Consider the following 134,539-nt stretch of genomic DNA (forward strand, 5'->3'; position numbering starts at 1 on the left):
CTCGTCCATTATCGAACAGCGGCAGCTCATCCCGAGCTCGCCAACCGCCGCTCAAGCTAGCGGCGGCTGTCTGCTGGTCCGCCGTGACTGCTTCACTCTGTTTATGCATTTTATAACTTACCTCTCTAAAGTAAATAAAAAAAAAAGTCATTATTTAAAAGGAAAGAAAAACACAGAAAGTTTCAATAAGATTTTTTTTTTCTATGTAAAATACATGCTTTGTTTAATTTTTCCTATACTTTTCTTTTAATATTTTGCTTCCTGTAAATTTCTTTTCCTCTTTTAAATTTATCAAATGCTAAAACATGATATCATGAAATCTTAACGTATGCCCCATCATGGTCTTATCACCCGTACTTTATGAAACGGTAGTTTACAGTGTTAAATAACCAACTAAAATACTAAAGTGACAATTACGTTCATAGATTTTGAATTTAGACTAATTAGTATTTGAAAAAAAAAAAAAAAACTAATGTGATCGTTTAACGGTAGATATGTTATGTCATTTTATCAATTTATTACGTAAAATTTAAGAATAATACTTATATGTACTATTAACTACTGTAATATGTCTATTTATGAAAGATTATCACATAGATCACCAATTTTGGAGTGAAATTTTACATATTTTAGTAGAATTCGTAGTAAATAAAGAGCCGTTGATAAATGATATATGAAAACTGAAAAAATAGACAAATGTTTTATTATCCAAAATTATATCATTTTCATGTTCCTGTAGTAGCAACGAAACACATAATTGTAGATAACGAAATACATGAGCAACTTCATTTTGTTTTACACTATCTATTGATAGAAGGATATATATGTCCACTATTTTTTTTTAATAAATTACACGTCCACTATTTACTATCGTGAAGAACCTGATACGTCACCCTTATCCTCGGTTGCACCTAAAAGCTCGGCACCCGCATCAATCACCCGAAATACTCGACCCGCAAACAACTAAAGCTGGCGTCACATCAAACAAACTCAGAACAGGATCAGATAAGCTCGGCCACACCCATTCGAATAAAAAGACACGTGCATCACAAAGCTCGGTCCCGTATCAGCCATCCGAGAATCTCGGCATATGATCAGGACCGAAGCAGCATTACCCAACTGCAAATAAGAAACGTGCTCAACTGGTCTACAGCACCAAAACAGAATATCTTAACTAATCTATAAACTAGGACTCACCCACTAACGGGTAGAAACTAACTCCTATAAAGCATAGCTTACACACTCGACTAAGGCTCAGGTTCTATCACCCTCAGCTTCTTACCCTCTTACTCTAAACTCACTTAATTACTCTCTCTCTTCTCTGAGATCATTACTAACTTGAGCGTCGGAGTATCTTTTGCAGGTATTCCCGCCGCGGTGTTTGACCTTGGCCGACATAAAGCCCTTCCTCCCAGTTGACGGCCTGCTCGGAAGTGCTTAAACTCGGCCTCCCTGGTATTCGGACGAATCACTTGGCGCCCACCGTGGGGCCCGGAGTACATCTAACCCCACTTTTTTCTTTGTTTAGTCTTCTACCCTATTTTGCAGGATTCCCGATCCTCGAACATGGCTGACAAGGAAAGTCCACAACTCTCACAGGATGACTTCCTAGCTCGAATCGCCGAGCTGCAGGCGGAAGTACGAAGAATAGCCGAGTTGTCTACGCAGAACAATGGAGAAAGCTCCAAAAACTCGGCTCAAGGTGCTACAGATCCCTTGAACATCGCCCCGCCAAAGGAGAAGCTCACCCTCGACAACCCCTTCTCCGAGGAGATCACAAATTATCAGATGCCGAAAAACTTTACTCTCCCGACCGCACTGGAACCATACAAAGGGTTCGGCGACCCCAGAGCCCACATAAAGAAGTTCCAGTCGATGATGTTTTTCAACGGCCCTAAGAACGAGCCCGTCCTTTGCCGAGCATTCCCAACCTACCTCGACGGCGCTGCATTGCTCTGGTTCTCCAAACTCCCTGAGGGATCAATTTCTTCTTTCGAAGATCTTGCCAGATCATTCATCGACTACTTTGCCGCATCAAGAATCTACGTACACGGATCGGATTATCTCGGCACCATCAAACAAGGCCAGCATGAGAGCCTGAAAGACTACATGACCAGGTTCGCTGACGCCACCATGGAGATCCAGGACTTAGACCCAGCTGTTCACCTGCACGCCCTCAAAGCCGGCCTCAGACCTGGTAAATTCCGGGAGACCATCGCCATAACAAAGCCGAAGACCCTGGAGGAATTCCGAGAAAGAGCGGCTGGACAAATGGAGATTGAGGAACTCCGAGAAGCCCAGAAGTCAGACAAACAACCACACCGGAGAGATGAGGAAAGGACCTTCAGATCTCCAGGCAACAGGGACACAAAGAAACCTCCTAAGCCAACGTCAAAGTACAACACATACACCAGATTCAACACCAGAAGAGAAAACATCATCAGAGAAATCCTCAACGCCAAAATCATAAGACCACCAGCCCGAGCAGGGAACTACCAGGATCAACGATTCGTGGACAAAACAAAACATTGCGCCTTCCACCGGAAGTTCGGTCATACTACAGACGACTGCATCGTCGCGAAGGACCTCCTGGAAAGACTAGCACGTCAAGGTCTCCTGGACAAATACATCGAGACCCGGAAGGGCAAAGGAGGAAACTCGGACAGGCCAGAGCATAAGCAGACAACGGCTGACGACAAAAAAGAGAGGATCACTCCTGATCCGCCAAGAGGAGTCATCAACCACATATCAGGAGGATTCGCAGGCGGAGGAGAAACAAGCTCGGCCAGGAAGCGGAGCTACAGAGCAATGCTGGCAATCGAAGGGACCATACAACCAAAGAAGGACAAAGGACCAAACGTCACAATATCCTTCAACCAAACAGACTTCAAATCGGCAAGCCCTAACCTCGACGACCCCGTGGTAATTTCAATCCAAGTTGGAGACCTGTTGGCAAGAAAAACGTTGTTAGATCCAGGTAGTAGTGCTGACGTTTTATTTTACTCTACGTTTACTAAAATGAAATTATCAGAAAAATTGATACAACCCTCCTCTGGAGAGCTAATTGGGTTCTCCGGAGAGAGAGTTCCCATCATGGGACACATATGGCTAAAGACCACAATGGGAGAGATCCCTATGGCAAAATCAATTGATATTCAATACCTAATAGTAAACTGTTACAGCCCTTATAATATTATACTTGGGAGACCCGCACTGAACACATTCAGGGCGGTGGTGTCCACATTACATCTGTGTGTCAAGTTTCCAGTGCAGGAAAACCAGATCGCTACGGTGTATGCCGACCACCAAGAAGCTCGGCAATGCTATAACGCTGGTCTAAAACCAGTACAAACAAAACAGGAAGCTCGGCCCCAGGTCCAAGCCATCCAAACGTCTACCAACACAGTGGCACTAGCCGATCTTGACCCTAGGGAAGACCTCGGCGAAAGACCTCGGCCAATGGACAATCTTCAACAAGTAACACTAACGGCAGACGACAACCAATACACATATGTTGGAGAAGCATTAGAAGGGGCAGACCGAGCAAGACTCATTCACACACTGCGCCAAAACGCCGACCTTTTCGCATGGACACCGGAGCACATGCCCGGAATAAACCCAGAGGTCATCTGCCACAAACTAGCAATTGACAAAACAGCCCGACCAGTTGCGCAGAAGAAAAGGAACCTCGGGGAAGAGAAAAAACAAGCAGCAATAGAAGAAACCAAAAAGCTCCTCAATGCAGGTTTCATCCGAGAAATTCGTTTCACCACATGGTTGTCCAACGTGGTAATGGTAAGGAAGAACTCAGGTAAATGGCGCATGTGCGTCGACTTTACAAACTTAAATAAAGCCTGTCCCAAAGATGCTTATCCATTGCCTTGTATTGATAAATTAGTTGATAACGCCTCTGGTTTTAAAGCTTTGAGTTTCATGGATGCATACTCTGGCTATAACCAGATCCTAATGCACCCAGAAGACCAAAGCAAAACAGCTTTTATAACAAAACATGGGAATTTTTGTTACAAGGTAATGCCCTTTGGCCTAAAGAATGCAGGTGCGACGTATCAAAGGTTAATGGACAAGGTATTCCAACAACAGATAGGCCGCAACATGGAAGTCTATGTAGATGACATGGTAGCAAAAACACCAATGCAGGGGTCACACTGTGACGACTTAGTAGAAATCTTCAGACAAATCCGAGCATATAACATGAGACTCAATCCAGACAAATGCGCGTTCGGAGTACAAGGAGGGAAGTTCCTGGGATTCATGTTAACATTGCGAGGCATCGAAGCCAACCCAGAAAAATGCAAAGCCATACTAAACATGGCGAGCCCGAAGACGATAAAAGAAGTCCAGCAACTTGCAGGATGAATAGCTGCCCTGTCACGTTTTCTACCTGCAGTGGCAAACCGATCTTATCACTTTTTCCAGACATTCTCTAAAGGCAAGAAGTTCAACTGGACAGACGAATGTGAAAATGCCTTCACCGAGCTTAAACAACACTTGACATCACCACCAATCCTCCAGAAGCCAGAGACAGGTAACCCATTATATTTATACTTATCAGTATCTAACCATGCTATAAGCTCGGTTTTGGTAACAGAAACAGGAAGAAAGCAAAGCCCAGTATACTTCATCAGTAGGGTGCTACAACCAACGGAAACAAGGTACCCGAAGATAGAACAACTGGCGCTAGCACTAATCACAACAGCAAGAAGACTGCGGCACTATTTCCAGAGCCACACAATCATAGTACGAACGGACCAACCATTAAGGCAGATACTGACCAAACCCGAGCTTGCAGGCAGATTAATAAAATGGTCGGTCGAGCTCTCCGAGTTCGACATCCAGTACGAATCAAGGAAAACATTGAAGTCACAGGTGCTAGCCGACTTTGTATCAGAGATGACAAATGACACATATAATACAGAAGTCAGATGTACCATACATGTAGATGGAGCATCCAACAAAGAAGGCAGTGGGGCTGGGATACTTCTCAAAGAAGGAGACAAGGTGGTGGCCGAGCAGTCACTACAGTTCCGCTTCAACGCAAGCAACAATCAAGCAGAATATGAGGCCCTACTCGCCGGACTAAAGCTCGCCCTGCAACTGCAAATACCTCGAATAACAGCCTACTGCGACTCCTCGTTAGTGGTACACCAAATAAAGGGCGAATTCCAGGTAAAAGATCCTTTGTTAGAGAAATATTGGCTCATAACAAAGGATCTAATTTCAAAATTTAAAGAATTTGATATTATTCATGTAAACCGAGAACAAAACACCAGGGCCGATGTGTTATCTAAATTAGCCACAACTCGGCAAGCCGAAAACACATCGGCACTGTCCCAGCTAACACTTGATAAACCAAGTTTTGAGCAGGATACAATTCTGAGTATTACACAGGTCCCAGATTGGCGAGCACCCTTTTTCGATTACATCAATACAGGCACCATTCCAAATGATGAGCCAAACTTGCCACTCTTCCGAAGAAGAGCAAGTTTTTATACAGTGCTCGGAAACACCCTATACAGACGAGGACATTCACAACCATTGCTCAAGTGCATCAGCAATAAGGAAGCCGAGGAGGTTATGGCCGAAACACATGAAGGAGTCTGCGGCAACCATATCGGCGGCCGAGGATTGGCAGCAAAGATCCTGCGAACAGGATATTATTGGCCGACGATAAAACGGGACTGCATCTCCAAAGTCAAGGCATGTGATAATTGTCAAAAGCATGCCACCCTCTCGGAGACCCCAGCCGAAGAACTCCATACCATAGAGGTAAGCTGGCCTTTCGATAGGTGGGGATTGGACATCCTCGGACCTTTCCCGAAAGCGCCAGGCCAGGTAAAGTTCCTCTTGGTTTCAATAGATTATTTTTCTAAGTGGATAGAGGCACAACCACTAGCACATATAACGGCAGAAAAAGTGCGATCTTTTCTATGGAAAAATATCATATGCAGATACGGTATCCCAAGAGAGATAATCTCGGATAACGGGAGACAATTTACAGATCATAAGCTCGCCACCTTTCTAACAAACTTTAACATCAAACATCATTTCAGCTCAGTAGAGCACCCGCAAACTAACGGACAAGTTGAATCGGCTAACAGAATTATCTTGCAGGGATTAAAGAAAAAGCTCGGCGACGCTAAGGGAGAATGGGCCGACCTCATTCCAGAAATTCTATGGAGTTACAATACCACCATTCAATCTGCCACAGGAGAGACTCCTTTCAAATTGGTATACGGCGCAGAAGCACTTATCCCAGTAGAGGTCAGCGTCCCAACATTAAGGACCGACCTCTATGATGAAACAAATAACCTACAAGCTCGGACAGCCGAGTTGGACCTTGTAGAAGAAGAAAGAGACATTTCCGCCATAAAGCAACGAGCCAGAAAATAATACCTAGAGCAGAGACACAACAGAAAAGTAGTTCACAGGACTCTCAACAATGGAGACCTCGTACTCAGACGCACAGAAGAAGCTCGGAAGCCTCCGGCACATGGCAAATTGGCAGCAAACTGGGAAGGGCCCTTCCGAGTTCTCCAAAGTCTCGGAAAGGGGGCTTACAAGCTCGAAACCCTTCAAGGAGATCAACTTCCAGGAACATGGAACATCTCCTCCTTAAGGAAATATCAGTCATAATGTAATCTGTAAACTGCGAATGATGGTACTCTTTTTCCCATCCGAAGGTTTTCTCCCAAAATACATGGGTTTTACTCGGAGAGGGTTTTAACGAGGCCGGACGCAGCAAACCATTGTACTCATACGAACTATTGAGCAACGGTTCATATTTTGACAGTTAAAACGTACATTTCAGAGAGTCCGAGCATAATCCTCGGAACCTTACCATCACGAGCCGAGCTTATTTCTCGGAAAACCTCCGCCACAAAAACAAGTCAAGCTTTTTCTAACGAACATACTAGTCCGAGCTTCATACTCGGAATTCAAACATGCGCATGCCGAGCATAATGCTCGAACAGGTACATACTGACATTTCCCACAATGCTAAACAAATGAACACTAAGCGCTAATCCGAGCTTCATACTCGGAGAGCAACGCGCACAGTCCGATAAATAACACTCGGATACGCACACGCAAAACCCAACAAACAATGCGTTTCAAGCGAATCCTAAGGGATAATCAAAGCAATACATTTAAACCTCTACTATCCTAATCAACAGATCAACCAAACAAAAAAATGACTTCAACCACCATCAGTAGACACAAAATAGTCGTTTTTCTCATAACGGCACACCATTATGGTTTAACCAAAATACATATCACATTAATCAAAGCTATTCGTTTCAAACCGAGCTATATACTCGGAACACAAAATATAACTGTCAAACATTCAAGAAAAAAGTTCAAAAGCAAAATAGCAACAAAATCCGAAGATACAACAAGCATTAACAAGATAAACACTAACTACTCTATCTTATCACCTATGCTGGACCCCTCACTCTCACTTCCAGCAGCACCTTCATCTTCCACAAGTTCACCATCAACAACAACCTTCATAACATCGAGCTTTGAAGGGTCAGCATCGGGATATAACACCTTGACTTGAGAAACAGCGCGATCGAAACCTTGGGCAAAGGCCTCATAAACCCCGCCTTGTAACTCCTTGATCCGAGCAGATAACCGATCGATCTCAGACTTCATATTCTTCGTAGAGGCCTCGTGCAGCTTTTTCTCCTCAGCAAATTCAAGCTCTCTCTTCTCCATGGAGGAAGACAGCTCAACAATTTTCTCATCCCTTTCCTGGATAATTCCGGATAACTCTTCAACACGAGTAACCTCTTTTTTCTCCCGCTCCAAAGCAAGTTCCTGAGATCGACCAACAGCAACAATATGAGCGCCAATCACCTACAAACACAGAAAGTAAATAAATAAACACCAGCCAGAATTCAAAAATAAGGGCAACAAAGTAACCTATACCTGCAAAAAACGACTAACACCTGCTCGACCAACATCATCAATTCTCTTCATATCATCAGGAAAGCAGCAGAGCTCGTCAGCCATAATACCAAAAGGATATAGCTTCGCCCACAAAGATCTGCCATGCTCATCCTCATCATACCCATGAAGCTTCTTCTGCGATTCATAGGCAGACTCCACCATTTGTAATATTTGTGATGACTGCCCCTTACCATCCAGCACTTCAGCAAGGCTACCTTTACCTTGTCCCCTCTTTCGCTTCGACCTCGGCCCAGGACCATACTGAGTTACCACAGCAGCAACGCCTTTCCCCACATTGGAGGACACTTCTTTCTCGCTCTTTTTACGCTGATTAAAGAAGGACTTCAACCCGGCAGTAGTGATTGCAGGAGCTCTCTCAGCTGCAAAACAGCAAGCAGCCAAGTCAGAAAAAAACAAAGAAAGGAAGAAACACAAAACAAGCACATCAAAACACAAATTACCTATATGATCATACACTGCCTGCTTATCGGAATCCCATTTTAACATCTCGGCAACTGACAACAAACCCTTCGGACCCAAGGACTTAAACAGGAAATCCATGACAATATCATCATCAATTAACCTATCATCTACATCCAGGGCTTGGTAGGGCTTAGCACACCAAAACAAAGGAAACCTTTCAACCAGATGTTCGTTCAAATAAAAGGGAAAGTCCTCCGGGACGCTCCTAACCTTAACGAACATTGACTTGAAATCCTTAAACGAAGACTTATACAATTCAAACACTGCCTTACGAGGATAGCTACTGAGATTTACCCACAAACCCCTGTTTACCCCCTTCGCCTGGAATAAAGAGAAAAACAACCTAAGGGACGGCGGACACTCTAAAAGTTCCATCAACACCTCAAAAGCTCGAACGAAGCCCCATGAGTTGGGGTGCAATTGGGTCGGGGCGCAGTTCAACCAGTATAGAACACCACACTCAAAATCGGTGAAAGGGAGCCTCACCCCCAATTCTGTGAAAAGACAACTGTACATGTAAAAATAGGACCAATCATTCAACCGGTCGCACACACGGTCCTCCTCTCCACAAGGCAGCAACTCAATCCTAATATTACTACCAGGCCTAACCCAAACACCCGATCCTAAGAGCTTCACAGACTCTTCGTCATCAAATTGGGACTTGCGTTCCCTCACCTTAACGTCAACCCAGTCATATAAACCACTCACATTACAGTTCTCCATAAAAGGCAAGAAAAAAAGGCAAGTAGATGAGGACAAGAGAAGGGTTAGCACTGACCTTGCTTGCTCATTTCTCAGACAAGAAGAAGGCAAAATCTCTATCCCAGAATACAGCAGTTGGAAATAAGAAGAAAACACAAAGTAACATACAATCCCACAAAAGAAACGGTTAATAAACCCTATGCATTTACTCCAGAACAGCAACAAAGAGAAGCATTAAAACCACTACAGAATCCAATGGACAGGGGTGCCTAGAGAAGCGGAGCAGTTTTCACATCAATCATGTCAAACTTGGCGCAAAATACGAGGCCACTAAAAACGTTCTGCATGCTCAGCAGGACTAAACCGACCTTGGGGGCTACAAGGGCCATATACGACAAACAAATTCGGCAACAGAGGATTACGACACTCCTTGTCTGAAAGCTCGCCTTAGTCCTGTCCACATCAAGGCAAGCTTGGGGGCTATGATACGTCACCCTTATCCTCGGTTGCACCTAAAAGCTCGGCACCCGCATCAATCACCCGAAATACTCGGCCCGCAAACAACTAAAGCTGGCGTCACATCAAACAAACTCGGAACAGGATCAGATAAGCTCGGCCACACCCATTCGAATAAAAAGACACGTGCATCACAAAGCTCGGTCCCGTATCAGCCATCCGAGAATCTCGGCACATGATCAGGACCGAAGCAGCATTACCCAACTGCAAATAAGAAACGTGCTCAACTGGTCTACAGCACCAAAACAGAATATCTTAACTAATCTATAAACTAGGACTCACCCACTAACGGGTAGAAACTAACTCCTATAAAGCATAGCTTACACACTCGACTAAGGCTCAGGTTCTATCACCCTCAGCTTCTTACCCTCTTACTCTAAACTCACTTAATTACTCTCTCTCTTCTCTGAGATCATTACTAACTTGAGCGTCGGAGTATCTTTTGCAGGTATTCCTGCCGCGGTGTTTGACCTTGGCCGACATAAAGCCCTTCCTCCCAGTTGACGGCCTGCTCGGAAGTGCTTAAGCTCGGCCTCCCTGGTATTCGGACGAATCAGAACCTATTTTTTTTTCAAGAGCTAATTAATTCAAAGTCAAAATCTTTAGGATGTAATTGCTATTTTACTCTAACTAAAATACATATTTATGAAATCAATAATAAAATATTAAAATATTATATTTTTCATATTTTAATTAATATTTTACATTTAAAATAATTTATTTTGATATAATTGTACATAATATTTATTAAATTTATCCTTTAAACGTCATATTTTATTAATTTATCATATAAAAATTTGTAAAATTATATATACTAATTAATTGTCAGATCAATCTAATTTAACCCAATTTATTTTGGGATAATTTAAAATAGAAAATTCGATTTTTAAAAATAAATCTAGTAAAATATTAGGGTCGGATTCATATTTAGATTACACATATTTATGCATTTTATACAATATAAGGTATTTATCCAATAAAAACTACTCTATAGCTAAGTAGAAACATAACGCATTATAAATTACAAGAATAATAAAAATTACAATTATTCAACATAAAAAATTGATAATAATAACTCAAGTAGAACTTACGTGATTGGGATTAGAAACCATGATGAAGGGCTGATTCTATGCACTCAGTGCATATGACGTCCTAAAGGTAACTAAGATAGAGGGCGATAACTAAGAAGTTCCATAGGTGTTACTACTCACCCTCTCTCTACCTCGACCATAAGGTCGACTCACGACACCTCTGCCTGTTAGCATATCTACCTGAAACAAGAATAAAAATAGTCATATGGCTAGCAAGCAATGTAATTATATAACAATCTAATTAAAGTTTAATAAATAAACACATTAGATAGAACTAAGGCTAGTGTGCATTGTAATTATATAACAATCTAATTAAAGTATAAACGTATAACAAGCTAGTTAAAGTATACTTAGGTTACCCTTATTCAGACTCATCATCTTTTACCTCTAGTCTATCCTCCTCTTCTGCAATAGCTTCCTGATAATTTTTTAGAAATTTCGATAAAGTTTTTTCTATAATTAGAATCTTCCACCAAATGTAATTTTCATTCTTTCACAAACCAAACATGTTTTTAAATAATTTTAATAAAAATTCAGCTGAGTTTTTCCTTAATTTAGATACCTCCACCAAAAATTTTTTATCAATTTTCACAGAGAAAATAGTTGCAAACATAAATTAAAAAAATACACATTCAATAAAATATCAAATTCTAATTGTTCTAGTGCGCATTCCTTTATTACTCTGCAATTTTTCAGCAAACATAGATTTCGAGAAGACGCCACTAAGTGACCTTCTCCTACTTCTTCATAAAACTCTATTCTAGAAAAAGTAAGTTTAGCATAAAATTTAAAGTTAGAGACAGAAAACCAACATGATTACTGCACAAACAACCTAAGTATATATCTCAGCACGAACAACTCACAATTAAAGCTAAATAGAGTTCAAACCAAAAAATCCTAAATTAGAAATAAAGTTAGTAAATTATAAAAATTATTCAATAAAAAACTGTTAACAAAGAAATATTTGCATTATGGGCAACATACAAGACAACCTTTTTAATATTGTGTATTCCATTAATCAAAGCTCAATGGCATATACAATACAAACATAACTAAACCTAAAACTAGTCACCAAAATTATTTTTGAAGGGTATTTACAAATTTGATTAATTAATATTATTAATAATATTGATATTATTATTAATATTAATAAATAGTTACTAACCGTTTAATATCATTTGGCTAAAGGAACACAATTTTTTAAGAATTGTGTATGTTTAAAATATTATACCTATTAGCTAAAGGGACACAACTTTTTAAGAATTGTATATGTTCAAAACATTTTATCTATTGACAATAGAAAAAACACAACCATTTGTGTACGTAACTAATTATAATTGCTACGTGCAATATGTATAAATAAGTGCTTGTCCACTATTTCAAATATACAAGTACTAAGTGTACATTTTACTCAACTATTAAGAGATTTTCTTTGTTCAAGAGAGTTGAGAATTTCTTACCATTGCTAATTAAGAAATTCTTAGGTTTCATTGTATCTTGGGAGAGTATTGTCATCAACCCTATAGCAACTAAGTGTGGGGACAAATATCTCTCTAAAGAAAGCGATCTAATCGTGTCTTAAACCAAAATGCAATTAAATTTTTATCATCTTCCCATCTTCATATATCCAACAATTTTTAGAGAGATATTACTTGAAGATGGCACAAAATCAAAACACTATGTTCAAGGTCATGAATCAAGAGTTTGTCAAGTTAGATCGCTTGGATGGAACAAACTTCAACCATTAGAAGGACAAGATGATATTTCTTCTTTCAGTTCTCAATCTTGCATATGTGATTGACCCAAAGACTACACCAATTGCCGATGTTGCTTAAAATTCCACACCGGAAGAGAAAGAAAAGATTGTTCAATTGAAGAAAAAACGTGATGAAGATACTTTTGCATGTCGAGGTCATATTATCAATACTTTATCCGACCGACTCTATGATCTCTATATGTTAATTCAATCTCCATTGGAAATTTGGAAATATTTGGAAGAAAAGTACAATACTGAATGACAAGGAATAGACAAATTTGTTATGATGAAATATTTCGAATTTATTATGATTGATTCTATGCCTGTTATAGATCAAATTCATGAATTACAAATTCTTATAAGTAGACTTCGTAATCTACAAGTGGTGATTCCTGAATCATTACAAGTTTGAGCAATTATTTCAAAATTGCCTTCATCATGGAATGGTTATAGGAAGAAACACTTTTACATCTTGGTGAGTACTTCACAATTGAAAAATTATTAAGGCATATATGTATAGAGGAGAAAACTTGAAAACATGATACTCTGTATCTCTCTCAAAGTTCTAAGGTGAATCATATTGGTGATGAAGACAAAACCAATAAAAAGAAAAGAAAGTTTTCAAAAGATTCAAATCAAGACATAAAAAGGTTTCTCCTTATGAAATTTGGAAAGGAAGAAAACATAATTTGAATTATCTAAAAGTATGGGGGTGTTTAGCCTTTTATCGAGTTTCTGATCAAAAGAAAATCAAATTGGAGCCAAGAGTCATAAAAGGCACTTTTATAGGATATACTCAAAATTTTAAAGCATATAGAATATTAGACTTAGTATCTAATGTAGTTGTTGAATCAAGAGAGGTAAAATTTATTGAAAATAAATTTATCAATGATTTAACTTCTAATTCAGAATATCCCCAAAATGATACTAATATTTCACAAGAAATTTATATGAAGCAACCAGAAGGCTATGTGTTATCCGAAAATAAAAAGAAAGTTTGTAAATTAATTAAGTATTTGTATGGCCTAAAACAAGCGCCTAAACAATGACATGAGAAGTTTTGATTCATTGATGTTATCAAATGGCTTTTCACATAATAGTGCATAAATATATTTACCCAAATTTACTAAAGATTATGGAGTAATCATTTGTCTATATGTTGATGATATATTAATTATCGGAACAAATTTAGAAGAAATTCGTGTAACGAAGGAGTGTCTAACTTCTAAATTCAAGATGAAGGATTTGAATGAAGTTGATATAATATTAGGTATAAAGGTGCATAAGAATGAAGTTGCCTTTACTTTAAGTCAATCTCAATATATAAAAAAGATATTAGAAAAGTTTGATCATCTCACAATTAAAATACACCCTATAATCCTAATTTTAAATTAGAAGGAAATATGAAAAGACCTATAGCACAATTACAATATGTTAGTACTATAGGAAGTTTAATATATGCAATGCATTGTACTAGACCTGATAAGCATTTGCTGTGTGCAAATGATCAATATTTACAGAAAAGCCTAGCAATCAACATTGGAAAGCTATAACAAGAGTGCTTGGTTATCTCAAGAAAATCATAAATTTGGGATTACATTATAGTGATTATCCCGCAATTTTAAAAGGTTATTCCGACGCAAGTTGGATTACAAATCTTAGTGATAACAAATCCACTTTAGGATGGATTTTTACCATAGGTGATGGAGCAATAAGTTAGGTCTTAAAGAAACAAACATGTATTACACATTCTACTATGGAGGTTGAGTTTGTAGCTTTATCAGCCGCAGGTAAAGAAGCATAATGGTTAAGAAATTTGTTGTATAATATAAGGCTGTGGCCACAGCAAACGACAGCCATTTCAATCTTCTGTGATAGTGAATCAACCATGTCTCGAACATATAATAAGGTTTATAATGGAAAGTCTAGACATATAAGTTTAAGACATGAGTTTGTGAGACAACTAATAGATGATGGTGTAATTATAAGATCTCAAGAAAATTTTTAGACCCTTTGACTAAAGGTTTAATTTGTCAAGGGATAAAAGCAAATAGACTACTGCTAAAATGAGATTAAAACCTATTATTACTAAATGATGAAAACCCAACCTTATTCTAGTAGATAACTAGTTTCAAGGTTTAATAGGTAATAACAAGTTATTTAGCAATTGAAGCACTAAGGTATAAGATTTAGTACTATTTACAATAAATTAGGAGGGTGAGTGAAAATTCTTAATGGAATGATAATATTATTTATCAAAAGATTCCACCTATATGAATATAGGAGTGGTGCTGCTCTAATCGAGGATTTTAGAGGTTTTATTTTCGTAAATATTCATGAAATTAGGATGAGCACAAGGGCATATAAGTGCTTAAAATTATAAACTCTTGAACTTGGAGGGTATAAGTAATGTGTGTGATTTTTTATACTAGCATATGGAGTATAGGTTTAATCGATTAAACACCTATTACTTCGTTAGAACTTTAAAATTTACACTAAAAGAATGTTTAATCTTAATGACACATTCTTTATGCATATACTTATATGGCATTTAAATTTTGTAAATAATAGGGGATTAAAAGGTATTTATAAATTTGATTAATTAATATTATTAATAATATTGATATTATTATTAATATTAATAAACGGTTACTAACTATTTAGTATCATTTGGCTAAAGGGACACAACCTTTTAAGAATTGTGCATGTTTAAAATATTGTACATATTAGCTAAAGGGATACAACTTTTTAAGAATTGTGTATGTTCAAAATATTGTATTTATTGGCAATAGAAAAGACACAACTATATGTGTACGTAACTGATTATAATTGCTACGTGTAATATGTATAAATAAGTCTTTATCTACTATTTCAAACATACAAGTACTAAGTATATATTTTACTCAACTATTAAGAGATTTTCTTTGTTCAAGAGAGTTGAGAATTTTTTTACTATTGCTAATTAAAAAATTCTTAGGTTTCATTGTATTTTAGGAGAGTATTGTCATCAACTCTATAGGAACTAAGGCTGCATTTGTTTCTGAGAACAGGACAGATAAGACACTAAGAACAGGACAGGACAAGACATTGATGGACAGAGACTCAAAATTTTGTGTTCTTGTATTCTGTTTGGTAATAAACTAGAACAAATTATAAAAATCCAATTTATTCTATTTTTTTCATTAAAAAAATTTGAGATGAAAAATATAATAATAAAAAATATAATTATAAAAAATTAATAAAAATAATGAAAGAAAAAATGAAAAATAAGTTGTGTCCCTTGTTAGTGTCTCTGTGTCCTTCCTGTCAGGATGGACACAAAATACACTAATTCAGTGTCTCTGGACACATTGTCTCTGTCTATGTCTCTCCTATCAAATACGATTTTGTGTCTCTGTGTCCCTGTCTCAGTGTCCTGTCTCTATAAACAAATGCAGCCTAAGTATAGAGACAAATATATCTCTAAAAAAAGCAATCTTATCGTGCCTTGAAACCAAAACACAATTAAAATTTTATCATCTTTCCATCTTCATATACCCAATCATTTTCAGTTTTCAAATTTTAACACTGGTGCAAAAAGATTAATCTCTTTAATTTTGATGTACTAATTAAATATCTAACTTGATTATATGAAAATTATTAAAGAAGTCAAGTGCTTAATTTCATTCATAGCAACCATTGCAATCACTTTATAGGGCTTTACTAAAATTACAAAGCACCATTTATATCAAAGTTTATCAAACAATATCTACAAAAATGCCTCATATAAAATTAAACCCTACTTTTTATGATTTAAACTCATACTATAAATTATCTTATAATACGATAAATTAAATTGAACTCAATGCATCTAAAATATTTTTTATTATCTAATATTTGATTGAATCAATCCATTATCATATTAAATATAACCCATTAATCAAATCTCAATGTGAAAATAAGAGTATGCATACCTTCCCGGCGTGGTAGCAGCGATGACAGCACAGTGGTAGTTCAAAAAGGGGTTAGATTTTTCTATTTAAAAAAATAAAAATGGAGATAAAATAGGAAGAGGGATAAAGACAACCTACCTAGAGGAGGGAAAAGAGACGCAGTTCCAACGACGACAGAGGGACTAGTGGCGACAGCAACACCAACGGCAGAGACAAAGAGAGCAGCTTCGTTTCAGGCAATGAAATAGAATCAGAGCGAGTCCACTCAAAATTTGAAGAAGAATGGAGGTAGCCGGTACTGGTAGAGGGTAGCCGGAGGGGCTGCCAAAGGTAGTTGCAGGGGAGAGAGAAGAGAGAGGAGAGTAGTGGAGAGAGAATGGCTCTTTCGAAATTGAGAAAGGAGGACCATGCATTTTGAATTTAGGGCACCCTTACTATCGGATTTATCGGCGGATTAATCTGACGGTAATATTTTTAAGTTCACCAAAATGCACTATTCCACTAAATGAGAATCCGTTAGTAAATCTGCTTCTTGCTTTTGTGCCTATTATTTTATTTTTCCCTCCAATTATAACCAACAAATTTGTCGTCAAAAATAAAAATCTACCAGTAATGCTTTGACCCGACGAATTTGTCACCTCTGCCATTGATAAATTTGACAGTAAAGCCGCCGCTAACTTCCGACGCAAAATCCAACAAAAAATCTGACGGTATTTAACATTTTTCTTGTAGTGTTTAGTCTTCACCGTAGCATTACTCGAAAGTACCATTAATAGGTATATTATCTAATTGATTCCAATTGATCAAATAACAGAACCAAATTGATAGAGTTTGTGACTAAAGAAAAGAAACAACAACTAGAGCAAGCTAATAGGAAGTGAGAATTGACAAAAATGAACATAGCATATGGCTTGAGAGTGAATTGTTAAATGTACAAGAGAGGGAGATTGTTGCAGATATATATAGCAGTAATATAAAGAGTTTACATGATTAGCTTGCAATGCAAGAAAACAAAAAGAAAAAGAAAATACTGTAACAAACTGCACTAATAATGTTATCACAGTAGAGAGAAAACAAGAAAACCAAGACTCTTAACAAATTTGTAAAGGTAATAACTACTTTATGTTATTATATCCTCTATTACAAATAATTAGTGGCTGATGTTAGTTGCTTTGTAACTAAATTTTAAGACAATAAAATATTTATGAACTAATATTGTCATCCATTAACATTAATTAGCCCCAACTTAAGTAAACCTATGCAATCCCATCAACCCAATAATCATAATTACTTTGACTTGTTACAAAGTAATCACTTCTCTGACCTTTAAAGTTTCAGGGAAAAACAATTCACTTCAAGGGATTCTATGGAGCACACTAAGCTGCCACTTTCTGATGAAATACCATATAAAAGTTCATCTATGACAAGAAAAGGAGCCTATGTTGCACTATCTTATATGGTCTCTTCAGGTTCTATTTCTTCCATTTATACCATATAGTTCTATATTTACCTACATTAATATCTAATCTTTTAAAGTATATACGTTAAGAAAGGAACATCCTACAAATTAAATTATTCTTTCTGCTTTATTAAGAATTAATAAAAAAAAGTAGTTACATCTTTCTTTATTTTATCTTGAATTGAGATTTCAAAAATTTAGTAATAATAAGCTAATAACTATCCTTTTCAATAATTAATGTTCAAATCCCAAACAGAAAATAGAGTGTGGAACAAAGTTTCAGACAAGAAATATATAGAAAAAATAAATAATACAGAAAGACAAAAAAAAAGAGTTCAAATTTATTTTATTTAATATTTATTAATTTTAACAATAATTAATAAATATTAAATAAGATTGACTGACTAATTTTTTTTTGTTAGCAAACATTTTCAAATACAAAAATACATTCACAACTTATGTGTAAGCATGCTACTTCTATAACTCCAATACTTTAATTTTTCAAAGTATTAAAGTGATTAATAAAACAACTTAAAAAAAAATTCTTTTATATCATAAAAAAATGTACAAAAAATATAAGAAAATAATGCAAATATTATTTTCCTTTATTGATTTTGTTGATTTTTATGCAGTTCTATTGATCATATTTAATAAAGCAGCCCTGTCTTCATATAGGTTCCCATTCACAACTGTAATGTCACTTTCTCAGGTGCTTTTTATAATTCACTATGGGTTATATCTATGAATATTATCCTTTTCATATTCCATTATTGTTTCATATTGCATTGTTCCATTAATAACAAAAATAATTTTGAAAGACAGAAATAATAAATAAACTCTCAGATAATTTAAAAATATAATAAAAATAATTAAAGTATTATATTATTTAATAAATAACAATAAATTTTATATTTAGTAAACGGCTTTTTTATTTGATTCCAAATTTCATATAAATATTTGGAGAATAACTATTTATAAGGTGTATACAAAAATATCGGAACAAAATTTGATTGATTTTTTATAAATTCTTTATAAAAATTAGTCATTAACAAAAAATAATAAAAAAATATTCACTTGACTTAAAATTATCAAAGTAATCTGGAGTTTTATTATGTAACAATCCATAAGGAAATTTATTTGAAGTTATAGGTGAAGGAAGCTTGTTAATTAAAAATGTGGCAGGCAAGAAAGCATTCTTCACAATGTTAATTTGAAATTCCATGATTAGCAAAAAATTGTGAAAAAGCATTTGATAGACCCCTTACCATGATCCGATTAAAGAGACTTAACCTTACGACCTGTGTAGTTTTTCATTTGATTCTTAAATTTAATAAACGCTAGAAGAGCCTGTGATTTTGTGTGTAACAAGAAAATAAAGGCGTAACTTGTATATGCATCTATAAATGAAACATAGAATCCAAAACCATGATGAGATAGAGTGGGGGCGGGACAACAAATATTAAGTAAACATACAACTTGGTTTTTGTCCATTTTCACAAAAGATAAGATAATTTTTGTCTTAAAAAAAAGGACATTTCGGTTTTTAACTCTTTCATTTTGCGATAATACGATCTCTTTATTAGAAACTCTATTAAATAATAACGAAAATTAATTTTGTATGAGTTTTATTTGTAATTTGTAGTTATTTTAAACTCTCACAAATTATTAATAAGTTTATTTTTAAAAAATTCTTTCACTGATAGTGGTTAAGTGAAGAAAGACCGTTGCTGAAAATGATGTCGCAAGAAAATAAAGTAATTGCAGTATGAATGCTTTTTAAAGAAAAAAAAATATTGAATAAGAAACGAAATAAGAGAACATTCATGTTGATGATATTGGTATTGGTGATGATGACGGTAAACGAGATAACGATGATGATAAAGTATAGTTATACAATAAAAATAGTAGAGATAGAAGTGATAATGATGAGGATGAAGAAGGTGGTGGTAGTAGTGGTCATAGTTGGTCATATTATTAAAAAGAACTTTGTGGGGATTGAAAGTTTAAAATCCCCACAAAATACAAATAAAACTTTCCACAAAAATAATTACCCTACTATTTGACGATTTTTTTAATAGAGAGATCATATTATCCCAAAATAAAAAAGTTGAGGGTCGAAGTATCGTTTTTTTGGAACAAAAATTGCCTTATTCTTTGTAAAAATTGACAAGGACCGAATTCGGTCTAGAAATATCAATGGGTAGGGTAAGTAAAGATTTGGATCCCACCCTAATCCTATCCACCGGTTGAGAATATCCCAACCCTAATACTACCTACTTTTAACTTGCGAGTATCCGACCTTATTTGTGGGTTACCAAAAAGATGCATATTATTATATAATTTGATGATAATTAAAAATAGAACAAACTTTTTATGTAAAAAAAAAAACGTATTAAATTATTATTAATTAATAATCTTCTTTTAGTGGTTAAGAATTTTTTCATTTGTAGAGTGCGGATTGGTCAAATAGAGTTGAGACTCAACTTGCAGGTTGACAAGTTGACAACCCTACCCGATCGGGTTGGATTAAACTGGGTATCTACGGATAGAGTGCGTGTTGCCACTCTAATCTTTATTCCCAAATATGTATGTAAACCGTTGAGAAGAATTAAATTGATAGGAGGAATTTGAGTTAAAAGATAAAGCATGCATCTTAGTCCTGCAACAAATCTCACAAAGAAAACTTTGATTATTAGAAGAATCAACAAAAGGTATATCACAAGCATTCAAGATTAATTTTATAGTTTTTATAGAGGCACGTCCTAATCTATCATGCCAAAAAGATAAAGAGGAAGATTTGCTACTAAACACTCTTGGATGAAAAACAGAATCAGGGATAGATGAAGAACTAGTAGAGGTAACATTCATAGGTACAATATGCTTAGAATCCTTACATACTATTACAAGAAACAGAAAAATAAAGCCTGAGACAATTTTGACTATATGAATTTGAGAAAGTTATTGCTACACGTTCAAATTCATAAATTCCATTCTTAGGTACTCTTCCAGAGTAGAATCTGATGAGTGCCTTGAGATTTAACAAAGAATAAGCATGAACTTCAAAGTAACAAGTATTATCTTTAGAAAATTTTCATACACATCTTGAGCATGGATCGAATTTCTTAAGATGAATTTTCTATTGCTATCAAGAGAAAGAAGATAACCATGACATGGAACAAACTTTATACATTTCTTCTTATTCAATTTTTTTTCTCTCAATAATTTTTTCCACCTAATAATTTGTATCTCACCATGTTGGTTTCAGATGGCGTGTGCATTTGTCATTCTCTATGTTTTGAAATCGTTGATGATAATTTCTTTCACAACTGCGGAATCTAAGAGCAGTTCTTACAATCCAGTGATGTTTGTGCCATCTAGGACATTAGCTCAAACACTTCCTCTTGCATTACCTTATTTGCTATATGTTGTAAGTATTCATACATTTTTCTTTACATTTGCTTATTTGGTAGCTTTTTATCATTCAATCAAATTTTAGCTTAGAATTTTATAATTTAAAAGTTTTTTTTATAGATAATAAAAAATATGTTTTTACTAATTGGACAAATTGATGAAAGGTTGTGACGATGGAAGCTGTCCGTGGGATAAATGTTCCTATGTATACTACCCTCAGGCGAACTACTATTGCCTTCACAATGATGATGGAGTATTTTATAGGTGGAAAGAGACATTCAAATATTGTTATTATAAGGTAAGGAAATCCTCTTGTGTTTTTTCACTAAATAGTATGTTGGATAATTCTATTTTGAGCTTTCAATCATTGAATGACCTGAATAATTTTGCTATTGTTTAGGGTGTCGTTAAATAAAATATTTTTTATTTTGAAGATGTGATCATTTATGCAAAGAACAATTTATTCCACTTTTTTTTTTCTTTTTTTCTGTGACACTACACAACTGAAATTAGGGATCATGCATCTTATCTGCGGATATTTAATTCTATTCAACTCGGTCGGATATGGTTGTGAACCTGATTTACTATGGGTAGAATTAAGTGTGGAGCGAATTCGAGCGCAGGTCGGATAAAGTAGGGTTGAGTCTTAATCCTAACCAACCAACTCGCACTATATTATAAGTGGGTGTTGAATTAAGAATCTCCCACTTATTACAAAAAGTCTCTATTATTGAGTTAAGATCTACAATTAATAATTTGACACTTTTATTTATATAAAAATCAATTCTATTTTAGTGATATATAAATATAATATTATATGACAATAATTTATTTGTATTTGTGCTATTAATTTAAACAAAAAATTTTATGTAGAATTGAACATTTTATTTGCATGCTCATTTGGTTATATATATGATAATATTGCATATTTGTAAAAATTTACGTCGAATACCCGCATTTCGACCATAGGTAGAGTTAAGGTTGAGTTGTTCTAAATCTGTGGATACTGAATAGGATAGAGTTGAGTTTTAGTAACAAATTTAACCTACAAGTAGGGTTACCCTGGATTGGGTTCTCTTTTTTTTTTTTTCTTCAATTGTTTGGTAAAATGTAATCTCTCACTTTACACTCTTTAAGTGAGATCAAGAGAAAACATGTGAGAGAAGATATTTAATAATAAAAAATCACATTTTACCGAGCAAATAAAGAAAAAAAAATAGGATCCACTCTCACCCTATCCTATCCATTGCCATCCCTAATTAAAATGGCTAAAATATATTAGAATAGACTAAAACATAATTAAATCTTTGTTAACGATCTTATATCTAGAAATACAATTAAGACATTTAAAATATCAAGAAAAAATTATAAAAAAATTAAACGTCAGAAATAATATTTATTTTTGGTGAATGCTATGGTGCCTAAAAGGTGGTACCTATTTACTAAAAAAGATTAAAAAATAATATTTAATTTAAAAAATATAACAATAAATCATTTTTAAAAAATTAGAACTTACTACAAAAAGTAAGTTAGACAAAATTTAGGCACCAACTCATAGACTCCATAGAATTGGCCTTTATTTTTTTTAAAATATTATAAACAAAAAATATATTTTATCTAAAAAATTGAAAAAAAATGCATGATAAAAACAAAAGAAATGAAATTCACGTCAGTTGCATGTAGTAATCCATCATGTCTATAGACATCTGCATAATCCAATTGGAGATCTTTGTGCATTTTAATTCCTAGCTACTTTAACTAAAACCATTGCAATTTGCATAGTCAAAGTCATACCACATATTTGAGCAGTTTAATTTAGTTTTAGTATTCATTCGACATTGTTTTGGTATATATATATATATATTCCTACTTTGCCAAACTGATCTATTTCATGTTTTTAGTGTTGGAGTGATTATATTTGGTGCGTTAATTGCTGGAGCTCGAGACCTTGCATTTGATTCCTATGGCTATTCAATTGTTTTCATTGAAAACATGTGTAAAGCAGTATACCTTACTTCTGTATCTCGTGTTGGTAAGATAGCCAATCTAGTAGTAATCCTAAATTATCTTGTTTTTCAGCCTTGTGAGAATATTTGACTTGTTTTATGATTATTTTAATAGGCAAATCCACTGGACTTAATGTTTTTGGTCTTATGTGGTGTAACGGTAAGTGTAAAACATCAAGATTTATTATTTTCTCTTTAGGTATATTCATTTATTCTATCTATGTATATACTACAAATTGTGCTTAAACTATCACTGCACTTTTTTTTGTGTGTGTATTAGTTGTGCTTTGTGGACCAATCTTACTGCTGTGGTCTGCACTCAGAGGTGAATTACAATCAACCTTGAAATTTCCTTACTTATTATTCCCTGGATTTCAGGTTAGTTAAAGCATTCATATTGTCTAATTTGAACTTCCATCATCCATATTGTTTAATTACGTTTTTGTACTTATATACTTACACGGTTACACCGACACTGAGACATTGATACTGACATGGATACGGGACACGACACTATGATATGCAGACACAAATTTTAAAATCTTATAAGACGTGGGACACGACATATATATAAAATATAAAGTATTTTTAGATAAATTACAATGATATTTTGATATTTTATTGATTTTATAATAGAAAATAAAATTTTAACTGTTTTTAATATTTTTTAATTATATAAAATATTAAAAATATTTTTTGTTTTAATAAATAATAATATATATTATTTCTAATCTCATTTTAAGAATACATGTTAAGAATAAGATTGGACATGCTGATACGTGATAGTATTTATTAGGTGTGTCCAAGTGCGTTTGGAGAAGAATTTTTTATTTTTTATTAAAATACGGTTGGATACAATAAACACTAGACACGCGCGTTGGACAAATATCGATGAATGTCGTGTCAGAAATATTCCGACACACAGACACAGTGACTCAACGAAATGTCCATATTTCATAGATGAGTACTTATTGCTCCAAATATTAATATTTAGGTCAAATTTGATCATTAGACATGTAGTGTACATATTAAACTGCTTCTAAAGTGGTTTAGACTTGTAGGTCCTTATGTTGAATCGAATTTATACTAGACCTAATATTACGGTGAAAAGGATATCCTGTTGTTTCAAAATCTTCTAGATTTACAACATAGCTAGTTCTGCAGATTAGATAACTTCATAGGAAAGATATGTATACATACAAACAATATGTTTATAAAGAATGTTAGAAGGCCTTCGAAATTTATTGTTTTTGGCCATTAATTAGTCATTAATATTGTCCGCGCAATAGTGGTATACGTTATTATTGCGCATTCACTAGCAGCAAAATAATGAGATAATGGTATAGTGCACCTACTGCCTGTGAGATTGTATGTAGCTTTGTCGCGAAAAATTGCTATATATTTCACATCCTCCCAATAACTTTCATTTTTCATCTATTCTCTCTTCTTTCTCACAAACACATTCTCCAAAATGGCTAACGGGCTTATAATAGTTGTTGTTTATCCGAATGCAATAATATTACAAAGGATGATGGTACACATTTTGAATGTAGTGATTCTGCTGTTATATACACTTGGCAGTTGCATTCTTTGACAGAGCTTAAAAATTTGATTCCGGTCAATATCAGAATGCTTGGAATTAAGCATGCTCAAAAAATTGGATGTCGGCTCATTTCACTGGACACCATGACAAATATCCGGTGTAGGTATTGTGACTAAAGGATGATGATCACGTGCGAGCTATGTCCGATTGCCATATGAAGATTGTGACTGAACAAGTGATGGAACTTTGCATTGAGTTGGTAGACGTTGGCAGTAGTTATTCTACTTCACGTGCAGTCCCAATAGGTTGTGCAGCAAGACCTAATTAGGTGGGAAGAACCGAATCTCCCATAAGAATTCGGTCTTCTCTACAAATGGTTGAACTTATAACTAATTTGTTTTTCGAAGAGTCTGAGGCAGACAAAGGTAGGTCCAATCTGGTTTTGATAGTGACTGCGATGACGATACAGAATTTGTCTTAGAAACTCAACTATTGTCTTTTACCTCCTTACAACATATATTTCCACCACCGTTACCACTTTCTAGCCGAGCCCAAGTTCTAAGCCATTATTTATCATTAGACCTGAATACTATGTGGTTCGAGGGGCGCAGACGACTATAACACAGATGGGAGCGTGGAGCAAAGGGTTGGCCATAGATTCTACAGCAAAGAGTTCGTTTACCTTACCATTAAGAACTATAGCATTCGTTGGAGTATAGAGTATTAGGTTGTTGAATATGATTATCTGAAGTATCATTGTTGGTGTAGATATTATGCTGTAGGTTGTCAGTGAAGCATTTGGGTTGTATATCGACAGAATCTTGGTTGTTAGGAGGTTCATAAATACAGGGCTATGCACACGTGTTTGGCGCCAACAATGTCCCAAGATTATTCAAATCACGACAGTAACCTAATATGCAGAGTGATCTTTTCCATAATAGAAGGTAAATTTTTTTAAAAATTTGCATCTGTTTGTGAAAAAATGGTTACATGATTATCATGTTATTGTTGTAAGATATCTAAAATTAATTAATATATTAATCAATTTAGATAATTCTACTGTTCTGATTAGAGTACTACAAAGGACAGTGAAATAGAGATATAAATTTAAACCATCGTATAAGAAGGTTTAGATGGCGAAACAAAAAGCAATTGCTCAAATCTCTAGAAATTCCCAAACTAAGCAAATGGTAAAAGTGTAACGTGCAGGGGCTGCTGCGTTGTTTTATAGTGGTCCCAGCAATTTCGTAAGTAGTGTTTGCGCTATTGTGAGATACTCGCTTCGCTATTATTGCTCTAGCAAGAACTATGCTATAGTGTTCTTCCTCTATTGCGTAGTTCTTGACTGTGAAATAGTACTTACCTACATAATAACATAACAATACTTAATATAGTACAAAATTTAAATTTTAAATAAATCAGTAAATATGAGTTTTTCAGTAAATATGTGAAATGTCTTAAAGCTTAGTTATACCAATTAGAGCTTAGAGAGAGAGTGTATATATATATATATATATATATATATATATATATGAATGGCTTTAGAGCTTGGTTGTCCTACGTTGATTGCATTAAAGTTTAAATAATTTTATCAATACCTTCACATAGCACCAAATTAAAGTTCTTTATAACCTCAATGTTGTGACTTAGTAGTATATGATTTATATGTTTTTAAATTACCACGTGTATCATATATGATGTGAGCATTCCTGAAACACATTGTCATTGGCACATTTTGGGCAAACTGATAATTCAATATTTTGAGACATTTTTTGACTTGACTTATTGGAATCTTATACAGGCCTTGATCTTTCTATCATGTGCTTTTACTTTCTTTATGAACTACATTGTCGTGTTAAATACAACAATCAACTCAGCCCTTACACAAGCAATTTGCAGTAACTTAAAGGTTGGTCAATGACATGCCTTCATTTTATAACATCGTGTATCTTTAAGAAACAATGATTAAGAATTTAATTATCTATACTTTGTTTACAGGATGTCTTTACTAGTGGATTCGGTTGGCTACTATTTGGTGGGCTTCCATATGATTTGGTAATGATAAATTCACTTGTTATCATGAACTCTTCATTAGTGTCCTATTTAAATTTATTTATTTATTAAAGCTAATTTTGTTTGTAGTTCAATGTTCTTGGTCAATCAATTGGCTTCCTAGGGTCATGCTTATATGCTTATTGCAAAACAAGAGGAAAATGAGGAACATGTTCCATATTTTAAAGGCGTGCATGCAAGGCAAGAAAGACCCTTTCGAAACATCAACAACACACTACAATATTGTGTATGTTATACACAAAATTTAAGGTGTCGTATGTGGTGGCATCAAAATTTTGGTGGCTAATATGGCTATAGATGAGCATCCTGTAAGACTATGACACGTGCAGAAAAAAAGTATATTATATTTTTGATGTTTGGCAAATTTTTATTTCTTTTCTTAAATAAATTAGAAATGGTCAAAATTGCATATGTTTTAAGTCTAATTATTCCAACAATATTTCTTCATTATTTTCTGTCATCTTCACAATCAAATCAACATGAACATGGATGCACGTTTATGTGGAAAGAGGAGTATGCTGTTGAATATAGATCTCTACTTATTAATTTTATCTTTTAAAATAAATAATTTTAGAAAAAGAAAAATACCTATTTAAAAAATACCTGTGTAAAATAAAATAAATAAACTTTTATAAATAATATTAAAGAAAGAAAAATACCTGCATAAAAGATTACGCAAACTCAGCCAATCAACTTAAACTTTTGAGATAAATAATTTACGACACATTTTAACCATTGCGAGGGAAAACTTCTAGACTTTGCTTGTTTTGGCTATCCAATTTTATATTTTAGAACAAGATATTAAAAAGTAGAAAGAAACGAGCATAATATCATTTGTCCTGAACTAAAATATAGTTTACAACAATAATGGTATTCAAATTACAAGATTAGGAAAAGAATCGGGCACTGTGGCACTTAAATAATTGTCATGCCAACTTTTCAAGACAATTTCTCTAAGATAGCGTCACAAGATGATCCCAAGTTATTAACATTATTCTGATCTTTCCCATATGCAGCAATTAGTAAAGCCTCTGCCCTTCCTGCATTCATTAAATGATATTAAAGCACCTAATGCAAGACTAACTTATACATTCAACAGTAGAACCTAAAAGATTAATCATCAAATAAAAAAATTTTCAGTGGGTATGCAACTGTAGTGAACTAGTTATGGTGCTTCAGATGATATGGTAGAGGTTCTACTATGCTAAATTTTGATCATTTAGAATAATGGAAATGAAGTAAATTTATAAAAAGAATGAATCACCAATTGCACCCTGAAAAAGATCAAGATACTCACAATTTAGCTCCATAAACATTTATTCTAAAATGGTGTTCGAATGATTAATGCATTGACAATGACAATTTTGTCATTACAATATTGACAGCGATTAATTAGTTTCTAAAAGATCAATTTGACGACAAATTAGTTCTTTCGACACCTTTCGTTGATATTAGGAAAACCAACAAAAATAACTATTAATAACCAAGTTCATCATTAGGATACCATTGATTTATAAAAAGTCTTAAACTCATCTGTCAGCAGATCTATCCTTCGGGGGTCAAATTTGTAGTTCACCCTTAAAGTTAAGGACAATAAAAGATCACATCACATCCGTATATGGATACATAGAAGGTGACTACTGACTAGACAAAATTAACAAAGAAAATCTATCAAAAATCATAGGTATTCCAGTTTCTGTTCCACCACAACTAACCTACAAAACTACAATTCCGGTCTACCCCAGAAACCCGCCAAAACTTAAGAGAGTCAAATAAAACATTGTTGGAAGCAATATATGGTTTCTAGGATTTTGTTACTTAAATTAATGTCTAAAAATAGGATATTGAAAACTTCAAAGGCAGAATTTCACAATTACTAAGAAGCAATATATGATTTTGGGGATCTTAGAGACTCACATTTAGTAATCACATTTCACATTTGGATAACTGATCAGCATAGTACTTTAAATAATTGATTAAGAGAAATAAGTACCATGATCTTTCTTCCTACTCAACAGGGATTCCAGTGATGGAAATAATGTAGACGCAACTCTCCTGCTGTCATCCTGTATAATAAAAAATTCGATGACTGCCATTGAAAAGGGAAAGTTTACCGTATTCAACAAACAAGATCTATAAATATCAACAAGAAAGCAACAGACAGTGTTGCTAAAGTTTCCTCCAATGAAGCAGGATCCTTAGAGAGTTGCATGAGTTTGTTTCTAAAAACAACATAAATGGTGGTACAGAATGCGTAGTATCTTGATAAAAAAGAATCATGAAAAAGTTATATCTACCTAGGATTAATTGAGGGTGATTAGGGACTGTTTAGTTTTTGAAGATGTTTTGTTTTCATTTTTAATGTTTTGATTTTTAGGATTTTATATAGGAAAAAGTGAAAACAGTGCACATAATAAAATTTTGTTTTCCATTTTCATTTTTCCTTCATAAAACCTTGAAAACAAAAGAGCTAAAAATAAAAATAAAAATGGTTTCACAAACAAAGCAGGCTTCACTTTTGAGGATAAGCCTACATACATTTTGCCCTCCTTACAATTCATAGCATGCAGCAGATGCGTGCGTGCATCCAGTGATTTTCCAATAGAACTTTCAATCACAGTTCCTGTGAAAGAGGGGAAAGAGGAAGGAACTAGAGCAAACCAAATATTAGTTGCTTTCAGGTCAGACACCACCTTTACCGCTATAAGGAGACAGCGTCAATGTAGCACTACATTTACAGCCTATTATCAAGGAAAAAGACTCATTACAACAACAGAGAGCTGCAAAGTTACTACAAAGAGAACTCCTTGAAAGGTAGAGAGGAGGAGGATAAGAATCATAAGATGTCCATAAGTATAAAGCTAATAGAAAAGTTACAGAGAACCCAGAAGATAAAACTGCATAACATCCATGGGCAATGGCAGCCCAGTTCCTATGGAGATCTGTAACATGGACCCCCTTGAAAAACTCACTACCCTAGCTCCAAAGAAAAGTCAAGGACCTTATTCTATTTCACAACAAATCTAAAGAGAGCTGAAGACTATTTGAATAATAGAAACTTTTTTCTCTAATTCATTATTCTCTAGAAAGAGCTTCTGGAGAATCAGGACAAAGCCACTGTTCCCCAAGCAAACAGATATATAGCTGATTCCAAATTGATCATGCAAACAAAAGACCTATAAGATTAAATGGTTATCTTAAGTCCTCAAATCTTCCTGACTACATCGAACATTAGAGAATATGGTTGTCCAAAGAACCAGATTTTCCTTAGAATATTCGAAACTTCAAATACATTTATCAAAGGCAAACTCTTTGCTATTAAGAGAACGTGTTAAGAAATCAAAGAGAAACCACTTAACAACTACAACCAAATATTTTTTCCTAAAGTGGGGTTAGCTCACAGTGGATTCAAACAAAATTATTATTTGTTCCAGAAATTGTGCAGGATGAGAATATCTGCAGATTCTAAGCTAGTTTGATGTTTGTTTAATGAAAGACGGCAGTGTAAGAAACAATAAATAAAGGCTTGAATTTTATGGAATGATTGTGCTAGGAACCCGCATTATTAAAGTGATCCAAATAAGGATAAATGGGTTTAGGATTTAGGGTGAGGAAGAATGCATGGGAGCATCTAAAGTTGGAATAGAATTGGAATTAGGAAAAATTTGGACCTCTCGAGAGCTTGAAGAACCTTTTACTGTTTTCTTCTATTTTCTCAGTAGATAACACAACACAAGGAGGAGCACTACACGTTCTGCTCATGCTCAAATACAGGTCACTCGTAATGTCACATTCACCTTTTCTAGCTATTTGATACCAGTTCTACAGATTGAAACAGAGAAGATAAGCAAAGGAAAGCACCAGTGGTGAGAAAATAATAGTTTTTTGCTTATAGCTATTCAAATCTATATAGTTAAAACAAACCAACCTTTGTGGACCGGTTTCCAGAGAGTTCAAATTTTGCTTTCCAAGTAAAAGATGGCACCGGAACAACAGAAAATCCTGAAGCAACTAAGATCCCAATCCACAGTCCATATCCGAATCCTCCACTCCACCAGCCCTTAAATTACAAAATATGGGCAAACTATTAACCAAAGTTAAGTAAAAGTCAAAAACAATGATGTAATTGTTAACAGAAACCACAAATAGTTACTTGGAAAAGAGAAACTAAATGTATTAACACTCGTAAGATGAACCAGATTAGTTGATCTAAGAAAAAAGAAAAACAAAGCTTGCATGAAATTGAAAAGGAAACTTCTGAGCATTAGGGAGGCTCAAAACGCTCCCAAAAGACTAGTCCAATCCCCCCTCCCCTTGCCACCCTCCCCCCTCTCTCTCTTTCCTTAAACATTTAGACTAAAAAGAGATTAAAGAACAAGGCATGGTGCATGCTTTTCTTCAAAGATAAATCACATAATCTAAAAGTTTAAACATTAAAAATCCATCAGTGTCATTTATAGATCAAGTTTCGATCATATTTCATTAGTACAAGAAGTTGCCTTAAACCAGATTTTCACCAACATAAGGTACAACCAGAGATCCTAATGAGAACTCATACCAACATGAGATGTGTTCTCAATACCATTGAATACTAATTTCCCTCTAACTAGCAAACATCAGCAAAGTTTCTTAAATTACTCTATAAATAGTGGCACCCAATATTAATTTTAATAATTTGAACCCGAACCCCCTCCCCACCCTTTTTTCTCTTTCTCTCTCTGTTCTGAATTCTCTAAATAATGGCTCAAACAACCAGTGGCAATTTGCAAGAAATAACACACTAGGAAAAGACATTTTCCTTCTCAAAGTGGGTTTCATTCAAAAGAGGAACAAACCATTCAACTTAAATAAGCAGACAGCTTTCCTTACATATATCAACTAATAGGAGACTAGCCTAATGCTCATACCATTCAACCAGATCTTCTCATTCTATGTTGACTACAAGAAACTAGGGCAATAGTATAAATTTTTTAATGGTACTCAAGGGAAAGGTTCTAGTTAATGTTGTCCAACTCGAGAATTCAGTAAAACGTCTCAATAAACTCGAATCATAAAGCCAACTTGTCAACTCATAAAGTTTAACTGTTCAAAACATATCATTTAAATAATATATCTTGGAAACTAAACATAATTAAATAAAATATTTATTATTAATATTTAAATTATTTAACTTTGTAACAAGGCATGTGTATTAAATATTGTAAAAATATAACTTAACCCATAACTTAATTATTATACCATATTGTAATTGGCATTTATATTAGTTTACAGTCTGACATAACATATAAATAATAAGAATAAGAAATTTATACAATAAACTCAAGTTCCCAATAGAAATGACAAAAACTAATTTAGACTCGTAAACTTTCTAGTAGAATTGAGACTTAACCGATTTCATTAGCGTTTACTTAAATCACGAGTATCATAAAAAAGAAAGTTTATATATGAATTCGCATGTTTTGCATAGTTGGATTTGTAACTCATCTAGTACGAGTTAAATGGTTAATGTGACACTTTAGCAACCTTATTTTTGGTCAAGATGAAAGGAAAGCAAATTTACTCTTGAGATCTAGGCAGGGTTTTCTTCCCATTAGGGGACAAGTTGAAGCCAAATCAAGGGAATTATGAGAAGGCTAGTTGACCAACTTTTCAAAAGGAATGGGAAATTAAAGAAAGTAGCAAGTTATTACCCATTGGCAAAATACTAATTTCATTATAAAACTCCAAAGATTTTCAAGTTATAGTGAGCATACAAACCTGTTTTCCATCTTGTGGATAAGGGAGTGATTGCTCTATGTATGCAGTGGTTCCTAATGAAATCAAGATTCAATTTGCAAATAGCCAACCATAAACATTGTCAACCTTCAAAGAAATACGAAAAAGCAAGATAATGATTCCAAAATTACAGTAATAAACTGAGGAATTGTTACCAACAATCTATAACTAAGGGCACATCATCTATGATAGAAATTATAAGCAATATCAGACCAACATTTTGAGAATACTGATAGGAGAAGCACACAAAATATCAAAACATTTTATAACACAATCGATATTTCATTTTTTTGTAATTCAACAAGTAAACATTAAGATTATTCCTGGTAGCAAGGGAGCCGAGGAAATGGAAGGGGCACCCTATGAACAAAGGATCCTCAAAATATCAAAATTTTGACTTCTTACATTATCAGCAGCTTCGGATTTAGAGTAACAAGATCTCTTAATGATTCTGTACAGTATCCACTGCTTCCCAAATGTATTCATGAACTTAATGTACTTAACTAACAGCCAGTCCATCCAAAGTTTCCATCAACTCTACATTTTTGTATTGCAGAAAATTTAGAAATAAAATACTAAACATTAACGTACAAGTTTACTAAGATGCTTGCAATAAATTAAATCACATCAGCTAGAATTGTCAACATATTATGCTTGCAAACCAGGTGATAGAATAGAAAAACAAAAGGGAAAGGAAAAAAAGAAAAGATAAGGAAGTCAAGATTTAAAACTTCAGGCTAAAACCACCAATAACAAGAGAAAATAGACAATTGGACTGAAGCCTATGACGATTCAATTTGCAAATTAATATCAATCAGAAGTAAACATTTTGTTGAAGCTCAGAGCCCAAAAGAAAAGCAATCAAGATGCCTGCATGTTTATGTGGGGATAAAGATTGAGAAACCATATTATACCAACTGGAGCATCAAAACTACGAACCAACTGAACAATGGATTTCGCATCTAACCGTCTTCGAGTTCTTTTCCCAACAAGTATTTGCACAAAAGGGGAATCGAATACCTGCATATATTGGACTAAAATTATATGACATCTTTGGCAACATATGGAGCAATGAAATTCCGAGCATCATCTATCTAAAAAGAGGAAATCAATATAATTAGAGGATAAAATGCCAATCCACAAAAATAGAAAGGATTTATAGTTTCATCGCCTCTTCCTTTTATGAAGAAACTAAGAAATCTAATAGTAACAACTTTAATCAATTACTATCACAATCCACGAGACATTAATTTAAGAATGGATAGACTACAACCCCTCTATGCCTTTTTGCATTTCACATCACACTGCATAGCAGCCTCTGATCATGTTAATAGCAAATAACACCTTTTCTACTATCAACAATCTTGCTCCTTCATAAATCTATCTCCAACGTGCATCACTTTCATCTCTTTTTAATATCATGTATTGACAGGAAAACACGAATTCTTGCATAAAACACCAAATTCTCAAACCCAAAGCCCTAAATGAATCCCACCATCGTCAGAGGTAATTTCCAAACTATATAAGGAATCTAGCAGACTTCTGAGAACCGAATTCACTTGTTCCTTTTACAGGAACACCTCCTTCTGACTTACAAGGTAAAAACTAGAAAGCCACGTAACGCGAACGAAAAAGAAGAAGGATACCTGAGGCGCAGAATCAGAATGAGAATGTTGAGTTTTCAAGAGCGCCACAGCGCCAGAGACGTCAGGGTCGATTCCAAGAACCCATTTAAAGTTGGAGGCATCACTTTGGTGTTGCTGTGTGTCTTCACTCAAAAGAGGGTAAGACAGTGAAGACAGCCAATTCTCTTTCAGTTGAGCATCGGAGGCCTTCGCCTTTCCGCATCTTCTGATTTGAGAAGAAGAAGCAGCAGCAGCAGCAGAGAAGGCCTTAACTTGGATGGGTTTGAGTTTGAGTTGAGAAGAGAGGCTGTTCATGAAACTGAAATGAGTTGAGTGCCAGTCTTGAGTCAATTGCAGGGATTCCATCAATTGGGACGTGAGAGGAGCCAAGAAACAAAAGATCCTTGCAGATGCAGTTTAAGGGCAACTATACGTTATGCTGATGCAGTTTATCTCAGGCAAATGCTAATATTTTTCGCCAAATTATGTTGTTATTAGAAATAGTAAATTAGTAGATTTGTACTTTTAATTATTTTTATAATCTTATAAAAAATAATTAGCAGGTCAAACATGGTGGAAACTCAGGTACAGTCGACTTCAGGTAAAGTTGATATCTGAGAGCCATGATTTGACTGATTTGACTAAATTCTTATCTAACAACTCGACTTCACGTAAAGTTGATATCTGAGAGTCATGATTTGACTAATTTGACTAAATTTTTATCTGTACCTGAATTTTGACCGTCAAACACATAAAACATATGATGAATTTTGACCGTCAAACACATAAAACATATGATTCTACAGAGTGCTAATGAGAGCCAGATTGTGTCAAATGTGCAAAATTCAGTGTAAAATATTCAAGAACATGTCAAGAATTTTTCATTGTCCGTTTAGAATGTTCAAAAAAATGAGTAGGGTTATACCTCCAAATTTTTTTATGAATTAATTCCAACTAAGTTAAACAATAAGATTTGAAATAATATTAAGTATGATTAATTTTTGTTATATTATAACGATTTAGTTAGACTTAATTAATAAAAAGACTTAGATATATAAGATTATTTTAAAGGAATGCAGACAAAATCTAAAAACTAAAATAATAATCAAATATCCAATCCTAGCTCTCGTCATATGGCATTTCGAACACAAACACAACCCCAAAATCTAGTTGTAACTGCTGGGTGGCCTTAGTATGGTCTCCCTCCTAGATATGCAACTCAATTAGTCTCAAAATTAGGAGACCATCAAGTTTCAGATTACAACTGTGTTCATTTAAAACATATCCATCTTGACTATGCGCAAGGCTAAGAAAATAAAATTGTACATGAAACCTGGTCAATGAACTAGTTCAAACTTCAAAGATTCATCGGTTGTAAAGGGACTAGGGGCATGCTACATAGTTGGGCATGTGTATATAGAGCTTTATGAAAGACTATACTCCAATCTAGTATCCTGAAAATCTCCAATGGTTATTATGGATCCCTTCAAATTGAAAGAAGAAAAGCAACCTTCCTATCATGTCCTTTTTATCTGCCTTGTATCTATTTGAAGAAAATCATGTGTCCACAACAACGCCTTGCTGGTTAGACAGATCGAGAAAGAAACTGCTGAACAAAAGCCCAAACCCTCAAATCTGTTTTGGTTATCATACAGCATGTCACTCCAACTAAAATATATTTAATGCTTTGATCCGAGTGTAATTTCGTAGATGACTCCTTCAAGATTTCCGACAATGCGCCGAGTTCCAGGCACTTCTTTCATCTGCATCTGGTGCTTAGAGGCTTCGATAATAATCATTGAATCCATGCTGCAAGGAGGGAAACAGAATGCTTATAACTTTAAACCGACAGTGACGCGGACTGAATAAAATGGAAATTTGAAAATTAGATACCGTAATGCTTATGCTAAAATGTACCTGATTGATGTCTGCAATAGAAAGGTAAAATGATTTTCGTTGTTCAAATTTGAAGAGCGTAAAATAAAATAATGAAGGAAAATTCAGAGATTACTTTTGTTTTAGGGTAAAGTATACTTTTTGTTCCTAACGTTTGCAATTTTTTTAAGAATATTCATGAAGAAGGTTCAGGTTTTATGGTCCTCCACTATGTCTTTCTACTTATTTGGAGTTGCAAAGAAAATTAATCAAGGTAGCACGAAACCAAGAAAACTTTCAGAATAATGTAAATTTGTAAAGATTTTACAAAACTAGTTTCAACCGCATTCTAAGCAACATAATATCTGTTCCTAAGCCTATCCAATAACACTAGATTTTAGATACATTAACTATGCAAACCTGGATCCAGTCATTCTACAAGATAAATATGCTGCCAGTAAAACATAAAAGTAGCAGAACAAATTTTATTAAGGCAAGAAAATAAACACAACACTGAACATAACAAGCTAGGTTACTTACGTCTTAGTTCGTGATACATAGGCTAGTATGAATTTGCATCTCCTGCCCTCTCCAGCCCACAATAGTTGTTCAACAGTATTGAATAGCATAGGGACGCTTGACTGCTGAAAACTTATGCATTGTCAAGGTCTCCAGAATGATATTTTTTCATAGTTTTAAAATATCGGCCACAGCAGTGCCATGGCAGAATGACATGGCGGATTTTGTGGCTGCTGCCATCTGGGAGTACATTGTGTTGCAGAAAATCAGGGACTGAGAGTGGTGGCATTCCGTGACAGAAATGGCGGTGTTATGTGGAATTGTTTTGCTTTTGAGGGTTGTTTTTGTCATTATAAAACCCTAAACTAATGTAGGAACACAAAACCTTCTCAGGCTGATTTCAGCCTCTTCACCAACACAAAACCTTTTTGCAGTAGGAGTAGCACTATAACTTCCTCTTCCTTGCTTCCTTGGGTTGGTGAAGAGGCTGAAATCAAGTCAGAGAAGGTTTTGTGTTCCTAACATTAGTTTTATGGTTTTTAAAATGACAAAAACAGCCCTCCAATGCAAAATATATTCCACAGAATCCAGCCATTTCTGTCAGGAAATGCCACGGCGTCACTGCCATTGCGGTCCCTAGTTTTCTGCCATGCCATTCTGCAATGGCCAATATTTTAAAAGTATCAATCCAGTGCAAGAAAACCATGGAAATTTGACTAAGAAACTTAAGACAAAAATAGTATATGGTTATTAAAGAAGAATGTTCAAGGTTCCCCAGCACCTAGGCATATGCTACAAGGAAGGAGATGAAAACTGAAGTAAAAAATGAGCAAATGGGAAATGAGTAAGAATGGGAAACATTGAAATGTATGGATAAATTCAAGATTATATTCATTAGGATATAGATGTCAGCTCCAAGGACAAGGTCAAAACCTCCTGGATGATTTTGTAAAATGTCATTGATCTGATCAGAGTTCCCCCATTCCAGTTTACTGGCAAATAATCCTGCATCAAATATTATTTAAATAGAATGTCTAATTCAATGCATCAAAATATCAATCTCTTCATAAGGTTTAGGACTTACCGCGAGAAGAAGGACTAGTATTGTCGGAACATGAATGGAGCTCTATATTTTTATTTAAAATCTGAGAAGAGATACCATAATAATTAGTCTACAATGCAGATAGTTTGGAATGTGCTACTAAACAGCTCAGGAACAGATTTCATAATCCTGCCTTTAGCACTTCTTCATTATGATCCGTCATCACAACTTTATGGCAGAATCTGCTGCAAAGTATTCCAGTAATACCTAAAATAAAGGTAATCATTGTTTGCGAGCAACACATATAGAAAACCCAATTATAATGAAATGAGTCTAGGATTCTAAGCATACAAAATGATATTTTCGTATCAAGGTGAAAACATACCAACACCAGAACCCAATTCGATGGCAGTGCAGCCCTGCAGCATTTCAACATTCTTTGAAAGATAATCATTTAGCAGCATGGCTCCCGGCCATACCAGCTGCCCTGTCAAATCAAAATCAGCTGATCCGAAACATAATTAGTGTAGCTGACGGTTATTTTCATCCTGAACAATTAACCCATTCCACACCCAATCTGCATACTTATGAAAATTAGAATAATCTTGTGTGTGAAGGAGCACTTGGCCAAAGTATAACAAGGTCAAAACATTGGCACTGTTTTAAAATTTCTTGAGACAACTCAGAATGCATTAAAATTTCTTTAAACCCTAGTTCCAATACGCTCCTTTAGCTTCCATCAATTCAAGTATAACTTAAAAAAGAGCCAGTAGTTACAATCAGCACCTAAAAATATGATTGGTGAGTCATCATGTAAGTAAACAAACAAAGAAAACTCACTTGAAGCGGATTGGAGACAGAAGAGCTGAATGTCTTGGGATCCAAATGTGAAGTTCGTAAGCTGGTAACTTAAAATTCCAAGAAAGAACTTGAGAGTTAGAGTGAGGACAGTGTATTCACGAGAGAGAGAGAGAGAGAGAGAGAGAGAGGTTACTTGTCATTGAGGAAGAAGGACGCATCTAAGCAAACGATATCATCATCCTCTTGTTGTTGTGTGTTTGGTGTTGCTTCCATGTTCAACGCTTAGGGATTAATACGACGGCGTCTGCGCTTCTTTCTTCAGTAGCCTCCCCGTTGTGTGTTCCAACTTCCAAATGAGTCTCTGGCTGAGACTAAGATTACGTCATTACCAGCACTGTGTAAATGCAAGCCGAGTTTTCAGAACCTTGCAGTAAGCTACTAAAAAATACCAATGTTCTCAAAACCAAATTAGACCAGCCGGTTCGACTCGATTAATCGAAAACCAATCATCTAATAAGATCGATTAAGACATAAAATTGTCCGGTAAAAATCGACTTAAAAACCAACTGAACCGATAATTAACCAAAAAATTGCCAAAATCAATCAAATTTTTTTAGGGTTATCGGTTTGCTTTATATATGCATTAAAAAAAAACAATCCAATTACCCACCCCCACCCCCTCCCTTTCTCTCTTTGAGAAATTCGAGTTAAATCTCAATTTAATCTCTGAAATTTAGTCCGATACTCAGAATGATCCCCATAATTTTGTTGGCCTCAATTAGAATCCCAAATTTACAATCGTGGCTCTAGCTTGTCTCTGCGATCATTTTCGTCACTGGAATGCTGATCTGACGCAATTACATAACACGGTGGACACTACTTAAACGACGGCGCATTGGTTTCGCGCCCAAACCCTTTGAAAACCACGTCGATTCAGTTTTTTGTGGGTTAAAACTCTTTCTTTTCACTACGACGATCATAAGTTACAAAACATCAAGAAAACCCTTACACTATGTGGTTTCCAAAGGGTTTGGGCGCGAAAACAATGTGTCATCGTTTAAGTAGTGTCCACCATATCATGCAATTGTGCCAGATCAGCATTTCGATGACAAAGATGATCGCAGGGACAAGTCAAGGCCACAATTGCAAATTTGGGGGTTTTAATTGGGGCCAAAAAAATTATGGGGGTCATTATGAGCGTCAAGCCAAATTTCGGAGGTCAAATTGAGATTTAACTCGAGAAACTCTAAATAGTAAACCCAGCCACCATCGGTCCCTTCGGATCGTTCCTCTTCTCGTCGTCATCGGTGGATTGTCGTTTCTTCGAATTCTCCCTGCTCGTGTCGTCTCTCTTTTCAAGTTCTCTCTCTATCCGAGGCTCCGAGCTCAATGTTCCCTCTCTCTCTCTATCTCTCTCATGGCGACTAGGGATGACAATGGGATAGGATGGAGACGGGAAATACCTTCTCGCTCCCTGTCCCTAGACTTCATCCCCGTCCCCGCCATGGAGAAATATTGCACCCATCTCTATTTTTTGCAGGGACTCATTTCTCATCTTCCTATATTGATCATTTATATGAAAGTTCTAATAAAAAAAATTAAAATAATCAGAAAACATTATTACAACATACAAGGACTCAGTCACACAGCAGTGAAAAGAAAAAAAGACGCCGCGATCAGAGATAATGAGGCAGCCAGGGAGCGACAATACGATGAGCACTGAGCAGGAGTGGCGAAGGGTATGGTTGTGACGCTATGAGAGATTGGGATTTGGGCCTTCTAAGGTGACTGGGAAGTAGGACAGCGCAGTGTTATAGAGAGAAGAGAAGGCACTTTTGAAATTAGAGTTATATTTTAGTCATTTCACATACTATATATATATATAGAGAGAGAGAGAGAGAGAGTATGTGAAATGACTAAAAAATTTATATTAGAAATAAATTATTAATGATATTTAAGTAAATTAAATAATTCGGAGATTAGCGGGGACGGGATGAGGATCCCCGATCGGGTCTCCATGTCTGCCTCGGAGAAATTTTGGCCCATTCTCATCCCTACAGAGAAAATTCTCCGTCTTCGAGTCCCCATTTGAGGCGGTCTCACGGAGATCTCCGTACTTTGAAAAGTTTTTTCATCCCTAACGCTGATGTCTCTCTCTGTTCGGCTGTGGAGTATTAGCCGCGCTGTCATCTTGCTCGGTTATTTTGTTAATTTTATTTATTTTGATTTTTGAGTTGTTGGTTGTTAATTTTTTTTTATTTTCAGTTGTTGATAGTGGTATGAGGTAGTGCTTTACTACATTGTTTATTTTTATGTTGGAATTTTTCCGATTTTGATTTTAAGTTGTTTATGTTGATTTTTTGATTTGTTGATTTTGGTTGCTGATTTAAGTTATTAATGGTGTTATGGAGCAATATTTTACTATATTGTTTGTTGTTTATGCTGGAATTTTTTTTATTTTGAGTTATGCCATGATTTTAATTTTAAGTTGTACGTGTTTATGCTGATTTTTTTTATTTATTAATTCTGGTTACTGATTTGAGCTGTTGATAGGACTATGCTGCAATGTTTTACTACATTCTATTATTTATGCTGGAATTTGATTATAAGTTATTTAAATTATATATTAAATTTTGTAATTTAAATTATATATTATATTTTTAATAATTTTATTTTATATTTAAGTAAATCAGTTAAATTTCAGTCGGATTGAACTTCTGATTTATTGAACTAGTTATTTCACTGATTTATTAATCAATTTGGTTTTTGCAACCTTAAAAAATACCAAGATTTTAAGCATAGTTTTCATCAAATTAGTGATCTAACTGATTAGACTACTGATTTATTAGTTTGTTGATCTAATTGATAAATTGATAAGTTAAACTTGTTTAAATTATAATTAATAAATATAAATTTTAAAAATATAATTTAATTTATATATATTATATAATTTTTAAAAAATTATAATTTTATAATATTATTACGAGTAAAAATACTAATTTTAACTAAAGATAATAGAATTTATATGTAACAGAAGTTATAAATTCAATTCAATTGTGACTAACTTATTATTTTGTGACTTTATTAATTTTTTTTCCAATTTAGAGGATTTTCTTTTTCTTTGTTACGTGTTATTTGGTAATATTTGTATCAACTCAAATAAATAAAATAGCATAAATACATAAAATATGTTCATAATTCCATCAATTTTATAACAAGAACGGTTCAGATAAACAAGGTAACTAAAAAAACAGAAAAACGAAAAGACAATTATGAAACATAAATATTGATAACACGCATGTGAAACAAAGTTTAGAGGAAGTATAGGGAGCTAATGGAATATCTGTGCACATATCTGTATAATATGGACGATGGAGGTTTAGAGATGTCTGATTCAGTATTAGAGATATAACCATTTTCCTATCAATTTAAGTTTTTGGGATGAGTGGTTTCAGGACATGATATTAGAGTTCTACATCCGAAAAATTAAGAGTTCGATTCTTAGTGAACTCCTGGATGAGTGGTTTTATGACATGAGATGTTTATTATTCTGAATAGTATGGGTGATGTTCATTTTTTAACTCGAAATTCATTGTACACATTGTACAAATATTCCATTGACTATCTAGCCCGGATTCCAAAGTTTATTAATCGAATTTGTGGAGGACCAAACTCCACAACAGCTTTGAGCAGCTGAGCCAGCTCATGGGGTGCAGTAAGCTGAGGAAAATGGCCAGTCATGTCTATGAACTCCAAAGCAGAGACCCCTTTGATCATCTTCTTCAAGAAGTGCCCTACGCTCACCGGAATGGCGGCGTCGTTACTTGACTGAATGATGGTGCATGGCGTCTCAACGTTTTGCAGTATCTTTCTGTTGTCGCTATGAAACACGGTCTTGGCCAAGGACACCGCCACTTGTGCGCCCATGTTTTTCAAGCAGCTTCGAAATTTGTCAACGGCGTCAGAGTCGTTGGGACCCACTGCAATTGGAGCGTATGCTGAAACCCACTCTTCAAACTGCACCTCTATTGTTGATATTAACTGCTCAACGTCTTCCCTCTCAAACCCACCTTCATAGTCCTCATCATTTATGTACCTGCATAATGATACAATATATTCTTCTATTATATATTTGATTACGGTGAAAACTCATGTGCAAACGACTTCACGTGAAGTGGATAACTGAGAGTCGTTAGATAATTTGAGTGATTTAACTAAATTTTCATCTAACGATTTTCAACTATCAACTTTACGTGAAGTCGACTGCACTTGAGTTTCCACATTATTATTCTTATAAATGATTGTTTTGTTTAAAAAAATACATGAAGGACGACCCATAAAAATTATCAAAAATACTCTTTATATACTAAAATCAACCATTAATATATTTATGTATAAATATTTATTTTTTTTCTAATTTTATTATTATTTTTTATTAAGTATTATAAGTCGTTAGTGATAGGACGACCATATAAGTTATCTCATCACTAATTTGTCGTCCATGGCAAACAATATAGAAAGCCGGCACTTGAGAAGGATCTTAAGCATTAATTATATTGTTGACTACTATCTTAGCTTGTTATTAAACTATAGAAGCTTACGTTGGAGTAATACGACCTCTACATATACTAATCATATAATTAACTGATTTCATAAAACTTTTCTCTCTTTTTTTTTAATACGGGAGTTGACTTGGCTGCCGGCCTTTATATATATATATATATATATATATATATATATATATATATATATATATATATATATATTGAGAGAGTGTTTCGCTAAAGACATATTATATTATTAGGTGTTTGCTATGGTGTCTACAAAGTATTGCTTAATTATTAAAATAGATAAAATAATTAATTTTAAATTTAAAAATATAAAAATTAAAAAATTTTAAATATTTTAAAATTACTATAAAAAGTAATTTAGGTAAAAGTTAGACACCAAACAAAAGGTACCATAGAATTGGCCATATTATTATCAATTGAAAAAAAATAGATATGTAAACTTTAAATTTTACTATATTTATTATATATTTATTAAAAAATTGTAAAAATATCCACTAATAGTAATTTTAATATGTGTTCTTAGCTAAACTCATTTGTTAGCGTTTGAACACCAAGCTTTCAAATACTTTATTAGAGAAATGATATTGAATTACTTCTTTAGTGTAGATATCTAAAAGATAGAAGTAATAAAAAAGGAAATTAAGAGAAAAAAAAAATACCATTACTCAGTCCCGCATGTATGTGTACACGAATAAGTTTAAAGTTTAAACACTTCAATAGAATTATTCAAACAGTACTATTAATGATTATATTGTTGAGAACGTATGTTATGATTTATGAATTAATATTATCCTTTCTCAAATAATTATAACACCTTTACGAGGATCAAATTTAGTTTCAATTTGCATTCTGGTCACACTAAAAAAAAATCCTAGTAGAGTATGTAGTAGGTGTCAATTTTGTTGGTTTCTCTTGTTAATCAAACGTGAAAATTCATATACAGGTATCTTATGAAGTTAAAAATTAAAAAATTGTTAAATAACAATTTAGTTAACATATCAAATTATTTAAAGTTCTCAGCTATATATAAAATTTACAGCAGCTAAGTCTTTACCTCAACCAAAACGTGCATCAAGTTTTATCATGCTCACAAAAAAAGAGAGAATACAAGCATATGAGCATTAAAGCAAAAGAACATAATCCATTCATTTGATGAGAATCAATGATTTAGAATCACATGGAACTCAACTCTCACTCTCTATATAGAACATATATATGTAGGTGAAGACTCAAGTGAAGTCAATTTCAGGTGAAGTTCATACCTGAGTGCCGTTAGATGAAAATTTAGTCAAATCAGTAATATCAACTTCACGTGAAGTCGACTGCACCTGAGTTTCCACTATATATGTAAATGGAGTTAGGGTGAGAGAGTACCTTGGGGAAGCACAAAGAAGAACGAGTTTCTTGAATAAGTTAGGTCTTTGAGTGGAGGCAATGCAACCGATCATAGCAGCCATGGAATGCCCAACAAAAATGATATCTTTGAGACCCATCTCATCCATAACAGTGATAAAAGCATCAGCATAAGATTCAAAGGAGGATGTGTATTTGGAGTGCTCATAGAGGCTCTTATCTTCAACAGCTCCAGAAAAGGGCCAATCAAACAAAACTATACTGTAATTTTCAGCTAACAAAAGAGGAATGATTTTGTCCCAAATCGATTGGTCTGTACCAAATCCGTGACATAAAATTATGGTTTTGGTCCCTAACGATGACTGTATGGTCCTGGCATTTAAAGCTGTTGAGAGGTTCTTTTTTTCTGGTGTCACCATGTTTGGATTCAAATTGGTTGAGTAAGTAATAAGAATTTATCTAAGGGAGAAATGGCCAACAACAAACTACTCCTTAGAGGATTTGTGGTTTTGTTTGCTACATGTGCATGCAATGTTTTGATATCTATTGACTATAAACTAAAAGATGTTAGGTATGTAAATATTTTTGAATAAAAAATGTTATGGGATTATGAAAATTTATTATTTTTTTATCATTATTTTGTTATTAATTCAATTTTTTTAGTTTAATTATTTTAGTATAGTAATCTAACAACAGATTTTATCTCATATTTTTTAATATTAATAATTAACTAATGATAAAAAATAATAAATTCTGATAGTTATCTAGCATTTTTTTGTTGAATTGTTATGGTAGATATAGCACAATTCACATGGTTGCGTAACGACTTAAATTTTTAAAAATATAATTTTATGACAGTTAGAGATGTTTTTATTTTTTATTTTTTGTAAACTCTTGCTTGATTCGTTGTTGTGCATCCTTCAAGAAATATAAAATCCAATCTAACATTGTATGATTACATTTTTGTACTCGTAGAATGTCATAATTATTGTTTCGGTACTTTTTTGTCTATGTATATGCAAATCTAGAGTGCAAACTAAGGATGGCAAAACTTCCCGAGACGCAGGGATTTCTGCGGAAACTGTTTCGAATGGAGATTCGACTGTGGAAAATTTTTTTTTCGGGGATGGAGACGGAGGACACAATTTCCCTTAGGCAGGCGTAGGGATCCGAGCGGGGATTTCCGCCCCATCCCCGTTAATTTCTGAAATTCATAAATTTATTGAATTTTCTTTAATAGTTGAATTATCCTAATCCTCATTTTGCATAACCATTCTTCAATTCATAGATCCCTAACGCTGTCCATACTCCATCCAACCTCTCTGCAGCAACCCCCTCGCCACTCTATTTTCTTGCCGCATTGTCACACCTCACCGTGCCATCATCCTCACTGCGTTGTGCTCTCTATTTGCGGTGGTGTTCCTTTTCGTAACTCTGCCGTTGTGTCTATTCTCCTCTCTATTCCCGCGTCTCCCACCTCGTCCATTGCTTTCTCTTCTGGCTCGCCATTGCGTCCCCACTGCGTCATTTCGAAAGAAGTCACCATCTTGTCGTTTAGACTTTTTGTATAAAATCTTGCTGTTTTTGTATAGGATGGATACTTGCAGCTCTATTTATATAGAAATTAATAATTAGTTAAAATTATCAGAAAGATGGGTAATGGGGTCCCCGCGGAGAATGGGACTCTGTAAGGAATGAGGATGGGGAGCAATATTCCCCACAGCGAGTAAAAACGGGGAGTAAATCTGGAGGTAGAAATGGAGAGCAGAAAAGCATCTCATGCCCCCGCTCTGCCCATTGACATCCCTAGTGCAATCGGTTCCCCCCTCTATTTTTTTTTTCTCTTAATAAAAAAATGAGCAAGTGTACAGTAAAACGAGTGAAGAATAAGTCAAAGAAACAATTTTTGTTTTTTTTTTTTTGTACTTTTCAATGTTACTAATTACATTGATAGAAAACATTCTTTATTTTCTTGATTGATATATTGGGGTTCTTTTCTTTTGGTGTATTTGGATAAAATTTAAGAGAAAAATTCAAAATAACTCCTGACAATTATCTTAAAAGACAACGAGGTTCTTAACAAAAAAAAATTAATCAGTCCCAAAAAAAATTCAGGGACTGAGTTGGGTGTTTTTTTTTTTTAGTAGCCTCGTTGTTCTTTTGAGATAATTGTTAGGAGTCGGGTGAGGTATTCACTCTAAATTTAAAGGCAAATTTTTCAGTATAGATATAGAAATTTCATCTACATGTGTGAATGAGTGTTAGGCGTGTATGAGTGCTACAAGTGTTCACATGATGGAGACATATTCTGCTGAATTGTAGGTTATTGCAGTTGGTATACTGATCTTGTCAAGTACAAACATAATAATTATTAATTAGTGTTATGTTAATCATGGTTTGGTAATGTAGACCTCTTTTTGTAATTTTTATTGTATGAGATGCATGGATATTGGGCTCACTGCTAAAATGGATACAATTAGTACTAGTAAATAATAAAAAAAATAGTACTGCTAAGAGAAAAGAAAAAGGTAATTGATCCAATTTACATAGAAGATCAAACAAGACTTGCAAGACTAGTTTTTGGTTGTTAGTTTTTTTTTGTTGGGCGTAAAACCCATTTCTTGACCGAAAAAAAAAACTTGCATATAATCAAATCCAATTAATTTATCCTCAATTGCTATCTTTTTGCTACTGTGGCTACTGTATCCTTTTTTTTTTTTTTATTATTGACTAGAATGCACCGAATCGAGTGACACCTTTATTGCTAAAGACGTCGTATTTTTTATGTAGAAAGTACTGACCCAATAAGCAAATTCCACGTGAAAGATGCTAAGGGAGAATGAGTCTCCAATATCAAAAACGCCGCCAAAATATAAATTTAGTAATATTAATATTAATTAAATATGCAATATTAATACCAAATATTCAGAAGTAACCAATCATAAATATTTAAATAAATATTAACAACAAATGGTAATTACATTCATATTAAATAAATATAGAATATAAATATTGATAAGGATAAACTATTAATTTGGTATCTGAAAGATTCGGTCCCTGACATAAAAGTTTTTAAAATATATTTTTTTGGTTTTTCACAGTATCCCTCATTTCGATAGGCCAATGACTAATCTGTCGTACATCAGAGCTCCATTTAGGAGTTTGTCGATGGTCAATGGGATGCTGCATGCACAAAGTAGAATTTGAATCTTGGACACTTCTTAAGCGGACTAATAGGTTCCTAAAAAATATTATTCATAAAATAGCCCCTTAATAATTTGAAAATGCTACAAAAATAACTAGTAAATATTATATTTCTGCAAGTGACAGAAAACTTTTATATTTAGCAAACAACTTATCCATTTAATACGAATTTTTGTGGCAATATTTGAATAAATATTTAAAAAGTACACAAAAAAAATTTTTGAAGCAAAATTTGATCTCTAAATTTTTTTTTATTTTTTAAAAATATGTGATCATTCACACTAAAAAAAAATTTTAAAAATTCATTTAATATAACATTACCAAATTTTCAGGATAAAGATCTTATTTTAAACAAAATTTGATCTCTATCAATCACGTCCAGATGGCTGACTTCGAAGAAGTAATTTGTGACAGGAGGATGGACAACAATCAATTTGATGAGAAACAATTATTCGTCTTGAATACCTTTGATCTTGCTCAAGGTCCGACTTGTTCAACTCCAACCTCGAGCAAGGACACTGTTACCATGGGCCAATTAATTAAAGTCATGACCCAAATTTAGCTAATCAACCAACAATGGATTCATCCATATCAAAGAAATCAGTCGAAGCCACTAAGAGGTGCTCAAAGGGTTGCGCGTCAGCATACTCGACTTGTTTGGGGCACGGAAACCATAACTCGAGCCCGGCCAACTTGGGAAGCAAGTCATTGCTTCCTCCCCCACCACTACTGATGTTATCCTTCTCATGGATAACTGCTAGAACATGGGCTTACTTCTCAAACACTAAGGGAAACAACTACCCACTACCTACAAGTCAATCTTCAATAAAGTGATAACCAACTCATCACTCTCTTCTATAAACACCCCCTAAGTTCAGGTATTTTTAGATCCCAATTCACTTAAATCTGCTTGAACTCTTCCTAACTTAGGTATCGTTATTCCATTACAGCTACGTCCCATCATCATTTCAGAGTTGAGGTTTGAAGGCACTCAAAGCACTTATACTATCACCTCTGGCCTCTTTATTAGGCCCATTACACATAAATTCATTTCAGGTATGTCTCGTAACGAAGGTCATTAATTTATCCAAAGATATTACCAAAAGAGTAAACTACTATTTTTGTTTCCATCGATTAGGTCAAATTCTAGTTTGGTCCTCAATATTTTAAACGTCCTATTTTAGTCTCAAAAAATTTTAATTAGTCTCAAAAAATTTTAATTAGGTTAATTATTGTCACACAATTAAATTTCATACAAACAATTAGCATATTAAAGAGCTAATATAATATCTGATTTCAATACATAAGTAAAATTGACCCACCAACGACCACTAATATAAAAAAATTTTCATATTTGAGTCAATCTAATGGTAAGACAACGTTAAATCGTTTGAAATAATTTGGGACAAAAATATAAGATGTTTGTAATAGTAGGAACCAAATTAGAATTTAAGCTAAACTTTGGAGATCAAAATAGTTTCTTACTCTTGATATAAATTAGCAAACTAAGATGAAATAAATAGCTATTTCTGACCATAAAAGATTCAAATGTTGACATTTCTGCCCATAAAAGATATAAATTAAAGTTATACCCATAAAAGATGGACATTTGTAAACAAAATTACTCAAATCTTAAAAAATTAAATAAAATTTTCAAATTACCCTTTAAAATAATCTAATTTTAACTTCTAATTTTTCTCTGCACCATCATCATATCCCCAATTCCAAATCCTACTACCACCATCACTGCCCCTGCCATCTCCATTCCTCTCACCAACGAGCTCACCGTTGTCCTCACTCTGCCAGAGTCACTCCCCCCTCTTCTCCTTTTTCTTCTTTTTCTTCTTTCCATCCCATCGCCAACCCCCTTTTTTTCTCTTTCATCTCCGTCAAACCGTCGCACCACCATCAACCACAAGCTCACCCTCGTCCCTCTTGCAAGTATATATCTGGAACATATACATATACTATGCTGGATAATTTTTTAGGGTTCGAATAATTTTATCTTAAAAATTTATTTTTTATAGATAAAAATATCAGTGCCTAAATCTTTTATAGTCAGAAATGATTATTTACTTCTATTGTGGATTTAGCTTTTTCTTTTTTTTGGGGACAAGGGGTTTAGTTTTATTTTAAAACTTAAAAATATTGTGGTCGATCGTTTGGGTGTCATAAAGGGGCCTAAGCCCAAGGACAGGAAACAAAAATAATCACGTAAGTGGGGTAGGCTTTTGCTAGTTTGAGAATTGGAGAGCCATGGGACTGGGAGCTATTGCTTCATCGGGGCTCCTTTCCTTTTATTTGCCTTTGGCTGGGCTTTGCCTGGCTTAACCTTGACCCGGAAAAAAAAAAAAAAAAAACACAAGTACAGCTACCCTACTAAATGCGAGGAAGTGAAATGTGAAACTCATTAACATCGAGGAGCAGCATCCAGAAAATGGAATCCCTGAGGTTACTCCAAGCTTCGTTTCCCTGTAAGTATGTACGAACTTGATCTCCCATGGTCTCTTTTGCATTTGATTTTATCCCTCTGAGAATAGGATTTTGATTCAATCTACACCCCCAAATGCGAGTTCAACCAAAAAACAACTCTATTTTGTAATTTTCATTCAATAAATGATCACAAAATCAGAAAGAACTCACAATTACTTTAAAAAATGTGAATATTTAACTTCGTTCTGATGTGAACATTACTTGAATATGTATTCTAACCTGATTTCTGAAAATATATAGATGTAATAACAAAAAGAAAAGAAAGTGCTCAGCTCCAAAATTTAACTCCAGTTACCAGCTTCTGTCAAATCTAATTTGGAGAATAAGGAACCAAAATGGAAGATAAATAAATAAAATAGTTCAGTCAATTAAATGCTTTGCTTTTATTTAGTAACTAAGTGGAGTCAGAGAACTTTAACCACCGGAATCACTCCACACGAAAACAAATGAAAACTGAAGAAATAAAACTATATCCTATATGAAGGCCTAAGGTGAAAAATTTTCATTTTCTAAGGACAGCAAACCAACAAAGCCTCTCCACCTCAATACACATGATATATATGTGAAACAATTTATGTATGTACGAAGACTAGTCCTTCTCACATGTTCATGTTCATCAAAATTTTCTTCTTCAAACATGTTTGATTAAAATTCCATGAAGCAAAAATCTTGAAAATGAAACAGAACAGAAGAAAATATAAATAATGCAGTTGTCCTTCTCAGATGTGATAATGTTCATATCAATCAAATTTTTCTATGAACACAAAAAGAAGAAAAATAAAATCGATTTTGAAGAAGAATACCTGAAGTTGAAGAAGGTGTTTGGTGATGCAACCAATATGCTTCTGCAATTCTGGGTTTTCATCTTTCACTGATTTCAATACCTTATTTGAAGACATGTTTGTTTAACTTCTCTTCCTTCAAAGCTTCAATGTTCAAGAATGATGCTTATAGCGTCAACAAGCAAAGGCTTCTTTAATGTAGAACAAACAAACAGGTCTTCTGTTATGGAATTTGAACTCACAATTACTAATATTCTCATTTTGTAAAAATATAAGCCCAGCAGTATCAATAGAATTTTTTTTTCATTTAAATTAAGAAGACAACAAGTTAAAGTAACTATATTTTAGCATAGGATAACTAATGAAGCATCTTAAGGTGTACATAGTTCATATGTTTCTGAGGTCAGGAAGCTTAACTGCCAAGAAGATTGTACCATTTGAAATCACTAAAAAGATTTAATAGAAAATCTAAATCGATCAATAGTTATGTAGAGATATGTAATCAATAATTCTGTTGAAAAGAGGAAGAATATGTTTGTTTAGTTAATTTGTTTGTTTGTATTTTTTAACATTAGTCATAAAAAGTATTAATTATATATGTAGCACACTGCCATGAAGCCTAGGCTCAATAGAGCAGGATGCATACTATATCTATTATCTTCATTTTTAACATTTTCCTCATTACAAAAACAGATGGGCTCTCACCCACCCGACTATCTGTTAAAGAATAAGGGAAGATGAAGAAGAAGCAGATGAAACCCATTAACATTTTTTATCATGGTTCCTTGGTACACTGGGTATGAATTTAAAAAGCATTACATCACATTAACTTTTCTTTCCTTTCAATTTGTATATTTGATGTTTCAGGAAAAAAGTTTGGCAGGACAAAGGAACTTACAAAACCAGAAGAGGTAATAGAGAGACAAACCTTTCAGCTTCCTGACTTCATTGCTGGCACTAGAATTGAGAAAATCACAGGTTGTATGATCCTCTGCCTTCATGTGTTAATATGTTATGACTTTGTTCAAGTGAATTTTCTAGAGGAAAAATTTTCCCTATTGATTTTTAATATTGCTATGATGGAATAGCCTTGCATCCTACCTTTTCACTGAACACTTATCTTTTGATTTTTCTATTTCTTTGAACTCAAGATTACTTAACATGGAACTACCTTCTATGGACCTAAGTTTTTTAATTAATTTCTACATTTTGTAGTTGCAGTTTGTATCAAGCTGTCTAAATATTGTTTCACAAAGTCTTTAATGTATTCCCCTGTTGTGTAGACCACATTTTTTTTTTTTGAAAATAAATAACTAAAGATATCACAGATAAAGTTGTAATTATGAAGCTTCTTCGAAATCTATTTAAAACCATATTCGAAATTTCAAATAACTTATCTTTAAAAAATTCAAAATTAAAAGAACTCTTATTTTATTTTATTTTAAAATTTTCCTACTTATCTTTTGAAGCAGTCGCAATCTCTACTTTCGTGACGGCTATATAAAGCTAAGCTAGTGATCCCTCGTTACTTTCATTCTCAGTCATTCTTTCCAGTTACGTTCAACAAAACTCAAATGTATACATAGAGCGTTCGCTTTTCTTCTCTGCCTGAAATAAAGGTTGTCTTTCTTTGTTTCTACACCAACATATTTATGCATAATGAGATATATAATTGTCAATAGACAGTTATTTGTTTACCTTGTTTTCAAATCTTACATTCTCCATGCTATTTTACTTGGATTTTCTAAAATTGTTGGAAAAATAATTGTTTCACTTTTTGGGGTGATTATAGGATGTAAAAAAGGGTAATCTAATCTTACTCATCATCTTTGTTTGCTTTAAGCAATAAGTAGATATCTTTTACTTTTTATATTCCTATTGTGCTGGCTATTCTGACAAAAATAAATATTATTTTTCTTTGGTTTTTAGCTTGTTAGATATTTTTGTAGGTACATTGAGAGCCATGAGTACCATGACGAACAAGTGTGATGGTCGGAAAGTCTCCAAGGGTCGCCGCTCATCCTCATCGGTTGAAGAGGATAGTGGTGAAAGTAACATGGGAGGAGAAGGTCATTTAAAGAAAGGTCCTTGGACCTCAGCAGAGGATGCAATTTTAGTAGATTATGTCAAGAAGCATAGAGAAGGGAATTGGAATGCAGTTCAAAGGCATTCAGGACTTGTCGGAAAAAGTTGTCGTATACGGTGGGCAAATCACTTGAGACCAGATTTAAGAAAGGGCGCATTCACCGAAGAAGAAGAAGAGCGCCGGATCATTGAGCTTCATGCTAAAATGGGAAACAAATGGGCACGGATGGCTGCAGAGGTTTGTAGTTCATGAAACAATAATTTCTAATATGAAACGAACAAATCTTTGCTAACCTGTAAAAGAAAAAAAAGCCCGTTTGGGAGATTTACTGATTAAAAGAAACACTGATATTTTAAAAGATGAAAGGTATTGAAAGTTGAAACTGATAGTGAGACACCCAAAACCCCAGGTTTCTATTTGCTTCCTTCAATTTCTGAAAACAGGCACCTTGAGAATCACAAGGTAAGCCAACCAGTCCGCATTCCTTCTTCGTTTGTTTTCCTTTGATCATTTGAGGCTGGATGCTCATTCTCATTTCCCAAATGCTCTTAGCAATAATAATAATAGTAACAATGTTGAATCTGAGGTTGATTCTGCTGTTGCCTCTTTCACTAAGCTTCTCAATCAGCGTCATCCAGCCTCCCAAGTTGAATTTGGTCGGATTTTAGGATCCCTTGTTAAGATCAAACAATACCACACTGCCGTGTCACTCTTTACACAAATGGATTTTAAGGAAATTACTCCTTCTTTGATTACTCTTAACATCTTGATCAACTGTTTCAGTCACTTGGGTCAGAAATGAAAACAGAATTCATCTGACCCAAGTGACTGAAACAGTTGATCAAGATGTTAAGAGTAATCAAAGAAGGAGTAATTCCCTTAAAATCCATTTGTGTAAAGAGTGACACGGCAGTGTGGTATTGTTGAGGCAACAGCAGAATCAACCTCAGATTCAACATTGTTACTATTATTATTATTGCTAAGAGCATTTGGAAAATGAGAATGAGCATCCAGCCTCAAATGATCAGAGGGAAACAAACGAAGAAGGAATGCGGACTGGTTGGCGTACCTTGTGATTCTCATTGTGCCTGTTTTCAGAAATTGAAGGAAGCAAATAGAAACCTGGGGTTTTGGGTGTCTCACTATCAGTTTCAACTTTCAATACCTTTCATCTCTTAAAATATCAGTGTTTCTTTTAACCAGTAAATCTCCCAAACGGGCTTTTTTTTTTTCTTTTACAGGTTAGCAAAGATTTGTTCGTTTCATATTAGAAATTATTTTTTCATGAATAATTACTCAAGTGTTGTTTATTCATGGTATAATATATGATAGAAAATTAATGAAATTTTATATTTTAATAACTAAATAATCCAAATTCGAGATTTTTTTTTATTTATGTACTAATTTAGCATATATAATAAACAATTAAAGATAACGTATAAAATGTTAAATATAAATATAAGAGATTATAATATCCTCAATTTTCTTCTACAATCTGCATGGTTTAAAATCAAAAGGAATTATATTAATTGCATATAATATTGTAATTTGTGTTTATGATGGATAAGAAATTGTGATCAAAGCTTGATTTTTTTTTTCTTCCAACAAGCTACAAACTTATTCTCAATTCGAATAAATACAGAGTTTAAACAAACCTTTTTTATGCATTAGATAAGCTTGTGACTTTTATTATTATGTATCTCATTTCTCGAATTGTTTCTTATAATATTTCTCTTTAACACTAAAATTCAAATTATGATTTGATATAAACGTCGGAGATTAAAATAATTGTTTACCTTCATATAAATTAGCACGCTAACATGCAATTGTAATAAGCGCGGGATAATCAATGATATAGTAATGATTTATTAGCCTACTCAAAGTTCTTAATTTTAAAGTCTAATATTGATATTTTATTTTGATAATATTTAAAGATGTTACAAACTGTTCATTTTAATTTGAATTGATAACTTTTATCTTAAGTTAACTTAAAATGGTATTTTAATTTTTTTAATATTAATGCTAAAAAATTATTATCGTTGAAATATTAAAATGAGCATTTATTTCTTTCGCAATATTAATCAAAATAAATATTTTAGCCTTTCAATAGATAGTTAAAAAAAAAATTAGTATAAATAACATGTCATATGTTTTTAAATTTAATTAATATTTGTGGTAAAAGTATAAAAAAATATAAATTATTGGGTTTAAAATGCAATTTGTTTATTTATTAATACTATGGCATTAAATTGTCACATGTTTAATTTGAAATAATACCAACCTATGATGCACACTACACTGATACAGGACACGACACAACACGGGACACAACGACACGTAAATTTTAAAATCTTGCATGACATGGGAATACGCATACATATAAAATATAAAGTATTTTTTAGATAAATTGTAATGATATTTTGATATTTTATTAATATTAAAATATAAATTAACATTTTTAATTATTTTTAATGTCTTATTTTAATTATATCAAGTGTTTAAAATATTTTTTTGTTTTGATAAATAATAATATATACTATATCTAAATTTATTTTAAGAATATATGTTAAGAATAAGACTGGACACGCTGACACATGATGGTATTTAGGTGTGTCCAGGTGTGTCCGGAAAAGAATTTTTTATTTTTTATTAAGATACAGTTGGACACAGCAGACACGCGTGTCGGACGAGTGTCGGGGAGTGTCGTGTCCGAAATGTGTCCGACACGCAGACACGACAACTCAGCGAAGTGTCCGTGCTTCATATATACCAACTAAAAAGAAATAAGTTACTTTTGGTATACTAGTTTTACACGTTTATCTAATCACATAATGTCACATTAATCACATTTTATATTGACTGCATGGATAGTCATAAAAAATATGATTAAACGACTGTGTCAGTGTATTAAAATTAAACTCTTACCAAATTATTTTTATCTAATTGAGGTATAAAAGAAACCATCAAAAATAAATGTTAGGAGTTAAAATAATTTCATCAAAAAATAATTTTATCTATTCCAAAAGAAGCAATGCCAAATCATCGCGGTGGACAATATTTGATAAATAATTTTTTTTGGTATATATATTATGAATATCTAATGAGTATACTTCAGTGTAAAATTGTTAATCGTCATAAAAAAACAAAAATTGTTCCTCTAGAATTTCAGACTATGAATTAATGTTATGGATTTCACTCGCCTTACAAACAAAAATCCACATGCCAAAACGGGTTCAATTACAAGGAAACAATAATAAAGTCAAAACACTACATCCTATTAAAAAGTTATCCATTTAAAAAAAAAAGACATTAACAGTTTGGTCAAGCCATTGCGCTGCGCCGATGCCTAACGAGCTTTGCAAATCTGACCCTTGAAAGAAACAATCCAGACCATCTATAAATCTGTATCAATTTACTTTTATATACAGGTTTTCGTTGTATAGATGTTATGTAGAGTTTTTTAAATTCTTTTTTTGTGGTTAAAATTAAGGACAACAGTGTCTTTTTGTTGAACATTGATCACAGTTTAAAGAAAGTCGTAATTCAAGTGTTTAGCAACTAGTATGCCAAATTAAACTAAGCCCTTGAGATTAGTACTGGTAATGAATAGGTAGGGTAGGATTTGGACTCTGCTCTAATCTTACTCGTAAGTTAAAAATTTCATTGAAACTCTACTCTACTCTATCCGCGAGTTGAGAATCTCTCAACCCTAATCTTACTCGTACCCTAAAGTTCTAAACCCTACCCTACCCACAAAAATATCAAATTTTTTTAAAGTAAATATAAAATTCAATCATTTCGAATTTTATACATATTAATAAAATAAACAAAATAAAAAACTAATGCTCTAAATTACTAAATTAACTGACTAGTGTAGTAATTGCTCACTTATTGTAGGTTATTACGTGAGAGATTGTTAGTTCAACTCTCACTTCTTTCACTATAGACCTAATTTAAATTAGGATAAGTTAAAATTTGTTACTTTTAGTTGGTTGACGAGAAACTTAAGTGTGTATACCAGTAAAAATTTTCTTTGTAAATAAATAAATTAATTTTTGTATTTATTTATTTTTTAATTATTTATATTTTCATTCAATAACTTCAAATTTTAATGAGTTATAAATGGATTCAAGTTTTGAATTTTAAAATTTTTTGTAATTTAAATTATATCTTATTTAATTTTAAATTTTTTATTTTGTAATTTAAAAATCTTTCAAATAGTTATATTTTTTCAATTGAAATTATAATAGTTTAAATTAGATTAAATTAAAAAATAAATTTAAATCTATACCATGTAAATTGCAATCGTTTTAATCAATTGGATTATATTAGACAACAACACCAAATCAATACAATTTAAATTATTGTAATTATATCAATTTTATCTTATAAATCAATCCAAAGTTCCAAACAGTACTATAAATATTTTTTATTTTTTAATAATTTGATATTTTTGCCACTATAATAACATTTGTATTAGATATACACTAAAATTAGTCATCAAAATTAGCTACTAGTATAATATTATATGTTAAAATATAAAATAGATATTAAAAATTAGTTAAATAACACATATATTTAAATATAAATACATAATACCTAATTTTTATAGTTAAATTTAATATACATATAATATTTTTGTTATAATAAAACACATATCAATCGTTTAAGAAATGCATATAAGTATAAATATAAATTTTAATTTCTTTATTTTTAAAAATTGCTTAATGGCACATTTATAAAGCTATTTTCTTTTTATTCCACATTTATAATACTATAAAATTCATGTTTTACATACAGGAAAACATATGCTTATATGTCAAAAAATGTAATTTAATTTGATCGTTGCTGTATTTTTATTCATCTCTATTTCTAATTATTAATTTTTATACGGTAAACCTTTATTCTTCAAAAATAACACAACTAATATAAGAGAGTGCATTACCAATTTACTCAGCTATTCAATTGTTTGATTAAATTTTTTATTTTTTGATTAAGGTGATCAATTATCAAACGTTTGGATTCACAAATAAAAAAAAGTGAAATAGAGAAAGAATGAATAATAAAAGAAGTTGTAATAATTGAAATAAAAATAAATAAATTTAACTTTCTAAAGTTTTGAAATTAAAGAATACAACCAAAGTGATAAAGAAGAAGATGAAAGTAAAATGAAAAATAAGACCTAAGTGTAAGAATTTTAATATATTGAAGTGAATTTGGATTGAAAAAAATATTTGAATGTTAGAGTATTTATAGAGTTGTAGATTAGACTTAGTGCGTGTTTGGGCGCCATTTTGGAAAAAGATCTTTTTTATTTTTTAACGTGTTTGGTAAATTTCTAGTAGTAAAAGTAAAAGTACTAGTAAAATTAAAAAAAAAGATCTTTTTTGAGAAGTTGTAATTTACATCTGTTTTTAAAAGATTTTTTTTCCTTAAAAAAAGATGTTTTTCATGTAATAAATGAACAAAAAAGTGCTTTTATATTGTTATACCCAAACATAATTAATAGATAAAAAGACCTTTTTACATGAGATATTCAAACATAAAATTACTTTTACTAAGATAACTCGAAAAAAGATCTTTTCTTAAAAGTTCACCCAAACAAGCCCTTAGTCTTTTTTGTGAAAATGACTTTAAATGATCATGAGTAATATTTTTTTATAGAATAAAAAATTATCCCATGTTTAATGCCAGTTATCCTTTTAATAGTGATAATTGAAATAGTGGAGTTCTCCATCTAATATGTTTTTCAAATTAGATTGCACACTTTTCAAATCGGATCATATATGAATTGTAGTGACCTATATCTAAAATCGATCCGACTCGTATGAATGAGATCACATAATTAAAATTTGTTATTTGACTGAATAAAAATGACTCAATTTGAGAGTTACTTATCTTTTAGTAAATTTTTTAGGCTCAATTCATATTCTTGAGTCTAAATATGTATTTTATTTATTTAGAAAAATAAAAAAATAATATTTGAAATTATTTTTTTATTTATTTAAAAAAATAAAAAAATAATATTTAAAATTATTTTCTAATATTTATTTTAAATTAATTAATTTCTAAAAATAATAAATTAGCCTTTAATGTGTGTTGGTTTCATTATTGTTTCTTTGTAATTGAACCCGTTTTGGCATGTGAATTTTTGTTTGTAAGGCAAGTGAAATCCATAAAAATAATTCATAGTCTAAAACTCTGGAGGAGGAATAAAAAATTTGTTTATTTTTAGTTGGCTGAAAGAGTAAAAAAAATGTAGTAATGGTTTTAGTGAGAATCATGACACTAGACCATGATCGTGTATAAGAAAAAGGGAAATCTGTGGTGCTTACATCAAAGATAAGCATAATATGTTGGTATTGCATATCAACATTAGCAAAAGACACGTCGATAGTGAGATCACAATCGTGCACAAATTAGAACGGAACTGATTCTGCTTAAGAATTTCATTAGGAAAAATGGTTTGGTAATTTGGTTAAATAAGCAAGTCATACCGGATGGGTTCAGTCAGCTGCTGTTATACATTTTTTTTTGTTTGAGGATGTGTTGTATAATTTGCTAGGAGATCCAGAAGGGATGGGTAATGCTACCCACGAGAAAAAATTCTATCCAAGGACGGGTAAAAAAAGTTATGTGTGGATTTATTACATGAGTTTATGACACTGCTGAAATTATAATGGTTCAAAGTAATTATAATACTTCTTATAATTTTATCATTTTTGTAGTTAAGTTATTATAGTTTAAGATTTTGCAAGTGAATCATTACGGTAGATAAATTTTATTAATTATCTATTTTATAGTTACTATTTTTCAACTAAAAATTGTATAATAGTTTAGTTTTAAATATTTTAAATCACTGTACATCATATACAAGAATTAACAATTGAAAAGGAAAAAAAATTAAAAAAAACTTAATTAAAAATTTACATTTAATATGGATAGTCAATATAGATATATAATTTTAAATTCTAACGTTTTTGACACGAAATAATTCTTATTATAAAATTAAAAATAGTGTAAAAATTGAATAAAAAAAATATAAAAATTAACAGAATAATTAAATCCTTTATAAAACTTAAATCCAATTTTGTAATTATATTTGTAACTATAAAATATGAATAGTCGTCAAATTATTTAACTACTAACAAAAAACACTAAAATATTAAGGTCGGTAACATATACTCTAAAATTCTAGAATTCTATTATTCTTAATTTAAAAAAATTGAATAAAATTTTCATTATAAATGTAATCAAATGTGTATGTTATGTCTTTGCTATTACATAATAACTTAAAATTCATTCAGTCAATTTTGTTAGATTTTTAATGTAAAAACTAACAACCATTAACTATCTTTCTAAAAATTATTTCAAAACAACAATTATTTTTTCAAGAAATCCTCAATTCAAGCAAAGTCATATTCAATTTCCAGATTAATATTAATATTCATGTAGTTCGTACATAAATTTATGACATAAATAATTTTTATAGTGATATAATTCAATTTTATATTTACATCAAATAGATAAATTTAAATTTAAGAATTCGAAAATATAGCTTATTAATTAATGAATATTTTGAGCCTAATTATATTAAAATAATTAATATTATTCTTTTTTTCCTAACTGTACTATTTTCTTTTGTATTGTTCCTAACTATATTATTACTACAATTAGTACAATACTATTATGGTGGAAACTCATGTGCAGTTGACTTTACGTGAAGTTGATAACTGAGAGCTGTTAAGCGATTTGACCAAATTTTCATCTAACGGCTCTCAACTATCAACTTCACGTAAAGTCGACTGCACCTGAGTTTTCACCTATCAGTATTCCGTTTTTTTTTTTCCTTTTCAAAGTCCTTCTTTTCATTTGTTTTTAATCTGAAAATTCATGTCATACCAACAATAAAACCCAATGTATTGGGCCCAAGCGTCTCCATACACATGTCACACTAATATGTAAACACATAGTGTCAACATCACATACTTATTTTCATGATCAGCACCAAAGAACTTCCCTAAGAAACCTTTAAAGGATTCACAGGTAAAAATTGCATACCAAAAAATCCATCATTGCCATTATAATGGTGCATTGGAGAATATGTTTCAACCCGGACCATTACCGAAGATCGAGGCCTATCCTCAACCAAAACTGCCGGATTACCACCACGTTTTAAATAATTCATTTTGAGTGTAGAATTTGGTCCAACTCCAAACTCCATTGCTGCCGGTGTAAACGATTTTAATGAAATAGGAACGAAGCCAGGGACAGTCTTCTTCCCAGTTGCAAAAGGAGGGTAATGGCGGTGTCCAACGAGAACTCACGAGGCTTGTCTCTGTCGATGTATTCTCGAAGAGTGGTTGAGACTCTTTTAAGGGATTGGATGTAGGCGATCTGTCCGGTGTTGAATGCGTATTATTTAGGGATTTTCGATTACATTCTTTTAATTTTTTTAATTAACTTTTGTTCTTTTATTTTAGACTTTTATATATATGTTTTAATTATGTGACTTATTTTTTAAAATATTTTATTAGCAAATATTATTTTAAACAATTCTATTAAAATAAAAATTTAAAAAAGAAAACAACGAATGCTCGAGGAAGAAGCTACGCGCTTGCGATTGGTGAGTCTGAGAGTGAACAGGGGTTGGAGACTTGGAGAACGCTGACAGGACGAAGAGAAAAATTCCTGTATGTGACAAATGGCGGCAAGGGCTCACGCCTTGCAGTGATGATGGAGGCTATGATTGCAGTTGTCCCCTGGCTTTGAATGCTCTCTGAAATCTGAAGAAAGGGGCTAGGGGCTGGGGCTCAAGGTTAAAGGCTGGCTTTTTTTTTCGTTTTAAAGTGAATTGAAACGACGTCGTTTTAGTAAAACCAACCGGCTCAGCAAGTCGCATTCGGTTTTCGATTGAATGGTTTTAGAAGAGGAACCAAACTATTGATGCTACCGAATCACGATCAGACCGGTTCGACCAGCCAGTCTGATTCGATTTTCAAAGCCATGTAAACAACACAATATTTTTTTAATAAACATATCAAAATTGTCACTTATATGCACTTACCGATCGAATTAATTTCTAGTTAACTTTACTAAACCATAAACTAGTTCAGATAAAAAAATCCCAACTCCTAATAGAACTAAACAAACCCTAAATCCTAATTTATCATCAACAGACCATAATTCATGTCTAACTCAACAAACCCTAAACTCTAGAAGACATAAACAAACCCTACACCATACTTCATGACTCTAAAACCCCCGATCCACAACCTTATTTTACCTAAAACATTCCTAAATCCTACTTCATCACAATAAACCCTAAACCCTACTTAAACTCAATAAACCCTACTTTACCTAAACAAATCCTAAAGCCTACTTTACCTCAACAAACCCTAAACTCCTACTTCACCACAATAATTTTTTTTTTCCATCGCTCATGTTTTAGAATTTATCATGTAGGAGTCTTGTGGAGCATTTTAAATCATGAATTTTCTGCATACAAACGAGAATCATCTAAATAAGGGTTAACCACAAAAAACGCTCCCAAATTATTCAAATGTTGATAAAAATGCATCCGAATTTTACTATTGACAAAAATGCCTTTAAATAATTTAAGAACGCGACAAAAATGTCCAACAGTAAATATATATTTTCAAAAAATGCCTTAAAGATTAAATTTTGATGTAATTTTTTGCAAACATAATTAAACAAATGAGATATTATTATTCTTATAATTTGGTTTTTTTTAAAGTATATATTTTTTGTGATTTTTTAAAAGTATTATTAGTTGTTAACAAAAAATTACAAAAAAATATATACTTAACAAAAAATTACAAAATTTTAAGGATAATAATATCTCATTTTTTTAATCATGTAAAAAATTATATTTAAATCTTTAATATATTTTTTAAAAAATACATATTTAATGTTAGATAATCTTGCAAAAAAACTAACATTAAATATGTATTTATCAAAAAATACATTAGAGATTGAGTTTTGATGCGATTTTGTTCAAGCATGATTAAAAAAAAGATATTATTATTCTTAAAATTTGGTGATTTTTTGTTACATATATATTATTTTGTGATTTTTTTAAATGTATTGTTGGCTGTTAGCAAAAAAATTATAAAAAAATATATAGTTAACGAAAAATTACCAAATTTTAAGTATAATAATATCTTATTTTTATAATCATGCTTGTAAAAAATTTTATCAAAATTCAATCTCTAAGGCATTTTTTGAAAATATATATTTACTATTGGGTATTTTTGTTGTGTTTTTAAATTATTTGAAGATATTTTTGTTGATAATAAAATTCGAGTGTATTTTTGTCAGCGTTTAAATAATTCGGGAGTATTTTTGGTGGTTAACCTTCTAAATAAACTATATTTATACAAGTATAAATTGAGTTAGTATAAGATATATCTACTTCTATTATATTTTGTGGCAGGTTTCTTGGGTGCCATCTTTTCTGTAAGGAATAAAAAATAAGGTTAATAAATAACAATAGCACCAAATGCACCTCATTTCACAAGATAGTAAAATTCAAGTGTATTTTTGTCAACGTTTAAATAATTTGGGGTCATTTTTGATGGTTAACCCTCTAAATAAACTATATTTATAGAAGAAAAAATTGAGTTGGTCTAAAATATATGTGCTTACATTATATTTTGTGGCAGGTTTTTTGGGTGTCTTTTTTTCTGTAAGGAATAAAAAATAACGATTTCACAAGAAATACATCAAAAGACAAGCCATATATGTAACACCCTAACTTATAGCACGTCATGATCGTACCAAAATTAAGGAGTTACTAACCGGTTTTCTTTTATTATCTATTTAATATTGAGCCTTTACGTCGATATCGCGTTTCAGTTTTTAAGAAAATTTTAAAAAATTGATTTTAGTAATTAAAATCACATAACAAAAGATCTTCAAATAATAATAATCACATAATTGTTAATAATAATAGATGCTATACAATTAAATTCAATGTAAAATTCAAATACAATACCTATCTTTCTGGATAAAATAAAAACCCTGAAGTAACAAGGGCGAGGAAATTCTATAAAAAAACAGGAATCACAAGTAAATCTATTAATCATCTGCAGCTTCTTACTGAATCTCCGAACCTGTGTCACTGAAAGGGTGGAAGATTTGGGGTAAGAACAAACTACCCGTTCTCAGTAGGGAATAGGAATGTCGTAAAAGTAATGAAATAAAGTGCAAATAATTAACTTTACTCAACAAAACTTTATTTTTATTGAACCCTTTGAAAATACTCTTGGTTTTACTTTAGCTAACTAATTACCTCTTTTTAAAATCTCTAAACTCAAAACAAATTTTAAATATAAAACTAGTTACATTACCCGTCTCTCAGCCACATAGTTAATCTTCAGTCAAATGCCAATTCGTAATCACTTTAATACATTTACAAACAAATAGTACAAGCAAGAGATTCAATTCAATGTACAAGCAAGTCGCAACAAGGCAAACAACACTGAAGGATTACCATGTGTTCATAACACGCAGCGAAAGAAAAGAAAGTAATCCTTAAAGATCTATTTTGTGCTTAAACTTTATTCCAATAATATATAGATCAGATTTAAATACCTTTAGACGCTTTAGTAAAAACTTTATTCTTCAATTGTACGAAGACTCTATGCGTATCCACACCGAGACCAATATTTGCTGTCAACTCCTTGACCAATGGACATCTGATCTAAATTGAGAAACCTCTTGCAACTCTTTGCACGCCAAAAAATTCTTCTCTAAGAATCAGGCTCACATACGTTTATGTGTGTAGAGGTAAAGGAATAAAACCCTTGTTATTCTCATCTGTATGACATTCCTCTACTCTTGGCATACATATATATAGTATGAGATTTGTTACTGATTTTAAATTTGATTCTCAATTTAAATTTAAACATATCTTTAAATTCCAAATCTGAATCCTTTAAATTTTATGAATCATATCATAACAATTTAAAACATAATCGATTCGGATCTCATCCAAATTTATAATTCAAATTCAAAAATAGAATAACTAATTATTCTCAAATCTCATTTAATATTCTCAATTATCATATTATTATTATATTCTTGGTGCTAGCAAAGAATATAATAATATTCCATTTGAATTAATATAATTATTTATTTGATCAAATCAAAATAATAATTAAATAATTCTATAGCAAAGATTAGAACACTCGTTAGTGTGTGACCCCATAGGTTCAATACTAAGCGGGTAGTAAATTAGTCATACTAAATTTACTAATCAAAGTTGGCGTCTAGCAACACTCCTCAACGACCCGATAGTTTGAAGTAATCTATTTTTACTAAGAACCTCAGAAGAACAAAGTATAATTCCTTCCATCTTTCCAGCTCTTGGTTAATCTTTAGAGTATGGTTTAATTGTCAAACTCTAACTTGTTACCATTGTTATAATGAACTGTGAATGACCTAAGAAACTCATTTCTTCATTCATTCAATCCCCTTTGCCAAGGTTTTATTCATCTCAATCATTATAATCATAGAGCTCAAATTCTTTACCGAGAGTTGACGGATTCCTTATTGACTGATCATTAATTCTACAAGTATTTAAATCATACCCAATATCCATTCAACTAGCACCCTAGGGTATTAGGTGTCCGAAATCAAAGTATAATAAATACATTGTTAATTTCTATGACAGTCGCAGGTCAAAAGAAACTCTATTACTATGTTCATCTTGAGAATATCCTATTGACAAATATACGGTAATTATAACCATTAGGAATTCTCAGAGTGAGTCAGTTCAGTGATCATATCTCTATATGCACCATCTATATATATAATTTAATAAATGAGATCTATTAATCTTCATCCAATGAAGACCATTATATATATATATTGATCTTTCCGGATTATTAATGTCCTTTTTAATAATCCTGTGACCAAGAACAATTTAGATTAAATTATAAAAGATTTATCTCTCAATATTGTGATCACTATTACAATGATAAATCTCTAAATTTAATCAAGGATGTTATTATATTAACATTTTAATATAATAACAATAACAAATTATTTGACACGTGATTGATTGAATTGTGGTCATACTACTTATTCCCAATAATCTCCCACTTGCACGAGAGCCAATCATGATAGATTGGATCTTGAGCATATTATTATCACAATAATCTCCCACTTGCACTAGAGCCAATCAATCATGTGTATAATTTTTCAATGCAGCATTTGTGTTTATCAAAACTCTTTTGACCTTAAACACCTTTGCTCTTGAGCATGTTTGCTTGACCTTTTGTAAAATACATCTATTGCATAATAAATATCCTAATGTGGGTATCTCAAATCAGGTAAAAGAGAAGGTAAAAGAGAAGGTAATACAGCAAGCAAGTTATATCCTAATGTTCATCTCTACACCAGGAATAACATACTAAATTTTCATAAGAAATGGAGCAAGTTTACCAAATCAATGTGATCAAGGTTGGCTTTTCCCCAATTTTCTTCTTCCCTTTGGCACTGCTGCTACGTGCTTCACTTTCTTTCTTTCAAATTGAAAGAAGTTCACTCTCTCTCCCCGTGGCTCTTAGCCACTTCTTGTTTTCTTTTTTTTTTCTTTTAAAACTTGTGGACCCCACTTGGTTGGGGACCCACCAACAAATCTCCCCCTCACCAACTCAAGTGGGGATAGGCTGCTCTATCAAGCCCGCCTTCTCTTTGCAGGAATCAAACTTCACTGCAGGTAAACTCTTAGTCATCATATCTGAACCATTATCATCAGTATGAATCTTCTCTAGTGTATATGACTTCATCTTAAGCGCTTGACGTATCCAATGATACCTCACCTCTATGTGCTTCGATATGGAATGAAATGTCAGATTCTTGCTGAGATGGATAGCACTCTGACTGTCACAGAATAACACAAACTTCTCTTGATTGATCCCTAACTCTTGTAGAAATTTTTTCATCCACAAGAGTCCTTAGAAGCTTCAACAACAGCAATGTATTCTGCCTCTGTAGTAGACAAAGCGACACATTTCTGAAGTCGAGATTGCCCCGACACAGCTCCCCCTGCAAAAGTCATCATATAACCAGAAGTAGACTTCCTCGAATCAAGATCCCCAGCCATATTTGTATCTGTGTAACCATCCAACATAGGTTGGCCACTTCCAAAGCATAAACAAACTCTGGAAGTACCATTAAGGTATCTGAGAATCCACTTCACTGCTTGTCAGTGTTCCTTACCAGGATTAGAGAGAAATCGACTAACAACTCCAAGGGCATGAGCAATATCCGGCCTGGTGCAAACCATAGCATACATCAAACTGCCAACTGCAGATGCATATGGAATCTTCTTCATTTTCGCTTTCTCTTTCTCACTTGTAGGACATTGCTGCGAACTCAGCTTGAAATGACTAGCAAGTGGAGTACTAACAGGTTTGAAATTACTCATGCTAAACCTCTCTAAAACCTTCTCAATGTACTTCTGCTGCTACAGCCACAGTTTCCCATTCTTCCTGTCACGAGTGATACTCATGCCAAGGATTTTTTTTGCAGGACCCAAATCCTTCATAGCAAAGGATCTGTTCAAATCTTTCTTAAGACTTTCAATCTTTTTAGTGTCATGACCAACAATCAACATGTCATCAACATAAAGCAAGAGAATTATAAAATTACCATAAGAGAATTTCTTAACATAGACACAATGATCAGAAGAAGTCTTACTATACCCATGACCTTCCATGAAGGAATCAAACTTCGTGTACCATTGTCTTGGCACTTGCTTCAACCCATATAAGCTCTTCTTCAACTTGCATACAAGGTGCTCCTTTCCTTTAACCTCGAAACCCTCTGGTTGCTCCATATAAATTTCTTTATCTATGTCACCGTGAAGGAATGCAGTCTTCACATCAAGCTGCTCAACCTCTAAATTCAAGCTAGCCGCCAATCCAAGCACAACTCGAATAGAGGACATCTTCACAACTGGAGAGAAAATCTCCTCAAAATCAATACCTTTCTTTTGCTCAAAACCTTTCACAACCAATCGAGTTTTGTACCTTGGCCGTGAGACATTCTCATCTGCTTTCAACTTGAACACCCATTTATTCTTGAATGCTCTCTTACCCTTCGGCAACTTCACCAATTCAAAAGTATGATTCTCATGCAAGGATTTCATTTCTTCTTGCATGGCCTTCAACTAATCTTCCTTATGCTCATCAGACATAGCTTCCTGGTAGCTCTCTGCCTCCCTAGTCTCAGTGTTCATCACATACTCATGGGGAGAGTATTTCTGAGAAGGATGACGCTCTCTAGTAGATCTTCTCAATTCAGGCTCAACTGGTGGTTCAGGTAGAACTTCAACATCTGGCACCTCAGGTTGAGGTGCAGGTTCATCATGCAAATCATCACCATCATTATCAACTTGTACATCTCCCCCATCAACAGGAGGTCTAGTGGAAGGACCAGGTTCATCATCAGCAGAATGTATAACAGTTACTGTTGGCTTATCTGTCTTCTCAAGATCTTCAATAGTTTGGTCTTCAAGAAAAATCACATCTCGGCTCCTAATTATCTTCTTGCTCACCGGATCCCATAATCTGTAACCAAAGTCTTCGTGACCATAACCCATGAAGATACACTGCTTTGACTTTCCATCAAGTTTAGACCTTTCATCTCTTAGAATGTGAACAAAAGCCCTGCAGCCAAACACTTGCAAGTGACTATAGGAGACATCTTTCCCTTTCCAAACTTTCTTTGAAACATCATCATTAAGTGGAACTGAAGGAGAAAGGTTGATCAGATCTACTGCAGTCCTCATCGCTTCACCCCAAAAGGATTTAGGCAACTTTGCATGAGAGAGCATACACCTGACTCTATCATTGATAGTACGATTCATTCTCTCAGCAACTCTATTGTGTTGAGGAGTCTTAGGAACTGTCTTCTCAAACTTGATCCCATATCCTTTACAATACTCTTCAAACGGACCCCTGTATTCGCCACCATTATCTGCTCGAACACATTTCAATTTCTTTCCTGTTTCTCTTTCAACACTTGCATGAAAGTGTTTGAAGATTCCGAGCACCTGGTCTTTAGATTTCAAAACAAAAGCCCACACTTTTCAAGAATAATCATCAATAAAAGAAACAAAATATGATGCACCACTTAGTGTCTTAGCATCCATAGTACAAACATCAGTGTGAACTAAATCTAGAACATGTGATCTTCTATGAGGTCCAGAATTATGAAATGATACTCTAGCATGCTTTCCAACAAAACAATGAGTGCAAGTATTTAAAATTGTACCTTTCACTGGAAGTGAGTGCTTCTTGGCCAAGACGCTTAGTCCTTTCTCGCTCAAGTGACCAAGACGTATATGCCACAAATCAGAAGAGGAATCATCAGCTACATTCACATCTTCTTTGCACAACTTTGCTTGCAAACGGTAGAGAGTAGTGAGACTATTGTCTTCTCTAGCAACAATGAGAGCTCATTTGGTAATCTTGCATTTTCCACTACCAAAGGAAGTGCAATAGCCCTCTTGATCCAATGCCTTCACTGAAATGAGATTGAACCGCATATTTGGCGCATGCCTAACATTTTTCAACTGCAACTTGCATCCCATGTTGGTTTCAAGCCACATATCACCCATACCAATGATATCACACACTCTTTTATCTCCCAAATTGATCTTGCCAAAATTTCCAACTGTATAGGAAGTGAAAAATTCACGCCTCGGAGTGACATGACATAAGGCACCAGAGTCCATAATCCAAGTGGAATCATCACAGACAAAATTCACATAATTTTTATCATATGTAATAAGAACATCTTCATAAACAATAGCAGCAGTTTCTTTATCACTATCTTTACCTTTGTCTTCGTTTCTTCCCCTTGATTGTTCTCTTTTCAAGAACCTACAATACCTCTTGATATGTCCCAGCTTGCCACCATGGTGACAAATGAACTCCTTTCTTGGCTTGTACTTTGCTCTTGACTTGCTTCGATTCTCTGACCTGTCAGAACTGTGAGGTTTTCTACTTTGACTTCTCTTCCGTGACTCTGAAACAAGTACTTCTGACTGGGAGGAGGCATTAGTCAAACCTCGCTCTCTTCTTCTGCCTTTTTCATTCAACATACTCTCTTTAACCATTGCTAATGTCAACTTTTCTTTTGGAGGTGAGTTAGTCAGTGTCACAACCAGAACTTCCCAACTATCAGGCAAAGAGCTCAACAACAACAAGGCTTGCAACTCATCATTCAAAGTGATTTCATTATTTGTCAGTTGGTTCACCGTCTCCTGAAAAATGTTCAAGTGCTCCGGCATTAATTTACCTTCAGTATACTTCATATTGACAAGCGTCCTGATCAAGAATGCTTTGTTTTGCACATTCTTCCTCTCATATAACTCTTTCAATTTCTTCCACATCTTCTCGGCATTTGTTTCGGTATCAACATGTGGATAAACGCTAAAATCAAGCCATTGCCTAATCAAAGCAACTGTCTTCCGATTCAGCTTCTTCCATTTAGCATCAGATTTAGTACCTTTGGATTTATCCCCCTCCACAGGATCATACAAGTCCTTGCTATGCAACATATCTTCCATGAGGGTCTTCCAAATTGAATAATTTTGGGAATTCAATTTGACCATATTCGGTCCATGAGTATTTTCCTCCATTTAATCAGCACAGAGATAACCAACCAAAGCTCTAGATACCACTTTGTTGGGAAAATTCAACAAAGGTTCAAAACAAGAACCTGTCTAACAGCGGAAGCACCAAAAATAACTTTTCCACAACCTGTGCGATTAAATGGGCAATACTAAAGATACTCCAAGCAGCAATTATAATGGCAGAAATTAAATAATCAGACACCAGAATTTTAACGTGGAAAAACCCCCCAAAAGAGGGACAAAAAATTCACGGGACCTAGTCTCGAAAAAAACTTCCACTATCAGAATAATGGGTACACAATCAGTTTTCCTAGTAACACTATGACATCTCAACAATCAACAAAATACATCATCAAAACTGATGGAATCAACATAAATCCTCCACTAAATGGGTATCTCAAATCAGGCAAAAGAGAAGGCAATACAATAAGCAAGTTATATCCTAATGTTTATCTCTACACCAGGAATAACATACTAAAATTTCATAAAAAATAGAGCAAGTTTACCAAATCAATGTGATCAAGGTTGGCTTACCCTTTTCCCCAATTTTCTTTTTCCCTTCGGCGCTGCTGCTACGTGCTTCACTTTCTTTCTTTCAAATTGAAAGAAGTTCACTCTCTCTCCCCGTGGCTTTTAGCCACTTCTTGTTTTCTTTTAAAACTTGTGGCTCCCACTTGGTTGGGACCCACCAACAATAATTTATATATATATTTTGTTTGAAATATCTTATTATAAAAAAAATAATTTAAAAATTTTAATAGATTTTAAATTTAAAATATCATAAAATTTAATTTAATTACTTTTAGGAGAATAATTTTTTTTAAATAAAACAATAAATTATGAATAACTCATTATTCAATTTTTTAAAAATTCGGGGTGTTATAATATACACTGCTAATAAAAAATAAGGTTAATAGATAAAAATAACACCAAGTGCACTTTAATTCACAAGAAATACACCAAAAGACGAGTCATATACAGCACTAATAATATGAGTTCAAAATGATATTTAACTCAATCAAATATGTAATAACACCAGAAGTACAAGAACAATATTCTGTTCCTAATTACACCCGAATTCACATGAAATACACCAAAAATTTCTAGTTACAGAAAAAATTGGACAACAGGATCAATTACACCCAAATTGATATGAAATACACCGAAAGTATCTAATTACAGCAAGAATTGAAGAACAACCCCAATGATACCCAAATTTACATGAAAATACATCGAAAGTTTCTAGTTATAGCAAGAATTGGAGAACAGCCTCAAGTTATAGCAAGAATTAGAGAACAGTCCTGATTACACCCAAATTCACATGAAATACATCGGAAGTATCTAGTTACAGCAAGAATTAGAGAACAGTACAAATTAAACCCAAATTCACATGAAATACACCGAAAATTTCTAGTTACAGCAAGAATTGGCGAATAACACCAATTACACCCGAATTTAATTGAAATACACCGAAAATTATTTCTGATTTCTACGGACAAACTCAATTTTAAACATGCAAACATGCACAAAAAGACATTCAATTCCCTTAAAAATATGAAAAATAGGTTAAACTATACGAGAAGCAGTATGTAAGAAATGTATCACCAATTGAACAGTATGGTGAGAACAGTAATACGCACAAAAACACATTCAAATCTCTCAAACACATATTGAATCTATTAAATAAACAGAAATATGACTATCTAATGTTTCACGATCAAAATCAAAAAGAAAAATGTGAAAAAATTGGATGATTAGTGAACAATACCTTCAATGATATTTTTTCTTTTATTTTTGTGTTTCTTGGTGGAGATTTTGAACTTCGTTTGTTGATTTCCTTAAGTTTTTGCGACGATTTTCACAATTTTTTGATTTTTTCAGAGATTTCGAATGTTATTTGAATTTTCAGGGTTGCAGTTTTGATCGAGGAAGAAGAAGAATCGTTTTTCATAATACATTAATACTGTTCGCACTATTGAATGGTTGAGTGAGCGTGTGTTTACGCGCTCTTTAAATGTGAAGTTAGTTTTTGTTGGGTTTGGACTAATTTAATTGGACTTAGTTGTCAAAAAAACTTGTATATATAGTAATTTTTTTTATTTATGATGTCAAAATTAATATAAAATTATTTTTGATAACAAGTGAGCTATAAATAACGACTGTGTTAAGTTCTATGGAAATGATCTCAAGAACCTTGATAATAATCCTTAATTAAAAAAAAAAGGGGCTAAAGCTAAACTGCCTAAACATAAAAAAAAGTGGGAAAAAGTGTGAAGTAAACAGTGAAGTAAACTAAAGAGGAAGGAGCTGAAGCTTGGGACCCGCCAAAGAGTTTTGAGGTAACGCATAACACAGTATCCATCTATCCATCAAATTTCAAAAGTACAACTCAAAACGTTAACACTTGAGTTTGAATCGGCGACTGAAGGGCCTCTATTTCCTTCCTTTCTAAAAAGCAAAGCTATCATCTCTCTCTTTCTCTCTCTCTCTCTGCAACAACCCCTTCGCATCTGATCCAAGAATCCCAAGCTTAACTTCCCATTATTTGTCCTCTTGTGATCTGTAAGTTTTTCATTTCTGTTTATATTTTTTCGTTAGCTTTTCTCTCATTGCTTCAATTTTATTGCAGAAAGGAACCCAAACGAAAATGTTACAAGAATAGTTAGGGTTTGTGTTGTTTCATTGTTGAAATCTCTCAGTTTTCTCTTTGATTCTTAATAAGCTTGATGGCCAATGTGCAGTTTTGGCCAGTAGTATCAATCTCAATTAATTAAATTCCTGATTTGGCTTTATGCTCTTTAATTTGTTATTTTCTACTATTTTCTGCATGTCTGAGAGTGATTGCTTTGCCCCTTTGTCCCTTTTCTATGGATATTTTGTTTAAATTCATTGAGCTGTTTACTGAACTAGAATCTTCTCAATTGTTTATGCTAAAGCTTTCTTTGCTGCCACTGGCAGAGTTGATTGCTCGTGGAGATGACAAGGGTGACCCGTGATTTCGGGGATACCATGTATAAAGATGCAGTGCCAGCAGTTTCAGCTGACGTGATATTTGCTTCTCTTCGATTTCCTAATTACAAACTTGGAGCTAACAATCAAATCATGGAGACAAAGGATGACCCGAAAGTATTATCTATGAAGGAGGTTGTTGCACGTGAGACTGCACTGCTGTTGGAACAACAGAAACGTCTGTCAGTTCGTGACCTTGCTAATAAATTTGAGAAGGGTTTGGCAGCTGCTGCTAAACTATCTGAAGAGGTCGACCTTTATATATATATTTTTTCTGATTCAACATAGTGCTTACTGTTGAAGGCTTTCTCAACATGAGATTTATTATGTAGTTTGTTTTTTCAAATTTTTCCTAAGAAGTGCATGCCTTATTTCTCCTGAGCGTGGCCTCTGATGATGAAACACAGGCTAGACTGAGGGAAGCAGCATCGTTGGAGAAGCATGTTCTTTTGAAAAAGCTTAGAGATGCACTTGAATCCTTAAAAGGGCGAGTTGCAGGAAGAAACAGAGAAGATGTAGAGGAAGCAATTTCTATGGTTAGTTTATTTTTATTGAAAGAAAGGATATCTACTAATATATACCTAATAAATAGATTATAATTTTATAATATTTGTTATGTTACATGTTGGAGGATTTATATATGTTGACACTATCAATATAAAGTCTTGTTCGTCATGCATGATCCTTCTTACATCCTCATGAAAGTAGTTTTGTGGAAATAATTGAAAATGAGTAGATTCATACGTCTAGGACAGCTGATTGTTCAGCATTGTACCTGCCATAGGTACCCTGTAATCTCCGCAATTTGCATGTAAGGATAAATGGCCAACATTCAAGACCATCGCCAATCAACAATGACTGTGTCACAACTGATTTGTAGAGGGAAAGGCACTTATGGGTTAATAGCTAGTGGATGCTGGCTAAAGAATTTAGCCTGTGAATTGTTTTTTTAGCTATCATTTATATCCTCAGCGGCAGGAAACTGGGCTTTTGGTTTTGGATTCCGGATAGGATGCATGCATTTTCTTGCTAGTATCTGCTAGAGTTTATTGTTTTTATTCGAACATGTACGGGTTTCAATTATCTCTAGGACATTTAGTTCCCTTTAAAAAGGGTAGTTCGGTGCACAAGCATCCGGCATTACCACAGGGTCTGGGGAAGGGTTGCACCCAAAAGATGTAATGTATGCAGCCTAATCTAATAATTGCATTAGTGGCTGATTTCACGACACGGTCACATGGAGACAACTCAACCATTGCTCCAAGGCTCCCCTTCATTGAGTTTCCTTTAAATTGATGGATTTTGTATGATAAATTTAGCCTTAAAATAAATATATTGATAGGATTTTGGTGGAGACAGCACATAAGGCACAAACTTTTTGTTACATTTCTTGGTGTCATCAAATGCGTTGACTAGATTATTTGAAATTTCACCTTGCATTTGGTTAGCCCAGTTATTCTAGAGTTGATGATACTTAAACCACTGTGGGGTCTTAAATTGCTATTTTTTTGGTGTGGCTAGTAGACACGGAGTAATGTTGTAACCATATGCATCTGGTGATCAGATAGGTTTTTGTTGCTATTAGGGTATTCTGTTTCTTTTTATAGAATACTTATTCTTGCACCAGTTTATTCGTGCTATCTTTGAACACTAACTTATTCAGTTTACTATGTAGGTTGAAGCTCTAGCAGTTCAGTTGACTCAAAGAGAAGGGGAACTAATACAAGAGAAGGCTGAGGTGAAGAAGCTAACAAATTTTCTTAAGCAGGTGATGTTAACTATTAACTTTAACCCCTTTTTGGTTACGGAAGTAGAACTTTGATTAGAAATAGGACAAATAGGACCAAGGCGTATAAAGAAAGAAAATATTATATCGCACCTGAACTCTACAGCAAAACAAAACTGAATGAAGATAATATTTCCTGAAGAACAGTCTAGTGCCACTCCAAGTCCAACAAGGGAATTTCTTGAAAAGAATGTCTTCCGCACACCAAAGGGATGACAAAAACTATGCTTTCCTCGTAAAATTTGACTACATTGATGTCCTTGTTAGTTGAAAGCACTCCACCTAAGCTGAAGCCAATGAATGTACTGTGTAAATTGGGTAATTCTATAAAATGAACAGCATAATATTCTTTGAATCTGAGGAAAAACAGGAATGGTATGAGAGAGTATTTGAAAATTGAAAACATCAACAATATACACAGAAAATTCGTACTATTACATACACTATGCATATACACGGGGACAAAGTTATCAAAATGTTTTGTGTTGCAACATTTTCTAGTTGGCTCTAGGATCATTATTTAATCAAAGTGTAATGCATACTTAATTATGAAATGAACGGAAAAATTACCTTCTAAGTTTTGATGGTTTGTCTATGATTCTGTTTCAGAAACTATTTATAACTTTTTGTACAATAAGAATTGCTTTTGTTAGGAAAGTTTATCTTGTAGAACCACTTGTTTTCTCTTTTATTATTTTAGCATGTTACACATATACAGTTTTTTTCTTTTTCGCATCTTTTCTTGTCATTGAAATATTAGTTACCATGAAATGGATTTGCCTCAGTTTAGTCTTCTATCTTGGCTGCACAAAGAAATTTGTTTTTGGATGTTGAGCGATTAGATTCATTTCCAGGCTTCTGAAGATGCTAAGAAACTCGTTGATGAGGAAAGGGCTTTTGCTCGTTCTGAAATAGATAATGCCAGAGCAGCAGTTCAGAGGGTCGAGGAGGCACTTCAGGATCATGAGAGGATGTCTCGAGCTACAGGGAAGCAGGTTTGTGGTATTTACTTGTCATGTGTAGCACTTGTGAATTCTAAAATTGAGGGATTTGAATCTATCCTTCTGTCCCATCAATAAATAGATGACAATAATTTCACTTATTTTCTTTCAGTACATTTGTTCTAAATCTAATCAATTTATAAAATTTAAGAGTAAAACGAAACTTCTTGTTTGATTTCGTCAACTTGTTTTGAAGTAGCTTAATGTTGGATACTGGAAACTAGTTAAATTAGGCTTTTATGAATATTCAATCACCCTTTCTGGAAATTTATTAGTCAGCTGTATGGTTCTTATGGTTCTTAGACCACTTGCTTCTTTGATGGTTCTCGTCTAATATCATCTGTTTATCTGGAATATTCCCTTGTCTGTACTGTTTCTTGTTTGTACATAATGCACCACAAAATTTATTTCTTTATTCTGGGTTCTAGTCTTTTTAAGGATTTTCACTGTAGAAAGCACTTTAATGAAAGGGGAAGTAGTGAGATTCAGTCCCTTTTACTTTTGCTTGGTTACTCTAACTACCTTCCAAATCCCAATAGAGTTATTTATTCTTCTAGATCTTTATCTATTTATTTATTTTTTAAGTCCTCCTTTCAGTGTTTTGTGGTTTCTCCTAGCATGGAGAAGTTTCTTCGTAACTAGCACATTTGGAAATGTAAAGCTTAATCTAAGTTGAAATCCAGTGAGTGGATAACAGAACCAATTAATACTGTCAGTATTGGTCATGATATGTGCTGCACAAAATTGGAACAGTGGTCTGTTATGTCAATATTGCAGGCAAGCTACTCTCATTCATAACTTTGTTACCCTGGATGAATCTTTGATGTGACCTTTCACTTAATATATAGGACTAAGGAATTAAACTTGGATCATTCAAAAGTTCTGAAAGAAAAATAAGGATACAAGAAATTCGTGGGAGTTTGCTGCTTTTTGGGTTTGTTTAGTTTACTCAGTTGAGACTTGAAAGGGTCATCTTTGTCCAAAATTTGCTATTGGGTTGGATTATATTAAGTTCTGTTCATGATTGTTTCATTTTGTTTGCTTCCCTAGTTGTTCTTTACTCATTTGCTAAGAAAGACTATAAATATCAAATTAATGGATGCCGTAGACGTTAATTTGTAGAAACAACAATAAAAGCAACAAGATTCTTTTCAGGAAGAGGACAGCATCACCGCAAATTTATAAGAATTAAGTTGTATTTTAACAAAAATTGGTTTTATGGGAACTTTAGGACCTGGAAGAATTGATGAAAGAAGTTCAAGAAGCCCGAAGAATCAAAATGCTGCATCAACCAAGCAAGGTATATATTTACTTTACCGTATTTCATCTATGTTATAGATCAATTGGATCAATTATTTGAAATTCTTCCATTTTTGTTGTAGTTCCTTGTCCCTGCCCTTAACTTTGTTTATGTTCTCTACTCATTGACAGCATAATTTTCATGTGTTCTTTCTTGCTTAATGTGCTTCTGTGTATTTGCATAAACCTGGGTTCTTAATACTAAGTGTTGTAATCCATACAAGATATTAACTCTATAGAGGAAGAGAGAGCATCAAGAACTAGTTGTGACCTTGTGGGTAACTGGGAATATATTATGATTAATGGCTGGAGTTTTCCTATTAGTGGTTGAATGATTGATGGTGTTCTCCTGTGTTGAAATGGCTTGTTTCCCATTACTCTGTAGATTCGTTTTGATAATATTTTTACTTTATCTTATTTTATTTATTTCTTTTTTTTGTAAGGAAAGTAATTTATTGTTTGCTGAATCAACTTTAGGTCATGTCTATGGAACATGAGCTTCGAGCATTGAGGGCCCAACTCTCAGAGAAGTCTAGACACTATCTTCGACTTCACAGGGAGGTATGCTTGTCAATTGTCACCAAATGTCATTTTGAAAAGGCTGTGATTTGAGTAGTTGTTTACTTGTTTCTTTTTTGATTTGCCAAATAGTTCTTTCTTTGGTAATTTCAATTGTGCTTGTTGAATGTGGTTTCCTTGTTGGGGTTTTTGTTGGGCAATAGAGAAACTGTCGTCTAACAAAATTTCAGCTTATAAATGAATTCTATCTTGTTTAGTTTGGAGATGACATGTCATTATTCTGGTGTGAGCTGCACCTATAAGGGAACAAATTTTCCGTTTTTCATTTTTATTTATTTATTTATTTATTTTGTATTTCATTTAGTTGCTATTAATTCCTTGTCATTCTCTAAAACATAGCTGAGAATATGGCACTGCTTGTATCTAGAGTCTAGACTATCATGCCCTCAAATCCTCATACTTAATCCGAATCATAGGCAAAACAACGAGTGAAGTGCAACTAAACATAAATGTAAGAGTTTTCCATATTCCCCGAGTTTGAGACTATGATGGAGAGACTTTACGTGGTTACCCTTTTTTGCCTAGTGTCAATGCATTATTCTTTTCTTTTCTCTCCTTTCTTTTTTTTCTCTTCTTACCAACTGAGTTGAATTGTCCTTATTTGATAATATAGCAATCTAGCATTGTTCATTGAAAGTTTCTGCTGATTGTCATCCACTATATTTTTCAGTTGTCAAGGATGAAGAAAGGGGAGGAAAAAGCTTCCCATTTATACGAGTTAGAAGGAACTGAAACACTTGGTTCATATTTACAAATTGAACCTTGCTCTGATAATGCCCTCGAACTTTCAAAATGTTCATTTCAGTGGTATCGTGTATCACCGGATGGTGCCAAAAAGGAACTTATTTCAGGTACATCTTCCAAAAGTTTTGCACTTCACGACATCTTTTGTTCCATTCAATTTTATTTTTTCATTTATTTTTTTTATTTTTTTCTCTCCAATTTAGTAGACTTGTGACTGGCACATTTTTCTACTTCTGGTTTGCTCTTGTTAGATAAAGAAGATTAGTGACCTCCATAAGGAGAACGCCTTTTGATGGAACTGCTATTTGTTAATAGGTTAAATTATTTTGTTAGTCCTTATAGGTTCACCATATTTGTAATTAAGTCCCTACACTTTAAAAGTTTTTATTGGTTCTCTATATGAGTTTTAAATGTGTAATCACATCTTTATAGTTCCAAAAATGTATAACTTAAGAGAAATATCTTGAGACATTCGCTAGTGGTGTGAGATGGATGAAAGCATTTTTGTAGCGTTTACTGTTAAAAAGGATCTAATTCCAAATCTAAAACTAGTATAAGGACCCAATTGAAAACTTTTAAAATGTAGGGACCTAATTATAAATTTGGAAAAATTATAGGGACTAACAAAGTAATTTAACCTTATTAATATTAATAATTCTGATTTTCCAAGAAAAATTCTTAAGGGCTATCAAGTTTGGTTTTGAAGTGTAGGTGTGCACATTGATTGCATGTCTATTTACAGCTAATTTTTAAAGTAACATTGATTTGCTTGTCATTCCTATTACTCATTATTCTTTGCGCTACCATTTAAGATGTGCATTGTGTTGGAAATGGTGATTGTTATGAAACATTTATATTTGGTAGATTTATCATTTGGATACTTGCATAAATGATACAACTTTCTCATTCTCAGGAGCTACAAAGTCAGTTTATGCCCCTGAACCTTTAGATGTTGGACGCATACTGCAAGTTGATATTATTTCAGAAAGCCTTCGAATCACTCTGTCAACTACTGGTCAAATAGATCCAGGTTTGTTTGCAATCTGAACTTTGATATTTTCATTTAGTACTCATCAACAGAAATGGCTTCTATGGCTTCCTTTTAAATGGCAAACTTTCTGCTTTTTCAACTTGAAGTAAAAGACATGCGACACGTTGCTTTGCCTCGTCAAGTTGAGCATAAACTATTTTGTATTGTCTTTCAGCTGCTGGTTTGGGAACCTATGTAGAGGCACTTGTGCGGAAACATGATACTGAATTCAATGTATGTCATTACAATTCTTTTTAACTTATATTCTTTACCCTTTTAACTAATTTAGATACAAGCATCAATGTGAGTTGTTGGGAGCTGCCATTTGTATTGTTATATAAGGTTATGATTTGTGCTTTTAATATGTTAGAAGAGAGATGGTGAGTGAGAATCTAGCGGGGGATGCATTGACTTACTTGAGTTCGGTTAAGTATATTGTACACAAGAACTACCCAGATGCTAATTCTAATCCAAATAAAACAAGCCTGTAGAGTGATATTGATACATATTCTAGTTCTAGCATGAGTAAACAAACAGCACTAATGTGTTTAATGGGATTTGGTCAGTAGCCAAATTGCTTTAATTTGGATCATATGCAGTGTAATATTGCAACTAGTTAACACGTTTTTGTTAGTAATTCTTCAATAGGAGCCTCCTAGTTCTTAGTTTAATGAGGTGCTAATTCATGTTCTGATAACATATCCTTGTAAAGTTCTGTGGTTCCTTGACATTTCATCGAAGTTTGAGACCAGGCCTATGATTTTGCATCTGGACAACATTGAGTACGTTTAGAAATCTTTAGGACAAATAAGATAAAATATGGTTTGGAACAAAATTGAGACATGGACAGTCTTTGGGAAAAAAAAGGTACGTTACCCTTTTTGGAATTATTGCATGCTTAAGCAAATAGTCTAGAAATCCTTTGACATAGTATCTGAATTTCAATACGAGATTCTAGTAAGTTGCGACACTGCTTCCATGTACTAAGTTTATCAGTGTTTTATCACTCATTCTTTTGCCTCTAATCTTTAGGTAAAAGAGAGTGGGTAGTTTTAAGGCTATTTAACTGCAGTTATGTGCAGTGTGTTGCATTTTTTTAACATTTCAATTTTCTCTGGACAGATTCCGTGACAATAATGGTAGTTGTATTGAATACTTTTCAGGTCGTTGCAACTCAGATGAATGGCTCACACCAACCAACTGAATCTATACATGCGCTTCATGTTGGAAAGATGAGGATGAAGCTCTGTAAAGGAAAGACAACAATTGCCAAAGAATACTATTCAAGCTCAATGCAGGTATTCCAAATTGAGCAATTATGTGAACCACTGCATTTCATACACCTACAGTGCACACCGTATAGTAAACAGAAAATGACAAAAGTTAACAGTATAGAAAGATAAAGAAGTTATGAACTGGAATTTCATAAAAAAAAATGTAAATGTAAATAAGAAAAAACATTATGAGTCAATTCACAAGACCTATGAGGGTACTAACAAAAGTTTAAGATTTTAAGTTATGGAAATGTAAATGTAAATGTTGATTTGAATGTCCCAACTATAGGTCCCAGTATTTTTAGGATAGTTACCAACATAATTTAGTACATTGCCAATATTTTACCTTTATTCTAATATTCTATCTTAGAGTGCATAAGGTTTAGATAAGCTATAAGATATGAATTTATCAAAATTATATTGATGAATGCATGTTCCATGATGTTCATTTCCATTTTAACAACTAAGTATATGTGTTGATCCTCTCATTACAATTCAAGCTCAAGAATATTATTCCCAACACTTATTATAATATTTTTTCTCATGGACAAACGAAATGCAAATACGTTCCTACACCCAAAAGGTAACACACCTAAGTACTTGAATATAATACCAAAGTTCAATAGATCTCCCTAGAACATTAAGTTAAGAAAAGAAACTAAACACCAATAATACATGAAAATTCTTATCAAGAAGGAAATTATACTGCACAATCTCAAATTCCAAATTCATCCCACACATGCAATAAAAAATAAAATACACGTTATATGAGAAGAAAATTTATAAAGATAGTTGCCCTAATAAGTATCTAGTAAATTATAAAAAATAAATTCAGGAACTCTACCAGACATACTGATTCCAACATGAAGATTAATATTTTTGGAGAGGTAAGAAACCATTATTGCTCTTCAATACAATCATAGATGCTTTACTCTGCATTGAGGGTGTTGGGATGAACATTGATGTAAGATGGCATTGGAAGGGGTTTCAATAAGAAAATGGTGTTTGAATTATGATGGTGATGCTCAAATCGAAATGTTTCTGGGGCAAGAGATACGGAAATTAGGGACGAGTAGAAAGATTAGTCGGTAAAGATGGGAGAGAAGAGACAGTTGGAACTTGGAAAAGAGGAAGACTCGTATTTGAGATAGAGTGAGGTTGTTTTGTTGTTTGGGGGGGGGGGGGGGTGTGTGTGAGAATGAGAGAGAGAACTGAACATTATTTAATGAATTTCCACCTCAAAGTTTTTCTCTTTCTATACGGCTTAGTTTTGTCATTTCTGATTTTTAAACGATGTGCATCATGGTTCATAGGTGTATGAAATGGAGTGACAACATCAAAATAGTTTTCTTGCTATCATTCTTTGACTCGAGTTTTTTCTAAACACCGAAAGGAACCTTATATTTATTGCATGATAAAGACTAACTTTTCTTAGCACAACTCTTTTCTAGCAGTCTATGATTTATGAGGTTTTATTTAGAACAAGCTTAAGATTTTCCTTCTCATCTCATTTGTATAAACAAAAATGTAATCAAATAATGTTCAATGCTCTTGTTCTTAAGCTTTGCGGTGTTCGAGGAGGTGGGAATGCTGCTGCACAGGCTCTATTTTGGCAGCCAAAGCAAGGGCTTTCTTTTGTATTAGCTTTTGAATCAGAGCGAGAAAGGAATGCAGCTATCATGCTTGCAAGGAGGTTTGCATTTGACTGTAATGTATGTCTTTCTGAATATTAGCTGCAGATCTTTGCTGAAAATAGCTGTTATGGTTGGAGCATATTTCAACCTTCCATTTTTCTCTTGGTCTCCATTGCTGAATTATGAATGGCTAAAATGCAGATTGTTCTTGCTGGACCAGATCATAAAGCTCCTTTAGATACATGATGCGACCTCCTTGACTAGTATATATATATTTTTTTCAACTGTAATTATTTGAGTTCCCACTTAGTGGGATAAGGCTTTGTCATCATTGTTGTTGTAATTATTTGAGTTCTGCATTGTACTACAAGTGTGTAAAAGTGAAGTTTGTAACGTTATTGTGATTAGGATTCATTCATACCCTGTGGTCTACCATTTTCTTTCACCAACACCAGGGCATTTTTTTTGTTTGCCTTTGTGAGTGATAGTTAGCAAACTATTTGAGCTTACACTTTGGGATTGGTGTGAGCCACGCCCATTGTTTGTTGTGTGCTAATTGATTGTATTTGATTGATCCAATTACTGTAAGAGTTTTCCTTATTGCATGTCTAATTGTCTATAGATACGCATATGAGTGATTTTAGATTTTATTTATTGCAAACACTCCAGAACCCTCTGATATTCAGAGGATAATTTACCCTTCCTGAAGTGGCAATATGTGATTGCTTCATATTTAATCTAATAAATAATTATAGTTTAATTTAATTAGACTAGTGTTAAAAACCTTAACCAAATAAGAATATCATATTGTATATGGTAAATCCTATTTTGCAATTTGTAAAATTTTTAACTCAAATCCTAACGTAAGTTTAAAAATTCTGAGTCTAAAAAAATAGATAGAAAAAAGGGAAAACAAAAAAGACAGATGAACAGGAAAAACAAAACGCATAAAAGAATGAGAAATGAGAAAAATGAGAGGGAAATAGAAGACTGAAAAAACATAAAAGGAAAAAAAGAAGAAGAGAAAATAAGCAGTGAAAAAGCAAATGATGTATTTATATCAATTTTGTCGTTTTTACTCTTATTTGGGATGTTTCGCATTCTTCCTTGTCATAAAGAACAGACAAGTGATACAACATACATTTTTCATTCTTTATGGTTGTCTCTAAATTAAATTTAATGGAAATTGAAAAATAGCGAAGTGGAATTTGCTCGAGAGGAAAACATTCCAAGTATAAGAAAGGCAGGTGATGCACCTAGACCAATGTTGCCTTTTTTGTTCTCATCTAGGATCCTCTGCAGTCTGCATTACAACATTTTTTACTCCTTCTCTATCGTCACTCATTGTATTTAACTAAGGTGAATATTTCAATAAAAACTCTATAATTTATTTTCGTGTGAAGGTGTTTCATTTTGATTATTAACTAGTGAATTATAGGGTTTAATTTTGATATATTATAAAAGTGTTATCTTTATTAAAAGTGTAGCTAAATAAATAATACACATTTTTAAACAAAATTTTTATGAAAAAATATTTTTGGCATTTTCATTGTAATAGGTATAATGCGTCAGTAACTAATACTTTTTCCTTTTTCTTGTAATCCTTTTATTTGGACAAATTTCGCTCTACACTTTGAATTTGCCTACAAATTAGTCCCTAAAGCATTAAAAAAATCATACAAACAATTTCTACTATCAATAATAAAACTTGTCATTGTGATACCACAGTATTAAAAGATCTTTTGGGAAAACTCATTTTGATAAAAACAACATGATTGTTGTTGCCTTATTTTAGTGATGCTGTCATCCATAAACGTATCACGCCTCCGTCATTGTAGTCATTCTAATAACCAATTACAACTACTCTAACTGTTGCAAAATTTGGACCATTGATGGAATAACGGTTTCAACAGTTTTCAATATTCCTTTGTAATGTAAAGTAAATACTCGGCATTAATCTCAAAGGCATTTATCTTTTGTTATTTAGATAAACCAAAAATGGTGGAGAAGGATGAAAATGAAAATGAAAATGAAAATGAAGAAGATGAAAAGAGTGGATTTTTTCATGCGGTGAAGGATTTCATTCATGACGTTGGGGAGAAGATCGAGGAGGTAGTTGGGTTCGGGAAGCCAACTGCTGACGTGGCCGCAGTACACATTTCATCCATCAATGTTGACAAGGCAGACCTTGTTCTTGATTTGGTGATAAAGAACCCAAATCCAGTGCCTATCCCTCTAATAGACATAAACTATTTGATCGAGAGTGGTGAGAGAAAATTAGTTTCAGGATTGATACCAGATGCAGGTACAATACATTTACACGGAGAAGAGACCATACAAGTTCCTGTCACTTTGGCATATGCAGATATCAAAAACACTTATCATGATATTCAACCCGGAAGCATTCTTCCATATAGGGTGATGGTTGACCTAATTTTTGATGTTCCTATTTTGGGAAGGCTAACCTTGCCTATGGAGAAAACAGGAGAAATTCCAATTCCGTACAAGCCTGATGTCAATGTTGAGAAAATTCAGTTCGAGAGATTCTCTACTGAAGAGACGGTTGCTATTCTTCACATGAAAATAGAGAATAAGAACGACTTTGATCTGAACGTCAATGCACTTGAATATGAGGTGTGGCTTGGTGATGTGAACATTGGAGGTGCAGAGCTACCGAAATCCGCAACGATTGAGAAAGGTGGAATCAACTTCATTGATATTCCAGTGACCTTTAGGCCTAAGGATTTTGGATCTGCAGTTTGGGATATGATTAGAGGAAGGGGAACTGGCTACACCATAAAAGGAAATGTTGATGTTGACACGCCGTTTGGTGCAATGAAGTTGCCCATCAGCAAAGTCGGTGGTACTACGAAATTGAAGAAGAAAAAGGATTGTGATGGTGATGATGATAATAAGGTTCTTCAACTTCTTTTCTCAATATATCTTCCTCATCACTTTCGATTTTTCATTTTTCCTAGTTTCAAGAAAGCTGAACACTATCTCATTTAAAAATTAGAGTAAATGCTTTCTGTCCTTAATCATTTGCTCCATGAACTTTGCATCCTCCAACAAATATAAAAATTCAAATTAATTCTTATTTATTTTTGATATATTTACGTTACAGTCCCTACAACCAGTTTTAAGTAGATCACTTGTTAACGTGTTAGTCTCTTACTTGATCAATTTCTTCATTATTATAGGGACAAGTTACTGATACATCAGTAAGTGATCTGTTCAAAATTAGTTGTAAAGACTAAAATGTACGTATATCAAAGTAGATAAGGACCAATTTAAGTTTTTATATTTGTTAGGAGATGCAAAATCTATAGACAAATAGTTAGAGACTAGAAAGGACATTTACTCTAAAAATTATTAAATAACTTAATAAAATTGACTAAATTATTATTTAACTAAAGATTCTCAACTAAGTTAACTGCACTTAAATTTTTACCTTAAAAATAATGCATGATTGCATTCTAAATGTATTGGTTATTGATTTTTGTATGTGAATTTTTTTCCATGATATGTTAATTATTAGAGGAACAATAATAATCAACTATAAATATAAAAAAATCTAAAAATTATATTAAAAAATACAAAAAATGTAATAACAAAATTCAGATTGATCGGTTATGAGTTATTTTTTTATTATTATTCCCCAATTTTATTTTTACTTTTTTTAATTTAGGATAAATGACTATGCGAAAACCGTTTTAACTTGAATTTTAAATATACTATGCATGTTAATATTCATGAGTTGTATTGCCACTAAATAAAAATGCCTTCTTTACTACAAGATGAAATTTTTGGCTTTAGTATTTAAATATTATTTTGAATTTCATGCACCAATCTTGGTATCCAATTATTTCTCAGATATAAATTCCAATATAACATTAAGATACCTCAACAATTTGTGTTATGTGTTCCCTTAGTGTGTTTGCTTGTGCCATAAAGTTAATTCCTCAATATTTCTTGGTGCAGGATTGAAGAACAATTTGCATCAAGTTATCAGAGGTTGTTTAATTTAGAAAACTTAGTTCCACTAAAAATTAAAATTGAGAAGAGACCTTGAGTATAATTCAAGGCATTACTTCTTAGTCCTGATGGTTGTTTAATTAGCAAACATGTCAAATTTTGACGTAAGAATTTGACTGTTGTGTTAATATTCATTGTGGATATATATAATAGTTGTAGCTTGGGATGATCAAATACAAAAGCAAGTGGTATATCAGGGATGATTCTCGTTTTGTCGCTTTATCCCGCTGCCAATAATGGAGTTTATATGATTTGGATTTGTGGAGAATGAATTCCTTCGTCTTTTGTGTAATTGAGGATGAATAAAGAATGATTCATCGCGCTAACAAATATGCTTTACACACTAATAAGAAACGGACGGCTCTAATGTTTTTTTAATTCTTTATAGGTAAACTACGAAAACATGCACGTATTTTTTAAGGAAGTCACTCAGATAAAGACGTCTAAAATGTCTTTTTTTAAAGATGTTTTTTATTAATTAAAATTTAACACATATAATCGATTAAGCCGTGTTATTTTTATCAAAATTAGGGTAGACAAATTAATTTAACCGAAAAAATAGTGAATCAAATCTTGAACTGGTCTAAATTAATATTATTTTTTATAAAAAATGACTACAATATCCTTATTATAAAAAATGACTAAAATACTCTTATTATATATATATATATATATTTTTTTTTTTTAAAAAACTCTAAATCTTAATCATATAATGGCAGAGAAGTAAAGGGTTAGAATTTAGGATTCTCAAAATTAATATATATAATAAGAGTATTTTAGTCGTTTTTTATAATAAAGGTATTGTAGTCATTTTCTATAAAAAATAATATTAATTTAGACAAATTTAAAATTTGATTCACTATTTTTTCGGTCAACTTAATTTGTATGGCATAATTTTAACAAAAATAACCTAATTTAATCATTGAGTTAAATTTTAGTTACTAAAAAAATATCTTAAAAAAAAGACATTTTAAACATCTTTATTTGAGTGGCTTTCATTTTGTAATGTTGATATCGATAAAAATATTATAAAAAATAATCTAAAAATGTGTTAAAAATGTCTCAATGTTTTCAGAAATTTGCACTATTAATAAAATAATGTGATATGACTTAAATATCAGAATTTTACTTACTACATAAAAAAAATAATTTTTTTATTATCTTTTTTTTAACATAGAACTTCTTAGTTTAGAGATGTGTATTTTTGTTATTTTTTAAATAATTTAAAGATATTTATTTTTTGTATAATTTGAGAGTATTTTTGTTGAAAATGAATTGAAGCAAAAGTCACTAAATATGGTAGTTTATAATCATTATATTTCAATGTCTTTTCATTGAATTATAATTCCATTTATCTAATATAGCATTTGAAATTAAATGAAACAAAACAAAATGATAGATTGAAGTCATCCATGTACAATCATGCTTGTATTTATTAACGATAAATCTTATTATAAAAATTTTATGCACTTTTATGTTAATTTAAAATTTTTTAATTTAAAATTTTACTATTAGTATATGGGTGATCAGTTTATTTATTTTATTCTACAATTTATACATGTTTATTATTAAATTTATATAATTTATTTCACAACATCTTTTGGTTACGCCAATATTCATAAATTAAAGATTTTGAGCGAAAAATAATTATTGATATCTTATTATAGATTGACGAAATATCTATCTCACAGTTAATTTGAGCAAATAAAACTCATTGCAGAATTATTTATTTTTTATCTTTTATAAGTATTGACATACATAAAAACCTAAATAAGTTGGGGGATTACCATATCATTATTTATTTATCTTTTAATCGAGTTATAACTCATTTTATTTTCTAAACTTAGCCTGGATCATATGATCGACAAGCAAAGTTTTGGAGTTGTGATCTACTATCTCATAGTTCGGTCTTTATTGTGCATTATGAGTCATAATTCAACTTTATTTGTCTTAATTTTAAGTTTGTAGCGAACAATTTTAATAACTATGTTGAATTTGAAAAACTTGAATTATTATGATAATCAAACATTATTAAAATATTAATTAAAAATTATTAATTTGTTAATTGCTTCCAATGGGTTGTTTGATATATTTGTTCAAGTGTGCAGGCAAACAATTTAGTTTCATATTGGGCCAAAAAGCTAATCAAACCCACTTTGATTAATGAATTAATTTAGCCTTATGCAAATTAAAATATATCAAATGGCTGAATTTTGATCATTATGGCTGAATTATTATTATGTTGATTCAGCCAAAAATAGTAAAGTAGCCCACTTTGGTTAAAATATTATTTTAGCAAATTAATTCAAACACAAAGTGGCTGAATTTTGAAATAAAGAAAAGCCCAAATCTCAGGTCCATTTTGATAAAAACAAATGATGGAGAAAGTGGCCCAAGAAAATTATACGTTGATCACAAAACAAAGGGTTCATTTTGGATGAAACATGATTCGGTTCCATTCACTTTGGTGGAATTCAAATTTTGATTAAATGAATTTGATCATACTTCCACGGATTTCACACTCTTCATTTGATGGAATTCAAAATTTGATTAAATAGAGTTAATGCAGACATTGGTAACATGAGACATTGGTAACATGAGAGAGAAAATGCAATTGATTTGATGGCATTTAATTTCTACACGTTACAAAGCATGAAAGAGGAAAGTTGGTTTTAATTGAGTGTAATTGATTTTAATTTCCTTCTTTATTTTCTTTGAAAGCATTCTCTCTCTTCTCTCTCTTCTCTCATCACTTTCGGTCATGTCATAGAAAAGAAGAGGAAGCAAGTTATCAGAATTATGGCACTGTAGAAGTTGAAGCTAGGCACAAAGAAGAAGCCATAGTGATAATGGCATCAAGAAAAAGAAAATCTGAAGTATGGTATAGCTGAGATCTTTACCACAAAAGGTAAGATGTGGTGAAGTAATCTCAAGCTCTCCATACCCGAAAATGGAAGAGATCCATTTCAGTCAGAGGAAGAAAATCTCTTGAAGCATGGCTCGTCTCTACTTTTGATCAACCACCACAGGAGGTAGCTACTATAGTTACGTGGAAGAAGAGGTAGAAGATTAGAGCAGTAAGAGCTGTCAAGCATCAAGGACTCATCAAGGGCTAGAAATCCTTCTTGGGGAGCAAGTCAAGATGAAAGACCCAGATTGATGAAGATTGGTGTGAAGGGATGACATAGAGGTAATTGCATGTTGGGTTTTACACATTCGGTTTTCTCTCCTCTCTCTTTGGCCGAATCAGTTTGTTGCATGAAGAAGAAGAAGTTGGCTCGTTTCAATCGTTTCAACCTTGGAGGCTTCCCCTTCTATAATAAGGGTGAACAGCCAAGACTTGAGACAAGGAGTGAGAGCACACGTTCGGGTTCCCATAACTCTTGGAGCTGTTTATTCTTCTCCTTCATGTCTTTCATTGAATATTTCTTTTTCTCAGTGAGTCTGTCTGTGTTTCATTGGTAAAAGACAAAATGTAGGTTCTGTAAGAAAAAGCCAATGAGTGGAAAAAGACAGAGAGTTAAAGAAAAAGCCATTATTATCTCAGAAATTCTTTGTATGTATTTCTGTTTTGTTATTATGATCCTGAGGGGATTCCCTTGCAAGTTGGGTTAGCACTTTTGAGGGGATTCCCTTGCAAGTTGGGTTAGCACTTTGCAGTTGAAAGCTTGGTAGGTGACCAAGTTAAGTTCAGGATTGGGGATAGATTTTGGACTTGTCCCGGATAGGAAGGGTAGTTCCTAGGGAGAAATTGGTGTCTGTAATCAAGTTTGATTATAGTGAAATTCCATTACTGTTGTGATGAAGACTGGGCGTAGGCTGCATTGCACTTAGCAGCTGAACCAGGATACTTCTGAGTGTGATTCTCTCTTTCTCTTCTACTCCTTTTTTGTTTGTGTTTGTAGGAGACAAAATTGAAAAATATCTCCTAACCGGTTACGAGACAAAAAGAAAGTGTCTCTTGACTAGTTATGAGACAAAAAACAGAAATATCTCCTGGAGCTATTCTAAAAAGCAGAAAGTAACATTTAAAAAAAGAGGGCTAAGATTCAACCCCTCTTCTCTTAGCCATTAATAACCATCAAACTATTATTCTGACTTAATGAGTAACCATCGTAACATCAATTCTACTTATAAATTCTATATTTATAAAATTACATCTATTTCTATATCTTAAAAAAGATCACAAGATAAGTTTTATAAATTTTATTTTATGTCTAACATTATATATATATATAATTCTTATACCTCTTAAATACTTACTAATTTAAATATTAAAATATCTTTTACAAATATTCATTTATAGTCTTATTTGACATGGAATTATATTTTACTCACTCCACATGCATATTACAATAGCAAGACATGAATTATACTTTAAAAGTTCATTTACTTGCATAATTATCATACTATTATATCATAATGGTGAATAATTATACTAAAATTCACTTAATATAAAACCTTTTGATTATTCTACTATAACAAATCTTATTATCCTTTTATGATAGATTTAATTATTTTAGTAACGATTTTTTTTATTTAAAAGAGTATATGAAATTATACCTATAAATATATAAATACATATTATTTAATGATTAATTTTTTATATTTATAATTAGTTTAATACTAATAGAGGCAATATCTAAAAAATTTAATAACGAATAAACAAAATTTGAAAGATTGTTTTGACTATTTTGTCGATGTAATATTCCGGGGTAGATCCTTAGCTGCTAAGAAAATATTTTTCTTCCTTAGTTGTGTGAAAATCTTAACCCCTTAACCTGTATCGAATTTACAATGCTTAAGAATTAAGGAAAGGATATATTCGAATGAGAAATCAAATTCAAAACAATATGGAGAAATTGTTATCCACTACACACAGTCCACATTAATTTCAACAAAATAAAGGTCAACCCATAATCGAGAATCCAATTTACAATAAAAAATATAAAAATATATTTTTAAATATTAATAATTAATTATTTATTAGAAATAATAAATTCAGATACTTCTATTAATCCTATAATAAAAGTCAACAAATTATAATTTTTTTGTTATTTATGGTACCCTACAACTCGACGAGTTAAAGATTAATTCGTCGTGGATCTAAATTTTATTTAAGAGTTTACTACTGACCAATACATTTCCTTAAACGGACAAATAAACTGATAAATTGATCACACAAACAACCCAAATTAATTAACAAATTATAATTTAAATGACATATTTTTTTCTCTTTGCTTAAAAATTTTGGATTCTGAGTGTCACTAATAACTTTAAAAAAAAAATCGTGCAGCAGAACCGATGCTCATGTTGTTGGGGCCCACAGCCAGATCCAAATAAAAAGAGAAGCCCAAGGCCCTCAATTCAGAAAGCAGAGAGAAAGAAGCGTAATGGCAGCAGTGGGTGCACCTCGCGAAGTAGCTGGAAACGAGAACAGCCTCGAGATCGATAGTCTTGCTCGCTTTGCTGTTGATGAACACAACAAGAAACAGAATGCCCTTCTTGAGTTTAAGAGGGTTATAAGTGCTAAGCAGCAAGTAGTTGCTGGGACTTTGCACCACATCACTTTGGAGGCAGCAAGTGGTGATAGTAAGAATGTTTATGAAGCCAAGGTTTGGGAAAAGCCATGGATGAACTTCAAGGAGGTTCAGGAGTTCAAGCTTGCTGGTGATGGCTCCAATGCTTAACCAGGTATTTTATTGCACTACATGATTCATCCTGCCTGCAATTTTCTTTTCAAGTAACAATTTAAAGTGCTTATTATTATTATGTTTGCAATGGAAACAAAGTTTGGAATGAAATAGAAAGATTCAGTTAAGTTTACAATTAGAAAAGTATCGTGTACCAATATACTATCTGCCAACTTATTGTCAATAATAATTAATTATTATATTTTAAAGACAAGACACAACCACAAAGACACTTCCATTAAACACAGTCATAAACAAAAGTTCAGGATTGGTTTACAATTAGTTTCTGGTCGAATACAGGGCTTTATCATGTCATTAATTGTAATGCTTCTGCTATTGATGGATTCCATCATATTGCTGCTTAAAATCTGAACTAGAAGCTAGAGTGCGAGTTTAATTTCTTTTTGGTTGGAGGAAAACGGGGTTGTTGTGCTTTATGCCAAGTAAAGGTTCCTTTGATCCATAAGATTAAACTCTCATTGTCATTTTCATATTCATTATGAATTTGCTGACATAGTCATGATGCATTAGTAGATCCATCTAATAGCAAGACTAACATAGCTTACAAAGTGAACAACTTTTGAAATCTTCAGAGACCCACGTGAATGTAGAGCTCCTTAAGATAGGGCGATTCAGAGCCTTGACCCACGACTCTAAGATAGCGTTTGGTGGAAAGACAGAGACGGAAAGACTGAGATTGAGAGACAGAGATTGAAATAAATTTTAGTATTTTATTTGGTGCAAAATGAGAGACAGAAATTGAAATAAGAATGAAATTCTAATTTAATTTGTACAAAGAGTAAAATTGGATTAATTTATTGAAATGAGAGTATTTTAGGTATAAAATGTTATCAAAGTTTCAGTCTGTATTTCTAAAAATTTTAGTCTCCTGTGTCTTCACTTTTTGGAGGTACTGAAATATTGAAATTTTGGAGACAGAAATTTTAGTACTAGTTTCTGAACTAACAAATATGATACTGAGTCTCAGTCTCTCGATCTCCTTCAGAACAACGTCCAAAACATCTATAATAATGGGCTTTGAGTACGAGTTCATGTGCAAAGACATCACAGTCAAGCTTACTCCCTCTCAAAATATCTCACCAATTTTTTTTTCTTTTATTTTCATTTTTCTTTAAGGGGGAAAAGAGAAATGTTGCCTCACTATTGGGATTTTTTTTTTAGTTTATAGATATGTTTATGGATCTTACTTAATCCAGCAAGTTTTTGACTTTATCAGTGGTTAGCTTTAGCAGTCAGTTAAACTTACATTGTGTTCTCAAATCTCCCTCAAATGAATGAGACAATTTCAAATCTAGTTTTACACTTAGGTTGTAGCTGGCTGGCTCACCTGGGGTTTTTAAATTTCTTCCTTGAATTTTCAGGTTATTGAAGATGGTGACTACCTTGGCTACAAGTTGAAAATATCAAGATATCAAAGCGTGTTATGTATAAAATAAATGATACACATTGACACCTATTTTACCTCGATGTAATATTTGAAGTCATAATTCATAACAGTGAGCGCGGTGTATGCATTTGGCAGCTTATGATTACCTGCTAGAACTTTTATGTAATATTTTGATATGAAACAAATAACCTTACGAAAAGTCCAGGAAACTTGACTATCTATGCGAAAATGATAAGCGATACATTTACTGGCCAAAAGTTTATTCGAATATGCTAGGTGTATACTAAAATTAGTTATCAGTATATATAAATAAATTAAATTATACATATATTTGTATTAAATATATTAGTGATTGATTTTAATGTATGAAAAATAATTTTGAAATTGGGTTATGTTAGGTGTATACTAAAATCAGCCATTAAAGTTAACCACCAGTAAAAAATACATGTTAGAATATAAATATATGTTAAAAATAAATTAAACTATATATGTATTTATACACAAATACATTGGTAACTAATTTTAGTGGTTAATTTTAGTGTATAAATACCATAGATTGTTGATAATAATTAACTTCAGTTTATTTTAAATTAAATTTAAATTTAATTAGTGGCCTATAATTTACGGTTAATTTTTATATGAAACGTGAAAATAATTAATTTAAAACAACGAAGTTTTTTAATTCTATTGTATTTCTTTATTGTTTACATAATTTAAGGGCCAAAACGAGCCATTTATGTTATTTGTTGAAAGAATAATTCGAGTATATAACTAAATCTTTTCCATTCCGATTTAAATATCTAAAATTATCAAACTACCTCCTGCCCCTTATGTATACATGATCGGTGGAAACTCAGGTGCAGTCGACTTCACGTGAAGTTGATAGGTGAGAGGCGTTATGATCACCTCATCCCCTCATTCCCTTCTACGGTTCTACCCAATCTCTCTTTCTCGCACACAATCACGCTTAAAAGAAAACACACACACACACACAAACTTCTAGAACTGCATTTGGAAGGAAGACTGAAATTGAAACTAAATTAAGTTTCTGTAATATGTTTGGTGTAAAATATATATTATTGAATTATATCTGACTAAAATGTTTAGTTTAAAATAAATAAATATTGAAATTGAGAAGTAAATTTAGAATTTAAAAAATTAAATAAATATTATATAAAAATATTATAACATAAACATGTGTTTCACGTATTTAAAAGACATACAAAAAGAAATCTATTGCAAACCATAAATAGCAAATACAAATTCATTCCTCAAGATGTATTCCTCTGAAGCGTTACTACTGTGTAAATATCAGACAATACTTTTCAAATCTTCTTAATTAACTCGTAATTCCTAAGCAAGGTAATCAAATGCATTTATTATCTTAATCTTAGAACCATAAAAATGTAATCAAAGTTTTCCATGTTCAGAACTTAGGAGAATGTTTAAAATGATAGTTTACGTTAGGTTTTAACTTATATCACCATTATAACGTCAACGAAAATGTTTGGTAATAAAAAAAAATCAGCCAAAAATATTTGATAATTCTGGCTGTTTTTTTTTGTCTCGTAACATTATCCGAAATAATCAGCAAAAGTATAGAGATTGGTGACAACATAATGAACATGACATATCTTTGGTACAATAAATTCTACTGAATTTAGGACTCAACTGACCAATAAATAAATCAAATAATCATTTTCAGGCAAAAGAGAAATAATAATTCTCTTATGTTCAGTCCAACCACAAAAGGCGCAAATCTCAAATTTAAACTCATATAAACCAAAATAGTTAAGAAGAAGAAATATATAGAAATGGGAAAGGAGAGAGGTCATATCCAAGACATTGGTTGACAACCACAACATGACTGAGGGAATCAAAAATCAAATGAGATGTTAAATTATCATCCTAAACTAGATGCTAAATTGATCAAATTCCTTCAACATATACTTTATTTTTTCACATCCTAAATCTCAATCAATAATTGGTATAACACGGTGCAAATCCCAAGACCAAACCAATAAATAAAATTGGAAGACAGGGTTGGAGAAGTAAAAAAGAAATAGCAAATTCAATGGCTATTTTTTTTTTATATGAAAAAAATATTGGTATTTTTGTTAGAAATGGGATTATTTGGTGTAATTACAGGTAGGTGAATTCTGTAGGTAAAAAGTAACATATGGGGGCATGTTGCAACACGTGAGGCCGTGTTAGACACGTGGTAACATCTTGGCCAACACGTGGGGGCGTGTTGAACACGTGGCACCATCTTGACCAATATGTGGGGACGTGTTGAATAATTTTCACAATATTTAAATACACTTCAAATGTCAATATTCAATCAAAACATCATCTCTATTTCCATATTAAAAATAATACATTTTTAGTAATAACTAAAAATATCTTAAACTAAGCCTTCAAATATATAGGTAAATTGAATATTTATAAATAACATGGAAAATAAAAAATCAGAATATATATTTAAATGTTTTAATTAGTTGTTGCCTAACATTTGGTGAAGGGTGAGGACTATCTCCTCCTCTTTTGTGCTGAACAGACCCCTATTCAATCCTAGCCTTAGATAGTTTATCCACTTCAGACTGCAACTTTTTTCCACTCCTTTGTAAACTTGTATGCACATGTATTTGTACTTGAAGGTTTCACAGTGATTTGAGAAGGAGGTTGAATCAAAGAAATACAAATTATAACAACTTTTTACTGATTATACATAATCCAAAAAATAGAAGATTATTTCATATTTATCTCATAACGAAAATGCAGAGAAGAGAAGGGTAAAGAGAATGACACCACGATATATCATGCTTCAATTTCGAAGTATAATAAAACTTATATCCAGTGTTCATCACAAACTATTATGAAATTTCCACCATAATCAGTCTTGATTACAATCACCAATTACAAGAGTTTAGTGTTCGTTTGGGTGCCATTATTTTGTTAAAAAAAATCTTTTTTCAATGAAAAAATATTTTTTTTTCTTTTATTTTTTAGCGTGTTTGGCAAATTTCTAATAGTAAAAGTAAAAACACTAGAAAAATAAAAAATGATCTTTTTTGAGAAGCTGTAATTTATAACTTTTTTTAAAAAATCTTTTTCCTTAAAAAAAGATGTTTTTCATGTAATAAATAAACAAAAAAGTATTTTTATATTATTATACCCAAACATAATTGATAAATAAAAAGATCTTTTTACATGAGATATCCAAACATAAAATTACTTTTACTTCTTCATAAGATCTTTTAAAAAAAAGATAATTTGAAAAAAGATCTTTTAATCCAACTCTTTCACACCTAAACTCTACCTAGCTTAGAACACGTCTAAGTGCTCACCTAATTTAGAGAAAGGGGAACCATATGAACTTTAATCCTAGCTCATACTTTCGAACAAACAACACTCAATCAAAAGTAAATATTGCTTATGTGAAATCCAACTCTTGAATTTTGACACTCTCAATAAGAATAAAACTAGGCAATAGGGAATATAAAAATCACTCAAGAACAAGGAATAAAACTCGAGCTTCAATCTGTTTTCTTGCTTTCTTCCTTCGACGAAATCTTCGTATGTAAGAATGTTGATATCTTCTTCATGGAGGAATAATCTCCCCTTATTAAAATAGTTGTTGCACATATCTTGGTTAAGACCGTTAGTATTGAATAAGAAATTTTTTTCTTCTTTTGCTTGATAATTAGTGCAGCAACTTTTTGTTATATAGATCTGATCTTTGGAGAATATTCCTCTATCATGGCTGTTTTTCATAATCTTGGCTTGCTGGTTGATTGTTTTTTATTGATTTTCAAATAAGACCAACAATGCTTACAATAGGAAGTTAGTTATAATAGGCAAATTTAATATGTTTGTCATCACTAAGGTTAATATACAATTCTTAACACAACATTACTCTATAACGATATATATGTTTCTTGATTACATAGAAAATTACGATGAGTTCCAACCAAAAAAGAAAATATTTAGAACAATTTGATTTTCAATATCTATTAAGGTGATTCAATGTACTATTAAAGATATAGTCGGTGTAAAGTTGCTAATCGGAATATATACAGAACATTAAATGATGTTCAAATCAGTGATGATCATTTACTAAAATATATTTTAATAAATATTATATTATTTAAAAATTAATTAAAATATATACAAATTAATATTAAATTAGATGTATTTTTTATTTAAAAAATTTATAATACAAAATTTTTTATATTGTTTTAATTGATAGACTTAGTCTTCTTATGTGGTGTTTGTTCTCTTTTTTTATTTTCGATTGTTGTTAGACTTGTTTTTTTTATATGTTCTTGTGAAGACATGTTCTTTCTAAATTGTTAACTTGTATATATTTTTTATTGTCTTTTTGGTTCCATCTTTGTATTTGTGTTCTTCATTTGAACATGTGTCTTGGATTCATTTATTTTTTTTCCTTAATCTCTTGAAGTTTATTCTTATAATAAAAAATATATAAATGAGTAATATAAATAATATTTTAAATAAATAAAATTTTTATAGTATTACTTGTTAGATTTGTTGTAATAAGGATAAGGATTAAGTTTAGTATTTTTTGTTAGAATAAATATCTTAGTAATAGTATATTGTTGAGAGCTTTTTTTTTTCTTTTATCAGATAATGTCTTGACTCTTGAGTGATACAAACTCAAATAGTATTAAAAATGATTAAAATTGATTCTTTGATTTAAATAACATATTAAAATAAGTATAGTTAAAAGTATCTTAAAATATAATTATATGTAAAGTATTACAAAAACTTTAAAAAATTATAAACAGTAAAACTAATAAGAGTTTTTTTCGTAAATTTGTTTTAAAAATATAATAAATATTTTTTATTTTGTAAATATTTTTCATAGGCGAATCACAAATTGTGAAATGAAGTAATAATGTTAAAAGTCTTATGTATGATATATAAGTAGGTCAAATAGATGGAATTTAAATATTTTGTAACTTAAAATTTATTATGATAATATTATTATCATTATGATACTTTTAATGTAGATATTTATTACATTTAATTAATGCTTTATATTTTTATTGAATAATAATGTAATAAATTAATTAATTAATTATGCATGAGAGTTATGGTTTTAATTTTTTTTAATATTTTATTAAAAGTTGATTGGTTCATTTCTAAGGTTTTGCCAAGTAATCAAAATTGATGATATGGCATCATTAAAAAAAAGAAACATCACTTAAATTTAATGTACAAAGAATTGGAATAATTTTTATATAATAAGAATAAATAGATGCTCCAGAAAATGTACACATGAGCAATCATATATGGTAAAGACAAACCAATGAATTTATTCTTGTTAAATGGGTGTGAAAAAACTGATTACATACTAGAGGAGTGTTAGAAATTAGTAAATTTTGTGATTTATAGCTATCAATTAATTATATCATTGATGTTTTTAATGATGTGAGATTTCGTCTAGTGGTTTGAATTATTCACTTTTATTTTGCTTGTTGAGTGCTGACCAAATTTTAATAAAAGTGTTAGCCCCCTAAGTTTTACATTAAAATCTAGTTAAAAGCCTATATTTTAAATAACACGAAATACGCTAATAAAAAATAGACGGAACAATATGAGGCCGACACTTAAGATTCTCATATATATAATATGTGTTGTGGCGAAGTCCTACATTGTATATGTTAAAGATATCACCCTGTTTATATATTATAGAGATTTTAACGTAAATTGCTAAGCTTTGGCGACATTGGCTTATGACTCGAGCGAGAACATTAAAGTAGTAGAACTTTGTATTTGCCTATCTTGACCAAAGTGTGCTCGTGATCTTTCACAAGTTGGCTCGCCAGCGTAGTGTGTCTCCCTAATAATGGGCCCCTGCCTGGGCAAACAAGCAAAATTCAGCTCAAGTTATTGTTCACACGCACACGCTAGTCAATGATAGTCTAACTGGACAATGGACCACCATTTTTTTTTAAATTTTAAACTAGTGCATTACCTCGTGCAAGGCACAAGAAGGGTATGTGATTTTCAAAAATTAGTCAAGAATCAATTTTTTGAAAATTAATACAACTGATGTAGTTGTTGCTTTACATGTGATAGTCTAGAACAAATAATGAATTATGAATTTCGTCCATTATTATGTAGATTGGATTATCACGTAGAAGACATGTTATGGTAGATATTGACTATGATAATATACTCTTCTGACCAATATACTCTAACATGTATGTGAATAATCATTGTCATGATTGGTTAATTAATATTTTTAAACACTTTCCTGTAGACAACATTAATGGTTGAAGTTGTCACCGTGCAACCATTGTTCTGAATTAACATTCTGAGTCCATTCTTTGACTTTATTCTTGATAGCACAACATATAGTTGACCGTGCGGTAAAATTTGCCTTGGCAAGTACAACCCAACTGTGGGCAATGTTTGTCATGAGACTTATTGATCGTCAGTTCAAAGAACACAATAATGGAGAATTGTCTCCATTGAAACCTAAATGGTAGACCTTGGTTGTTAGGAATCATGTTCATGCCTGATATTATGACAACTTGACCAACCTTGTTTCCCGTTAACGTCATGCATTCAATGACATGATTCCCTAGTTTTTGCACTTGTAATCTTGTCCCGTTACATGGACATTGGGTTGGACAATGTTGCACAACAGCATGATTGACACACCTACTTTTACAGTCAATTGATGCGATGGCAAACCAGAGCAACTAATAGCACTAAGAACATTTGGTGTAATCATGTCTGAGTTTGACTCCATCCTTCCTCAACGCACAAACTATCAGAGCTTAAATATATTTTCCTCCCCTTCCAGACGATTCATTATTAGTGTATTCACCTCATTAACCACTTCCAATGTAGGACCAAGGATGGATTAGTCTTTAAAGTACGATGGCTGCTTAATCTTATCCAACAGGTTAGGGTATACAAAATCAACCATATGGTCAAAGGGATCAATTGAATCATTTATCAAGATGTCTGGATGAATATGTATCTTTGACTCCCTGTCCATAGAATTCCCAGCCAAGCCATCCCCAATCTCCAATAACCATTTTGAAAACTGAGCAATATCATCCATAGCTCCAGCAGTTGCTCCAACTGTTAAGCGCATGTTCATTGTCATTGTTAACACAGTATAATGTTGCCATAGATACCAAGCATTGATGGATGAATGTACAATATTCTGACGTGAGTTCATTGGAATCATTGGAAGAATCTACTAAAGTCACCTCCTAGTATCACCAGCATACCTCTAGAATGTCACGTAAGCATTTGTCGAGTGCTTTATATCAAAGTTTGTTGAGCATCGATGCCTCATTCTATATAATAAGTTTGGATTTACAAACCAACTTGGTCAAAGATGTGCCTTGCTTAATGCAACATACTAAGTCTTCATTCAAGTCCAATGGTATCTTAAACTTTGAATGAGTGCGTCCATTTGGAAGCAATAGAAGCAATCCCACTGGATGCAACATTCAGGACAATGTCTTTTTTGCTTTGAATTGCAGCTGATAGAGTATTGTATAGATATGTTTTACCAGTACCACCATAACCATACACAAAGAAGAATCCTCTAGCATTACCACTAACTGCATCTATAATGACGTCAGATGCTCTCCTTTTATATGTATTCATATTATATAGGTTGTTGTTGATCTCCTCTGTTAGAACTTCAACATCAAAATTAAGCTCATCTACTAGAAGACGATCCCTAAGCTGTCAACGATGTCCAAACTTGGGTAAGACATCTTGTCAAACTCTTAGGGGATCTTCCATTGGATTGAAGTTTGTCCTCGATCTTTGCAAGAGTCATGTTCATAATTTGTTCCTGAGAAAGTTTCGATTCCACCAAAAAGAATGAACAACAATATCCATTAGTTATATTTAGAGATTTGAAAATACGTACAACGTTTTGGCCGTAGAAATCATGCTAATGATGACCACACCTACTCACTACATGCTTCTTCTATGAGTGAATAAAATGACCTCAGACAATACATGGTAACACTGCTCCCAAACAATCTCTGGTCTTACAATGTTATTAGACAGTAAGAAGACGACGAATAGGTCACGAATGTAGTTCCCAGAGGCCCATTTGCTTTCTTCCATTATAGAATCAATGAAATCCTTATCATCTTATATCAACCCTAAGGCTTAACATGCTTCCTTGAAGGTACTGTACACAACCCCGTTAACTATATGCAAATGTACAAAGCTGAGACACCCCTTTTATATGTTAAGCAGTAGTCATAGGTAATAATCTTCAACATTCCCGCGGGAAACATGCAAAAGCCTACCAATGGAGAATCCTTGTTTCCTTGGCATCCACATTGAGATTTCATCCTTCCATACAAAGTTGTTAAGAAATTGACTGTATGTAAGTGTACGACCATAGAGAAATAACCTATTTGCAAGCATCCACGTCAATAACTTTGTTAGCTTGCCATCAACCCTATCTATTACATCAACTATGTTTTCATAATCCACAAATACAACATGGTGCTCATTGGGCAAATGGAAAGGTAGCATAATGACCGAAGGTTCCTTTTGTCAGATGTCATAACCAAAAGTACGTGAAGATGCCTCACACGCTAAGATATATCGACAATCATAATAGTTGCGTATTACATCAACTACTTGTTCAGACTCACTATCTACATTGGTTTGGTAAAAAGAAGCAGTTACCCGATCTTTCCCTTGTACACATACTTAAACAAATAATTTATTGCAGAGGTTTGGCAGGTGTGCTCATCATTGATATGGCAGCCATATTTTAGCAATAGTGTCGGGTTATAGGGTACAATGTATGAATTATCGAGCATCATATTATTATTTATTATTATCCAACCATTATCCGTTCTCCTGTACTTGGGGAACCCGCCATCATTGATTATTGTCCTTGATATAAAGGGATTTGGATAAAACTTTAAGCACCAACCGTTTGTCATGCAGGGGATTTTATTATTATACTTGCCAAAGGACCATGGACCATGTACTTTTCAACTGCTACATAGAGTTTGGGTCTCTTGAGCTTGTCTGGAATCTCAGCTGAGATTAGATTGTCACTATCATCCAGTGACTTGGGCTTGTATAGAGGATGCATAAATAGTAGTATATGTGCGTGTGGAAGTCCTCACTTTTGGAATTCTACAATGCAGACATCTATAAAGACTGAATGATTGTTAGGCATTAATACTTACACAATTGTAATTTAACAAATTTCATTAAACTTACACGTTGTTATATTACCAAAGAATTGATCATACTTAAAGTCAGCTATCAACTCACTAAGCTTGATGTTAAAAATCCTTGAAACAATGTCGAGATGGTATTGTGCTTTTAACCCTGTGTCTTTGAACAAATGTTTTATCTTGTCCCATTCAAGATTGCATGTAATTGTTATAAAGTTAGGATAACCTACATATTTGCAAATTGTAAAACCATCCTTGCAATTGTACCAAGGACTGTTTGTGAAGCTACTCGGCAGTATAATCCTCTAGCCAGTTGCAATATCACTTACTTCTCCTCTAACCAATGACTCATGGAGTGCACTGTACTTGTCCACCCTTAGTTTGGGTTAGTTATTTTTAATGAAACTAAGGCATTCAAACTCAACCATAGTGTAGCGCATCAACAAAAGATTGTTAGAATAGTCTCCTAGATTCTAACTTGATTGGGGACTCATTATATCTCATCTAAATACAGTATGAAAGAACTCTCTTATACTTATCATCTTACGTTTCTTTGTACCATTTAGACCAAATCGAGTAGACGTCTCCATACCTGTTCTAAATTTATCCTCCCCATATGGAAATACCAGGAGGTACCAAAGATCCAAGTATAGTGGGTGGAGAACATCTATTCTTTACAACTTGTTTGATGTTGATTGAATAATGATATCTCTATCAAGGATTGAATCGTCAATGTCACCTACTATTAGGATAGAAACCTCAAATGAAGTGGGTAAGTTATATACTCTTCCATCATTTTCCAACTTCCTAATCAACCTCATTTTGACTTTAGAAGGTTCCTTATCATCGAACCTGTCTCGAGCAAAGCAAAAGCTTTTGGCAAGAGGTTGCAGATGTCCAGCATCTCCGTGAGCTCGGACACGATTTCAATTTCAAGTTTTCTGATTATTTCACCATATCTAGAATGGTTGGAAACATTCAGTGTGTTATACAGTTAAAACACTTAATAAATAAATATGTATAATCATATAAATATTAAATGGATTGCAAGTCATAATCTATTGTGTATGTCAATTTGAATGGTGTATCTCACGAAAAATATCCTATTAGACACTTCATTCTTTGTGTCATAAATGTACAATTGTGCAAACCTTTGCCTTTCATTGTTAGTAGAGATCAAGCTTCAAATTGAATGATAGTTCTAACCACTAATTGAGAAAGTTAGTGGAGTCGTGCCATTGTTAATTCTACGATTAACTTTTTTAGCCATTGACATAAATGCAAACATGGAATTAAACTTTTGGATATTCTTCCTGAAGTACCTTCCCATGTCGTGGTCTCCATGATAGAGGTCTTGTAGACTTATAGGGACCTGCGTAAGGAAGGACAGTTGTACTTTTCCATCTAGGAAGCAAAAACCAAATTGCGGAATTCAACTCCTCTTTCCTTTAGCCAACTTTTCCCCTTCCCACATGCATGGATTGCATGAATTATATCACCAACATCTCAAGTTTCTGAAATTCAACTGACGCTTGTCATATTTTAAGCGAGAAAATTAAGTGCCAAATGATTTATTTTGAAAATCTAACATGCAGGGTTTTTAAGAGATGTATGTAACTTTCCTCATGAATCAATTCTTCCAATCCGACCAGAGAAAATTAGTGTGGATCTATTTAGAAAGGCCCGCCAAAGTTTATATCAACAAATGAAGTTGTTTGTTGTTAGGATCAGATTAAGTAATGTATGAATTCCAAAATACTACATTACTGGTCATCTGTATTGGAGTTATTTACGTAGTCAGAGTCTATTTCAGTATCATTAAATGCATGTATGACTACATTAGTTTGAAGTTACCATTAGTTTACTAATAAAGTGCATGTTTTGACATGGACAATATCTAAAACAATAATTGGGGTAGGTATTTTGAATCGATTAAGAATAGACATACTACATAATCCATGGTTCTAAATAAATGGTTGTTAAGTTCACTAAGCATCGTTAGTTAATAGTTGGGTTTAGGAGCAAACCTTCGAAACCTTTCAGAGATCGTGATTTATTCGATTAAAATGAGATATGTCCAATGACGATGGTTCTCCAAAGGAAAGTTCTGAGTTTTGATTCCTCACCATGCCAGTTGCATAGTTTAGGTTTGTTTTATTGTGTTGATGGCTTTCTTTGTAACAGACTGTGTTGTTAACTGAGCTTTTAGGCCTATGCGATTAGATTTGGATGACATGGGAGTCCCGAATTAGCTATATGCGAGGTATCTTTGAATATTTCATGATTGTATGTTAATATAAAGTTTTGATTTATCATCAAGACTTACCTACGTCATCCCTTGGCTAGAGTGGGTAATTGCCTACTGTTATTTCCTAAAAGGTTGTTAATGTATTGACCCGATGAGACTTTTTCCTTCATGTAATTACTCGTATTTTTTGAATTACTGTTGTCCATGGTTAGCACAGTACGATTGAGGCCAACATGTCCATTATGGTAGACTGAATAGGATAAAATACATATGAAAAATATAGCAAGTTAAGTTAAACAATGCAGTGGTATACTATCCTTTTGTATACTTGTAATAAGAAGAGAATGTTACCATTGGTTATGTTTGAGAGTGGGCTCTTTTGTGAATAAGCTATGCTTGTAGATTGGGTCTTTTTCGAGCCACCAATTGATAGTTTTGACACGAGCATTAGATGGAACAAAGTGTTTGGTGATGTCTGAGTTGGTGGGTCTATCCATAGCCTAGGACGATGATGGCAATTGTTCGACCGTGCCAGAACTACTCTTAAGAGGGAGTAGTGGTATCAAGTTTGGACCTAGTTAATGTTTTGCATCGACTACAATGAGTATATGATATATGCACAACTTCCGGACTTAACCAAACAAATATGCATGTTAATACGATGAGTTAAAGAAACTCACCGTATGGGATTATCCTTTCAGATTATGGTCCTTGTTGTACCGCTCTTCTTTGATCTAAGATGAATCTCCTATGCAACCTAGCTATTTTTGGGCTGAGCATGAAATCATTATAGTCCATTATATCGCAACGGCCGATGCAATGGCATACATATGAAGTTAATGGAATTATTCAAACGTTGCGATAATGAAACTATGAAATGCAAGTATCAGAAAAGAAAATGCAGATATGCATTCATAAACCACACTAAGCTGAGTTATCTAATGTCTGTTAGCTATTCTATTTAAATATTAAATGTTAAGAGTATATAAATTATATTATATTTTATATATGATAGCCTAACATTAATCTAATTGGTAATGTTTAGAAATCCGTTCAAACGCCAACGAGTTATAGCTCAAATGGCATAGTATCCCCATACTCACTTAAAGGTTGTAGGATCGAGTCTCAACCCGTACAACTTAAAAATTTCGATGGCTTATGCTTGTACATCCATGGTAATGAATTGTTACCTTGTGACCTACAACACTACACTTTTCTTGAATAAGACTGAATGGGGAGCCACATGTTAATACTTGTCATAGCCATGAAATATATCTATTAGTCTTCGAGCTGAATTATATAATGACCATTATTTTGGTTAATAGCGGTCTCTATCAATCATCATGTTATGATTCTTTAAGGATGTATAAATGCATGTTCATCGGTGATAATGGAGTTGTTATAAACAAAATGAGTTGTTGCATGCTCGAACCCATGTCTACAAGTAAATCGTCGAATTATTATAATTAATTTGCTTTTAGAGACACACAGAATGAGAATCACCCATCAGCCAACCCCAACCATTACCAGCTACAACCAACAACAGAGGAGGACTACAGAGGTTGAGACAAAGAGAGATTGAGGGAGAGAGGTGATTAAAACATATGCTTCAGAAAATGTACACAGGAGCAATCATACCTGGCAAAGACAAACCGGTGAATTTAATCTTGTTAAATGGCTGTGGAAAAACCGATTACATACTATATCGAGATGCAAATAATATTCTGACACATTAATGTGGTTGAGCACCAAAGGACATAAATGGTGGAGACTAATACATGTTACATTAAAAGCTAGTTAAAAGCCGATTTTTAAAATAACACGAAATACACCAATAAAAAATAGACGAAAAAATGAGGCTAACTCTTAAAATTCTCATAACCAGATTGTATAATATTAGTATAGATATAAATATATAGATCTATATCTGCTGTAGCAAGGCCCCACATCGTATCTGTCAAGGATATCATCGATGTTTATATATTATAGAGATCTTAACTTAAATTGCTGAGCTTTGGTGACGCTGGCTTGTAACCCAAGTGGGAGCGATAAAGTGGTGGAACTTTGTATTTGCCTATCTCAACCGGAATGTGCTTGTGATCTTTGAGTTGGCTCGCCAATAGGTGTGTCCCATAATTGGGCCCCTATATGGACAAACGAGCGGAATTCGGGCCCCCAAGGGGATACATGCCTGATGTGCCTTATCAGAGCACTGCTCAAGTTATAGTTCACACGTACACGATGGTCAACGATAGTCGAACTGGATAATGAACCACCATTTTTAAATTATTCTGTCATCATTCTTATGTCCCATAATCTCTAAACATTTTCAAGCTTTACTATCTTTGTTGCATGCTGTTTAGCCATAACAAATTAAGTGAAAAATGCACCCCATGTTCTAATCTCAAACCAACACCATCTTTGTACTAATTATATTTAGAGTAAAGTACTAAATTAATTTCCTACATTTAGACATAATTCTATTTTGATCCTTAAGATTTAAAGTGTTTTATTTGAATCCAAAAAAATTTCATTTACCTTCAATGTAGTTCCATCGTGAGATTAAAATTAATAATTAACGAAATGTCCTACGTGACAGCAGTACAAGAACAAGGTCGATAATTTGGAGAACAAGTACAAGCTCTAGAGGCACCAAATTAACCATGAATGCATTAATACATTTATTTATCATTCTCCTTACAATTTAAATGAAATATTTTCTACAAAACTGGAGAATGATAAATAAATGTATTGATACATCTATTGTTGATTTTGTACCTCTAGAACTTATACTTATTCTTTAGATTATCAACCTTATCCTTGCACTGCTGTCACATAAAACATTTCGTTAATTATTTAACTTTGACCTCAGAGTGAGACTACATTAAAGCTAAATGAAACTTTTTTGAATTCAAATAACACACTTTAAACCTTAAAGATCAAAACATGATTACATCCAAACGTAGGAGATCAATTTAGTACTTTATCCTTATATTTATATACTCACTAACTTTATTAGCTACTCGTCTTCTTCGTAGAGATCTATTTTAGTGAGCGCCTTAGCCTGACTGGGCAACAGAGCAATTTCTGGTATGCACAATATAATAGCTGATCTCAGTTTTCCTTTTTCGGTTATCATGTAATTAACCATCAGATTATACAGGGCATGGGTACTTATTCGGCTAATTATTCAATACATTTATTCACGACCGGGGCTCCAACCTTTGCTTATGCTCTTCTGACGATGAGTTCACCTCAGCTCGTGAAGTGACAATTCTCCCATTTGTTCTCAAATCTGAACACATGAACATTTTCACTTCAATTTCCGCACAAACACACTAAGCCAAATTGGCCACTGCATCTCATCGAGTACAGAATAAGAGGGGAGACAGCATTCCGTAACTTTAAAACAGAAGTTAGTAGGTTAATTTAACAACTTTTCACCGGAGGATTCAAAGATGGCGCAAGCAAGGAAGTTGTCGTGCCTTGGTTCTGTTACCTTCAATGCAATATTTCATTGGCAATGGGAAAGGTTGGAGCTACGTCAACAGGTACCTGGGGTACAAAGCAGAATAAACCTGTTAGTCGTATGCGAAAACATTTCCTTTGGGGATGACATCTATCCTCATGGATATGAGTTGTTGACATGTGAGGCAAAATAGCATTCGAAGAATGAGTATGTAAGCATGTGTCTACAATAAGTATTATCAGAAAAATCATTTGCCATAGAAATCACAAACATTTATGTTCTTAGAGAGACACCTGTAGCATGCATGGAATACAGTGATTTCCGTTTTCTTTGGTGTTACAAGAATGACTGCGACTTAATTTGTAATGACGGCGTTGGAATAGAAAAAGTTGCTATAACACATGGTAAGAAAACTGTGATCTGTGCCTTTAGCATCTTCTACTTAGAAATGTGCCATATAAAGAAGTCATCATCAGAAGCGCAGTGTGCCAGTGTATCAACAATACTTGAATCAAAATTTTGGATTCAACGTATAGACGCCATAATCTTAACCACTGATCTTGTATAGGGATTGAAAGTATGGGCTTTACAATGCAAGATCAATGGCCAAGATTGTGGTATCTATATCTTAAACCCTAAAGTTTGGGTTTTGTATCTTTGTTGAGATTATATCATATTGACAAATTCAACATTTGGTGTCCTACAATTCAAAATGATGTTCAACTGAAATACCAAAATGTACAAGGTACATACTTTATGACTTTTGGTAGCATAAGCAATGCTTGATGCCAAAATACTTTGAGTTTCAAGGTGAATAATAATAATAATAAACCTATGCTCAACAGGTAGCTCATCATCTTACTGGTTCCCACAAACAAAATTCGCAGGATATTATGCTTAGAGTATACCTGAACATTTTCCAACGTTTTCAGCGCAATTTTTAGTGGTTCTGTCATCACACTGTATTTCTGGAGAAGTAAACCAGCAGCCTCTTTATCACCTTTGGCTTGTATGGTGAGTATCTCTCTGCTTAGGCTTTCAACCGCACCTTCAATCTTCACAACGAAAATTGCGATCAACATCATTCATCATAATCAAGATGGATAGATGGAGAGATTTTGAAGCAATACCTTGGAAAAATCAACAGACACTTTGTTGTCTGAATGCAAGATAAATGCTCCTTTCTCATATAACCAGTTGAACTGCAATGCTTGCCCTTTTCTAACAATATTAAGTAGCATCAGTAGCTATATATAACCACAATAAAATACCAGACAAAAGAAAATCAGAATAGCTAGCAGCATACCCATGAGCTTCCTCTAAACCAAAACGTACTGAGCGGAAACATCCAGCAAGAAAAGAAACATACATGGACTTCAATAAACTTTCAGAAAGCAAATCCTGGTAAAATTAGTGTTAGGGTACCATTAGTAGCAGTTGGTGATACTTAGCATGTTAGGGATTAGTATAATATATGGAATAAGATAGAGGGACTGAGAGGACTTTTGTCATTTTAGAGTCTTTTGAGTGTGACTAAGGACTCTGATTTCCTCAGTTAAAGAGAACACTCTTGAATCCAATTACAGTTGTTGTGACATTCAAGAAATCACAATTCAATAACAAGTCTCTTCAATTCATTCCTTGTTGATACCAATTCTAACAGTTTGTCCTCTGAAGTTCCAGCGTGGAAGTTTTCTTGTTCTCACTGCTTCAATTCTACTGGTTATGAATGCTTTAGGGAAAGGATAGGGTATACTATGAACTGTTATGCGCTTGTGTTCTTGATGCTGTTTTATGCAATCATCGACAGCCTAAGGGGATTTGTTAGGTAATTATGAACCAAGTCATATATTCATGGACTGGGGTTGGGGTGTCTCTCAATTCATTTTACACAAAAAGGCAGTGTTTCATATTTTTATGTGTTGATAGGATCAAGGAACTAGCAAAATTAGGGGATTTTATTGATGAACTAGGGATTGTAAATCACAATCCCTTATTAGAGTACACTATTGAATCTAACCAACTCTAGAGAGAATTTCCCTCTCCTGAACTAACAAACTGAACAGAATTTTTCTAACAAACTAAACTAATTAACCCCTAGTATTTATAGCTAGGCCTAGCACTATTGCTCCTAAACCTTCTAAACTAGCTTAAAGGAACCCCCCCCCCCCCCCCCCCCCCCCCCGGGGCGGGCGAACAACCACCTCAAGGTGGATCTCCGGAAATGAGCTCCAATTGCTCCACTACCTCCGGGATGGCTTCGTGCTCCAACCAATCCTCCTCCTCAGCCTCAGGTTCCATAACAGCGATTTGAATTCCTTGTTCCTGCGCACATGCTCTGCGGAGTATGGTTTATTGCAGAAAAAGCATTCGCCTAGTGCCCGTTTAGCTTTGTACTCCTCATTACTAAGGTGCCACACTCCTGGCCGTTTCGGAGGCTCCACCCCTGACTCCGCATCCTTGCTTGCCAGACCCGTTGCCGCCGCTGCAAGTACCGGCTTGTTAGTAACGAAGTTCTGTGTCATAGGCATACCGGCACTGCGGCCAGGAGCATCCCACAGTGCCATGTTAGCATTCTCCACATTCTGCACCAACTCCATCAACTCATCCAGGGTCTGGAACGAGAACAACCTGCATTCCTCACTCGCTTCCAGCTTCAATCCATTCAAGAACAAGTCAATCAATAATTCTGGAGCCAGACCTCGCAGCGGGGCATGCGTGCATGACAAACTGATCAATGTAGTCCAGCACGGTGCTGGTTTGTTGCAGCTTCAGCAGCGATTGATAGGGACTCTGCAATCTCTCAGGCTGGAAGTGACGCAGTAACACCATGCGAAGGGACTGCCACTGCATCGTCAGCGCGGTCGCTTCCCACCACGGGAAACATGTGAATGTGCGGCCTTCCATGGCGAACGTCGCCACCGCAAGCCACTCCTCTTCTGGCACCGCTCTGAGCAAGAAGAACTGCTCCATACGCTCGATCCAAGTCATCACGTCCTCACCGAGAAAAATCGGAAGTTCTAGTTTTCTCCACTGCTCTGGCGCGGTTCTACTCCCCTGCGAGCCACCGGCAGCCTGGTGTGATGACGGCTAACACTGTTCGTGGCGCATCGGAGCACCCTACTCCATCGAATCCAATCGCGCATCGATCCTCTGCAGCATCTCCTAGAGCACGCGGCATAGGTCTTCAAATCGGTCAAATTGTGGTTCCAACGCATCCAATCTCCCTTCCATTTTCCACAATCGTGGTTGCACCATTCACCACTTCCAGGATCTGTGGATTTCTGATACTAGTTGATAGGATCAAGGAACTAGCAGAATTAGGGGATTTTATTGCTGAACTAGGGATTGTAAATCACAATCCCTTATTGAAGTACACAGTTGGATCTAACCAACTTTGGAGAGAATTTCCCTCTCCTATACAAACAAACTGAATAGAATTTTTCTAACTAAAAACTAACTAACCCCTAGTATTTATAGGCAGCAGCTAGTCCTAGCACTATTGCTCCTAAACCTGCTAAACTAGCTTAAAAGGAACAAACAACCCTGTTTCTATCAGTATTCTACTAATGAATCTTGCAGAGTTTCTTTCCAAGATATGCAAAGTAGTCTCTTCTTAAGCCTATGTTATTTCTTCTTTATTTTGTAGTATAGATAAATTTGTCCAGACAATTTCTTCTAGTTATAGAAAATGTTTATACATAACAAAGATTGCACCGACAATGTTAGATAGGGTGAAGGCTGGACAGTAAAATGACAGAAAATAATCTTAATGTTACAAAGACGAGGATGTTGCATTGGATGAGGGGTCAACTAACCAAGACTGGATTAGGAATGAATATGTTATAAGAAAGTTGGGATAACACCTACTGTGAAAATGATGTAAGAATCTAGTCTTAGGTGGGTCCATGTATATGATATACAATGAAGAGACTCCAATAAGAAAAGGATATTAGAAGAAAAGTCTAATATATAGGTAGATGGAGACCTAGAAAATCTACAGATGAAACAATTAAAAAGGATTTAAATCTTATTAGTTAGTATGCAAATAAGATACATGAATAAGTACAATGACTAACCTGGGAGATTAAGAACCTCAATGCCCAGAGACCAACTATATCAGCTTTTGCTTCTTCCAGAGCTGAGTGAAACTCTTTCAATTCCTGTATCAAAGAGTAAGCTGCTATTAATGTTAAATACAACATAAAATGACAAAAAAAATCTATATAATTTTTTTTCCTTTAATTTCAAGTTGCTCTTGTATCATGATTAATAGCATCCAAAGGTATTATAAAATGCAAGATTTGACATGCAAATACTAGTACAGTCGTGCCAATTGAGAACGTAATTGCTGTATGCTAGACAGTTTGGAAGTATGTGACTGATAAAGTAGCAAAGCTAAATTGAAAAGTTAATTGCATTCCTCATCTATGTCCTCAATCATACTTAACAGATTTCTCAAGGCTACACTACTTTCAAACGCTTGCTCTCCTTTTTAGTAGGTGATGGGTCTCATTTCAACTTTTGAAAAAACCATTGGATAGAAGATACCGTTTTAAACCTATCCTTTCCTCATCACTATCATTTATATTTCCTTGCATAATTCTCCTATTAGGTCCTTTTAGATTACACAAGGTTCCTCCTTCTCTTGGGACTTCCATTTCTTTCATAACCTTAGTGATAGAGAATCCTTTGAACTTTTGGTCCTCTTAGGTCTCCTTGATGGCTTTTCTGACAAAAGGATATGGTACCTTGATTCCTCCATAATTTTAGTTGTAAATCCTTCTTCCAATTTCTTATTCATTCTTCCAACACAACTTTCGATTTAGACAAACCAATTTGGAAGTCCAAATTTACTTTTAAAGTCAAATCTCTTATATGAACAGTTATCCTTAACAGAATTTATACCAATGACTTGCAGGTTCAAAGGCCTCATAAGGCTATCTCCCCTAATGTTTGTGTGATGTCTGGGCAAATTCAGAGTCAAACTCACTCGTTTTTGCATTGTCTGATGGCTTTTTTTTAATAAAACAATTTGTTTGCATCTTCGATGTATGTTGAGTGTGCCCTGCAACCCTAGCCCAATTTCTATTGATGGGGTTTACTTGGTTTGGTACTGGAGAAGAGGCAAAAGTTGTGTGACTCTGCAGCTATAACCACTACCTGGACTACTTGGTTAAAGTGCAATACACACCTTCAATGACAGATTTTCCTGACAAGCAAGTTTTATGGATAGGATTAGACGCCTAACATCTATTTGGTGTAAAGCTCATGATATTTATAGGGGAATTTCCCTATCGGACATGTTGAGAGATGGGAAATCTATGCTTTATAGATAAATCTTTTGTTTTGTTTAGGGGATCATCCCTGTTTTCTATTATCCTTCTCCTCATCTTAAGGATATTCTATTTTGTTTTGTGTTTTGAAAAAAAAAAAATTCTTAATATAGATTGCTTTGTCGAAGTCCTTGTTTTTGGCCCTACTTATAGCATTTAGCAAGCATATAAATACTTCTTTCCCCAATTTTCATACCTCAGTTATCAAATACTTTGATACTTGCTCTATCATTGCACTCTTAGTATTATTCTTTTGTACACTTAATCTCCCACCAATCAAGTACCAAACTTTGTAACACCCTATTAATCTTGGCCATATTTTGCACGCTTAATCGCCCGCCACTAAGATTCTTTACAATCTAAGTCCAGAACCTCATTCTTCATCGAATAGTTCTATAGTTGATTCCTAATCTACTTAATTATCTTGTTGCACATACCACTAGAACTTTCCTTGTGTCCCTACTAACTTCATCCAAAATCCTCTTCTAAAAGCTCATTCATATTTCACCCTTTCCTTGTAACCACCCAATCATGATCACCTTCACTTCAACAGATTTATCCCTAACCAAAAGCCAGTGCTAATTATCAAGCTCTCTCCAGATGTTACTTTGTATATAAGATGCAACACAAGAAAAGTAAGAGCATTCCGGTCCCTATTTTGAAAAAACAAATATACAAAATTGTGGAAACTACTGAAAAATCAAGCTCAAGTAACACACCATGAAGTTCGGCAGTGTTTGCTTAGTAACTTTCAGACATAAATACAAATACATAAAAGACATGACACAAAGATACACAAATCTTTTATTATGTTTTGTTATGATGCACAAGATGCAATAGTCTATACCAAATGTTAGTTTTACCCTCCACACTATAACCACTACACCACAGTACCACACCACCACCATTGCTTTCCACCATGGATTTTTCAACCTCAACTCAAATTACTACCATCAGCAACTCTAATTCAATGATCAATGCAACAATTACTTTAAAAAAAAAAAAAGAAATGAAGGTGAAAGGAAGGATGTGAGGACTAAGCAATCAGAGAGGTTGATGCGGCAAAGTTGAAGGTGAAAGGAAGGATGTGAGGACTAAGCAATCAGAGAGGTTGATGCGGCAAAGTGGAGGCAGCACAGATATGGAAGCGTGATGGCAGTCATAGTTCCTTTCCCCGGCCAGTCGCATCCAAAGAATTCACTCGAGAGTGCTTTTAAGAGAGGGGGACCCCAGAACAGTCACGGAGTACACAATTCTTTTGGAGAGAGGTCGGTTTAGGCTAAAGCTATTAATAAAATTCGTAAATGCACGAAGTAATCCTGCTCTATGATGACGATAGGATGAGGCACCTCTTTTTTTAGTATCTAGATGGACTTAACAGGTTATAATGGAGTCAATGTGCAGGCGACCCAGAACTGAACAAAGACACTGACTACGAAGTAGGAGGGCAACACTAAGAGGAAGAGAGGTGGACATGGAGGAGGAAGAGAGGTAGGCGAAGACACAGGTGGAGGTGAGGCATACAACGATGATAACAACATTGAGAGGGAGGCACAACAAAAAGGAGGAAGAGAGGCATGACAAAGATAGGGAGGGAAGGAGGGAGGGATGAAGGAAGAGAGAGAGGAGGAGGGATGAAGGAAGAGAGGAGGTGAGGCGGATAGAGGAGGGATGTTGTGGCGGTGGCGGCGATGGCGGAGGGAGAAGGCAGTGGCAGAGGGAGGAGGTAGGAGGGCAGAAGGAGGGACAAAGAAAGGGGTAAAGAGAGAAGGGGGTTATGAGGGATACAGGTTAGGGAAAGAGACAAAGCTGGAAGTTCAAAAATAATCAGACAAGTTGAAAAAATCATGTATCATAAGTTGTGTCTTAGTGTCATAGCTTTAAACTGGAAAAATTTGTATCACATCATAATATAATTATTTGACAATATTATTCAATCACTCTTTATTATGTCTTTTCTTACTCCTCAACCTAAAACCATAAAATCCCATTAATGCAAAATTTTTAAAATAAATAAAGTCTCAATGATACATATTATGCAACTGACCAATCTCACAGTAGACTTCTGACCATCTGGAAGAGTTATGGTATGAGGTCCAATTCCATGGCAGCATTCGTGGCAAATTGTATGAGTAAAAAATGATTCAAAATCTACAAATTCTTGTTGTTCCACAGCAACACAGGCAGCAGCTATAGGAAGAAGAATATGCTTGAACCTGTTAAGAATTGGCAGGTTTCCCTGATATTAACTATCCATTCAGAAAAATAACAGAGGAGGATCACTAAAAGGTGCAACTTGAGCAAGCTAGACTTTTCAGGGTTTGAATTTTACTTAGCCTCTGAAACATTCTTAAGCATGACCATTGATGTTCCCCTGTCATTTACAATACGTTCATCATTGGGTAGATTGAATGCAAGAGTCTGCGGCCCCTTGACATCCTGAAATAATTTATTATCGCAAAATTTCCAGTTAAATAGTTTTAAGCACAAGATACTGTATTACATACACAACTCCTTTTGAAGTTTGTAAGGACCCATGGAATTTAGTGATTGCACATAACATCTTTTTCTTTATTAGAAAGCCTTAGCTCTTTTGTCATAGTAACAACACCATTCTTTAGTCATATAACTTTTCTTTTCTTCCCTATCTAATATGTTTTCCTGTGCAGCTAAGAGTCCAACCCATTTATAACATGTTTTATACCAGATTTTGAATAGAAGATTAGTTGGCAATTGAGCAGCAGAGGAAACATTGTCATCATAATATTATATATACACCCAAATTTCAAAAGTTCTGAACACTCACCCCAGCATTATAGATAAGTTGTATAACTCGTATAGGAGCTGCATTCACATCTTTTGATTTGTATGCACTATCCATCGGGAGATTTTCTTCCAGAAGCTTCAGTAGAAAATTATTTCGCAAATCAGTGACAATATGTAGGAGATAAAAGAAATAAATAAAGTTATTCACAATGAAATGCTCCAGGTATTGAACCTTCAGATTATCACCAAAGAGTTTCAATTGAGCTGTTGCTTCATCGTCCCTGATTCCAATATATGCTTCAAAGGTAGCCTGAGGAAATAGCAATGCAACACTAAGTTCAAAGATAATGATGATTCTTTTTCAAGCGAGTGCATATTGAGAGGTTTCCAATGAATTTATATTTATTTAATCATGATATCACAAAGACTAAAGACTTATAGCGATTAACTTGACAACATGGCACTCATACACAATGGATGATGCAACAGATATTAGTACATTGCTAAGAGACTCTACACACCTATTCTCAAGAACGGCTATGCAATCTTTGCAAATGACACTTTGTCAAATATATAAGTGAAAGAAATATGAAACTGAGAAGTCCAAAAAACACATTGTGGGGTAGGTATCTTGGACTACCAAGGAGCACATGAGAATACAAAAACAGGGCAATTGTCGACAATAAATACTAACATTCTCGGCACTGCATGGACAATTGTTGACAATTAGCCAATAACATTATTTCCAGATCTAAGATTTACGATATTATATTAAAGAAACTTGGTTTTCTCATTCACCTATTGCCAATATTTTTGTAGATTAGCTGGCAAATGGCTGAAACTGATGCCACAATTTTGTTAAATGTAAATATTTTCTAATTGAGAAGATAATAATTTAAAATGACTTTGGTTTGGAGACTTTTATTGCTAACGTTGGAAAGTGGGTGTGCATGGATTGCAGCATCTGGTGCCATGTGTGTGCAATAGAACATGACTGTCCACATTTTAGGGAGGAGGATGGCAGGGAACAATAGGCGGAGAAGCGGAGGGACTCCAAACACCCTCCTGGAACCTTGCAAAAGCAAAATTGTTGAAAATCACCTTATATCCAAAAAGCTTGTCCTCATAAGTTTCATATGGCCCAATTGTAACATCTAACTTAGAGTCCTGCACCCAAAAAGAAAATAAATAAATAAAAGAAAAATTAAAGTAAGTAAAAACTACATGATCAGAAATTTCTCAGAAAACATGTTATAGTAAGAATGTGTTTACAGGAAGTTGAAATAATGAATATTTAAATTAGGTATGTTTTAAATTCCGTAATCGAATGATTGATAAAAGAATATTTCTTAACAATTTAATTTTTCTTTTTATATTTTACCGTCTAAAAATGCTAAAAGTTTGTCATTTTTAAAACGCTAATTTTTTAAAACATGGTATAAATAAATAATAAAAATTTTACAAGTAAATAGCCTTTCATTTGTATTTGTTAATAGATATTTTATGCATAACAAAAAAATAGTATTTTTATTTTAACTTTTTCTTTTCATTGGAATCTCATGATTAAAAAAATGTATTCTTTAATATAAAAAAGCATTTCATTCAATGCATACCTGATACTCCAAAGTATTTAATCTGGAGTTAATACTATTTGGCATGCCAAAAGGAGCATAATATTTGCTAACTCAAAACGATCAATTAGCATGTATCTTTACCAAGACTTTGAACATGAATAAGTTATCCTCCATATCTTGTATATATTGCACAATATCTATATCTATAACCTCTGCCATGTAGTTGAGAAACATGGAAGATACTTCCACTCTCCTTTCTCACAACACTAACAATTTTAGTTTACACTCTGATGGTTACCCCCCCCCCCCACCCTCCTCTCTGTCTCTCTGAGAAGAGAAGATATATTTTATGAGATGAAATAGAATCATAAAATAAAATTGATAAGGAAACTTGTGAAAATAAACATGAGAGAGAGCGAGCGAGAGAGAAACATGGTAAAAGAGAAGGATCAACGTGACAAATCTCTCCAACTTCAAAACATATCACTTAGAGAACAATCACTTAGTGCCAAATACACTGTTAAATCTTATCCTGAATCCAGTAATATATAAAAAAAACCTCCATAAAGATATGGGACTGCTGCTCTAGCATTTACACTATCTTGAAGTATAAAGTGTACATTGTTAGAATATGAGTGAATAAATTAGTTAGGATATTATAAGATCCATTATGAATTTATGATACGGTAGTCAATTGTATATATCTTGTAATTATGTCTAGAATCCCTTATTCAGGTTATATAAACTAGTCTCCGATGTGTAACAAAAACACACGGAATTCTTATGTCTCTCTCCTTTTCTCACATTCAACATGATGTCTAGAGCCTAGAGAGAAACAATTATTCAGTCCGTACACAAAGAGGACCCACTGTCCTCTTGAGAAAAAATTTTCCCGCCTACACCGTGGGACTCATGCTCACATGCGCTGTTCAGCCCCTTAAATGGAACTGTCGTCTGCCTTCCGATGCACCTCCATGGGCTGTCTGATCTCCCTGCTGCATCTTCCACCTGCACATCCGCCACCATACCCACCGCTGTGCTCGCCTCACTCCACCAATCCCCTCATTATCCATCCTCACTTTCCATGCTCAATAGCCTTTCCACCTAATATAGTTTGTCCTGTGAATCATGTCAATTTGGGAAAGTGTTCCAGACTTGGCTATTTTGGGGTGCCCAAAGTCCCACATAAGGTAGTACGAGATGCTTGGTGTTGTATTTAAGGAGTAGTTCTTCCCCCTTAACAGCTAGCTTTTAAGGTTTGGTTTTCCACTTTCCTTAGGTACTTAACAATGGTATCAGAGCCTGATTGCCAATGGACATGGAAAGGGCTACCGATAGACTGGATTAAGATGAATACCGAATACTGTTAGCCGGTAGCGAAGAGGCTATCGCTGGGTCAGTGTTGATAGAGTGAAGCCGCGGTGGACATCGGGTCTCCAAGGGCGGTATATTGTTAGGGGCTTAGGTATTATGGGGTGTCCAAAGTCGCACATCGGTTAGTATGGAATGCCTGATTTATATTAAGGAGTGGTTCTTCTCCCTTTACAGCTAGCTTTTAAGTTATGGTTTTCAACTTTCCTTAGGTACTTAACAGAAACACAGCCAGAGTTCTTTTAATAGTGTCAGTATTCGTGCTTCGTCTTTTCTTCTAGTTCTTTCTGATACTTGGGATCCTAGACATACTAAGTCTACTTTAAGAATTAAGTATTTTGTTACTTTAATAGATGATTTTTTTTCTTGTTGTACATGGCTTCTCATGGTGTCCATCAAACCTCTTGTGCTCACAACTGTTAACAAAATGGGATTGCAGAGTGGAGAAATCATCATTTGGTTGAAACTACCAGGATCCTTCTACATTCTCATGTTCCTTCTCGTTTTTGGGGAGATGTTGTCCTTTCCACATGTTACCTCATTAATCGTATGCCTCCTATTTTGGGTCAAAAGTCAACCACTCAGTGTTGTTTCCTCACACAACGATTGACTCTTTAACCACTCATGTCTTTGGCTCTACCTATTTTTTCCACAACCTTACCCTAAATATTGACAAACTTTCTGCTTGTTCCCTTAATGTGGTTTTCTTGGGTATGCTAGGTCTGAGACGGGTTATCGTTGTTTCTATAGGACTTGACTGATGACTTACCCCTACCTCCTTTACCTATGGCTTCCACCCCCACCTTAGCACCTCTGCCTCCACATCACCCACCTTATGATCATTTTCATCACCAACGACCCAACCTTCCACCACCTCCTCATGTTGCCACAGAGCCTTAATCATCTCCAGTTGGGTGCACCCTCTATAAATCGTTCTAGTTGCTATAGACTCATCTCCAACAAGGCCTCCTTTACCAATTTTGGGCCGACCACTCGAGTTTGACCTTCCTATTGCCCTTTGTAAAGGTATACGCTTTATCCAAAACACTTCTCCTCATTATGTTGCTTTATCCTAAAGGTATACGCTTTATCCATAACACTTCTCCTCATTATGTTGCTTTATCCTACCATCGCTTGTCTCCAGGACATTATTCTTATGCGGCATCTCCATCTTCTGTGTCTATTCCTAAAACACCAACTGAAGCTTTATATCATCCTGGGTGGAGACATGCTTTTCTTGATAAGATGTGTGCGCTTCAGAGCAGGGACACTTGGGTTGCTAAGGGTTTTACTCAGATTTTTTGCTTGACTTATGGCGACATTTTTCTCTCTCAGCCAAGATGACCTCTTTTGTCTCTTTCTTGCCATGGCCCCCATGGATTATGGGCTTCTACATCAACTGCACATAAAAAATGGTTTCCATCATGATAACTTGAAACAATATATATGGAGGAATCTACTTGGTTTTCGCCTTGTTTGTAGGCTCCACAAATCACCTCATGATCTTAAGGATTCTCCTCGAGTCCACTTTGATAGATTTTCCTCTATGGTTCAACAATTTGGCATGATCTGGAGTGAAAACGGCTACTCTGTGTTTTACCGCTACACTCCTCAAGGATGCAGTTATCTAGTTATGTATGTGGATGATATTGTCATAACTAGGAACGATAATGATGGTATAACTTGCCTTCAACAACATCTATGTCACCACTTTCAGATTAAAGACCTTGGCAAACTGTTACTTCTTAGGTATTGAAGCTGCATCACCTAAAGATGGCATTGTTCTCTCTAAGAAAATATGCTATCTACATCATAAAAGAAGTTGGCTTGCTTGGAGCCAAACCCGTTGATTCTCCTATGGATCCCAATGTCAATCACCTGCCGAATCAAGGGAAACCCTTATCTAACTGACCCAGGAAAATACAGAAGATTAGTCGAGAAACTGAATTGAATCTCACTCATACCCGTCTTGACATCTTCTATGTAGTAAGTCTAGCCAATCAATTTTTGCATTCACCGTGTGAAGATCGTTAGGATATTTTGATATGCATTTTAAAAGTATGTCTCCTGGGGTAAGGGTCTTCTCTATGAGGATAAGGGTCACTAAGAGATAGTTGGATATTGTGATGCTGATTGGGCAGGTTGTTCGATTGATAACGTACCCAATCTAGCTATTATGTACTCATTGGTGGCAATATTACTTCTTGGAAAAGTCAAATGCATGATGTGTTTACAAGGTCTAGTGCTGGAGTAGAATATTGTGCCACAGCATAACCTCATGAGCTTCTGGCTGAAACAACTTTCAGAACTACAATTTGGGATAATCAAACCTATGACATTTGTATGTGACAACCAGGCAGCTGTGCATATCATTTCTAATCCAATCCTTTATGAGAGGACCAAACACATTGAGATTGATTTTCAATACAATAAACACAAGATCCTCTCTGAAGACCACTACAAGCTGTGTCAATTCAAATAAATAGTTGGAAGATCTCTTAACTAAAGCCTCAACAGGTCCTAGAATAAGATATCTATGTAACAAGCTTGGTGCATACAGTCTATATGCTCAAGCTTAGAGGAGAGTGTTAGAATATCTATGAATAAATGAGTTAGAGTATTATAGGATCCGTTGTGATACACTAGTTTTTTTTGGTGACTGTTGTGATACACTAGTTAATTGTGACTCTGGATATCCTGTAATTATGTAAGAATCCCTTTTTCAAGCTATATAAACTAGTTTCCACTATGTAACTAAAACAACGGAATTCTTATCTCACATTCAACAATTACCAGAAAACTAGACTCATCACTCTTCCAAATCCATGGAAGCAAACCCTCACAATGATTATATCAATGTTTTAGGTAGAATATATACCGTATATAATGATTATATAAATGTTTTTTCTCTAAAATACCCTTATTGATATATATAGCCATGAAAATCATTTTGAACTCAGATTTGAACCTGAAAACATTTACTAAGAAAACAAAATACTTACTATCTTGATTAATCTTACATTTGTTATTGCACACATTTAATAAATAAAATGGTAAACTAACATTGTTAGTGCCTTTTAATCAACTACACTTTACAATATGCCAGATCCAACCAGTGGGACAGATCTTAGTGATTCTTGTTATTGTCGTCTTCCCATAATAGAATATTATATATTAAAGAAAATCAGATACTGTTCGCATTACTTCTACCTGGCTTGAGATCAAATTTAAAATTATCGTGGCACAAAAGTAAATAAGAGAATTCAACAAACCAATTCCATCCATGCTATATCTGAGTCATAATAGTCGTTTGACAGAAAAGCATCAGCCTTGCTATGTAGCAGCCTCTTCAAACTACACTTTGAAAGAATGAGTCAACCAACAACTGTAAGTAAAACAATATTTAGCATGAAACTGAGCTACAATTACTTCTTAATGATGATAATATAGTTAAGGGCAATACCTTGGTGAGTTAGTAGTGTTCCCAGCTTTATGCAATAAATCAGCAGCCTTTGTAAGGAGAGCCTTGTATTCTTCAGAGTAAGGAACAATATATAGATCATGAGTAGCACTAGTTTTGTTACCATGTGGATGAGAATTTAAAATAGATTCGCTGTGCCTTTTAATAACAGTGAAAAAGCCTGTTGCCTCCTTCTGTTGGTCCTTTTTTAGACTGTCCTTCCATATTTCAAACTCCTGCAAGATAGAAGCTTTTAACAGCTTTTCTTAATTGCAAGTTCTCAATTGTTCTGACAGTACATGCTTATCATGATGGTACCATTTTGTCCATGTCTGGAGGGTAGAAATTAGCACCGGGAGGTTTTGACATGGGAAATGCTGCCCTGTATTCCAGACCCCTCCAATTGTTTACTTTCCCATTTTCTTCAGAAAGCAACCTAATTGCCGAATCTGCAGTTGTCAAAAATGCCTCATCTTCATCAAGGCAAGACCTGCCAACAGCAAATAGATTACAAAAAATATAATCAAGTTCACGAGTTAAGCAATTACAAACACCAGCCAAAAAAAAAATCTTTTGACAGTTTCAAATAGTTACAAACTGAAATAATATTATTGCGCACCCCTGCTCCTCACCAAACTCCACTCAAAAATCTAGCTAATCCCTACATTACTCATACCACTCACTCTAAAAGTAGGTGGTAATTATAAGAAATCAGAAAATAAATATTAAAAATAGGCGGTGTCCTGCCTCAGTTCCTGACACAATTACAGGACCAATGAGCTGGTTTTGGATAGTGAAGGTCCCATTTGTTTAAGGACCAATGAGGCAAATTCCAGGGTTTACAGGACTCAAACATAAAACTATGAATGCTCAAGAAAAAAAGCAGAGCAATGGGATTTGTTCTAACTGCAAGTAGATTTTTCTTGCATACAAAATTCACCAGCCTCTATTTAAAGTACGAGCAAATATATACCACTTAATGGCTACAGAACTGTCAAGGACTTACCAAGGGCTCTTGTTAATCAGATAATAAGACCATTTCAACTTATTTAACTCCGATGTACCAGCATGCTCCTTCAACCAATCTCTAAGAACCGGATTACTGTACCAGGACTGATAAGAAAATAAACAACCTTTAGTAACACACACTGCCATAAACTTCACTCTACCAACCAATGACAGACATAAGATGAGATTAGTATGATGGAGAAGGGAAATTTCCAATCAAACTTTACCATATGCTTAAATATATCTTTTGGTCCCTAAAATTATATTTTTATTTTTGTCACTATGTAATATATATATATATATATTAAATGGTAATGTTTATAAGAAATTAAAAAAAAAAATTAAAATCTTTATAAGGACTGAAAGCAGTGTTAAATATCTATAAGGACTAAAGATATAGTCCAAAATACTTATGGGACCAAACATTTTAAATGGCTAAAAGCGGAATAATAATAATAATAATAATAATAATAATAATAATAATTTTCTTTTTTGATAGCAAATAATAATAAGATTAATAATATACTGAAACCAAAAATATTTATAAAAGGATTATACCTTTTTTATGAAAAAAAACGCTTAAGCAAAACATTCCATATGACACATCTTTTTACTGGAGCCATATGACACATTTACATGCATAAAATGATAAAATGTTAGAAATAAAAATATTCTTTAAATTTATTGCACTGTGTATATATATACACACACACCATTTAGTCCAAACACAGCTATGCTGTAAACACAACCTGAAGATAAAAAATTTCATCCATAACCATTGCAGCCTTCACAACATAAGCAAGAGTGTCCTTATCTGAATCTGTAAGCCCTGTCAACTGCCAGAATAAACCATGAAACATGTCCAAACAGGAGCCAAAAAGATTTGGGATAATTATGATCTTAATAAATTAACCCAAGCACTGCTACACTCAACAAACAATGATGTCATGACCTTCAAAATGGAAAACTTTTTTTAGTCAAATAAGCAATATATAGAACAAATAACAACATATAAACAAACTCACAAAGTACATTTCCAATAAAAATTCATCAAAAACCTCCAAGTTAATCAAACTAATGTAACAAATATATAGGATAAATTCCAAATGCTATTATCTCTGCAATTACCATAACGACATCACATTCTGTCCTTGGACAGAAAATCAATATATTATTTGACACCCATTTTGTACAAATGCGATCATACGGATTTTATGCACACAGCCTCATACAGAAGATATTTTATAAATTGGGCTCAAGATTACACTGGCAAGCAAATAAAGAATCCAAATTCTGACTTCTTTAGTTTTTGGTAGTTCAAGAACGACAAAATTCTGACAGTTATACACTCTCCAATCTCCACACAAGAAAAAAGAACCCGAACCAAATACAATTTCACCTCAAAAATGGCGTATCTGGCTCATGAATCAACTTGGTTTACTCTCAAATTTCAACATTCTAATTGATGAGAACAAAGTTAATGTTTATTCTAAATCTGTGGATTGCATCATATGCAGGAAAATCATAATCATAATAATAAATTATATAAAAAAACTAGGTATCAAAATCACTTTCGGGAAAATAAAATAAAGTGCATTTAAACAGCCTGTTAGAAGACAAATGTGCATACTTTAAAACGTAAGCAATTCAAATTGACAAAATAGAGGGAGTGAGAGAAAAATTGTTTATCAAAACAGAAGGAGAGGTCGTCAACATAATATAAAATAAATAAATAATTCACCTCTGCACTCAGGGAAATGGGAGCATAACGACTTAATTGCTTTTGTAGACTCAAACTGCGTGCTACAGTGTTCTCTTTGTACCTTCCATAAACATGTTAAGGAAACAAAAATAAGCACATAAAAATGAAGATTCAAATGAATCTTGAGTTGTACAGCAAAAGGACAGAAAAGGAAGTCGGAAGACACTGAGTATTCAGATTGACTCAAATGACTTTAGGGAATCTACAAACTGACGCTTGAGCTTGTAATGGATGAGATGGCCCATTTATTCAATTATTCCTACATTATTAATGCACATATCCGTAAAGGCCACTCTTTTCCTCCATATTATTCTCCATGTTTCTTTTGCCCCTCTTTTCTTATTTTCTAGTTTTGAAGATAACCTATCCCTCCCTCAATATACATCACTCATCACTCATTTCCAAATAAAATACAAATTTAGAGAGAGAGAGAGCGAGGGAGGGATCGAGGGAACAGGAAGACATGACCATATGATTCAAGAGTAGTTCTAATCTAGTTCAATGAAAAGAGAGAAGGAAAAGTGATTAAATTTTGAGATGGGTGATCATGTAACAGAAGTCATTTTGCTGCAAATGTATAAAGAAATTTAGCATCATGCATAACTCAAATAATAACATACCTCTTTTCAATTATATCAAAAAGCTGACCATATTGTCCATCAACATCATAAGGGACATACTCTGAATCTCCTTTGGCCAGTAACAGTTTATACTCTCCATAAGAGATATATTTAACAGCAGAAACTTCTGCTTCCTAAAATAAAAAAAAAAAAAGAATCCTCGTATAAATTAGGAAACTTAACAATATAAATCATGCATTACTGAGAATTTAGAAAAGACAAGAAGAGAAGGCATGGAATTACATAAGAACATACAATAACCTAAGCGTAAAGCATGAACACTACCTTATAACACTAATAGCATAGAAAAGGGTACATCTAGAGTAAATCATTGACGGCAATAGGATACAAAGAAAAAAGATAGAAGTGACATGTAATCAAAATCAATTAAGCCACATGATTCCAAGTGTTTTATCACATAATTCTCGTCCTGTCGAGACAAACTGAGCTTCAACAAATGATATTAGATCCTCATGTCACTGATTTTAACAAATAAACTTTTTCTGGACTGGGGTGGGGGGGCTCGTCTATTGAGCCATACTTTCGTATAAGAAAATCAAACAACCCTAACTCTATTATTGGAATTGAAAAATATCATGACCCATTATGTTTCTTAAAACATCCAAAGTCAGGCCTAAACATGTACCACCTTTTCTTGGTGTTATGTGGACTATATGGAGGACTAGAAATAGAATTGTATTTGAATAGGAGATGATAAATGTTTTCAAGGAAAAAGAACATATGCTACAATGGGTGGATATGTGATACAGGCATAAGAGGTTATTACTGAATCTAATAGAAACCGATGTCATATCAAGTGCCTGGCAATGGTATTTCTTTTTCTTACTGAGACTTCGAATTCTATTCATAAGGTGTGTGCAGATGTGTCTTTGCTTCGTTACCTTGATGTCTATGCCAAAGGGGTTTAGTGTTGTTTAGTATTATCGTGGTTTTCTTATATATTGTGTTTGGGGTTTTGTCAATTGATGAGTGCTGAGCATTTTATTCATGGTTATAGGAGAGGCATTTGAATAAGAGGAGATTAAAAGTGCACACAGAAAATCCAAAGAACAAAACTACAGTAACTGAAATTTGCAAACATCTTACGCATCCTCACCTGAAGTGTAAAAGCTTCCAGAGGAATTGGATCAATAGTTGTCACAAGATACACATCATTATATTCATTATTGATGTACTTTCCATCATTTATGACACTGCATTCCATATCTAAAGTTAGTTATCAAACTAACTAGTCCACGGATAACAAAAGGAGGATATTGAGTGCAAATTGCAAATAAAATAAATCCTAGAGAAAGGCAAATCAACGAAGCAGTCTCTCTACATATCAGTGAAAAACAGACCTCTAAAGAAGCAGTAAGCTTAGCTTTAATCAGAAGATAAAGAGAATTTCTTAGGTTTTTTCCTGTTTTCATATTCAGTTGATATGCTTTCACTACAATAACACAAAGGACCCCTCATTTTAATTGTATATCATGCTTGAGTTTTACCTAAAAACAATGGCAAAAACAGGCAAACAAAAGGAGGCAAAGTTTCATTATCTTAATCATCCTGATCATGCTTATAAACATATCAACTTAAAAAAAAATAAAAATAAAAACAGAAACAATACACAGACAAAAATGAAGTGATGCAGCAGAGAGCAGACACCACTTACCATTCTTGGAGGAAAACAAAAATCAGTTCGAACGCATCCTTTGGAAGTGTCACACCTAACTCTTCCTCGAGCTCCCTTCTGAAAAAGAACTCAACACACTACATCAGGATAGCAATACTCTTTTCTCTATCATTCAGAACAATTCTCCATCAATCTATATTAAGTATCATAAAACACAATTATCACTCTTAGAAGTTAGTGCTTGTCAACTATCACCACTAAGCATCACGAAAGATAAGTAGAATTAACATGAAAAGAAATACAAGAAATAAATAAGAGCATAGCTGTTGTGTTTGTGATTACCGAGCGGTTTCAAGGGAGGAATCGCCGGCGGAGATGTGGCCGGCGCTGGAGATGTCCCACAAATCAGGCCAAGAATCTTTGCATAGGGCACGGCGTTGGAGGAGAAGCTGCTGTGTGCTCTCAGCGAAAATCCAAACGTGAACAGCTCGATGGTAATCCCCATCGCGATGAACGTGGCCTCTGTGAAAGAGTTGTTTCAAAATGGAAAAGCATGAACATGAGATCGAAGCGATAACGGTTCGAGGGAGTTGTGGTTGGTTTACCTGGGCTTCGAGACGCCGGTTTTTTGGCCGGACTTGGTTAGAACGTCGAGGTGCTCTTCTTCTTGCTTCTGTAACTGCGCCTCTTCAATATCAGCCATTTCGCTGCCAATGGACTGCCACTCACACCACCGCCACGCCCACAACACTCAACTATAGCTTGCGAAAAATACTCCGACTCGCAATTTTTAGATGAGTATGGAAAGACTATGTAATTTAAGTTATAATTCATAAGAGTTATATTTTAAAATTTTATGTAGAAATTCAGGTGCAATCGGTAATAACTGAGAATCATTAAATAAAAATTTAGTTAAATTAATTAAATTATTTAACTATTTTTAACTGTCAATTTTATATAAAGTCAAATATACCTAAATTTTCACCAAATTTTATTTATAGAATAATCTATCATTTGCATCTAAAATATTCAAAATACCTATCAATCTAAACAAATAAGAGAGTAAAGTCACAATTTAATCGCTTAAAAATTTTGCATTAAATAAATTAATTTTTAAATAATTAAAAATACTAAATTAATATCAAAGAATACAAAATCATGACATAAATTAGTCTTTAAATAATTAAAATATCAAAAAATATAAGTCATAGACTTTTATATATATATATATATATATATATATATATATATAATACTCCCGAGTCCTATCCTATTTAAAAAGTTCCTAGTTTTAGGTTGAAAATAGAAAAGTTTTATCTAAAAAAGTATTAACAAAGAAGGAAAAACATTCTAAATTTTTGTCTCATTTATCTATTGGTATAATAAATTATCTCATTTTTAAAATATTTCTAAAATATTATAATATTGTTAAATTGATAAAAAAAATACCAATAAAAACTTTTTATTAATTAAATTTTGGATTCGATAATTTTACAGTCTAAAAAAATTTTCTACTATTCATTAATAAAATATTATATTTTGTAAATAGTAACTAAATATTTTTATTTTTCATATATGTCTATCTCATTTACACGATTTTTACGAATTTTAATCACAAAATTCTATAAATAGTTTTACGAAAAATTAGGTTATTACATAACTAAACCAAAATAAAATACATGTTTGGTATCTCTATCCTTATCTCTTATTTAAACTCATTTATATTTTAAAATAATGTGAGAAATTTAGCTCTTTATAAGTGTTTGAGGTTCGATTGAAAGCCTATAAAAATGTATTAACACAACATTATTTACCTATTTAGTTTAAGTATGTTGTCTCATTTTCAAAAGTTATCATAATTTTTATATACTAAATTTATTCCCTTATTGAGTATTTGGTGCTTTTTAACTAATAACTCTCGGTATCTATTTGAGTAATCTGCTATGTGATATATAATTTCATAACTTATATTATAAACATTGAACTATATTCTTCTGAAATGAAAGAATGAAATTATGAAGAGAAGTGTTTGAACACTTGGAATAAAATGTGAAATACTTTTTCCACATGAAACATGATTTTAGTACTTTTGTGCATAATGCAAAGGTAAAACATTTCAAATAGTTAGCTTTTTAAAGTCGGTCATAAATATTTGGAGTCAAAACTATTTATTTTGCATGTCCCATACTCACTTAGACAGATTCGAGTCTCACTCCTAACTTTAAAAAAAGAATAAAGTATCATTTATATCCCCAACGTTTGGGGTAAGTCTCAAACATGTCCCTAACGTTTTAAACGTCCTATTTGTGTTCCAAACGTTTCTAAAACGCATCAATGTTGTCCTACCGTCCAAATTACTAAGATTTGGTTAACGGCGTTACACACGTGGACATTAGGTGAGTAAGCCCAAAGGTTGAGATACACACGTCTGCCTCTTCGCGCCCAATATACCGTTCACTACAGCAAATATGAAACGTCGAAGAAGTGGAGCACCTCTACCCAACGTTTTTTATTCCAGTTCTCCTTAGCACACACGTTTTTTATCTTCGTCGAGATTGACCGTGGGGAGGGGCTGCAAAGTAGTTGGCGGTTCGGTCTGGGGAGTTTTGCATGAAAGCTTACACCTTTGTTGTGGTGACAGAGTGTGATCGTGCGACGAGGTATGTACATGAAAAAAAAAATTTTTTGGGGTTTTATTGAGTAGTTCCACGAAGATTGCGTGCATTTTTAGGGTTTGGGTGGTTTTTTGTATTCTCGGCAAAATGTTTGTTGCTTATGTTAGTTAGGGCATGATTTGACGTTTTCTGGTGAAGGAATGTGTGCCTGCGATTGATGTTGTTTCGTTTTGTTTGCTTGTTGTAACAGGGTCTGTTGGTTAGGATGAGTTATTTTAGTGTCAAAGTTTACCACCATGGTAGCTTTGGACTTCAACGAGGGCAATTGAAGTATTTGGGTGGGGAGACAACTGTCATAGACTACTGCAATGAGGATGAATGGAGCCTGATTGAGGTTTATGACATAGTGAGCAGACAAGGGTATTTGAAGAAAGATATTGCTGCAATGTGGTACAAATCACAGGATCAGAATACAGAAGAAGCCTTAAGGATGCTCCGAACTGATAAAGATGCAATGAATATGGCTAACATTGGGGTTAGGGAGGATATGGTGGAGCTGTTTGTAGTTCACAAAACAAGTGATATCCATGAGGTGGTTGAAGATGTACACTTGTTAGGGAGTACTGAAAGTAGCATGCAAGTGAAGGGTGGTGGATCTGATGGGCCGGGCCCAACGGTTACAAGTGAGGCCCAAACAGTTGGACTGGTGGAGAAAAATTCTGGCCCAAATATGGAGGAAGAAATTGTGGGTAACAAAGATGAATCAGATGAGGAAGGAGAGGGTAGTGATGGTAGTGAGGACGAGGTCTATGACCCCAAGGGTGGTGAAGATGATAGTTGTGATTCATGGAGTTCTGATTCCAGAAATGGTGATGGTTCAGAAGATAGTGCTGACGAAGTTGTGTTTGGTGACAGTGATGATGATAAGGAAGGGGCAGAGGGCTTAGTAGATGTCAACATCAGGGTAGGGGATAGATTCGAGGCTGCATCAACTGAAACCCAAACAGATGCAGCAAAAGCTAGTGGGAGTGCCAAAGGGAAGGAGACCAAAGGGAAGGAGAAGGTTGTTGCAGGTTTAGGTGATGAGGAAGAAGAATATGATTCTGAAGAGTTCCTAGATATGCCTATTACTGATGATGATGAGAATGGAAATAGTGTTGCCAAGAAGTATCCATTGCACAAGCAGCTAAAGGACATGAGTGAGTACAAGTGGGAGGTCGGAACTCTTTATGTCTCAAGAGAAGAGTTTAAGGATTGTGCCACTGCCTATGCTGTACACACTGGGAGGGGTTTGAGGTTTGATAAGGTTGATCTTCGGAGAGTGAAGGTGACTTGTGTAGAGGGTTGTAACTGGTTTGCATACTGTGGGAAGATTAAGAATGAGCAAACATGGCAATTAACCAGCTGCCATAACAAGCATACCTGTTCTAGAGAATTGAAAATTGGAATAATGCATGCAAAATGGTTGAGCAAGGTCTTTCTAAAAAAGATCGCTGAGAATCCAAAAATAAAGCTCTCCACACTAATGAAGAAAGCATACAGCAAGTGGAATGTAGAGCTAACTAAGTCTAAAGCTGCCCGGGTTAAGCAGTTTGCACTTGATGAGTTACAAGGGACGTACATAGAGCAGTATCGGAGACTCTATGACTATTGTCATGAATTGCTGAGGTCTAACCCAGGTTCTACAGTTAAGTTGCAAGTGGAGAGACCACCTGAGTTTGCTTCTGAGAGACCAAAACCGGGTGTGGATTTAAGGCCAAAGTTTCAAAGACTTTATGTGTGCCTTGATGCATGCAAGAAGAGTTTTATGGTTTGCAGACCAATAATTTGCCTTGATGGGTGCTTCATCAAGACACCATATGGAGGTCAAGTTCTCACGGCTATTGGCTGGGACCCGAACGACCAGATACTGCCGATAGCCTACGCTGTGGTTGAAGCAGAGACGAAGGAAACATGGACTTGGTTTCTCACGAATCTGTGTGATGACTTTGGTAGTGACAAGCTAAGGAGATGCACCTTCATGTCTGACCAACAAAAGGTACTTATTGCCTATAGTGAAGCTAGTTTAATGTTAGACTTTATAGTGAAGCACCTTCATATAATCAGTTTGAGTGTTAGACTTGCTGATAGCTACGTTATAGATCCTAGTTTAATGTTAGAGTTGTTGCCTATAGTGAAGCTAGTGACTGAAATGTATCACTTGTAGTATGAATTGTGCATGTCCATACTACTTCAAGTTAAAGCTGATTAATTGTCATGATCACATATAATGCTGATTTAAGAATCTGTGATTAATTGAAATGTATGTACTTGGTTAATTGTCATTATCACATATCATGCCCATAATAGATTCTGTGATTAATTGAACTGTATGTAGTAGGTTATTTGTCATTATCACATATGATGCTGATTTAATTACTACTTCAAGTAAAACTGATTTACTATGGATTTAGGGGTTAGTTCCAACCTTCGATGAGCTCATTCCCGGAGTGGATCATAGATTCTGTGTTAGACATCTTTATAGCAATTTCAGGAAGAGATTCCCAGGGCTGCAACTAAAACTGATGATGTGGAATGCTGCAAAAGCCACTTATTTACAAGAGTGGGAGAGAAACATGGCTGAAATCCAAAAGGTTGATAATGGAGCCTACAACCACCTTATGGAGATACCAACCAAATATTGGTGCCGGCATAAGTTTGGGACTTGGTCTAAGTGTGATACCTTGGTTAACAACATGTGTGAAGTATTTAACTCTGTGATTGTGGACGCCCGGGAGAAGCCTATAGTCAGTATGCTTGAAGACATCAGAGTATACATAATGAGGCGTTGGGCTGATAATAGGGATCGGATAGTTGAATACCAAAGAGAGGTGCTGCCCCGTATCAGGATTAAGGTTGAAAAACAAGCTGATGCAAGTGGTAAGTGGGTGAGCACCTATGCTGGTCGTGACAAATATGAGGTAACTAGCATCCATGGAGGCAAAGAGAAGTTCGTGGTTGACTTGAAGAATCACGAGTGCTCGTGCAGGAAGTTTCAGTTGTCCGGAATCCCCTGTGCCCATGCCATGACCTGCATTAGGAAGATGTGCTTCAATGTGGACAACTTTGTTGCAAACTGTTACAAGAAGGAAACTTACATGAACTGCTACCAACATGTGGTGTATCCAGTAAATGGCCCCAACCTGTGGGTGAAGACACAATTTGATGATGTCTTGCCACCAGTC

At 33.6% G+C, this 134,539-nt stretch overlaps 8 protein-coding genes across 36 annotated transcripts; 4 read left to right on the forward strand and 4 right to left on the reverse strand.

Moving 5' to 3' along the window:
• Window positions 1-27,764: 27,764 nt before the first annotated feature.
• LOC130977100 (Holliday junction resolvase MOC1, chloroplastic-like) lies at window positions 27,765-34,804 on the reverse strand. 7 transcript variants are annotated; one of them, XM_057902111.1, is made up of 8 exons: window positions 34,365-34,804; window positions 33,633-33,738; window positions 32,701-32,753; window positions 30,872-31,003; window positions 30,615-30,765; window positions 29,482-29,566; window positions 28,937-29,009; window positions 27,765-27,983 (listed from the first exon to the last, which is right to left on the reverse strand). In XM_057902111.1, the coding sequence occupies exons 1-7, from the start codon at window positions 34,707-34,709 to the stop codon at window positions 28,955-28,957; spliced, it is 927 nt and encodes a 308-aa protein (XP_057758094.1). In that variant the 5' UTR covers window positions 34,710-34,804; the 3' UTR covers window positions 27,765-27,983; window positions 28,937-28,954. The 7 variants fall into 7 exon arrangements, 3 of the variants coding, with proteins under 3 accessions (XP_057758094.1, XP_057758093.1, XP_057758095.1); XM_057902110.1 differs by having other exon boundaries at window positions 29,482-29,593; XR_009084839.1 differs by having other exon boundaries at window positions 27,920-27,983; window positions 29,482-29,684; window positions 34,365-34,803.
• A 618-nt stretch (window positions 34,805-35,422) lies between these two features.
• LOC130973401 (uncharacterized) lies at window positions 35,423-38,984 on the reverse strand. 2 transcript variants are annotated; one of them, XR_009084126.1, is made up of 8 exons: window positions 38,774-38,984; window positions 38,620-38,687; window positions 38,165-38,284; window positions 37,973-38,046; window positions 37,822-37,882; window positions 37,671-37,742; window positions 36,759-37,394; window positions 35,423-36,152 (listed from the first exon to the last, which is right to left on the reverse strand). XR_009084126.1 is itself a non-coding variant. In XM_057897897.1 (8 exons), the coding sequence occupies exons 1-8, from the start codon at window positions 38,851-38,853 to the stop codon at window positions 36,023-36,025; spliced, it is 747 nt and encodes a 248-aa protein (XP_057753880.1). In that variant the 5' UTR covers window positions 38,854-38,984; the 3' UTR covers window positions 35,423-36,022. The 2 variants fall into 2 exon arrangements, 1 of the variants encoding a protein (XP_057753880.1); XM_057897897.1 differs by having other exon boundaries at window positions 36,759-36,870; window positions 37,641-37,742.
• A 2,801-nt stretch (window positions 38,985-41,785) lies between these two features.
• Window positions 41,786-45,036, reverse strand: LOC130976070 (strigolactone esterase D14-like). The gene is made up of 2 exons (XM_057900817.1): window positions 44,526-45,036; window positions 41,786-42,676 (listed from the first exon to the last, which is right to left on the reverse strand). Exons 1-2 carry the CDS (start codon window positions 44,921-44,923, stop codon window positions 42,202-42,204), a joined length of 873 nt encoding a protein of 290 aa, XP_057756800.1. The 5' UTR covers window positions 44,924-45,036; the 3' UTR covers window positions 41,786-42,201.
• A 5,081-nt stretch (window positions 45,037-50,117) lies between these two features.
• On the forward strand, window positions 50,118-53,872 carry LOC130973579 (transcription factor GAMYB-like). 18 transcript variants are annotated; one of them, XR_009084189.1, is made up of 5 exons: window positions 50,152-50,190; window positions 51,677-51,780; window positions 51,851-51,961; window positions 52,456-52,602; window positions 52,913-53,087. XR_009084189.1 is itself a non-coding variant. In XM_057898182.1 (4 exons), the coding sequence occupies exons 2-4, from the start codon at window positions 51,721-51,723 to the stop codon at window positions 53,319-53,321; spliced, it is 513 nt and encodes a 170-aa protein (XP_057754165.1). In that variant the 5' UTR covers window positions 50,118-50,182; window positions 51,677-51,720; the 3' UTR covers window positions 53,322-53,872. The 18 variants fall into 18 exon arrangements, 11 of the variants coding, with proteins under 11 accessions (XP_057754165.1, XP_057754161.1, XP_057754167.1 ...); XM_057898182.1 differs by lacking the exon at window positions 52,456-52,602 and having other exon boundaries at window positions 50,118-50,182; window positions 51,851-51,894; window positions 52,913-53,872; XM_057898178.1 differs by lacking the exon at window positions 52,456-52,602 and having other exon boundaries at window positions 50,118-50,182; window positions 51,859-51,961; window positions 52,933-53,872.
• A 19,190-nt stretch (window positions 53,873-73,062) lies between these two features.
• Window positions 73,063-83,699, forward strand: LOC130977148 (stomatal closure-related actin-binding protein 1-like). 2 transcript variants are annotated; one of them, XM_057902174.1, is made up of 13 exons: window positions 73,063-73,305; window positions 73,702-74,001; window positions 74,160-74,288; window positions 75,428-75,520; window positions 76,393-76,533; window positions 77,771-77,839; window positions 78,316-78,399; window positions 79,088-79,268; window positions 80,075-80,191; window positions 80,367-80,425; window positions 81,355-81,489; window positions 83,028-83,177; window positions 83,301-83,699. In XM_057902174.1, exons 2-13 carry the CDS (start codon window positions 73,720-73,722, stop codon window positions 83,343-83,345), a joined length of 1,485 nt encoding a protein of 494 aa, XP_057758157.1. In that variant the 5' UTR covers window positions 73,063-73,305; window positions 73,702-73,719; the 3' UTR covers window positions 83,346-83,699. The 2 variants fall into 2 exon arrangements, with proteins under 2 accessions (XP_057758157.1, XP_057758159.1); XM_057902176.1 differs by having other exon boundaries at window positions 73,075-73,305; window positions 73,680-74,001.
• A 963-nt stretch (window positions 83,700-84,662) lies between these two features.
• Window positions 84,663-87,204, forward strand: LOC130973875 (uncharacterized). The gene is made up of 3 exons (XM_057898562.1): window positions 84,663-84,666; window positions 85,087-86,015; window positions 87,081-87,204. The coding sequence occupies exons 1-3, from the start codon at window positions 84,663-84,665 to the stop codon at window positions 87,084-87,086; spliced, it is 939 nt and encodes a 312-aa protein (XP_057754545.1). The 3' UTR covers window positions 87,087-87,204.
• A 5,286-nt stretch (window positions 87,205-92,490) lies between these two features.
• On the forward strand, window positions 92,491-94,434 carry LOC130977118 (cysteine proteinase inhibitor-like). Its single transcript, XM_057902137.1, has 2 exons — window positions 92,491-92,828; window positions 94,210-94,434. The coding sequence occupies exon 1, from the start codon at window positions 92,528-92,530 to the stop codon at window positions 92,822-92,824; it is 297 nt and encodes a 98-aa protein (XP_057758120.1). The 5' UTR covers window positions 92,491-92,527; the 3' UTR covers window positions 92,825-92,828; window positions 94,210-94,434.
• A 14,014-nt stretch (window positions 94,435-108,448) lies between these two features.
• On the reverse strand, window positions 108,449-129,482 carry LOC130973095 (nudix hydrolase 3). Of its 4 annotated transcripts, none has more exons than XM_057897497.1 (22): window positions 129,306-129,482; window positions 129,043-129,222; window positions 128,740-128,817; window positions 128,182-128,278; window positions 127,065-127,198; window positions 126,424-126,505; window positions 125,432-125,518; window positions 124,681-124,787; window positions 123,993-124,164; window positions 123,678-123,910; window positions 123,487-123,568; window positions 118,371-118,436; window positions 117,502-117,579; window positions 117,310-117,405; window positions 116,836-116,942; window positions 116,551-116,719; window positions 113,247-113,330; window positions 110,474-110,568; window positions 110,298-110,388; window positions 110,076-110,222; window positions 109,184-109,253; window positions 108,449-108,993 (listed from the first exon to the last, which is right to left on the reverse strand). In XM_057897497.1, exons 1-21 carry the CDS (start codon window positions 129,401-129,403, stop codon window positions 109,200-109,202), a joined length of 2,337 nt encoding a protein of 778 aa, XP_057753480.1. In that variant the 5' UTR covers window positions 129,404-129,482; the 3' UTR covers window positions 108,449-108,993; window positions 109,184-109,199. The 4 variants fall into 4 exon arrangements, 3 of the variants coding, with proteins under 3 accessions (XP_057753480.1, XP_057753481.1, XP_057753479.1); XR_009084019.1 differs by having other exon boundaries at window positions 108,450-108,993; window positions 109,102-109,253; XM_057897498.1 differs by having other exon boundaries at window positions 108,450-108,993; window positions 109,198-109,253.
• Window positions 129,483-134,539: the final 5,057 nt, after the last annotated feature.

This window comes from Arachis stenosperma, chromosome 4 (genome assembly GCF_014773155.1).
Source record: "Arachis stenosperma cultivar V10309 chromosome 4, arast.V10309.gnm1.PFL2, whole genome shotgun sequence".
Lineage (NCBI taxonomy): Eukaryota > Viridiplantae > Streptophyta > Magnoliopsida > Fabales > Fabaceae > Arachis > Arachis stenosperma.

Excerpts from the sequence above, each read along its gene's own strand:
- LOC130977100 (XM_057902110.1), bottom strand. The coding sequence starts at position 34,709 with ATGGAATCCCTGCAATTGACTCAAGACTGGCACTCAACTCATTTCAGT. Across the intron at positions 29,594-30,614 it reads GTTCTTCAAGCTCTCGAGAG|TTCCTTCCTCTTTCCCCTCT; the intron begins GTCCAAATTTTT and ends GGTTTGCTCTAG. Across the intron at positions 29,010-29,481 it reads AATTGTAAGGAGGGCAAAAT|GATGACAGCAGGAGAGTTGC; the intron begins GTATGTAGGCTT and ends TTTATTATACAG.
- LOC130973401 (XM_057897897.1), bottom strand. The coding sequence starts at position 38,853 with ATGGAAGCAACACCAAACACACAACAACAAGAGGATGATGATATCGTT. Across the intron at positions 37,883-37,972 it reads ATAATGAAGAAGTGCTAAAG|ATTTTAAATAAAAATATAGA; the intron begins GCAGGATTATGA and ends ATCTCTTCTCAG. Across the intron at positions 37,743-37,821 it reads TACTAGTCCTTCTTCTCGCG|GATTATTTGCCAGTAAACTG; the intron begins GTAAGTCCTAAA and ends TATTTGATGCAG.
- LOC130976070 (XM_057900817.1), bottom strand. The coding sequence starts at position 44,923 with ATGGTGACACCAGAAAAAAAGAACCTCTCAACAGCTTTAAATGCCAGG. Across the intron at positions 42,677-44,525 it reads CTTCTTTGTGCTTCCCCAAG|GTACATAAATGATGAGGACT; the intron begins GTACTCTCTCAC and ends ATCATTATGCAG.
- LOC130973579 (XM_057898178.1), top strand. The coding sequence starts at position 51,721 with ATGAAGAAGAAGCAGATGAAACCCATTAACATTTTTTATCATGGTTCC. Across the intron at positions 51,781-51,858 it reads ATGGTTCCTTGGTACACTGG|TTTGGCAGGACAAAGGAACT; the intron begins GTATGAATTTAA and ends TCAGGAAAAAAG. Across the intron at positions 51,962-52,932 it reads TAGAATTGAGAAAATCACAG|GTACATTGAGAGCCATGAGT; the intron begins GTTGTATGATCC and ends ATATTTTTGTAG.
- LOC130977148 (XM_057902174.1), top strand. The coding sequence starts at position 73,720 with ATGACAAGGGTGACCCGTGATTTCGGGGATACCATGTATAAAGATGCA. Across the intron at positions 75,521-76,392 it reads TAACAAATTTTCTTAAGCAG|GCTTCTGAAGATGCTAAGAA; the intron begins GTGATGTTAACT and ends ATTCATTTCCAG. Across the intron at positions 81,490-83,027 it reads ACTATTCAAGCTCAATGCAG|CTTTGCGGTGTTCGAGGAGG; the intron begins GTATTCCAAATT and ends CTTGTTCTTAAG.
- LOC130977118 (XM_057902137.1), top strand. The coding sequence starts at position 92,528 with ATGGCAGCAGTGGGTGCACCTCGCGAAGTAGCTGGAAACGAGAACAGC.
- LOC130973095 (XM_057897497.1), bottom strand. The coding sequence starts at position 129,403 with ATGGCTGATATTGAAGAGGCGCAGTTACAGAAGCAAGAAGAAGAGCAC. Across the intron at positions 117,406-117,501 it reads TCTTTGGTGATAATCTGAAG|CTTCTGGAAGAAAATCTCCC; the intron begins GTTCAATACCTG and ends TTTCTACTGAAG. Across the intron at positions 110,569-113,246 it reads TGAGGTTCTTAATCTCCCAG|GATTTGCTTTCTGAAAGTTT; the intron begins GTTAGTCATTGT and ends TAATTTTACCAG.